Genomic DNA, 144179 nt, shown 5'->3' with positions numbered 1-144179 from the left:
TGGCCGTCTACTGATGAGTCTTCCCTCTAGAGCCTCTGCCAGACCAGCGCTTAAGGCTCTCCACTGGCTGCCAGTGCGAGAGAGGATCGAGTTTAAGGCAATGTGCATCGCCCACAAACTCCTCAATGGTCAAGGCCCTTCCATTCTTAGAGACATGGTCACCCCGTACAAAGCCTCGAGACCTCTGCGCTCGGACATTGAGCACCTGGCTAATGTCCCTAAATTCAGGAGGGTACGCACTGGAGGTCGGCGTTTCTCAGTAAAAGCTTCCTCCCGCTGGAACTCGCTCCCCCGCTGTCTGCGGTTGGAACCCTGCTACTTCCGCTTCCGCAAACAGCTTAAAACCCTTCTCTTTCCCAAATAAGCCCACTTCCTCCTTTGGCCAACTCAAGTTCTCACAGCGCGGGGATGCCTCCGGGTCACCAGGCGCTCTACAAATCGTTGAATAAATAAAAATAAAAAATAAATTCAGCGTTTTAAGCTGGTCGCTGGTTGGGGGCGTGGCCTAAAGGGGGCGTGGCCACCGTCCTCGCGGTGCCGAGTTCGTTAGGGGCGTAGGAGAGGATCAAGCGTGGTAGCGCTAGGGTCCGCTGCCCGTGCCGAGTGCCGCTCTGAAGTGCCCAGGTAGGAGTACAAGGTGAGTTAAAAACAAGTTAGTCAGAACACAAGTATTTTTAAAAATTGAGTGCAACAGTCCCGGCTTTCCGCCTCAGGACACAACAAGATCTGCGCGCCAGACGCTCGTATTCAGCGTTTTAAGCTGGTCGCTGGTTGGGGGCGTGGCCTAAAGGGGGCGTGGCCACCGTCCTCGCGGTGCCGAGTTCGTTAGGGGCGTAGGAGAGGATCAAGGCAGCGTGGTAGCGCTAGGGTCCGCTGCCCGTGCCGAGTGCCGCTCTGAAATGCCCAGGTAGGAGTACAAGGTGAGTTAAAAACAAGTTAGTCAGAACACAAGTATTTTTAAAAATTGAGTGCAACAGTCCCGGCTTTCCGCCTCAGGACACAACAAGATCTGCGCGCCAGACGCTCGTATTCAGCGTTTTAAGCTGGTCGCTGGTTGGGGGCGTGGCCTAAAGGGGGCGTGGCCACCGTCCTCGCGGTGCCGAGTTCGTTAGGGGCGTAGGAGAGGATCAAGGCAGCGTGGTAGCGCTAGGGTCCGCTGCCCGTGCCGAGTGCCGCTCTGAAGTGCCCAGGTAGGAGTACAAGGTGAGTTAAAAACAAGTTATAATGCATCCATCCATATATATAATCATATATCCTTATAGAGCCTTTGGGTCAGCTCTGATTTGTTATTGCCTGAGTGTCATTTACACCCAGCTTCCATCTATGAGAGCGTATTGCATGGGTTTGTGTTTCCGCCACATCAGTCATTGGCTCTTTTGCCCTGTGACAGCATTTTCTGATCATGCATACATCCACATGAAAATGAGTTTACTTCAGTCTCATCAAAGGTTGGCCAGTCTTGTAGTATTCAATGTTCTGAGTTTATATTTTCCCTTTGATTTCATTGCTTCTCCTCTTTTTTACTTTAATGTTTTCTTAAGAGGATTCTATAGCTTTCCGAGCATTAAATGATGTTGTCTATATTGTATCATTGTTTTACCATTCTAAGATGGACAAAATATTGGTTCAAAATGTGCCGACCATGCTGGAACTTTAGAACAATGATAGACTATTTACATTACCTCTGCATGATGGACACCTTCTGGTATGTTTAGTTTCGATGTCACAAGCACATGCCAATTGTGTTTAGATGGCAGCAGATTAGCATTCTTTGAATTTATCTTGCATAGGTTTTTGAGTTTGTGTGTATTTTATCGCAGTTGTGTGAGAAGGCGAATGCAGGAAAGAATGAATGAATGGATGGATTAATAGATGTGTGAGTACAAAGGTGAGTGACAGAGTGCATGTATGATGACTTTTTGCGTGCCTTAAGCCATTAATGGCACAAAAATTACTTCCTATAATAAGCAGAACCTATTGGCATTGCCAGTGCTTGTTGCATTTGTAAGGATTTTTTTAAGGGTTGTGGATCTAAACGTTCATATTTAACTTCACTAATTCACCACTATTCCTTTATGGGCTCCGTAGTAGTGTGCTACTCGCTGGAAAAGTGCGTCAACTCCTCATCAGGGGTAGCAAGCACTATATAAATGCAAACCTTTTTTCCGCTTCTATCCCTCCACTATCCTTCTCCATCCAAATAACTGACTAACGTATATGCACTCAAATTACTTTGATATGTAACTATACTAATTCACCTCTAATCCTTTATTGGTTCTGCAGTGCTACTCGCCAAAAAGCGCTGTGACGCCTTGTCAGGGGTAGTAAGTGCTTTATAAATACAGTACAGTACAATCTAGAACGAGAATTCTAACTTAAATCTGGATGAAAGTGGAATACCGTCTCTTTCAGGCTGTTTACAGAAGAATTTCTATTTCCATGCCCCATGGCCCATAACTCGAACACAACTTCCTTTTTTGTCAGTCTTAAAACATCAGAGGTTGCGTGAGTTCACGTGTAAGGAAGGCATTTACAAGATAAGGACTCCTTGCAGATTCATTGCTCTGCAGGACATGACTGGCAGCGCCAATGTACAGTTTTTGGCCTATGTTAGTGTCACTGTAGTGATGACATGCCAGGGTTTGGTGGGAGAAAGGGAAGGGAATATAAAAGTAAATTAACTCGCTTCCCTTGGCGGCAGGTGTTGCATAGGTTTTTATCTCTTACTCTTCCTTTTGTCAACATCTTGCCGCCAATTTTATCAAGACAGTTGTAAAATTCTGGCGCCCGCCATGATAGAAGAACATGAATCTGCCCATTGCCACCCCCCCCCCTCTATTTAATCGGGACTTTTGAATATGATGATTTATATCCTGTGACGAAAGAGCAATACTAAAAGCACTGATAAGAACTAGTTCGTTGTTCCCTTCACATCCGGTATGAACTCTGGTCTCCTACGAGGTTTTGCACACAAAGCTTGGAGAGGAGTTGCGTGAAAGGGAGGGAGCAGAAATGCTTCATATTTACATACATATGGAACATCTCTGCTCTCTCCTTGCACTGCTGCACTGTGTGCATCCTAGCACCAATGCAGGCATCCTTTCACCATAGTGCAATGGTGCCGGTATTATGGGCAATATTGTTTTTGTGCCAGAGAGTACACTTTCCTGCACAAAAACAACCCTACAAGGCATATTCATCTTTCTATTTGTGCTGTAGAATGCAACACACATGTAAAGAGGAAGTAACAAAGAGAAATAAAGATATTTCTCCTCATTACACCAAGGTAGGATAGGTCCACCATTTTGGTGCAAACTCAGGCCTACAAGTCTTCGTAAATGACACAACAATCAGGATAAAATAAGCAGATACTCATTTCTTCAGTAAACTTTCAGTGCGCCATTCAGTCGACTTCTAACTCAAGAATGACCCACTACATCTCGGATTGCCAGCTTTATCATTACTGTTCTGCACAAGTGGTCATGGAGATGTGGATTTGTTGTCTTGATAATAGCTATTTGGTTCTTCGTCAATCCTAACAGCTCTTCATCGAAAACAGCACTAAGGAACATATCTTTTGGTTTTAACATTAAAAAACAGAAACACAGTCTGTGGTACTGATCTAAACTTGGTCTCCCTCACTGAAGAATGACTTCCCAGTAGCATTTGATTTATGGTATTTATGGTGTATGAATCCAGCTATTGAGCATGCTTAGGTCCTCATTATGAGTGGCCTGATGTAAGGTACAACCGAAGACGATGACCTCGCGCCTAATGACGCGCCCCCCCTACAGAACACGATGAAGCACCCTTAGTCTCCCATATCATATTCCTTGACCTTGAGCTGAATGGGACCCACCTTGAATGGTTGGGATCCCCTGGAGGCATACCTGGGCCACAGGGGTTGAAGGGGCCTGCATTACATTCTCACCATATGGTACATTATTTACCGGGTACAGTAAATACATGTTTTCCAAGTTTTCTCCTGAATTTAGGCATGAATGCAGATTTTGGTATTAACTGCACACAAATCCAAATGGACCTGTATCTCCCTTTGAGGGAGCATGTACCAGGTGCAATAAAAACACACAAAATTCCTAACTCCGATATTTGTGCTAACAGATACTTATTGGAAATTATCCAGACATTTGTAATGAGGTCCTTAGACTGGAAATTCTCCACACAGAATACAAATTTACGTTCATTTTACTTTATTTAGAAATAATTAGCATGATTGCAAAATTGATGAAAAAGACTGAACTAATTACAAGATCATAGGCCATCTTTCGTTCATATGTTTGTTCATATGTTTGTATGTCTGAAAAACACTGTATTTCTTTTATGTGTGTTTATCAATCCATTGCATCTTTATCTAATATGGAGTGAAGCAAGCCATATTTACTCTATTTCATGTTATGCAAAAAGATAAATACAATTCTAAAAACATTTGCGACCAATGTAGGGCTTAAGTAATGAGTGTGAAAAAGAGAGAGATGACCCCACTTGTTCCAGGGAACAGGGTACTTTAGACAACTTGAGCCTATAGAGAAATCCCTGGAGTCAAACTATATATATCTTCACATCATCCTTCCATTCATTATATTCATTAATTACAGCATGCATTCACTGACCATATAGAGCCCACAATAATACCAAGTATATTCTCAAACTAAAATTTAATGCTTAAACTATTTTATTTATGCAAATTATTTTTTGTCTCAAAATTTAAATGTTCGGAAATGATTCCGAAAGGTACAGACAATCAATGTATTAAAAATCTTTAACACAATTTATATATTCCACTGTGTGTGGTCATAAAATACTAAAAAACACATTAATAAAAAACACAAAACATGATCATAAAACAATACATCAAATACAACACCCCACTAGGAAAACAGTTGTCTGCGATACAGGAGGCAAGATGGCGGCGGCGTGCTAGCCGCTGAGAGATGAAGCCTGACTGCTGCTGGCAGTGATGACCGTGCGGAAGGGAGGCGACTCGGAACAAGCGGTGATTGAAAACCTGTAACCCGATTATGCCCCTCATCTAGCGATTATCATTATGCCGAGGAAAAACTGTCTTAACTGATCTAAAGTATCTGGCGTCTATCATGGAAGCAACGGAACCCGTAGAGCTAATAGATGAAAGGAGGGCTGTGTTGCAGTCGCAGCTCTCTCTTGTCATCTCTTTGATTGGCGCTGCCGTGCTAAGGATCCTAAAGATTTACAAAACCACGCCTCTAACTGCAGCACCAACGGTCACACACCTGCTTACTGGGCGGATTCCGTCCTGATTCCCGAACACGCCGAACACACCGCTGCTCTGGCCCCGAAGAACTCCGCGGCGGTGGCGGCTGCAGCTGCAAAAACGAGGGCGGCGAAACAGGCTCTCAGGGATAAGGAGCTCCTACTCAAACGAGGCGCTCCTGCTTCTATCGGCGATGGAGACCCGGGTCCCGTGTCAAAACCTGCAAAACTACCAGGCGTTTCACCCGGACCCTCGGTTGTGGAGCTGCTTCGTAGAACTCCAAATGCCTCAGTGGTTAAAACAACTCCAAAGCTCACTTTAGCCCGCAATAAAGATATACACCTGGATGCTTACATGGGCTCAACACAAGATCTGGAAGTCGGAGGCGCTATTTTGGAGAATCACGATCGGCTTGAATCTGAATCGGTATCTAACCCGGCTCCTACTGTGGTTTCACCAACGGAGTTCTCTCCCTCGAATGTAATGGCGACTGTTGCGGAGATGGCGGAACGGCCTGCGAAAGACATTAAAGCAAAAGGTATGATCCCACAACCTATCCCCATTGATCAAGACTTGGGGGCTTTGATAACAGAGGATACTTTAACGGGTTTGCCGTCTACACCCCCTGGGGAGGGTTCTGTGACAGTAGTAATGAATGATGCAGTAGCTGCATATGATCTCGGGGGGGCTTCTTCTGCACCGTTAGTGGTTGATACCTGTGGGTCTCGTGACATTACTCTGGAGACACTGTTGCCGCCTGAAGCGAGCGTGATTATTCCTATTGGCCCGACAGTGTCTGATAGTATAGAGTCATCTGTGGGTAATTCCGTCGGGACGCTGTCAGATGTAATGAAATTAACAACTCCCACTGGGGATACCTCAGCTATGCTGATCTCAACTTCTACCAACATCATAGCCACGCCCGAAGTGAGTCTCAAAGAGAATGAATCCGAGCTACTCATAACTACAAACTCCTCTGGGGTATCTGGTGCAGAGACATCTGCAGAGGCAGTAGAAACTGACAGGGATCCCACTGACTTTTATTCTTTCTCTGAGGATGCTGCCTGGTCAAATGAAATTGAGGAAGACCATGAGGAAGGCACAGAATCCAATGCTACTACAGATAGTGATCAGGTCTCGAAAATCAATGATCCTAAGGCTTCTCGTAGAACCGTTCTCAAAAAAAAAAGAAGCTATCATGGAACACCAGAGCTAACCTGGGTCTATTCACCTTCAACCCAGACCCTAAATCAAAATCCGAGCCATTCTCATCATGTCATACGACCTGTGTCATTAGATCATCCTGAGAACCACCCTGAAACCTCGGGAGCTACTCTAAATACAGTTATGGACACGGTGCTTCAAGCCATTGCCTCTCATCGGGAGGAGACATCAAAAGATGGCCGCAAGGCACAGGTTGCAATTCAAAAAGTCCAGGGGGTCGTACGCAAGCTAACTAAAACAGTGAGCTCCTTCAGTGAACGAATGACGGAGATGGAAACTCGTATTTTGTCTAATGAGACAGAAGCCACAACAACTCGAGAACGTGTTGAATCTCATGAGGCCGAGTTAGAGGATATCAGATGGAAACTAGAAGATTCCGAAAATCGGCTACGCCGAAACAACTTGCGCGTGCTAGGCATCCCGGAGAAAGCCTACGGTGCGGACATCCGTGCCTTTATCATTCAACTCTTTCGTGATACACTACCAGAACTTTCCACCTGGAACTAGGACCTTGAGGTTCAACGTGTTCATAGAGTACCACTGACTTTGAAAACGTCAACTAAGCAGGGTGGCTATCCTCGAGCAGTTTTAGTTTTCTTTGGAAATTTCCTGCTAAGACAGGCTATCTCACGGCTTAATAGAGATACCATCACATACTTTGTACGGCCAGACTTTTGCCACATAACAGTTGAGAGAAGATGGCGCTTACGCCAACTGATTAAACCATTTCTGGACAAAAAAGCACAGGCTTATCTTAACAATCCTGCTAAATTAAAAATTATAATTGGGGGGCAAACAAGATTTTTTACATCAGAAATCAAAGCAAAAGAATTTCTCGACAGCCTGAATTAGCTTGATATGTGACTAACGGTCTAAACAAGGGAAAGTTGAGATTATTTCTTTTCTGTATATTAATCTTTAGTATTATATTTCTCTCTCTTCTTTCTCTTTACTTTGTGCTACGTTTGGGTTTAGTCTATAACTATGATCTGAATTCACAGTGGCTATTAAGATAATAGAATAAAAGTACCACTATCGTTATTATGCTAGAAAACTGCCCCCCAGACTACTTGGGCAAGAATGAGGATTTATATGATATATATTCTCTGGCATACTATCCCTAAAATGTATTTGGTTACAGTTTTCTTCGATTTTTTCTCTTTTTGGCGTCCTTTTTCCTTATCTTTTTGCTTTGGAATATACTTTTCTTTTTATCTATTGCTAACTTGTTTCTTTTATCTTCTGGTTTACCTGGCTGTATCTATTACTGTTTCTTGTGACCCTTTCCTCGTCCCCTTTCTGCACTGATATGATTTCTTTTATTTCCTCACTTTTTTTCTACCTATGAGGTCAGAACTGTACAGCACAGGTCAGGAAACATCTCACCATCGCTAGAGACTCTTTTTAGAGTCTAATTGCCATTTGGGGGGGGGTGTAGGGGGGGCAAGGTGGGAGGGGGAGGGAGGGTGGGTGCGTTAAAAAAAATGAAAAAGAGCAAGTTCATATATTTAAATATTGTATTGGTTACTACTAGTCACACTATTCACTTATGGATCAAGGATTTGGAACATTTTTCTTTACGTACACAGATAATGAACTTTTTAAACATGATCAGGATACATATTGATTTGTTAAAATGGGGAAGTTAAAGCTTTGTTGTTGGAATATTGCTGGCCTCAATGATAGGGGTAAAAGGGCCCAACTGTATCAGGCAATTGATCAAGATTCGTATGACTTCGTATGTCTACAAGAGACCCATATTGCTGTGGGGGAGAAAGAGCTTCTAAGGATACCTGGCTATAACATCTTGGCCATGACATCCCAAACTTCTAAAACGTGAGGCGTTGCCATTTTGGCAAAGAAATCCTTTGGACTACCAATACGGCAGTTAGTAGACCCACATGGTAGATGGGCCATAATACATCTTGATCTCGGCCTCACCATCTGCTCGATCTACGGGTCAAATTTAGATGACCCCCAGATATGTCTAGATCTAGAACTAGAATTAGCTTCATGGATTGGTCCACTAATTTTTTGTGGAGACTTCAATGTAGTACTCGCTGCTGCATTGAATACTCAATTACAACAGACGTATAGTGGGCGCAAACCTAAGGTCTATAAAGCCATAAGATAGCTTATGACTAGTTATAACCTAACTGATATCTGGGGTCTGAAAAATGTAAATGATCCGGGTTACACCTATTTCTCTTTCCCCCATAACAAATACATTAGGATAGATTACGTACTAGTATCCAATGAAGTCATATCTGATTCCAAGATAGTTAAATTGCCCAAAACTATATTAGATCACAATGCCCTAATCCATATCTTTGATGTAGCCAGCTATAGGAAACCACCTTCTCAATGGACATTCGACCGTAAGCTCCTTTTCAACAGGGATTATATAGCATATATAGCGATCTGGGCTCAGGAATTCTTTGACCACAACCAATATAGTGCCCCTAGATTTGTGGTCTGGGATTGTTTTAAGGCGGCCCTCCGTGGAGAGACTCTAGCGTTTGTGGCCAAGCAAAAAAAGAATCAGAACAACTTAAATCAACAACTTAACTCGGATTTAGCAAACCTAGAGACCCTCCACGCTACCCAGATACATCTTGGAGAACAAAGCCAGAACACCCTGCAACAAATACTAGTTCTTAAGACAGAAATTAATGCTGGCCTTACACAAAAAGCGGCCGAGACCTTTCAGGCAAATCAAATAAATATCTATGAGCACGGAGAAAAAATTGGTAAACAACTTGCCCTACGAACACGCCAAAAACAATCCCATAGAGCTATCCAAATCAATGAATATGAGGGGCAGGAATATACATCTCCTGTTGATATTGCGGGCGTTTTTCAACGCTATTCTCAGTCTCAGACCGAAATCAACACAATTCACCCCCTAGTAAGAGAAGATCTTGATGAAGAAATCTCGAAAATAGAACTCGAATTAGCACTAACAGAACTGGCTAATGGCAAGGCAGCAGGTCCGGACAAAATCCCTTTGGACCTCTATAAAATCCTTGGGAAGCAGATCATCCCCTACTTATTGGATTTGTTTCTGGGAGTTCAATATAGTGGTACACCACCCGAATCCTGGAAAAACACAAAGATTTTCATGTTTACTAAAAAAGGGAAGCCTCCTAAATTTCCATCTTCATATCGCCCCATCTCCTTAATAAACTCTGATTCGAAACTCTATGCCAAGATACTCGCCAACCGGCTGAGCAGGGTTGTTGAGCGTCTTGTCTCCCCGTGGCAACATGGCTTCATTCCCGGAAAGGGTACAACAGATCACACCCGGAGAGCTATTTCCCTTTTTGACATCATGGGAGCCACGGGGGGCCGGATGTCAATGATCCTGCTCGACGCCGAGAAGGCGTTTGATCGCGTCTCTTGGCAGTTTCTGTGGGAGATATTAGAATTAAACAACTTTGGAAAGGCCTATATTAAAGCTATTAAGGCTCTCTATGTAGAACCTAGAGCTAAACTTTCCATAGATAGTGTCGATTCAGAGTTTATTAACATCCAAAGGGGCACGAAGCAGGGATGTCCGTGCTCCCCAATTCTATTTGCTCTATATATCAACCCTTTAATATTAAAATTACTTATATCTCCAGTAATAGAACCCATAACTACAATAACATCGAGCACAGAAATTCTAGCTTATGCTGATGACGTGGCGGTATTAACTTCTAACCCCACCGAGGCCATTCAAGAAATAGAGCAAATTACTCAGACGTTCGGGTCTTATTCAGGATACTCCCTGAATAGGGATAAAACAATGGTCCTATGTACTCAAAACACTGTTTTTGAGAGCCCGTATAGAACTAGCCAGGCTACATATCTAGGCGTGGTCTTATCCCCTACAATTAAAGAAATCACACAGATCAATTACGATCCTCTGACTAAGAAAATAAAAGCAGATCTTACCAGAGTTAACAATCTCCGGCTGTCAATAATAGGTAGAGGAAATTATCTCAAAATGAATATTTTCCCAAAAATGTTATACCTATTTCGAGCAATTCCCCTGATTGTTGAGGACAATATCATCAAGGCTCTTGATGCTAGTATGTCAAAGTTTATTTGGAACTTTGGCAAAATCAGGAGAGCACTACCACTCTTATCGTTACCTCAACATAGGGGAGGCTTTGCCTTTCCTAATCTGACATTATACCTTTGGGCAACCCTTATTCAGCAAATGGCCCCCTGTAGCAGGGTGGAGGGGTTCGCGGTGGACTGGTGGAAACCTAATGGTACTCACGCCCCTTCTCTGCCACAGACTGCATGGGAACCGGAGTCAGACGAATGGTGGACCCGGCAGGAGGACTGTGCCTTTAACCACACCGATGAAGAGAGTGAAGACGTACCCCCCTATGACGTCTTTGTAAACATTGGCGAATGCGGCATGGGTCAGACGGTCACGCCCCATTATGACGCGTGGCAAGGCGGAGTGAACATATACCAGGAAGTAGCTGTACCGGGTGTGCCCGACACCGCGAGGAGGGAGACGACTGGAGAGAACGCCCAGAACGGAGAGAACGAACGAGAGGCAAGAACGGAGGAAGAGGACGCGGAGAGTCTCAGAGGAGCGGCGCCAGGAGGCCCGCGATACCGCTCTGCGCCCAGCCACACTCCGAGAAGAGGAGGAGGAGGAGTGTGGCTCTCACAGGTGCGTGACAGGATAACAGGCTGGTGGGGAAGTCGGGGAGGCACCGTGTAAATAGTGTATAGCTCTATCGACCATTTCCAAAACCCCCCCCCTGTAAAAGCCCCTTGACAGTACACCCTCACGAAGCCCCATCACTTCCCTCTGCACTGTATATAGGCCTAGCACTTTCTCACCGGTGTCCTCACTTACCCTGGTACCCCACGGGAACGCCGAAGGCAGGACCAGTAACCCTGAGAGCCTCTCTCTATTTCATGTTTTCTATGTGGCGGTGGAACCCGGCCCGAGACCGAGACTCGGAGGAGGAAGACGGAAGAGCAAGTCCCCGTCGAGCCAGAGACCTAGCAGCAACATTGGATCCAGCCACCCTAGCAAGAGAGAGGAGGTCCCAGCGCAAGAAAAAGACATTCATAAAAATAAAGCCTCGTTTACCTCACCCTGTTGTCAGTGTCCCTCCTTCTGAACCGCCACACCCCCTTATTTAACACTAAACCTATAGTCACTTCTACAATACACCAACCCATACCGTCAATTTATGAACTAATACTGGGAGAAACCGCTAGAGGGCTATTACTAAGACAGGTAGAGCCTTCATACTTTAAAAAAACAAATTCAAGATAATAGCTGACGCGTGGAAAGTGTGGAAACAGGTATGAAAGAATCTAGCCATACCAAAGTACACTAAATACACCCCTCTTTGGCACAGCTCTATTGTACCATCGTACCTTAATGACAATATCTGTAGAAGATGGCAACAATCAGGTATTATTACTCTGGGTAACTTTATTGGACAGGGACCTACACCAACATTTGAGAACTTACAACAAAACTTTCAGATACCTCCAACTGACTTTTTAAAATACATTCAAATTTACTCTTCTATTCGACTCAACCTACCACAGATCAAACTAGATAATATTCCTCTCTTCGAAATTATAGATAGACGAACGACTAGGATAGATACCATCTATGAAATGCTTATGAAAAATCTTAGTGACGATATGGAGCGAGTCGCGACATTATGGGCTACTAAACTAGCGAACCCATATATAGACATCAATACCTCATCGATTCTGTCATCTAAATTATTTCTAGCCTCCAATTTAAAAGCCCAGCACTACAGAACACTTTAGGATCTTTACTTCACACCCTCCAAATTATTCACATGGGGTCTCCGGACAAACGACAACTGTCCAAGGTGCGGTCAATCTCCGGCGAATTTAATTCACATGTTTGCAGAATGCCCCAAGTTAGATACAATTAAAACAATGATCTCAGAATTCTGGACTGAAATTTTTGGACATGAATTAAGAGTCTCAACGACAATATATGTTTTGGGTCACGATGAATCTATGGGGTATAGTAGGGAAGAAATATCCTCAGTATTTCTGGGTATGGCAGTGCTTCGAATTATTCTCGCTGCCCGCTGGAAAGATTCAGAAGCCCCTACTTTCCAAATGTGGTTTTGTCAGTTTTTGGGAATTTAGAAGTATGAGTTAGCCATCTACAAAACTAGAGGAAGGAATTCTAGAACATTAGGCGCTCATATCTGGTCTCCGATTACCAGATGGTATAACAACAAAATGAACCCATAGAAATGATAATGTTTTGTATGTTATTCCTACTTATTTATTCCTGTCCCATGTATACAAATATTTGAATTGATTCTCTCTACTTTTTGTCAAAATTTATTAATTCCTTTTTTGCTTCTTTTTCTCTTATTGCTGTATTTACAAACTTTGTGATTATTATGTTTTTAGTCTTCTTGTTCCTTGTGGTGTATACTCAAATGATTTAGTTGCCTAGATGGCTATCATCGATATATGTATTTTTTTACTTGCTCAATAAAATAAAATAAATAAAAAAAGGAAGGTCTTCCTGAGGGGTGTCTACAGGTGGGCCCTGGCTGACAAACTGTTGCTCTTGTAGGCGTGTCAAATGCAGGCTGCTAACTCACATGGTGCCACAGTATGTCACACAATTTAATCTCATTTCGCAGGGTAACCCAGTGAGGAGCCTAAATCACACGGTGGCAGGGAAAATTATCTCAATGCCACTTTAAACAAATGGATTTCCAGCTCATTTTCATTTCTAGACATAGCACGCACCCTAATGGCAGGGTTGAAAGGGATAAATAAAAGGGAGCAAGGCTGCTCAGGTATAGTTGTGTACAATTTAAAATGTGGGTAGTGCTCATTGCAAGAAACACATTGTGTCATAGTATCTCCCTGCCACTGCTCTTGCAACCACTTCCTGTTGATTGTTGATGCTGCTCAGATTCAGTCACTAATAAAGCTGTCACTTTCAACTTTAAAAAAAAAAAAGGAAAACAGTTGTCAGTTTTTTGGTAAGCGTCATTAGCTTGTCAGCTGTGTGGTTCGGCGCAGTATTTTCATACAGTGTTGTGTTTTAGGCTTTCGGCAGTTAGTAATACCATGATTTCTGTTCCACAGATTCCCGCAGTACAGCATTGTTGTTATCGCCTGAATTGTTTTCTTCAACAGGTATGATTGTTTAAGTATGTGCAGTGGGCTTATTCTATTTTCCCAGTCATTTAACACGTGATATTACATTCAGCGGTTAATTTTGTTTTTTGTTCTTTTGACAGAGGATTTGATAATTGGCATGCTCCAGGTATTTGACTTCATTTTATTGGTATTGGATGGTGGTGTTTTCACTCCATCAGCACCTGGCTATATTATTTGTTTATTTTGTGCTCCACAGCATTTCTCTCTTTTATACCAGCAGCAGTACCTAGTTTCCAAAACAGCCTGTTCTTGTCACATAGGTAATCTTTCATTGATTATTATTCCATGCGCGTTTATCCTTTTCACTTCTACGCACTTTATTCGACACATGGGTGACGGTATGATGGAACGTGTAAAGAAAGGGTGACTTAGTTACACTTCTTGTGTTCTTTCATTTGGGTAGCAAGATATATGTTCGATCTTGTAATAACATGGATCTTTGTTCAAAAAATGCATACATATTTGTTTGTTTTATTTCAGTGGCCCCCGAGGAAGGGACTTGTGTCCCGAAATGCATCGGGCTATTTTGAAATGCTTTTTTGTTCTACAAAATATTTGAAAACCAGCTAGGCATTTTGAACAGAAGAAACGTTGGATGTGTTGCAATGTTACATTAATTTTCACTGTATAAATTAGGCTGTGTATATGAATTTGTTGATTGTGCAATAACAAACAACTGTTATACTACAACTATTTGGTTTTGACAATTTTCTTCATGTATAATTATATACGTCATGGATTAATATTGTTCTAATCTTGAATAGAGTGTTTAAGATGTTTAAATGCTAATTGTAGTGCACACAGTCATTTAAGTGAGAGTTCTCTTGAATTCATGGTGATTAATACTGATGGGGGACAGGCAGCCCACAAATACTGTGTAGCACACATAGAACATTCACTAATTTTTGTAAAAACACACACTTAATCTTTATTTATCACACGTTTCAACTCCTCAAATTTTGGTGTGCACCGCTTATTTCAATTTTTTCACACATCCCTGTGTGCTATTCCTACAACCCACTGCCCTGGCATAGATCAGCTACCCCTCTAGCTGGGTGGACTAAACCAGTGGTGAGGATACAGGTGCATGAGTCCTGAACCCCTACAGTGCCTAAGCCAATTCTTAGACATTGTAAGTGCAGTAATGCCATTAAGAATATATGGGCTGTGAGTTTGTCGATAATGGCTTTACCTAAAACTGAGAAGTTTGGTATCAAACTTCTCTGTACATTAAGCCCACACTGATGCCAGTGTGGGATTCAATGTTACATGTACACACAGGGCATCTTAGAGGTACCCCTTGAAAAATAGCCTAATACTAGTGTCCAGGCGGAGTTTCTGCTGCCCAGCTGCCACCAGCAGACATGTTTTTGGAGCCCTGGGTTGAGAGCCTGCTGCTCTTGTGGGTCTGAAACAATGCACATCCTGGGACAAGGTGCCAAGCCTCCTCCCCCAGGATGGGCAGGGTCCACGAAGGGAAAGCTTCAAAGCCTTGCCAACTTTGTGAGCTTCCCCAGGCCATTTGCTGCTTCCAGTAACTGATCCGCACTGGTTCTGACCCCACTTTGGGCTGGACAACCATCGGGAAAACCAAGTGAGGAAGGGAGGTGTGCCCACCTTTGCCAACCCCACACCTCAGGTAGGGGAGGTGAGGTGAAGCACAACTCTCAGCCCCTGCCATCTTGCAGATGGGGGGACCCAGACAACTAGAGTGCGGCATATCCCCATTCCCACTAGAGGGTGGCGTAATAGGGGATGTACCCTCCCCAAGTAAAGGACCCATTAGTCACAACCTTTTACTTACCTGTACCGCCCCTAAATCTAGTATTTAGGGGCACCCATGAACCTTGCCTCCTCAGACAAACAACGACCAAGAAGAAAAGAAAAAGGACCGAACAGCTGTGCCGAAGCTAAGAAGAGGAGGACGCCCAGTGACTTGGCCCGAGCCCTACTGGCCTGTCCCCACCCCGAACCTGCAGAAGAAAATCTCTGGTGCCTCCTGCAGCCAGCAACCTCGAGAACTCCGAGGACCTGCCATGCCTTCCAAAGAAAAGACTTTGTCTCCTGTGAAAACCGGATTTGTTCACCCATAGACTCCAGCTCCGGCAAAATCTTCAAGTCTGCTCCACTCTTCACCTGTCGCCCCCGGCCCGAGTACGAGTGGCCAAACACCACAAGGAGGTCACCTCAGTGATTCTGACTCACGATCTGGTGATCTCTGACCAGCCTCAAAACTCCCAGCGAAGCCTGCAGCCTCTTTCTGGATACTCCCCCCGACCGCGACCGAAGCTGGTAAGTGAAACCTGATGCCTAAAAACACCCTTGGGTGGCCCAACTGACGGTGTCCCAGCATCCCCAGGCATCTCAAGTTACCTCTCCAACCAGTGGTCACCTCCAGAAGATCTTCCTCCCCGAGCCTGCAGTCTTTATTGAAACCGGTGAACCCCCTTTGCAAACAACAGGGCACCAGACGCCAATCCAGCACCTTGCACCCTGCTGCCCCTGCGCTGCTGCACCTTTTGTGCTAAACAGGATCCCCCTTTGCCCTGAGTCTAACACCAGGAGCTTTGCTCCCACAACCCAGTGGCCTGTTTGTAGGTAGCCACCAACCAGAGGCCTCCTATCCCCCATTGGATACCATTGGGCCTCAGCACTCTGCACCCGGCGCTCTAGTGCCACTGAGGGTGTAACAAGAGTGCATCCATGACCCTGGGGGAACCCTTGTTCTTACCCCAGAAACTCAACCCCATAGACCGAGCACTTACCTGGTGTTGGAACCTGTGATGACAGGTCACCCAGGGTAGCCTGGCCTAGGGTAAGACACAAAAACTAGAGGCACATGTGTGAAGGTTGCAAACCACCCAGCAATAAATCAACGCAATAACACACAAAAATGACACTACACCAATGTATGGAAAAATACGAGCTTGTTTATAAAAATAATAGTTGCTTTCTTGACTTTTAAAATCACGGCTCAGTATTGTACATTTAATCCTGTAAATATTCTTAGACTTTCAAAGTTGCTAAATCATCACCTTAAGCAATTTTCCTTTCAGAGTTAACGGCTCAATACAGTTTAGTCATGAGATTAATACAAATCCTTTTACAGTTGCTAAATTATAATGCTGCTCAACATCAATAATACATTACATTGGTCTCCAGAGTTTGATGAGACTCAACCTTTGTGAGGTGTTCTATAACTCTCCGTCTCAACCACTTTAACCACCACAATGGAACACACCCAAAGAAAGGTTTCAGTTGTACAGGAATGTGCACCTGCAGCCTCTATTAGATACCTATTCTCTTACTTATCTAGCAGGTGCTCCTAGAACAACATTGGCCACTGCTACTATTCTCAGTATTTACTTCCAGTGGCTACTCCTCCCTGGTTCTGAACTTGGTGTTGGTAACTTTGCTGGCTCAATAACCAGCTACTAGCTCCCAGTCAGAGGAGGAGGAAAAGCGAACAATAGTACTGTCACACGTGCTTTTGCACAGAGCTTAGCGTCTTCCCCCACACTTTCTCTCCATTCCACTACTCAATCCTATACACTCCTTACTTCCGATGGAGACCTTTAGATCCGAGTCTCCAGGAGAACGAGCCGACAGGGCAGGGCTCCACCAAAGCTTCCAACAGCAGCAGTTGCACTCGCTACCTCCCGCCCGGTCAGCTGTTCCAACTTGGTGCCGGCGCGGGGAGGAGCGCTAAAAACACTTCCCCTCTGTCCAGGATTGTCTGTAGACTCACCTCCTATCTAGCCCCTCGACCTCCGGGCTAATACAGGCAGGGCGCGTCTCCGTCGACAGGAGCCGCTCTATGCTGCGACGTCGATTCCGGTCGTCTCCTCCTCACAGAGCCCTTCGGCTCCTCTGGGCATGCGCGAGGGAGCGGTGTCTCCTCGCTGGAGATCACGCACTTCCAACGGCGCCTCCCCTTCCTCTCCTCACACTCCGGGACTGGGGAAAATACCGCTGGGCTGCTCCTGATAAGCGGTTGCCTCGCTACCTCACTCCTCTCCCCACACTACCAGCTACCACAGCGCTGATCTTGCGCTGCTCACCAGGCGCTGGCTCGGGGGTAGACCTGCTCGGTTTCACTCCGCTTCCGCTCCTCCTAAGGTTGGCTCCTCTCCACAGCCAGATTCAGCCCCAGCAAGTACGTGATGAAACTCTGGGGGATTCTGTTACTAGGGGAAAGTCACGGCAACCAGGGGCAGGATTCAATTGTCCACTGCACGAGGGGGGCCACAAAGATTAACCCTTCTTCTACTAAGCACTGCTCAATAAAAGTCTCTCTACTGGGCAGAGGACTGCGCTCCGCAGCACTGCAGTCTCCTTCTCCTCTTCACACCCCTGTATTTCTAGACTAGGGGTTGGTCAGGCGCCCAGGGTCTCCAGCCATCCAAATCAGCAGGGTCAGGTCAGGTAACCCAAGGGAGGAAGGGTGGTGAATCAATAGGTCAACCCTCTGACTATCCTACCCCACCTTCAGCTACAGCCTGTCCTCCAGCTGACTCTCTCCAGTGAGACAAAATGGCTGTCCAGCATTCCGCCTTTTATAGGCTGACCCTCAGAAGTCCAGAAGGGACCAGAAGGTTCTGGAACGCCCTATTCTACTCTATGGGACAGGTTCTAGGTTTGGCAGTTAGGGCAGTTGGTAGCCACCATTTTGTGACTCCAGCTATATTCCTGTCAGAAAAGGCCTCTAGGCCTGAGGTGAAAAACTATGAGAGGGGGAAGAACACCTATCCCCTTGACCAACACCTTGAAAAAGCTAGTGGACACAAAAATTAATAAAGGTACGAGGGGCAAAAAGGGGACAAAATAAATAATAAATTGGAGGGACTACGCAAAAAGCCAGACAGGTCTAACACGCATCTCCCCCAGCTGAAAGTGGGGAGAACTACCCAACCCCTTGGGAGTCCTCATCACTAAGGCGGAAATACATGGAGAGACCGTCTGCATTGGCGTGGTCCACTCCAGGCCGATGTTCCACCCGGAAGTCCATTCCCTGTAGGGAAATGGACCACCTCAACAGCTTGGGATTCTCCCCCTTCATCTGCATTAGCCAACGAAGGGGGCGGTGGTCAGTCTGAACCAGGAAGTGCGAGCCAAACAGGTATGGCCACAGCTTCTTCAGAGCCCACACCACCACAAAAGCTTCCCTCTCAATTGCACTCCACTTCTGTTCCCGGGGAAGCAGTCTCCTAGATAAGAAGACCACAGGCTGATCCAGGCCCTCTTCATTTAGTTGCGATAGCACTGCCCCAATGCCATGTTCTGATGCATCTGTTTGGACAATGAACTCCTTGGAGAAGTCTGGGGCCCTCAGGACCGGTGCTGCACACATTGCCTGCTTCAGTTTCTCAAAAGCTTGCTGACAAGCGTTCGTCCAAACTACCCGTCGAGGTTGTTTCTTAGAGGTGAGCTCTGTGAGAGGCGCTACAATAGTGCCATACCCCTTCACAAAGCGACGGCAGTAGCCTGTGAGGCCCAGGAAAGCTCGGACCTCAGTCTGTGTCTTGGGGGGTTCCCAGGCCATGATTGCCTCAATCTTTGCCTGTAGGGGCTGCACTGTCCCCCTACCCACCAAGTGTCCAAGGTACACAACCGACCCCTGCCCAATCTGGCATTTGCTGGCCTTGATTGTCAATCCAGCTTGTTTCAGGACCTGGAGAACTGCTTGCAAATGTTGCAAATGGTCCTCCCAACTGCTACTGAAGACAGCAATGTCATCCAGGTAAGCAGCAGAGAAACTCTCCATTCCAGAGAGGACCTGGTTCACCAGCCGCTGAAATGTGGCGGGGGCATTTTTGAGCCCAAAGGGCATCACGCAAAATTGGAAGTGTCCCTCAGGCGTGGAGAAGGCTGACCTTTCCTTTGCTCCATCTGTCAAGGAGATCTGCCAGTACCCTGAATTGAGGTCAAAGGTACTTAGATATTGGGCAGCTCCTAGCCGGTCAATTAATTCATCCCCCCTAGGGATCGGATGAGCATCAGTCTTTGTAACTGAGTTCAGTCCCCGGTAATCCACACAGAACCTCAGTTCTGGTGTGGTGCCTGGTGGAGCGGCTTTTGGCACTAGCACCACCGGACTGGACCAAGGGCTGATGGAAGGTTCTATAACTCCCAGCTCTAGCATCTTGGCAACCTCTCCATGGATGCTAGCCTTCACCTTGTCTGACAGCCGGTAGGTCTTCGACTTCACTGGTGGGCTGTCCCCTGTGTCCACATCATGGGCACACAGGTGAGTCCTTCCCGGGACAAGGGAGAACAACGTAGAGTACTGCTCCAGTATCTGGTGGCAGTCCTCCCGCTGCTCAGGAGTTAGAGTGGGAGAGAGAATCACTCCCTCCACTGACCCATCCTTCTCTTGAGACGAGAACAAGTCTGGGAGAGGTTCACTTTCCGCTTCCTCTTCCCCATCAGTCACCATCATTAACATGACCTCGGGCCTCTCATGGTGGGGTTTGAGTCGGTTGGCATGCAGCACCCGTAGGGGCTGTCGAGGGGTCTTAAGGTCCACCATGTGGCCTTACCCTTCTTCTCCAACACTTCAAATGGGCCTGTCCAGCGATCCTGGAGGGCACTAAGCTCTCCAGGTTCCATCACCCACACTTTCTGGCCAGGTTCCAATTCCACCTGGTGAGCATTGTGGTCATACCACTCTTTCATGACTGCCTGGCTGGCCTCCAAGTTGTCAGAAGCCTGCTTCCACAACTTCGCCATTTGGCTCCGGAAGGCCAGCATGTAGCTCACCACATCCTGGGGGGGTTTCCTGGGAGATTTCTCCCAACCATCCTTCACCAGGCTGAGAGGACCGCGTACAGGGTGCCCATACAGAAGTTCAAAGGGGCTGAAGCCCACTCCCTTCTGTGGCACTTCCCTGTAGGAGAATAGTAAACAGGGAAGGAGGACGTCCCATTTCCTCCGCAGGCTCTCGGGCAGACTTCTGATCATGCCCTTCAAGGTTTTATTAAACCTCTCAACCAGTCCATTCGACTGGGGGTGATAAGGAGTGGTGAACCGGTAGGTCACTCCACACTCCTTCCACATCGCCCGCATGTAAGCTGACATGAAGTTGGTCCCCCTGTCAGACACAACTTCCTTGGGGAATCCCACTCGGGTAAAGATCCCCATTAGGGCTCTAGCCACCACAGGTGCAGTGACTGTCCTCAGAGGAATTGCCTCTGGGTACCGTGTGGCATGATCCACCAAAACCAGGATGAACCTGTGACCAGCTGTTGTTGGTGGATCTAAAGGCCCTACAATGTCGAAGCCCACCCTCTCAAAGGGTGTGCTAATGACTGGAAGTGGTTCCAGGGGAGCCTTCAGCTTCACCCCTGTTTTCCCACTGGCCTGGCAGGATACACATGTCCGACAGTAAGTGTTGGACGCCACTTTCATCTGAGGCCAGTAAAAGTGGAGGACAAGCCGAGCAAAGGTCTTGTCCTGACCTAAGTGTCCTGCCAAGGGTATAGCATGAGCCAATTCCAGTAGAAAGGCTCGGTATTGTTGCGGGACTACCAAGGCCCTTGATGAACCAGGTAAGGGTACCTTGGGTTCACTGTAGAGGAGTCCATCCTCCCAGTAAATATGGTAGTGTCCCGTAACATCTCCTGCTGCCTGGGCTTCAGCCTGTCGCCTCAGTCCCTCAAGGGTAGGGCACTCCCTCTGCCCCTTACAGAATTCCTCTCTGGTAGGACCTCCCTCCACATGCCACTCAGCAGGGATGGGTAAATCCTCCAGAGAGTCTACTTCCCCCTCCACGGACTCCTGGTCCACCACCGCAGGTGGCCGATCTGTCACATGGGGTGTGGAAGCCGAAGCAGTCTCTTCCTGTCTCCGGGTCTGTCCCTTTTTGGCAGCGGGTTGGGCCATTGTTCCAGGCTCCAACCCAGGCGAACTCCCTCTCCGGGCAGTCGCAGACCGTGTGCTCACACAGGCCCAGTCAGGTGTACCCAGCATCGCAGAGTGCGTCCGGTATTCCACCTCTCTCCAAGTGTTGTGCTCCATGTCATTCCCCAGCAGACAATCAACTGGCACGGCAGGGCTTACGGCAACTCGAAGAGAACCTGCAACCCCCTCCCACTCAAAGGGAATCTCAGCCACTGGATAGTGGCCCATTCTGCCGTCAGCCATCGCGGCGGGGTGGAGTACATTGGGAACCACCTGCTCTGGAGACACCAGTCGACTTCTCACCATAGTCATACTGGCTCCCGTATCTCTCAGAGCCTCCCCTCTCTGGCCATTGATGGTGACCCATTGCCCATGCTTAACAGTATTTGGGGGCACCTGGATCTTTGGAACCATCTCCCATTCTCCCAGGGACACTAAGGTGACACCCGCCCACTCACCTCCCTTATCTAAGGGCAACTCCTCCCCGAGCGCTACACTAGCTACTCCCGGTGGTTTTCCTCCAGTGGGAGGGGGTGGTCTCTTTGGGCATCTGACATCTCCCTTATAATGTCCAACACCACCACACTCAAAACAGTGGAGAACCCTTGGCTGCTGGCTTTGGCCAGGATTAGGGTTTCTGGGCAGGTTTGCCTTAGGGGTGAAACCTGTTCCCTTCCCTTGGAAATTGTTTTGAGGACCTTTAGAGAACTCCCTCTTTTTATCTCCCCCCTCCTTCTTCTGGGGGGCGCCCTGTCCGGCCTTTTGGGAATCCCCTCCAGTCCCCTTTGAGGACACCCGGGTACTTGCCCAGATGTCCGCCTCCTCTGCAAGCTTCCGGGGATTGGTCAGCTTGCTGTCCACCAGGTGTTGGCGCAGCTCGGGAAAGCATTTCTCGAGGAGGTGCTCTTTCAAAAATAGATCATACAACCCCTCATAATCCTTCACCTCACTGCCCTTGACCCAGCCCTCTAACGCCTTTCTTGCGTAATCAAGGCAGTCCACCCAGCTCTGGGTGCTCAACTTGTGGCTCCCCCTGAACTTCTGACGGTACCTTTCTGGGGTAAGCCCAAACTTCCTTACCAATGCTAGCTTCATGATGGGGTAGTTGGTTTGCTCCTCTGGTTCCAGGGCCAGCAAGGTATCCCGACCAGCGGGAGGCATGTACCTATACAAACCACCCCCCCCAGTGCTTCTCCTGCACCCCATGAGCTCTTAAGGAGACCTCATAGGCAGCCAACCACTTGGCTATGTCATCTCCCTGACTAAAGCTAGCAATAAGGTCTTTTGGCAAATAGGGTCTGGACTCCCTGGCTGTTTCTTTGGATTCGCTGCCACCATTCATTACAGGAGAGGGCCCCAGTTGTAGGGCCTGGAGTTCCAACTCTTTCAACCTGAACTCATGAACCATCCTCTTCTCTTCCTTCTCCTGCTCCAGCTTAGCCAACTCCCATTTTAATTGCCTCTTTTCCCTCCTGTCAGCGAGCTCGGCTTCAGTTAAGCTTCACCCAGAGGCGCTACTGCCCTTTCTGGAGTAGGACACTGGTCCTGGGAGTAGGTTTTCCCCCTCAGAGTGGAATAATCCTTCTATCTCCACAACCGTGTCCCGGTCTGTCCCTTCATCCTCCTCCTTCCCTTCTTTGTGTGCTTCCACCCAAGCCCTTAGACTGGTCTGGAGTTCCCCCTTCTTGGCACCATGCTTAAAAAATACCCCCATTTTCTGGCAGAAATCTTTCAGCTGAGCCACAGAATATAAGTCTAGGTTTTCTAGTGCAAACTCCATTTTACAATAGGCAATACGAAGTTATACACACAAGAAATTTTAGTTGCACGGGCAACCTGAAGCTACCTCCACCCCACCACCAGGAACAAATTTGGAAAAACAAAAGCACAAATTAGGAGGGCCGCTAGGAGAAAACTCCTGGTGTAGTCTAGTGAATTACGCTCAATTACTACTGAGTAGTTGCAACCACAGTCAGGATCCCACCGCTAGACACCAACTTGTTGGAACCTGTGATGACAGGTCACCTAGGGTAGCCTGGCCTAGGGTAAGACACAAAAACTAGAGGCACATGTGTGAAGGTTGCAAACCACCCAGCAATAAATCAACGCAATAACACACAAAAATGACACTACACCAATGTATGGAAAAATACGAGCTTGTTTATAAAAATAATAGTTGCTTTCTTGACTTTTAAAATCACGGCTCAGTATTGTACATTTAATCCTGTAAATATTCTTAGACTTTCAAAGTTGCTAAATCATCACCTTAAGCAATTTTCCTTTCAGAGTTAACGGCTCAATACAGTTTAGTCATGAGATTAATACAAATCCTTTTACAGTTGCTAAATTATAATGCTGCTCAACATCAATAATACATTACATTGGTCTCCAGAGTTTGATGAGACTCAACCTTTGTGAGGTGTTCTATAACTCTCCGGCTCAACCACTTTAACCACCACAATGGAACACAACCAAAGAAAGGTTTTAGTTGTACAGGAATGTGCACCAGCAGCCTCTATTAGATACCTATTCTCTTACTTATCTAGCAGGTGCTCCTAGAACAACATTGGCCACTGCTACTATTCTCAGTATTTACTTCCAGTGGCTACTCCTCCCTGGTTCAGAACTTGGTTTTGGTAACTTTGCTGGCTCAATACCCAGCTACTAGCTCCCAGTCAGAGGAGGAGGAAAAACGAACAATAGTACTGTCACACGTGCTTTTGCACAGAGCTTAGCTTCTTCCCCCACACTTTCTCTCCATTCCACTACTCAGTCCCATACACTCCTTACTTCCGATGGAGACCTTTAGATCCGAGTCTCCAGGAGAACGAGCCGACAGGGCAGGGCTCCGCCAAAGCTTCCAACAGCAGCAGTTGCACTCGCTACCTCCCGCCCGGTCAGCTGTTCCAACTTGGTGCCGGCGCGGGGAGGAGCGCTAAAAACACTTCCCCTCTGTCCAGGATTGTCTGTAGACTCACCGCCTATCTAGCCCCTCGACCTCCGGGCTAATACAGGCAGGGCGCGTCTCCGTCGACAGGAGCCGCTCTATGCTGCGACGTCGATTCCGGTCGTCTCCTCCTCACAGAGCCCTTCGGCTCCTCTGGGCATGCGCGAGGGAGCGGTGTCTCCTCGCTGGAGATCACGCACTTCCAACGGCGCCTCCCCTTCCTCTCCTCACACTCCGGGACTGGGGAAAATACCGCCGGGCTGCTCCTGATAAGCGGTTGCCTCGCTACCTCACTCCTCTCCCCACACTACCAGCTACCACAGCGCTGATCTTGTGCTGCTCACCAGGCGCTGGCTCGGGGGTAGACCTGCTCGGTTTCACTCCGCTTCCGCTCCTCCTAAGGTTGGCTCCTCTCCACAGCCAGATTCAGCCCCAGCAAGTGCGTGATGAAACTCTGGGGGATTCTGTTACTAGGGGAAAGTCACGGCAACCAGGGGCAGGATTCAATTGTCCACTGCACGAGGGGGGCCACAAAGATTAACCCTTCTTCTACTAAGCACTGCTCAATAAAAGTCTCTCTACTGGGCAGAGGACTGCGCTCCGCAGCACTGCAGTCTCCTTCTCCTCTTCACACCCCTGTATTTCTAGACTAGGGGTTGGTCAGGCGCCCAGGGTCTCCAGCCATCCAAATCAGCAGGGTCAGGTCAGGTAACCCAAGGGAGGAAGGGTTGTGAATCAATAGGTCAACCCTCTGACTATCCTACCCCCACCTTCAGCTACAGCCTGTCCTCCAGCTGACTCTCTCCAGTGAGACAAAATGGCTGTCCAGCATACCGCCTTTTATAGGCTGACCCTCAGAAGTCCAGAAGGGACCAGAAGGTTCTGGAACGCCCTATTCTACTCTATGGGACAGGTTCTAGGTTTGGCAGTTAGGGCAGTTGGTAGCCACCATTTTGTGACTCCAGCTATATTCCTGTCAGAAAAGGCCTCTAGGCCTGAGGTGAAAAACTATGAGAGGGGGAAGAACACCTATCCCCTTGACCAACACCTTGAAAAAGCTAGTGGACACAAAAATTAATAAAGGTATGAGGGACAAAAAGGGGACAAAATAAATAATAAATTGGAGGGACTACGCAAAAAGCCAGACAGGTCTAACACCTGGTAACTGTTAACTTCATTTCTTTCCATAGGAACCTATTGACTGGTTTTCTCTGAAAAATGTTGTGTGCAGAGTTGATTTGTATGGAATCCTGAAAAATTACAAATGTGCAAAATTGATTTTACTTACCTTTTCTCTAGGAAATGTCCCAGGGTGATATCTAGGCATATCACACTGAGTAGAAAAAGTAACTTAAAACGAAATCTAAAAAGTAACAAAAAAGTAATCTGTTGAGTAATTTCAATACATTGACTTACCTGTATTTTATACAACTGCATTTGAACTTGCATTTACTTGCTAACACTGCATATTGTTTTGAAAAGCATTTATTTCTCTTACCTGTGCCAGACTTGGCTTGGTTCTAGAAATAAAATAACAACACAATTTTTATACAAACAAAATTGGTCTGAGTGCAGTGTTTGAGTGTGTGACATCATTTGCTGATTGAGTGGGTACAACAAATGCTCAACCCTACCCTTTGATAAAGCCTAACTGCTCACCCACACTACCACAAATAGATAGTAAGGTGCTATCTACTTTTACCTCTGTCTACTTTTGGTGTTCCACTGGACTCTGTGCACACTATACCTCATTTTGGTATAGTATATACAGAGCCAGCTTTCTACATAGGTGGAGCAGTGGGATATACAACTTTGAATTTGTTGGACTAACCTGGTTGCCACCTGATCACATGACAGAACTGTTAAATTGTCTTTAAAGTTCAGATTTTGGTTTTCATTGACAACATTTTTCCAAATTACTAAATGTTTTCTCTGGGCCTTGATTAAGTCCTTTTAGAATTTTAAATAATACAAGTTCACTTTCGCCAGGGATAAGAGGGGTTAGAAGTTTTTTTAACAATGTTTCTTAACAAGAACCCAGCTGTTTGTGAAGATAACCACAATGGCATAGAGGACCAGGTTGAGGAGCTTAATCTCACCCCTTACCTCCACTTAGCTTTCAAGGAGTTAAGGTCCCGAAGCAACATTTTAAATATAAGCATGGGGCCCCATCCCATTAAAAGCTCCGGAATCTGTTGGCTGAGGGAGAGAAGGGCCCCAGTGGTCCTGACTCCAATAATACACCTCTCAGGACCTAGAGCCAACACAGGTGGATCAGATGCTACTGAGGACATTGATGACAGCCTCAAAGAGGAGGACAGCCTGCTAGCAAGGTTGACCAAAAGATTGGATCTTGAGACTAGACTCCTGGCTCTAGAGAAAGAGAGAGTAGAGATGGGCTTATCATCCATCAATGGTGGCAGCAATTTACTTAATAAGGATCAAGAGCAATCTTATGATCCTAAAATCCCCAAAAGGATTGTCCCTAAATATGAGGAGAGTGGTGATATCACAAAAGGGTTCACAGCCTTCAAAAGGGTCTTTGAAATGAGAAAAGTGAAGAAGTCACACTAGGGGGCACTCTTTTGGGAACTGTTCTCTTGTACCTGCAGGGACAGACTCCTGACACTTACAGGGGCAGATGCAGAGTCTTATGACCTCATGGAGAGAACTCTGATTGAAGGCTTTGAGCTCACAACGGAGGAATACAGAATTAGATTCAGGGGGTTCACAAAAGCCAAAACCAGTCCTGGATTGACTTTGTTGACTACTCAGGTAAGACACTCGATGGTTGGTTAACTGGAAATAATGTGCATGGTTTCAATGGACTTTACAATTTGTTTGTGAACAAACATATTTTAAGTAATTGTACTAATGGAAAATAACATCAGAATTCGGCAGACCTATCTCCAATTTTTCCCTAAGAATTGGGAAAGAAGGTAGACCATTGGGTCAAGACAAGGGTGACAAAAACAGCCACTGGGGGTGACCAAAATAAAGGGGATACAAAACCTCCCAGGGTAAAGGTAGTGAGAATCCCAAGATTAAAGCCTGAGTCTTCAAAAGGAACACAACAACCTGCACAGGGGGGTGGATCCCAAAACTCTTCCCAGTCGAATAATAGGTACAGGGGAAAGAACTTTTATCCTTTAAAGGCCTGTTGTAACAACTGTAAGTAGTTGGGACACTTAACTGGAGATGCTACCTGTCCTAACAAGAAAACCCCCCATCTTCCTATAGCTACTGCTGGTGTAGCCAGTCTCCATATGGGATCAGCAGTGTGCCCAGAGCAAATCGGGTTGCGCACTGAAGCAGTTCTGGTCACAGAAGGGGAAGTTGAATTTGCCACTTTAGCTGTGTGGCCACCCAACTTATAGAAGTACTTGAAATATCCTTGGATTAATGGGACTAGAATAGAAGCACGGAGGAATACAGGAGCCATTGTCACAATGGTGAGAGATACACTAGTTTCCCCAGAGCAATACCTGCTTGGGAAAACGTACCCAGTCACCAATGCTGACAGTGTTACTACTAACCATGCAATGGCTAGGGTGACATTAGACTGAGGGAGGACGTTACTGGCATGAAACAGGTAGTTGTCTCTCCAAAACTTCCAGCTGCATGCCTGCTTGGGAATTACCTGGAAACCTCAGCATGGGCTGAGGTAGAATTAAAAAATCAGGCAGCAATGCTGAGATTTTGTGTGTCAAAACAAGAGCACAGAGCCGAAAGCAGGGTGAAAAAAAAAGCGTCAGAGCCTAAAGTATGGCCCAACCTTCCAAGTGGAAAGGTAAGAAGACTGGGAAACCAGCTTCTATACAGCAAAAGGATCAGGACCCCTCTCCTCAAGGAGAGGTCTTGGGCACCCCAGAGGGAACTGAGCGCATGGAGCTTGCTCTTTACCAGGTTGAACTCTTAGGCCCAGGGGGACCCTATAGGGAAGAGCTGTGCCTTGGACAGCAGGACTGTCCAACTCTTGAAAGCCTGAGGCAGCAAGCTGCTACTCAGGAAAAGGGAAATGTCAGTGGTACCCACAGAGTCTATTTGGAGGAGGGGTTACTGTATACTGAGGCGAGTGACCCCAACTGTGGAGCCACTAGGAGAGTGATAGTGCCTCAGAAGTACAGGGGGTTCCTACTAACTTTAGCTCATGACATCTCCTTAGCTGGGCATCTGGGCCAAACCAAACCCTGGGAAAGGCTCGTTAGCCACTTTTACTGGCCCCAGATGTCTCAGAAAAGAAAGGAGTTTGTCAGCTCCTGTGTCACCTGTCAAGCCAGTGACAAAACAGGTGGACACCCAAAGGCCACTTGATTCCACTACCAGTGGTTGGGGTTCCCTTTGAAAGGATAGGTGTGGACATAGTAGGTCCACTTGAACCTGCCACAGCATCATGAAATAAATTCATACTAGTGGTAGTGGATCATGCCACTAGAAATCCTTAGGCAATTCCCCTTAGGACCACTGCGGCTCCTGTAGTAACCAAGGCCTTCATTGCTGTCTTCACCAGGGTAAGGTTTCCTAAGGAGGTGGTTTCAGAGTGAGGGTCAAACTTCATGTCTATTTATCTAAAACACAAGTGGAAAGAGTGTGGAGTGCAGTACAAGTTTACTACACCCTATCACCCACAAACCAATGGTCTTGTTGAGAGGTTTAACAAGACATTGAAAGGCATGATTATGGGGCTCCTGAAAAACACAAAAGGAGATGGGATGGACTCTTGCCATGCTTGCTTTTTGCCTACAGAGGGGTGCCTCAGAAGGGAGTAGGGTTTTCCCCCTTTGAACTTTTGTTTGGCCATTGTTAGAAATGGGATTTCTGGCTTGCTAAGGCTTGCCCCCAAGCAGAAAGATAATCACACATTTACACTGTGTCAACTGGCACTAGGCAAAATTCACAGGGGATTATGTACACATGACAGGGCCAATCGCCACTGTCAGAACCACCAAGATTGCAAAAATCACAAGTAGCAAATAACGCAACCAGCAACTACTGGTACAATAATGACCTCAGCATTATCACAGTAGGCCTAAACCCAATAGGTCTACCTCATAAGCATGAACACATTACGCCATAGACACCATCCTAAAATAGCATGACATTAGGCATCAGCAGAAACACATTATGTAACATCCCATTAGGCATAAACATATTACACAATATCACATTAGGCCTAAATCAGCAGTGCACCACAGAACACTACTACCAGGTGCATACATCGCCTTAGGGCCTTGCGCCCTTTCACCATCACATAGAGGACCTCAGACCAACTGGCCTTTCACTGGCCCTCAAATCCTCTATGTCCCGCGAAGTCGGGGCAGCTGCTCATGCAGAAGAGCAAAGGGGCGCAAAGTGCTGGAGCCAAGGAGTGTATCTCACTCCTTTCTCTTCATGAAAAACAAAATGCCCCCAACATTGCAGCTGCCCGCACTCTTGTGGTGCAGCTGAGAAATGGTCAATGGCACCCCTGTGCCCCTGGAGCCCAACGGGGACTCCTAGACAATGTGCTCCTCTCGTAGCAGCTGCCCACAATCAGGATGGTGCAGCTGTAGCAAATCACTGGCACTTACTGGGCCACGGAAGCCCCACTCTGGGACTTCTCAATCAGCAGGGGCCCCTTGCGTCAGCTACCTGCTCTCAGGGGACAGCTGTGGGGCTCGACCAGGCACAGGCACCACCGTGCCTCTGGAGCATCCATTCTGCTCCGCTTAGACCCCTCTCACCAGGGCAGTGGCTAAGCAGGCTCCATCTGGACCAAGGCAGCAGGAAGGCACCAACAATGTGTCTCGGCTGGTTCCTGCTTCTGGGGCCTCTCCTCACTTCTCCGGTCCTCTTGCCTTAAGGGACACGTGGGGCTCCCCCCTCCCCGGCGCTGCAGGGTCCGGACGGCCCTCGGCGGCAGCAGGACTTCCTCCTTCTGGCTTCCGGGTCTCGGCTGCAGGAAGCTCTGCCCCAACCAGGCAAATTGCCTGACTTCCGGGGCCGCGGCGGTGACTTTGTACAATGAAACACGGGGTGGGATCCCGCTTCAGATTATGGCAATTGCGGGGTGGGCACCTGCTATGTGTACATAAAAAAAGTCAAGGATGTGGGGTGGGCACCCACTTGGTGCACGCAAATGCGGGGTGGGCACCCGCTCCGTTGGGCACAAATATGGGGGATTGCCCAAGTCAGGATTTCCCCTAAATGCAAGGAAGCTCCGCGCTGCGAAGCCCCAGACCTCTCCTCTTGGGCAAATTAAAAGAAAAGTGCTCACGGGGCACTAGCAAGCAGGCAGGCTAAAGAATCCTTGGTGCTGGGGAGACCACAGCACAGCGCAGCCAGGCAGGCCAGCAGGCCAGCAATCAGGGACCCTGAGGAGACAGCAGCTGGGTCCCGTGGTGGTTCCTCCTTGCAGAGGGTCCCCTCCAAGTAAGCACAAGCACAGAACAATTTCATGCTGTCACAGCCCCTACATTTATACCATATTTTCCTTTGTCTGTAGTACAGGGCATGGGGGAACCAGATGGAACTGGTTCAGGGGGGGGAATGGAGCACTTTGTTATCCAAGCTCCTCTTCCCCTTTGTCAGGTGGGGGCTAGGTGATCAGACACACCACAGGGGGCAGAGCCAGCATTGTACGGGGTAGGCACACTCCTGTTCAGGGTCAGGAGATTACTCCTCCCACTACTCCAAATGTAGATGTCCTATTCAGCATAGTGTTGACTCACCCTGCCCCTCCTGGAGCCGAACACACCTCCCAGCCCCTGTCACTCACAAGCCAGACATGCAATTCACATCAGGCAGGTAGACACATAGCACACAGAAATGTCAACTTCTAAAAGTGGCATTTCTACAATAGTCATAATAAATCTGCACACACCACTGCGTAGCATTTATTATCACTATTCCAAATATACCAAACGTGACCACGCTGTGCCTCTCATATCAGGAATTACCACTGAAACACTTATCAGGGAAATCCCAATGCATTCCTATGAGAGGGCAGCCCCACAGTAGTGAGAAACCAAAATGGCTGTTTGTCACTACCAGGACATGTCACACACTTAAGGTACATGTCTTATCTTTTACCTACAATGTACCCTGCCCATAGGGCTAGCTAGGGTCTACCTTAGGTGTGACTGATATGCAGTAACAGGTGGGTCACAGACATGACACACACTTTAGGTGCCACATCACAGTAGCAGTGACACTGCATGTACAGGCCCTGCAATGGCAAAGGCCTGAGATAGGTTTGAAGGGCTACTTTGGTGGGTGGCGCAATTAGCACTGCAAGCCCACCAGTAACATTTAATTTACCAGCCTTGGATATATGTCATACCACTTTACAAGGGACTGACAGGTAAATTAAATAGGCCAAACAGGTTTAGAGTAATCTTACCATATATATCACAGAGAGCATACGCAATTTGCACTGCTCAGAGTCCTAAAACCACCAACACCATGTCATAAGAAAGGCTAGGAGAAAGGCAAAAAGTTTAGGGATGACCCTGCAAAAGGGGTCTAGTCCAACAGCCATCTTTCAGGGGACTACTCTGTCCTGTAAAAGAGGTTTGGGAGAAGCCTCTCCAAGAGCCCAAACAAGGCATTGTGGACTATGTACTAAGGTCCAGAATGGCAGAGTACATGGAAAAAGCTTCCAAAACTCTTGAGGCCAGCCAGGAGCTTCAGAGGCACTGGTACGACCAAAAAGTTGCTCTGGTAGAATTTCAACCAGGCCAAAAGGTGTGGGTTTTGGAGCCAGTGGCACCGAGGGCTTTACAGGACAGATGGAGTGGACCTTACCCCATCTTAGAGAAGAAAAGTGAGGTCACCTACTTGGTTAACTTGGGCACAAGTAGGACACCCAAAACGTTTGATCCATATGAACCGCCTTAAGTCTTCCATGACAGGGCTGACATCACCATGCTGATGGTGACTGATTAAGATCAGGAGACAGAGAGTGAACCTCTCCCTGACCTCCTCTTATACAGTCCCTAAGATGGGTCAGTGGATGGAGTTGTCTTCTCAGACACCCTCACTGCCCAACAGCAGACTGACTGCAAGCAAGACTTGCAGCAGTATGCTAAGCTCTTTTCCTTGACTCCTGGTTAGACAAACTGGTATACCCAGGATGTGGACACTGGTGACAGTGCACCTGTCAAGAACAAAATCTATTGCCAGTCTGACCAAGTCAAGGAAAGCACCAGAGCTGATGTCAGCAAGATGCTGGAGCTAGGGTTATTGAACCCTCTGAGAGCCCCTGGGCCAGCCCAGTGGTTCTGGTCCCTAAACCTCATCCCCAGGGTGGAAAAAGAGAAATGCGGTTCTGTGTGGACTATAGCGGGATCAACTCTGTCACCAAGACAGATGCTCACCCCATCCCCAGATCAGATGAGTTGATAGATAAATTGGGTGCAGTACCTTTGACTTAACTGTAGGGTACTGGCAGATTGGCTTGGAACCAGGAACAAAAGAAAAGACCGCCTTCTCCACACCTGATGGGCATTATCAGTTATGCCTTTTGGTTTTAGGAGTGGGCGGAATTTGCGTAATCGTGTTACGCAAATCTCTGCGAAACAGTAAAAAATCTCCGCGAACACGCAGAAATTACGCAAACACGTGGAATTGCTTGTTCGCAATGCTTTTTTCCTGTTCGCGTGCTCGGGGGTAAATATCTTGCGAATACGCATTTTGAGAACGCGAACAAGTAAATAATTTCACGAATTTGCTGAACGCTGAATTTTGGGCAATTTCGCGTTCTCCGCAGAACGCGAAATTACCCAAATTCCGCAAATTTCACGAGCGGAACGGAATTCACCGCCCAGGCCTATTTGGTTTATAGAATGCCCTGCCACCTTCCAAAGGTTGGTGAATCAAGTCCTTGCTGGAGGTAGGGAGGACGATGGCAGTGTCCCCCTGATCCGTTTTGGCTAGACGGCTGAACAAAGCTGAATATTTTCTCTTTTCTGCCCTGATCAAATGTTAATTTTAAACTGTGCTGTTTTAACTGGGGAATTGCAAGGGGGGCTTGTGCGACTTACTGGGTGAGTGGAGGCCTGGGCTTAGTGTTTCTCCTGCCCGCCCGGTTCAATGAGGTAGCTAGTACCATTGCGCAGAGGGCGGGGCAGGGAGAGCCTGGCACTTCCGCCTCGGAGCGGTTAATGCTCTAGTTGGAGGCAGAGCGCAAATATTTAGGTCGACCGGTCTTGCGGCCGCGCTGCGGTAGGGAGGTCGGTGGCAGTATCCCCTTTATCCGTTTTGGCAGTACGACTGAACAAAGCTGAATATTTTCTCTTTTCTGCCCTGATTAATTGTTAATTTTAAACTGTGCTGTTTTAACTGGGGAATTGCAAAGGGGGCTGGTGCTACTTACCGGGTGAGTGGAGGCCTGGGCTCAGTGTTTCTCCTGCCCGCCCGGTCCGACGCGGTAGCTAGTACCGTTGTGCGGAGGGTGGGACAGAGAGAGACAGGCACTTCCGCCTCGGAGCGGTTAGCGCTCTAGTTGGAGGCAGAGCGTGACTATTTAGGTCATCCTGTCTTGCGGCCGCGCTGCGGTAGGAGGATGGTGGCAGTGTCCCCCTGATCCATTTTGGCGGTACAGCCGAACAAAGCTGAATATTTTCTCTTTTCTGCCCTGATTAATTGCAAGGGGGGCTGGTGCTACTTACCCGGTGAGTGGCAGCCTAGGCTCAGTGTTTCTCCTGCCCGCCCCAACGTGGTAGCTAGTACCGTTGCATGAAGGGCGGGGCAGGGAGAGCCAAGCACTTCCGCCTCGGAGCGGTAAGCGTTCTAGTTGGAGGCAAAGCACGACTACTTAGGTCCTATGCCCCAGCGACCGAGCAGTGGATGCATGCAGCGGGCGTGCCGCCGGTGCACCGAAGGCAAGCCCATCTGCGCCCGTACACGGCCGACCAGGGCCAGTGGCCAGAACCCCTGCAGGTTCTGACCTAGGTGCGCACTATAGCTTTCAACAGCTATTTGAGCTATGCCCCATGTTGGGAGAGGAGTGCAGGCACAGTCTAAAGGTTGACAGTAACAGCAGGAAGTGTAATCACTGCTCTTCCACAGTTAGCCCGCAGTTAAAGCCCAGGGAGTTTGGCCAGAGATTGAGCCTCTCCTTGATCAACTGTCGCTCGATGAGGAAGCACAGACTGCATATTTATGACCACCTATCAGATGGACAGATCCACAGAAACGTGGCTAAATCAGGATGCAGCCCCTGACATTTTTGAGGCCCTCCCCAATGGTTATGGCATCACTAGGGTGGACAGATCCACGTAGAGAGGAGGGGGGATTGCAATAGTTTTAAAACATTCTAAACAGTGCACCCTCGAGCCCACTAACATTGTGGATAGTGAAGCAGGGTTTTTCTCCATAACTGTATCTTAAAATTATATTATAAAGGGGCTTTCGGTTTGCAGACCCCCAGGACCATCCACATGGTTCGCTCCCAGGCTGATTGAGTGCCTGGTCCACCCAGCACTACGGTATGAGAAACTACTGTTACTAGGAGATCTGAACCTGCATTTTGATGATGCCTCTGGGGATTTGGCAGGAATTGGCAGCATTACAGATGACATTTAAATCAGATCTCCCCACTCATTTATTGGGCCATTTACTTGACCCAATTTTTGCTAATTGGGATGCTCTGGAAATAGAGCCGCTGCTTCCGGATCCCTGGTCGGATCATTTTGTGATCTCTTTTAAGGTGCGGATGCCGGTTCATAAGGCGCAAGCAAAAGTGAAACTTAGGAATAAACACAGGAGGTGGGCGAGTTTATCGCAAGAGAATTTTAACAAGGTCCTTTTACAAGGCGGGCCCCTGGGCGTTGGGAAATTGATTTGGCCTGCGAGGCCTTAGATAGGCGCATTACGGAAGCACTCGACAGTAGTGCACCCTGGGCCGCAAAGGCGTCCAGAAGGCAAGCAAAATCAGCCCCTTGGTTTGAAGACAAACTCAGAACAGCAAAAGCAGCCTGTAAACGTCTTGAAAGATGATGGAGAAGGGATTTCTCCGCTCCAAGTATGAATGAATATAAAGTTAGTCTCAAGCACTATCATGCCCTTATTAGGAAAACAAGAGCTTCCTATTATAAGGAGAGAATCGAGAGAGCTGACAACTCGGTTAAAGAGTTGTTTACCGTCCACAAAGAGATCTCATCCTTGGCCAATATCGCAGCACCGATTACAGGTTCAGTGGAATCCTCTATCCGGGTTGCAGAGTTTTTCCCTGAGAAGGTAGAGAAAATCTATTCCACCTTACCGGTCTCTGCAAGGGAGGGGCGCGCTGATTTTGCTGCCCCCAGTAACATAAAGGGAGGTGAATGTCTGGATATTTTTAGTATCCCTAACCACAAGACCTTAAAGAAGATAGCTAGTAGCATTAAGCCTGGTTCTCCCAGAGACCCTGCAAGGCCCAGGGTGCTGAGTGGGAGTACGGAGTGCCTTGAATCTTACACCAGGCATTTGTTAGAGCTCTCCTTCAGTTCAGGCATTGTGCCAAAAAAGTTGAATGAGGCTGTGATCTTACTGCTGAAAAAGAAGCCATATGCGAGCATGGACCAGCTAGACAATTTTTGTCCTATCACCTTACTTACCTACTTTGCGAAAATTGCAGAGAAAGTAGTGAACATCCAGTTGACTGCTCATATTAGCAAAGATAGTCTTCTCCACCCCACCCAGTCTGGTTTTCGAGCATTGTATTCGACCGAATCGGCTCTGCTCCTCTCCACTGAGACCATTGCGAGGTACGTCGATAAGGGACAGACGGGGGCCTTACTTTTACTGGATCCGAGTGCCGCCTTTGACACTGTGCTCATCATACATTGCTAAAGTGTCTCAGAAAGGGAGGGGTGGGTAGTAAGGCTTTGGAATGGATGGAATCTTTACTGCAGGACCACAGTTTTCAGGTAGCACAGGGACCTTATCTATCTAAGAACATCCGGCTGAAACAGGGAATACCTCAGGGGTCCAACCTCAGTCCGACCCTATTCAATCTCTATGTCACCCCTGTGGCAGAGATCACCGAAAAGTTTGGGGTCAAAGTCGTGTCTTACACTGATGACACACAACTGGTGGTGTCCCTAACACAATCTGATGTGAAGGCAGCCACTAATTTTAATACATGCCTGCAAGAACTAGCGTTATGGATGGCCAACAACTGCCTCAAATTGAACTGGAGCAAAACGGAAGTGCTGGTTGTTGGTAAAGCACCTTCTGTGTGGACATCAGCTTGGGGGCCTCAGTCCCTGGCCTGGGTCCTATCCCTGTGCCTAGTGAACAAGTTAAGAACCTCGGGTGTGGCTTGACCCCCAAGCTCTTGTTTGAGCACCATAGAAGGTGGGTGGTAAGTACATGTTTCGGAGTCTTGCGCAGACTCCGGAAGACCTTGGACCTTCTGCCTACCGCAGCCAGGAAAACCATTGTCCATGCTTTGGTAACATCGAGGCTGGACTATGGAAATTTACTTTACCTGGGTGATAATGTCAATTGCATAGAGAGGCTTCAACGTATCCAGAACTCTGCAGCCCCCCTGGTTCTGATGCTACCCATGAGAGCCTCCTCCAGGAAGGTCGTGGTCGCCCTGCATTGGCTCCCAATTAAGGAGCGAATCCTGTTTAAGGCTCTTTGTGTGAGCCATAGGATTATACACAGGAAGGGGCCCACATACCTACATAACCTTCTGAGTCTGTATGCCCCTTCCCGCCAACTTAGATCTCGCGGAATGGAGCAGGTCAGTTTCAGTTTCATCAGTCTTTATTTCATTTATAAAACCATAAAAGACATACTATCATAAAATAAGCGGATACAAACTTTGGCAAAATAATTAATGAGCGATACCAAAATTACACAAAACTAGATCAACACAATAAATTATTTAAAAAGAGCATTAAACCATTAATTCACAACACTGATGATTATTAAAACATCTAATTAAAAAGTTATGGAATAAAATCTCCGCCCAATTGAAATTTCATGAAGGGAGCAGAAGGAATAAAACCAAGAGACCTACACCCCAGGGAAGGGACTATCCAGGTCTTATCGAGAATCAACCCCCCCCCCCCACCCCCCCCTCGGTACACAACAACATAGTAGACAGTGCTGTCACACATCCCACTACAAATCGATTCCAAAGAGGATAAGTCATGATGATAAGCCCTTGATTTTATTTCCCAATATCACCCATGATCAGCTCAAGAATTTTGCCATGGCAATGACAATAGGTTCCTGTCTGCAGCTCTGTAGAATCCTCAGAGCAACTGCAGCGTCTCTCGTACCTAAGTTGGAACAAGTGGGTTTAAGCCAGTTCATCCTTGGTGGCTTATAAGCTAGGCATACAAATAAAATATGGGCAACTGATTCTGACTGGCCTAAACACAGCGGGCATAGATCAGACGATGGCCTAAGCCATTGGCTAGAAAAAACTCTGATAGGAAGGGAGCCTACCCTAAACTGGTGGTAAAGCTTCCTATCCAAAGGTATTGAAATGGTGTCCCAAAATTGTTCAAAGCCAACCTCGTGTTTGATTAACAAAAAATCCCTAATCAAGGTAGGCCTGGTGGTGGAGGGAAAACGCTTGGACTTCACCATGTCCATGTAGGCTGCTTTACGCTCTTTTTTGGTTGAGAGGGGGGACATTTTTGGGTTCTCCCACAGTGTACCCATCCCCAGATCTATCGAGGTATTTTTTATATGCCTAAGCCACTTGATCTTGCTTAGGCACCCAGCCCCCCTAAAGCCTAATAGGGAATTGGCATACAAGGACAGCTCAGGGGTGGCCCACAGCCTTCTCCCCAGTGCTATTGGCCTGAATCGGGCCAGGTGCCTGATGCTAAAACATCCCAGATCCAAAAACAAGGGCACCAAGGAGGTGGATTGCGGCAGACCTGTCAGTGCCCGCATAAATTTGTTTTGGGCAGTGATTAAAGGTGTGATGCCTTCATGGCCCCACAATTCTGCACCATATACAATTGCACTCGTGACCTTAGAATTATATATTTTAAGAGCAGAGCTAGGGGGTTGCTAAAGGAAAGCCTGTGCTCTTTTAAAAGAGCACCTGCCAGCTGTGCGTGTTTCAGGGTGAGCACATCAATCTGGGGCTTCCAATGCAAGTTCTTGTTTAAGGTTACCCCCAGGTAGGTAAATACATCAGTCTGCTCTAGAAAAACGCTATTCATGTGGACCTTGCCCCTCATAACCTTTTGAGAGTTGAGCACCATAAACTTTGTCTTATCCACGTTGACCACCAATTCATGGTCGCGGCAAAACTCCTCAAATCGGGACAGGGCTACCAGTAGACCAGATTGAGTCTTAGATAGAATCAGGGTGTCGTCCGCGAACATGAGAAGGGGGGTTTTCAGGTCCCCCAAAGTTGGAGCATCGGTAGGGCATGTGGAATAATACTGTACCACCCTGTCGATAAAAAAGGAAAACAGGGTAGGGGCAAGGACACAACCCTGGCGCACACCCTTAGTCACTGTGAATCTGTCTGTAACATCTCCATGTTAGCCCCATCGGACCTGAGCATAGTTATGATCATGCAATTTAACTATCATAGCTAGCAGCTCCGTCGGCATCCCCAGCTCTAAGAAGGCTCTCCACATTTTGTTACGAGGGACAAGGTCGAATGCAGACTTGAAGTCGATGAAGGCCGCATATAGCCTACCCCTACCTAGAGTAACAACCTGCCAAAATATCATCACAAATTTGAGCACTTGGTCGATTGTGCTGGTATGGGGTCGAAACCCTGCCTGCATAGGTGATAATATGTTAAATTCTTCTCTCCACTGCTGCACTCGGCTGAGTACTAGCCTTGTGACTATTTTCTGGATAGAGTATATGAGGCTAATGGCCCTATAGTTACCGGGTAGTGCACGGTCCCCCTTTTTATAAACCGGAATTATAACAGCACCAGACCAGGTATCAGGAAGGCTCCCACCACTAGCAATGGCATTTGCAAGGTAGGTAATATAGATCATCCAATTGTCTTTGTCATGGGCAAATAAGTCCGCAGGAACACAGTCAAGGCACGGGGCCCTTCCACTCGGGGCCAGAGAAAGGACTGCGTAACCTCCGCTTTGTTAAATGTTAGGGTGAATATCGGTGTGGAGATCTTGAAAACTTCCAGGTTATTATTGGGCGAAGAGAATTGGGCCTCAAAAAACTGGGCCCACTGATCCTGCAGGACGTAATTTGTAGGTGTGTTAGGTGTCCCACCACTTCCCCGCTTCACTAACTGCCAAAAATTGGCCAAATCTTTATCATTGCTTGCCAAAAGCAGATCTTGCCAGCGGTTGTTGTCCCACTCCTTTTTTGCTTTCATTTGGGTTGATTTATAATCGGCCCTGTTATGTTTGATTTTTCCCATATCCCTCGACCTGATAGCCATTGTCAGTTGCCGGTACGCCTCTCTACAGGTTTTATTGTACCAAGAGGCCATCGGTACCCCTTCCTTTGCCTTTTTTTTCTGGACTTAATGAAAAAGGTTTTAAGTTTTGGAAACAGATCTTTGTGAACCTGGGGGATAATCCGATTAATTTCTCCCTGGGAGGAAAAGCTTTGGAGTCATGTTATTGAATGGGCTACCAAAGCCTTCATTGTACCCAGATCCCCTTCCTTCTCAATAAGCCAGGACCATCTGACTCTCCTCATGTCATTAGAAAGCAGGACTTCGGATCTTATGCCTTCCTCTGCCTTATTAGGGATGTTTAGTGTGCCTGGGGCCTTAATTGTCATATTAAGGGGGTCATGGTCACTTTCTTTGTGTTTCTGGACCTTCCTGCCGAGAAGGGAATGCCATGATTCAATATTAAGCATGATAAAATCAATACGGCTACTTCTCAGCCCATTATTAAATGTATGTGCACCTTCCCTATCTGATTGAGACCTTCCATTAACCACTCGCAAGCCCATTTCCAGGCATAGCCCCTTGAGTTGCAGGGCAGCTTCTGTCCATTTTTTTTATAGGGCATAGATCTAGGGACAGAATGCGCCACTGCAAGTCCTCATCGGAGCTTAAATTACCGTCCTCCTGATTAAGCGGTTCAAAGGTGCAATTAAAATCCCCCAAAATAATCAAATTATACCCATTCCTCTGGCTATCTATGAAGCTGTCTAGAAGTGCAACTATGTCCCAACGCCTCCCTCCAGGTTGCCCTCTGGCCTTAATGAAAAAGGTTTTAAGGTGTGCTGGCGCCTGTCAACAACAGTGCCCCTGTGGTTTTGCAAGCGTCCCAAAGAGTCAGTGGTGGAAGCAGGTGTCAAGTAAAGTTTATGGGACCCCCTCTAGAGCAATCACTTTTAGGTCAGGGAGAAGAGGGGAAAAGAAAGCAGACACAATGAAACAATTCCCTTGTGATTTTTCGGGTTACCTCTAATTACATGGGCATAACCATACTACTATGACACGTGTTTTACTTTCTAATTTTTTTTATTGAAATAATTTTTTCTTTTTTAGGACACCTCTTTTCATATAATTATTTTCCATTTAAAAAAAAATTCACCACAAAATACATTGTTGTCATCAATAGATCATAATACACAAATCATTATTCCTATACTAATACACATATCACCAGGTAGAGAACTAAACCAAACACAACACTCTCTCTCACTCATACACAATCACAAACTCATAGATCTGGACATGTTAACACTTTTGTTGATGTTTTGTCTATTGCCCAATATATAACCACTATAGTGAGTGGGGTTTTAAAAGGACTTGGTCAACGCGTTTCGGTGGAAGGTAACAGCGATAGAAACCACCTTCATCAGGACCCACCAGATATGTCAATCTATGTTCTCTATACCCTTGAATTACTCATAGTTGGATCTTCCATATTATGTTTATGACCCTCCAAAGGTTTCACAAAACTCTCCAGATTCTGGTGATGCAACAACCACAGATTTTTTACCTTAGATATCTTGTAAGGGAGGCGAAGAAGCTTCAATCCTATCCTGATTTTAGCCACCCTGGTACATTCCAGATTCACACTTAAATGTTTTGATTAGGGAAGAAACGTCCTAAATCCTGTCTTTCTTTGGCCCGTGTACGCAGCTCTCAGAGTCTCTCAAATAGTGTTTAAACCTTGAAATAATATCTATTATTCCTTTATGTTTGTTGACACTTCCTCTATGCACAAGTAGTCCAACTTCATGAAATTTCGGGCCACATACCATTCATCAATTCACTGTTTCATCCTATATTTGTCTCCATCAGTGTCATGCACCAAACATCTCGCCTTCACAACAGTGCCCCTGTGGTTATGTGGCAAAAGCTGGCGTCCCAAAGAGTCAGGGGCAGAAGCAGGTGTCTCCAGCAACAAGCAACCGGTAAGTGGAAATTGGGCAGGTCAATATACCCCCAGTTCGGAGGGCAAGGATGGGCGGTCGCTCTTTTTGTTTCATGGTGGCTCAGCAATGTAACAAACTCCTGTGGGGGCTTCGGCTGGAGGCCTCGGAGACGACCTTCCGTAAGAAGGTGAAAACGTTCTTATTCCCCACTGATTAGTTTTAATGGGTGCCCTATTCTGTTTAGGGGGTGGTGTTAGAAATATGCTTCTTTTCTGCTGGTACCGTAGTGCGGGGACACACTAGCCTAGTGTAACCAAGCGCTTTATAAACTTGATTATTATTCTTATTGGAGTCCTTTGGTGCAGCATATGTAGATGATATTGCTGTCTTTAGCTCCACCTGGCAGGATCACCTGATCCACCTGGGGAAGGTATTAAAAGCCCTGTAAACTGCCGGCCTAACTATCAAGGCATCCAAATGCCAGATAGGACAGGGAACTGTGGTATTCTTGGGCCACCTTGTTGGTGGAGGCCATGTGCAACCCTTACAGCCTAAGATCCAGGCCATCCTGCACTGGGCAGCTCCAACAACCCAGACACAAGTCAGGGCATTCCTTGGCTTGACTGGGTACGATATGATGTTTGTGAAGGGATATGGGTCCATTGTGACTCCTCTCACAGAACTTACCTCCAAGAAGATGCCCAGAAAGGTAACCTGGACGGTTAGCTGTCAAAATGCTTTTAGCACCCTGACAGAGGCATTGAACTCAGCACCAATTCTCAAAGCACCAAGGAGCTCATTTTGCAGACTGATGCCTCTGAGCTAGGAATAGGAGCGGTCTTATCCCAGACCAATGATGAAGGCCAAGACCAACCTGTCGCTTTTATAAGCAGGAGGCTTCTCCCCAGGGAGTAGCAATGGAGTGCCATTGAGAGGGAGATCTTTGCTGTGGTTTGGTCCCTGAAGAAGCTGAGACCAAACCTGTTTGGCACTCATTTCCTAGTTCAAACTGACCACAGACCTCTCAAGTGGCTAATGCAGATGAAAGTTGAAAATTCTAAACTGTTGAGGTGGTCCATCTCTCTATAGGGAATGGACTTCATAGTGTAACACAGACCAGGGACTGTCCATGCCAATGCAGATGGACTTTCCAGGTGCTTCCACTTAGACAATGAAGCCTCTCTAGGGAAAGGTTAGTCCCATCCTCTTTCATTTTGTAGGAAAGTGCCTTCTATCTGCATGGTTGCTCCCACTTTTTGCTGAACTTCTGATGTACTTTGACTGAGTGTGCCCTAGGCTCATGGCAATCTGGTGCCAAGGGCCTATGTTCTTTCCCTAAAACTACATTGAAAACAAAACCCAATTAGCATTATCTGGCCACAGGTCAGCCCCTAGTAAATGGTACCACGGGTACCCAGTGCACTGTGACCAGGGAAGGCCTCTAAGGGCTGCAGCACTTAATGTGCCAACCTTAGAGGCCATGTACCTTTACACTCAGACACTGCCTTTGCATGCTGCATGTTCTGGTGCAGAACAAAGTCAAGATTTGACATGGCACACATCCCTGTGTGCCATTCCTTGAACCCACTGCCCTGGCATAGATCAGGCACCCCTATAGCTGGGCGCACTACACCAATGGTGAGGGTACAGGTGCATTAGCCCAGTACCCCTACAGTGTCTAAGCCAGTTCTTATAGATTGTACGTGCAGTAATGCCATTAAGAGTATATGGTGCTGGGAGTTTCTTATTACAAACTCCACAGTACCATAATGGTTTTACTGAAAACTGAGAAGTTTGGTATCAAACCTCTCAGCATATTAAACCCACACTGATACCAGTGTGGGATTTAATGAAAAATGCACACGGAGGGCATCTTAAAGTTGCCCCTGAAATCTGAGCTAACACTAGTGTCCAGGTTGAGTGGCTGCAACCCAGCTGCCACCTCCAGACAAGTTTCTGGACCCCTGGGTTGAGAGTCTGCTGTTGTCTGCGGTCTGAAACAATACACATCTTGGGAAGAGGTGCCACGTCTCCTCCCCCAGGTTGGGCAGGGTCCACAAAGGGGGAGCTTCAAACGCTTGCCACCTTTGTGAGCTTCCCCAGGTCTTTTGCTGCTTTCAGCAACAGGTTCCCACCGGTTCTGACCTCCAATTTGGGCAGGAGAACCAGTGGAAAAACCAAGTGAGGAAGGGAGTTGTGCCCAACTTTTCCAACCCCACCCTTCAGGTGGGGGAGGTATGGTGAAGCGCAACTCCCAGTCCCTGCTATCTTGCAGATGGGGGGACCCAGCCAACCAGAGTGATGCATATGCCCCCCTCCCACTGGAGTGTGTAATAATAGGGGGTGTACCCACCCCAAGGAAGGGACCCATTAGTCCCAACCTTTTACTTTCCTGTAACACCCCTAAATCTAGTATTTTGGGGCACCCCTGAACCTTGCCTCCTTAGACAATCAACGACCAAGAAGAAAAGAAGACGAAGGACTGAACAGCCATGATGAAGCTAAGAAGAGGAGGATGCCCTCTGACTTGCCCCCCAGTCCTGCTGGCCTGTCCCCACCTCGAACCTGCAGAAGCAAAACTCTGGTGCATCCTGCAGACAACAAACTCAAGTACCCAGAGGACCTGCCCTGCCTTCCAAAGAAAAGACTTTGTCTCCTGTGAACACCAGCTTTGTTCACAGACTCCAGCTCCGGCAAAATCTGCGAGTCTGCACCACTCTGCACCCGTCGCCCTTTGCCCGAGTTTGAGTGGCCCAACACTACCAAGAGGTCTCCCCAGTGATTCTGACCCGAGATCTGGAGATCTGTGACCTGCCTCAAAAATCCCAGTGATGCCTGCAGCATCTTTCTGGAGACTCCCACTGACCACGACCGGAGCTGGTAAGTGAAACCCAACGCCTAAAGACATCCCAGCACCCAAAGCCCCATGGCCGTGGGTAGCCCAACCAACGGTGTCCCAGCATCCCCAGGCATCCCAACTTACCTCTCCAACCGGTGGTCACCACCAGAAGATCTGCATCCCACAGCCTGCAATCTTTGTTGAAACCAGAGAGGCCTCATTGCAATCCACATGACACCTGACACCAATCCAGCACGCTGCACCCAGCCTCCCATGCACTGATGCGGGTGCACTTTTTGTGCTAAATAGGATCCCTATTGCCCTGCTACTAACACCAGGAGATTTGTTCCCACAACCCTGTGGCCTGCCCGTAAACAGCCACCAACCGGAGGCCCCCTACACCCATTGGATAACATTGGGCCTCAGCACTCTGCACCCGGCCACCCTAGTGCCGCTGAGGGTGTAACAAGAGTGCATCCTTGACCCTGGGGAAACCCTTGTTCTTACCCCAGAAACTCAACCCCAAAGAGCGAGTGCTTACCTGGTAACCGTTAACTTAATTTCGCTCCTTATGAACCTATTGACTGTTTTTCTCTGAAAAATGTTCTGTGTGTGGAGTTGTTTTGTATGTAAACCTGAAAAATTACTATTGTGCAAAACTGATTTTACTTAACTTTGCTTTAGGAAATGTCCCAGTGTGACATCTAGGCATGTCACACTGAGTTGAAAAAGTAACTTAAAAAGGAATCTAAATTAACGAAAAAGTAATCTGTACAGTAATTTCAATACATTGATTTACTGTATTTCAAACAACTACATTTGAACTTACATTCACTTGTAAACACTGCATAATATTTTGCAAATCATTTATTTCACCTACCTGTGCCAGGCTTGGCTTGGTTCTAGAAATAAAATAACTGAACAACATTTTTATACAAACAAAATTGGTCTGAGTTTAGTCTTTTAGTGTGTGACATAGTTTTCTATTTGAGTGTGTACAACAAAGCTTTAACACTACCCTCTGATAAAGTCTTCCTGCTCGTCCACATCACCACAAATAGAGAGTAAGGTGCTATCTACTTTTACCTTTGCCTACCTTTGGGGTTCCACTGGACTCTGTGCACACTATACTTCATTTTGGTATAGTATATACAGCGCCAACTTCCTACACAGCTTGATCAGCGGTGGGAAATACAACTTTGCATTTGTTGAACTAACTTGGTTACCACCTGATCACATGACAGAACTCTTAAATTGTCTTTAGAATTCAGATTTTTTTTTAATTGACAAAACTTTTCCAAATTACTAAAAGTCTTGTTAAGTCCTTGGTTAAGTCCCTTTAGAATTTTAGAAAAAAACTCACTTTAGCTAGGGATAAGAGGGGTTAGAACTGTTTTTAACAATGTCACTCTATGCCTGAAAGGGTTTTGTTTTGACTTATACTGGGTGCTCCCTAGTGTCTGGACGTAAGCTATACCTCTCTGAAGAGCACTAATGATAGCAAAACAAGTGTCAGGGGATGCTTGTATTCATTTCAAGTTGGCTTGGATGGTGGAAATATGTAAAAATGTTCCTTGCAAAATAAGGATATCTGGAATATTTTACTGAGCCCCCATCAATGCGCAGTGTACAAAGAAAAGCCCTTAAAGCAATTGGTATGTTGTTATTGGGTGAAATTAGAGCCATTACTGAAATGAGTAAACCCACGGTTCAACCTCACCATCTAATTTTATTGACACCAAACATACAGCCAAATATATGTCTAGTAGATAATGAATATGACCGTTTCCTGCTAGTACATTTTAGAATGAACATTTTATATAGATCCCTAAGAGACAGATTCATGAACGAAAATTCGGCTCGCCAAGGGCCTGATTCTGCAAATCTGGCACTTTGCGAGCCGAATTTTTGCATTTGGGATTCATCATCCCAAATGCAGAAATCGCTAATTGCGAAATCGCATATTTGCGAGGAATTGCATTTAAGGAATCTCTATTTGAGATTCCTTAAATGCAATTCATCAACCATTTTTAATTTGCGAATTCACAATATTTGGCCGCTATTTACCACGAATTGTAACTTTGTGGTAAATAGCGAAAAGTCAGAAAAAAAGCACTTTAGTGCCTTTTTCTGAGTGGTATGTTACACACACACATGTCCTTTGGACATGTGTGTGCGCAACATCTGCCTACATTTGCTTTTCAGGGGTGCTACAGGGTGTCCTTTGGACACCCCTGGCACCCTTGAAATTGCATCCTTATTTGCGATTAGCAAATTGCTAATCGCAAATAAGGAATAACTCCCCATTCATTCCTATGGGCCTTTAGGCCCATAGGAATGAATGAGGAGTTATTCATTATTTGCGATTAGCAATTTGCTAATCGCAAATAAGGAAGATGTAGGAATCGTAATATTATTTGCAATTCCTACATGAATCCTGTTTTGCAAGTCCTTAATAGCGATTCCTTATGAATCGCTATTACAGACTCGCAAAACGGGACTTTGATGAATCTAGCTGTTAGCTTCCCTGAAGTAAATGATTGGTCGAGAGTTCTGTGTAAATGTCCATGTGACGACATCTCTGTGCAATCAACCATCCATATTATGTTTTTTTGTAAATACTATGTTATACCAAGAAGGAGATGGATCATCCCTATTTTAAAGAATTTTGGACTCAAACAGTGTCGACCTGCATTTATAGCTTTGCAATTTTTAGAAAATGAATTTTTTACTGCATCCGTTACTGCTTTTTTAAGAAATGTTTTTAAGTTTCAGAAATCGATTATTATGTGAACTGTACTTATATATTCATGTGGCACAGAAATTATCTTTTTATTATGAACTGTATTGTGCTTTTATGTTATCTTTCTAAAGTAACCAAATGAAGAAATTGATTGATTGGCTTGGATGGTATTTTACCAATCCAAAACCTGTAATACTGTGCCTGGAGTGGTAAAATGCTTTGGCCATTTTACAGCTCGGCATGGATAGCACTGTGCTAACCCTATGCTTAAAGACTTTGCTGTAGAAATGGCAAAATACTTTGTCCCTCTCTATCTCGGCGTGGATGGCACTGTGCTAATCCTACCCTTAAAGACTTTGATAGAAAAGCAGACATTTGAGGTGAGCACATTTAGTGTGTTGCGAATGCTCTATATTGGAGCTGCTTTCCACCTAAATGTGAGAACTATCCAGAGTTCTCTGCTTCTTTTTTTGCATATATATATATATATTCGATTGTAAATGGCCCAACGGTCTGAACACAACTGATGATATGTACAATTTTTTTATAAATCTAACAATTTATTTATTTATTTATTTAATTGCTTATATCGCGCTAGAATCGACCCATGAGGTATCTCCGCGCTTTGCTCGCAAAAATTCTGGAGTATATTGTCTCTGCGGAATACCACAGGGAGGGTTATGCTACCTGAAACAGAAGAGTTTTTAAGGCCTTCCTAAAACATAGATGGTTGTCGTTGTGTCTTAGGTCAGATGGAAGTTTGTTCCACATGGTTGGGCCTATAAATGATAGGGCACGTCCACCTTGTCTGACTTTTTTTATAGTGGGAATTTCCAGTAGACATTGGTTGCTGGAACGTAATAAACGTTCAGGTTTGTATATCTGAAATTTTTGTGCCAAATATCTGGGGCCTTGCCCATAGAGGCATTTGTGCACTAAACAGCAGATTTTAAATGTAACACGTTGTCGTATGGGCAGCCAGTGAAGGTGACTTAACAGAGGTTTGGACGGGGTCCTTGCGGGAGCATTTAGAATTAGTCTGGCCGCCGTATTTTGGACCACCTGCAAACGATTTAACGCCTCCTCATTTGCTGATATGAGGAGGCCGTTGCAGTAGTCTAGGCGGCTTATCACCAGTGCCTGTACAAGGGTCTTCTTGTGGTTGTCAGGCAGCATAGGGTGGATTCGCCTTAACTGGCCAATTGTTCTAAAACAGGCTCCTGTGACATAGTTAGCATGCTCCTTTAAGCTCAAGTTCTGATCCAGTTTCACCCCCAAGTTCTTAACAGTTGGCTTTGGGCATGGGACGGGGCCAAGATCTAAAGGCCACCAGTCGGGAGACCAGAGCATCATAGCTTTCCCAAATAGCATTACCTCGGTCTTCCCGAAGTTACACTGGAGGCAGTTGGTAGCCATCCAGTGGGATACTGCTCTCATGCCCTCGGCAAAATTGTTCTTCACATCGGGCGTAAGAGAGTTGAAAGGGAAGAGCAGCTGGGTGTCATCAGCGTATGACACTGGAGTGAACCCAAACCTTCTCACAATCTCTGCAAGGGGGGCCACATACACATTAAATAATGTGGGGCTTAGACATGAGCCCTGTGGCACCCCCTTAGTGAGTATCCTCGAGATGGAACGATAGGGTCCCATGCTAACAGATTGTGAGCGGCCGGAGAGAAAACTCTCCAGCCAGGACAGTGCCAATCCTCCAATACCCACTCTCTGCAATCGGCCGAGAAGAATCTCATGAGACACAGTATCAAAGGCTGCCGACAGGTCTAACAGCACCAGAATCATTGATCCTCCTCTATCCTGTGACATCTTGATGTTATCAGTCACGGAGAGGAGTGCCGAGTCTGTGCTGTAGTTGGGCCTGAACCCAGATTGTGATGGGTCCAGGCCCCCTGTCGCCTCTATGAACCTGGAAACATGGATGTTTACATGCTTCTCGGCCAGTTTACTTAAGAAAGGTAAGAGAGAGATGGGGCGGAGGTTGGAGAGTTCTGTCCATGGCAAGGCCGTGTTCTTCCGTATTGGGTTCACAACTGCCTCCTTCCACTGCCGAGGGAGCTGACCTTCTTTAAAAGAAAGGTTTAGAATCTTTTGAATTGTGGGGCAAAGAATTTTGTTCAAGGTAACAGTTAGCTTAGCTGGTATCAAATCAAGAGGGGATCCTGTTTTCATATTGTTTATTAGTGTTTGGGTGTCACTATAACTAATCTCAGGGAAGGTAAGTAAAACACCTCTAGATGTGTCAAGATGAATCATACTGGAATGCTCCGGATCACTGGGGTATTGGGCAGTAATGATTTTTTTATAAATTGTCTCAATTTTATCCTCAAAAAATTGGGAGGTGTTATTACACAAGAGTTGTGTGAATTCGTCTGGACTTTCACATACAGTTGGTTTAGTGAAAGTGTCTAGGATTTTATACAACTCTCTGGGGGAGTTGCCAGCTACCTCTAACTGTGCATTAATGCTGTTCTTTCTTGCCTGCTTAATATTTTTATAATAAGCAGACATTGCTTTTTGGTAGTTGATCTTATTTTCACTGGTATGAGTTTTCCTCCAGAGTTTTTCCAGCTTCCTACACCTTTGTTTTTCTAATTTTAAGGATTCAGTGTACCATACATCTCTCTTGGCCATAGACGGTTGTTTAATTGTTCTTAAAGGGGCCAGATGATTCAACATGTCAGATACGGTGGCATCAAATTTAGACAAGGCTAACCCAATGTTATCGGAGTCCAGTATTATGGGCTCATTCCTGACTTCTTTCACTGTTTCTAAGGTAATTTTATGCCAGGGCCTTCGTTTAATGGTCGGTATGGTAGGAGGTTTATTTTGTTTATTTAAACCCTTAAGGATAAATTCAAGCATACTATGGTCTGACCAATTAACTGCTTTGGGATGATGACAATATACCGAGGTGCAATTAGTAAATATTAGGTCCAGTGTATGGCCACCTCTATGAGTGGGCCCACTATTCTGTAACTCAAGACCCAATGAGGCCAGATCAGATATTAAAGTTTCCGTCTCTGGATGGTCCGCTTTGTCCACATGAAAGTTAAAGTCTCCCAATAAAATGAACTTTTCTCCAACTTTCATGTGTTGTGCCAGTAATTCCATCAGCGCTAAGGTAAAACCAGCATTGGGTCCAGTGGGGCGATAAACTAAGGCACCCTTCCAGCGCTCCTTAGGTCCTAGTACAATTGAAAATATCATAACTTCCATAGCAAGCTGAGTAATCTGTTCTAGAACGATGACTTTAAGATGTTCTTTATGTATAATGGCAATACCACCACCGATTTTGTCAGGACGATCCTGCCTTAGAATTTTATACCCAGCGGGGATCCCCAATGTGATGGAAGGGGTAGTATGCGGTTTTAGCCACGTTTCAGTAAGAAAGCTAATTTCAGGTTTAAGGGTATGGATGAGATCCCATATTTGTAAATAATGTCGTGGTAAGGAGCGAACATTTAACAGGAAGCTTTTCCAGCCTTCCATCATAGCAGTATTCTTCCTAACGTGACCCCTGATAATTGATGTGTGTGTAGCCTGAAACCTACACTTGGCACATGAAAAAGGTCCTTCAGGACTTGGCCAACAGTCACTAATACAACTATCCAACCCCTGAGGCTGTAGATTTAATAGATCGTGAGAGGAGTACCTGAATCGTGAATCTTGCAAGGATTCCATGACAGTAGGAACAGAGTAACAGGCCCCAGGCCCGTTCTGGCACGGACGGGCACAGACGGGCCACTCTTTGGCTACTCTTCGGCTCCGCTGCGCGCTCCCGCTGCGCGTACACAGGGAGGCGAGGGCTAAATAGCCCCGAGCTAGTAAACCGCTAGAGCGCTGACCGCTAAGCGGTGTCCAACCAGGAAGTGGTGTCCTCCCACCCTTTCCAATCAGGGCTCTGGAGGAAACGCGAGTAACGGGCTGCAAAGCGGCTAGAATGTACCAATAAGCAATGGAATGGTTTTTAATTTGTGCATATCTATAATGCAGTGAGATCCCACAGGAAGATAAATGATATTTAGTATACAGGTATTGACTCTGATGAATTGTTTTTTATTTCCACTTTTTGTAGATAATCATAGTGTTCTCTTTTCTCCTATGATCTTGTTTTTAATGAATTTCTTGAGGTTTTATAATGGATGGTGACATATATTTGTATATGTTTTTAATAGTATGGTGTCCCTTGTTGACATTTTACATAAGGAAAGATATATTTAAGATCTATACCAGCATTTGTAAAATATAAGATCAGATCTTAGATTGTTTACAATTCTAATGTCGTCTACTTTAGCACTTTATATTTATATTTGCACTATTTTGCACAGTACACACTTGTTTGCATTAAAAAAACGGAAAAAAACAGAAGAAAAATGAATTCGCTGTAAATAGGACAAACAGGTTGTTTTTATGCATGGGTGGATTTATCCAGTGAGAAACTTGTTAAGCATTAATGACTGTTCATTATGGGCATAGGTTGGATTGATCCAACTAAAAGAGAAAAACGTTAACAAATGGTACTAATATTACTTATTTGCACATAAACATGTGTTTATTAGTAATTACATGTATTTTAAATAATAATGTGTGATAAGTGTTGTTTAGATGCTATGTCTGATGTTTATATATCAGTACAACGAATAACGAGCAGTCTGTTGTTTATGTATACTACCATGTGACCTGTGGTGTCAAACAGGGGGTGTGTTTACTTTTAAACTTTAAAAGTAAGATAGCGTTTTGCACAGCTTTTACACGTGAACAAGGGCTTCAGGGCTTGAAACGCATTGTGTTGGGGGTCAAATAAACGGAAGATTTCTTGCCCTTAAACTGTGTGGTCTGTGTCTCTTTCCTCGCCAAACCGCCACTGCGGTATATATATTACCTAGCCAGTAGGTAGTTATAGTTAGGACCAAATATGCATAGGAAATCCGCAACATTCTATTGCCAATAACTTTGGCGCTGATTGATGAATCTTCTCCAAATTTTTCAAACTTTTGGCCAGCTCAGTTCCGCTCCTTCCCTGAAAGGTCGGGGGTGATCTGTCAAGCGGGGGCCAAGAAAAAAGGGGGGACACAAAACATGTTTTCCCCATGCAATTTCCCATAGGACCTTTAGCCACAGATACAGCCCGAACGGCTAAACGGAATTACACAAAATTTGGCAAAGAGGTAGTCCTCAGTTCAGATTTGTGCCTTTTGCTTAAATGGTGTTAATCTGTTCAGTGTTTCCTGAGAAAATTACGGTTAAAGTCATTTATATATCAATGAGCGCAGGGGATCCACGGATTGTGCGAGGATTGTCATCGTATCATAAGCGCACCATCCCGATCACGCGCTCAATGCTAATTGGCTGTCAAGCGGTTGTAAACATTCGAAACCAGGAACTGTTGCCAGCCATTTTGTGCCTCGGTAGAAGCGAGGCTGAGGAAGTCAGTGGAATATGTGTTTAAAATGGAGAAAGGGGGAAGGGTAGAAATAATTTTACCCTCTGGACCTGCTTAGGGGGTCCCAGAAAGACCCCCAGGGCCCACATTAAAAAAAAAACGGCAGGTGCCTGTATGGTGCGTGAACTGTGCCGTAAAATGAATCCAATTTTTCTAATAATTCATCTCCGGGGGGTTATATAGAGGGGCACCCCAGCCTCGGCGATCGTCAGCCACTGGGGCTATAAAGAAAAAAATGGTGCGGGGAGGGGTCGAAGGTCCTAAAAGCCACAGGGACATCACCCCTCAGGGGTTTATGTATTGTGGGAGGGGGACCACGTGGCCCCCCTCCTGGAGCACTTGGAGGGCCCCATTATCCCCGGGGCTACCAAAATAAATCATGGCTGAGGTGGGGGGGCTGTAAGGTCTCTAAAGACCCGGGGACCACCACTCCCCGGGGCTTTATGTATTGTGGGAGGGCCAGCTTTTGCAGTGTCCCGCGGTGCCCATCCCACCCTCTCATAGCAAGGAAATCTGTTCTCTCTTTCAAAATCTAAATCAGATTGCTTTTCCACATGGGGAGCTGCATGTTAGTAGCTCGTGATGTTGAAAAGTAATGCCGGCTCCCAAACGCGTAGAAGTTGTGCATCAAAGGCACTGGAGTCCCGCACCCTACAGATTATGAGTCGTGCATCCAAGGCGTGTACACCAGGGGGCCGTACTGAGCGCTGCGCTGGGTGCGCAGCTTTTACTTTTTCTGTCAATAAATAGCCCCTATCGGTACTTTCTAATATTCCCGAGGGAACGTATCCCCGGGTCTTATAAAAAAATGTTGGGGACCGTGAGGGGAGCTGTTAGACCTAACATCATTGGCGTGAGTCTCCCTTCCATTTTTGATGGATTGCCTCCTCTGTTTTGATATGTTTTTGCTGGATTTATGCTTTGGGCACTGTGCCACTGCTGATCAGTGCCACAGTGCAAGTGTTAAATTGATATACTAATTGGATTCCATGATTGGGTTATGTGATTTACCTCTCAGCCCCTAGTATAGTACACCATGTGTGCCCAGGGCTTGTAAATCAAATGCTGCTGGTGGGCTTGCAGCACTGGTTGTGCCACCCACAGAAGCAGCTTGTAAAGTGTGTCTCAGGCCTACCATTGCAAGGCCTGTGTGCAGTCTAGCACTGCCATGTCGACTTGGCCAAGTGCACCCACTTGCCAGTCCCTGTACCTTCCCATTTGCTTCATATTAGATACCCCTATGGTAGGCCCAAGGGCAGGGTGCGTTGTAAGTATGAGGTAGGACATGCTCTGATGTGTGTAGCATGTTCTAATAGTGAATTACGGCCATTTTCATTTTTCACTATTGAAGGCTACCTGTTCTCATAGGCTAGAATGGGCAGTTAGATTATTACTTTCTTATAATCCTGACTGACTCAGGGAACATGGTAGAAATTAGAATTTAGTATGTCTGAACTCAGAATAATAAAGTACATCTTTTAGTAAAGCTTATTTTAATATTCTGTGTTTGCAAATACCACTTTTAGAATGCAGGTATTTGCTTGCCTAACCATTTGAGCCTGCCTCTGCTGGGTTGTGTATTCCTTGTCTGGGTTTGTGTGTGACAGGGCTGGGGAATTCCAGGAGACAGGCTGGGGCAGCCCAGTGGTGAATAGAGAGATCTGCATCTAGATGGGAAGGAGGAGATACACCTGGGACCTGAATAGGGTTGGGCCTTCCCTCTGCAATGCTGGCTCCACCCCCTGTGGCTTGTCTGATGTCTCTGCCTTACACTGTGACAGGAGAGGAGGAATCATGTCAACGGAGTGCTCCAGAGCTGTATCTCCCTCCCCTGTGCTGGCTCCACCTCCTGTGGGGCAGCTGATGTCTCTGCCCTGCACAGTGAAAGGAAGAAGAGAGTCATGTCAACAAAGTGCTCAGGGACTGGTTTGAACTAGGCAGAGGCCTCTCTGCCTTCAGAGAACAAAGGATTTTGGGGTATAAATATTGGGACCCTGATCCCAAGAAATTAGATCACTTCAGGAACAAGACACTTTTCTGCCAAGGAGAAGAACCAAGGAAGCTGCAGGAGTTTGGACTGTCCCTCTGCCAGTGTGCTGTTTGCTGGGTTGGCCTGCAATGTTTGCTTCATTGCCAAGGGAAAGGAGAAGGAACTTTGTAAGGACTTTCATCTACAGAATATTCTCCAAGGGCTTGAACTGTGCTTGCCTCCTGCTGAAGTCTCAGGGACAAAAGACTTCACCTCCAGCTCCCTCCTGAATTTCCTTGCTGGGAATTCTGACTCCAGTCATTTGCGTGCCGCTGGGAGCTGGAAGCGCGACACATTGAGAAGAAGCGTGTCGCCCCCGCAGCTGAGATCATCACAATGCCGGAGAAGCGAGCCTTTGTCGCATCTCCCTGGAAGCGTGTGTTCATCGAAGCTGCCTGCTGTCGCATTACCGGAGAAGCGTGACGCCATCGAGAGAGTCGCCATCGTATCACCGGAGACGCGTGTCGCAGGGCCTGTCACGGCTCCAAAGTACAGAGTCGTCGCAAGGCTGCCAAGGCGTCATCGCATCATCATCGCATCGCCGCATCAAGGGCGCCATCTTCTCGCATTGCAACCGGATCGTCGCATCGCATCAAGGCACCATCTTGCACACCACAACAGGCCTGCAGGTCGAGAATCTACGCATCACCTCTGCACCGTTAAGGCTCACGACGAGTCCCCAACTCTGCGCAAGCATTGAGGGAGGAGGCAACTGTTCCCCCGGGTCACAGAACCGGCGCATCTCCCACTTTTGTGAGCCTTTTGTGAGCCTTTTGTTCACCTTGCGTTACGCATCCAGGTACTTTGTTGAGAACTTTGTCGCATTTATCAACAACTTGAACTAAGAAAGAGACTTTAATCATCTTTTAAGTAATCTTAAGTGTAGTATTGTGGATTTTTTGTCGTTTGTTGTCTTGTTTTTAAGTCTATATGAAGAATACTTATTTTTATAAAACCTGTGTTGTGTCCATCTGTAGTGTTTTCACTGTATTACTGTGTATATTCACAAATGCTTAACACACTGCCTCTGAGAGAAGCCTGTCTGCTCGTGCCAAGCTACCAAGGTGGTGAGCAGGTGTTATTAAGGAGTGTAATCCCCTTATCCTGACTTAGAAGTAAGGCTCCCTATTTGGACAAAGGTGATAACCATTGCCAACTAGAGACCCTCAGATCTAACAGGAGCCAGTATGCCCCCAGGTCCCGCCGGCTTCCCGCATTCTTCAGGAGCCGGCATTGCTTTTCCGCAAGGGGATATGCTAACTTGCATGTGGAAAAGAAATCTGCTTTGGATCTTGAAAGTGAGAACAGATTTCACTGCTCTGTCTATCAAAATTCAAACTAAGTTTGCTATGGAAGGGCGGGAGCCGTGAGAGTCCCGCCCTGTCAAAGCAAATAGTGTCCCCGGGGTAGGTACCCCGGGACACTGCAGGAGCCGGCCCTCAGGCGTGGCGGTCCCCAGGGCCCTCGAGGGCACCAGGCAGAGGGCCACGCAGCCTGCCTCCCAGAATACACAAATCCCTGGGAGGTGGTGGCTCCCGGGGTTTGAGAGGCATCGTTGAGGCCCACACACTTCTAAATTTTTTAGGGGGGGCATTGACGCAAAAGTGGTGCAAGGGGGTTGTAAATCTGGTACACAGTGTTTTGTTTTAGTTTGCTTTCCTTTTTGTCTTGTAGAGGATCCAGGGTTAATATAATGGTTTTTGTACAGCCAGTACCTTTCAACCCTACCCCTAAATGGCTTTCTGCCTGTTACCATAGTAACAGTTCATGGAACACTTACGTGAGCACAGAGGTTAGAAGTTCACCACACTATGTTGCTAATGGAAAAAGTTACTGTGCTGGAGTTTTAAAACTTTTCCATAGGAACTGTTAGTCGTAGCTATAGACTCCAGTAAAGAGCTGGTAAAGAGTTAGCCTCAGAATTATGCTTCAAATTATAAATATAATTTCTATTGGGGACCGCTACCCCCCAAACAAAAAGACATATATACTTTTTTCTATTAACTTTTATTAAAACAATAAATAACTGGAAATGTAACTTAAAGATAACAATACAATAAATAACTAGAAACATAACTTTAATGAAACAATATACTAAACAAAATGTGATATGTACTTCAATAGAAGTAGGGTAGGTAATCTGCAAAACAAAAAAGAAAATTAGTGTTTAAAATTATATCGATGTGATTAAATGAGGTCAAACATCACAAGTCAAAGTAACACTTGGCGATATTTCCTTATTTTTACGTGTGCAGTGTGCCTGATACATTTCACTTGTCTTATAGGCCCGCGTTCAAGCGGTGTCTGTATGGAAGTGCCTACTGCATCAGATTTACACTCTAGATTAACAGGTCTTTAAAATGATTCAGAGATGAGACAGAATTAGGTGAGAGATCAAGTCATTATGCAGGACAATATTCTTTAGGGCTTTAAGTTACAAGACTGTTGCGTCACTTTTGTGTTACTTTTCTCATGTTGAAAGTGACGCAAAAGTGGCGCAAGGGGCTTGTAAATAGGGTATTTTAATTCTAATGCATTTAATCGGAGGGATTGTATATGGAGGCCTCCTGCTTACCTTGTGTAAACACTGTGACCAACAGAGTTCACAACTTGAACTCAGCTTTGGTTCTACACGTCAAAGTGGACAGCAGCGTCCATAACTTTAAAAGAGAGAGAGAAACGATGTGAGAGAAAGTGAGCGAGAGAAAGAGAGAAAGTTATAGATAGAGCAGTTAATACTGGAGAAAGTACTCGTAGCTCACCTTTTGCCTCCGTTGTGTGTCCAAGGACGTGCTGCTTCATAGTGCACCCTCCAGTTTAGTGATCTGAAAGATAGTATATAGAGTTAGTAATAGCATAGTACATGGTTTATTTTTTGTACACTCAGGATATTATATTACAACAAGTTCCACTGAAAGGAGGTGTTCGTGCGCAGTTTTTTTCCAAAGTACTATATCCCATGCATTCCCACTGCATAGCGGTGAGTTCTCAATATTGGGTATCTAGACTGTTGCACCCTATTGACTCGCAGAGTGCGGAGGTGAGTGTTTTTCTTGGGAAGTCAGAGGCAGGGACATGGGACATAATGCACCCTGAAGCTCTACATCTAAACGATAGTATAAGAAAGATGTTATGATTGGTAATTGTTACTATCTTAATGTGGAGTTGAATAACATCACCCTTTCACACACGTTCCCTCTCATATTTAAAAGAACTATTTGTATAGTTTATTTCCGGGCGTTTGAGCGATTATAAAAACGTTCCTGCTATTGGAAAAAAAATATACATGTAATTTGATACTCTATAAAGGACTGCGTTTGTCTAAACCGCTGCGTCGCTTTTTTGTTTCCAGTCTGCTGCACCCCATCGGCTCCCTCCGATGCGCACCCAGGTCTCACTGTTCACCTTTTTGTGGACAGTACGCCTTCTATATCATGTAGTCCCGATCTGCCACTAAGAAGTCTCACATATGGTGCCGAACCTTGATATCAGTATGGCTAACGACATACTCGTGCTCCCATCATCATCATCGCAGGTTCTTCACCCGCTCAGTCCTTCCGGTACCACTAACTCAGTGACCAAAGAAGCAATGCACGTAGTGGTGGGCTCACTTTTCGGTGGTTAGGGCCTACATGAGTCGTCCGAACCACCAGGACGGGCCATCACAGCACTTGCGATGGGAGCAACTCTAAAAGGGCGTAGAACACGTGCGCCCCGTCTTTTTTATAGGTAGGGTCACGTTTGTAGTGATGCATGTGCTGGATGGGTGTGGTGTGGGTGTATACCAGCCATGAGGGAGTGTGTGTGCCGTTCTAACAACTAGACCTGGAACTAAGAAATCACTACAATGAAAATCTGGGCCATGTGGCGTTGTTGTGTTTTCCTGGAAGTGTAAGTGCAGTGGGTTGGCCTGATGTATGCCAGTGCTGCCTGAGGCTCTGAACCATGACTCCGGAGCTATGGGTGTGGTCCCGTCGTGAGCTATTTGAGAAATTAAGTTATATGGATGTCCGTTTTGTAGTGCTGACGTCACCCGGGTCTTAAAAGCAAATCTGTCATTATATCTATAAAGTTCCACAACTTAGCCAACATGGAAGGTACTGACTCTATATTCGTTCATAGTTCTACACATAAAAGATGGTGGACATGACGCATTTCTGCCATTATCAATGTTTGTTGTATATTCAGTGGAGTGTTGTAGCTGTAGTAATACAGGGCTATGAAAGGTTTAAGTTGTAGTTTTTGGCACATGAAGGGCAGCTAATTTATATACGTATATGGTCATTCAGGTACACTGCACAACTTGATGCCGAAAATCAGTGTTTGAGTCTCGGAGTTGCATGCACATCCTATTATTGTAGAGTAATGATGTAATGTACGTGTGCCTGAAAATGTATTGTAAATATGGTGCTCATGTAAATAGCTGGTATAGTTTTGGGTTGATTTTGCGTTATAGAAATATACTTAGAAAAAAAAGAGGAATAGCCTACACTGACTGTCATAGGTAAGTTGGTTGCATACGCTATTTATAGCACAATATAAAGTGGTAGGGTGGAGGAGCAGCATTTTACAAACACAATAAATACACAGAGACAGATAGATAGTTAAAGTGAGTACGGGCACGTGTGCTCTACTCCATTTTATTACGTTGTTGTTGGTAATAAGTAGAATAGTAATCATGATATCATATACAGATATTTAATTATAACGGTTTATGACTTCTGTTGTACAAAGGTAGGAATATTGTACGGGAAATAATGTACAGAACATTCTATCGTAAAGAGTTCATGAGTTGTAGCGCACTGAAGTAGGTGCGGTTTGTGTGGAGCCTGCGATGATGCGTGGTTCAGGCAGACCGCACTGGTAAAAATGTGTTTTGACTATTGAATTTTGCCTTAACAAGGGCACGTGGCGATTATTTACGGTGTACTGAGTTAGTGGTACATGTGGTGTTTATCGTGTGCTCACCCTGCGATGATGCGTGAGCTGAGCGGGCTGTACTCAAACCATTTACTGGTGCATACTCGACTATATGAACTTTAAGGGGGGGACTAGCATCGATGGTTATCAATTGCTCTGTAAACTAGGTCTGCTGATTGCCCCCATAACAAATTAAACGATTGCATTTCACGTAATGCATTCTAACATTCTCAAAATGGGGACGTATGTCTGGTGGCGATGTTGAAGGTGATGTCCCAGAGGTACTTGGTATTGCCGGTGGTGAAGGTACATTTTGCCGCAATATTCTACATTCTTTGTTATCATAGTTCACAGAATGCAAAGATTGAAGGAGCTTGCGCATACTAGCCGTGCAACAGCACTATTTATTTCTCTGCTTTAAATTAATCGAGGCTGAATTTAATTCTGTCTGTAGTGTAGATGAAAAGGTAAATTCAAGTTGCGAACCCTACTGTGCACAGTGTATATGGAAGCTAGTAGTCAGAACAGTTATAGAACAATGCTTTTTTTCACTTGTTTTAACAAAATCTGAATACATACAGTATAATTGTCTCTACATTAAATAAATCAAGGTTGAATTTCGTACTGTCTATAGTGTAGATGCAAAGTTGAATTGAATTTGTAAACCCTGCTGTCCGCAGTGTACATCTTAGGGTGGAGTGCATCATCAGCAATCATAGTGGAGGTGGAAGATCGTACATGTATGCAGCATACATTGGATTATTCAACTAAATCTATAAGTGATAGAAAGAAAACAATTGAAGGAAGCATACTAAAGGGATATTGTCTTGGTTTTGATAGGTGTTATACTTATTTTGGTTTCCACTGAGTTAGTGGTACCTGAAATAACAAGGTTCTGTGGAGCCTGCGATGATGTGTGGACTGGGCAGGATGTACTGATAGTAATGTTTATTGTCTTGTAAATTCTGGGGTACTAAGGGCAAGTGGCGATTTTGTGTAGGTTTGAGGGAGATTACTTTATTTGGTACTGCACTTTATACATAATGAATGAAGACTCAGTTAAATTCTGCCTGAAAACGGCCATGTGGTGATGAATTATGGTGCACTGATTTAGTAGTACCTTTGGGACTGAGCATATACATAACCTGCGATGATGCGTGGTCCGGATAGGCCGCACTGGGGCTAATTTTTTTTACTTCAGTATTTTGCATTAAAGAAAGGCTTGTGGTGATTATTTATGGTGCACTGAGTTAGTGGTATGACTGGTATTTAGCGTATGCTCATTCTGCAATGATGTGTGGTCTGAACGGGCTGCACTCAAAAAATTGAATGTTGCATACTGGATTGTATGTATTTTGAGGGGGGAAAAAGTGCTATTGATGGTTATGAATTCTTCAGCAACAAAATTATCAGAATCAGATGATTCTTCCAGTGGTGTAGCCATTTTTGTCTCCAAAAAAGAAAATCCGGTTTCCAATGAAGAAAAAGTGAGGTTCAAATTGTGACCTATGCTATCCACAGTGTAGGCTATCATTAAGTGTACCTTTGTAATTGCAGCGTGAAATTTATTATTCAAGAAAATCTATATGTGATATAAAAAAAATTGTTAAAGGAAGCATAATAAAGGGATATTGTATAGGTTTTGATAAATGTAATACTTAGTTTGGTATTGTAGTCTTTAAATAATAAATCAACAGTGTAATTAATTGTAAGCTCTGATGACCGCAGTGTAGGTTGGAGGCAGTGGTTAGCAAGAGCCCACGACTACGTGACATTGATTAGAGCTGCACAGTATTGGTAATTTAGTGTGTGTGCACGCAGCGATGATAAGTGGTGGAAAGAGTTAGTGGCACCTGAAGTTCTGTGGAGTCTGCGATGATGTGTGGTCCATGACGCATCATGTCGCAAGGAGTTACAGTATTTCTGACGTATCTGTAGGCGCAAAAGTGATGCATTGCTGGAGTGTGTCACATCCACTCAGTCTTCAATGCAGATTGCTATATATATGTAATACTTATTTAAATATCGAACCAAACCACATTCACTGGATGATGTCATCAGTGATGTCATCAGTGATGTCATTTGAGATGGAATCAGTGATGTCATCAGTAATGTCACTGACCATGTCATGAATGATGTAATATGTGACATCATCACCAGTGGATTGCAGGGGCGAGTTACAGTTAGTACAACTAACTATAACAGGGGAATTTCAATGGTTTTGTATGAGTGAAATGTCCAGCTAATTATAACACCCCTGAAACCTATGGTTTTTACAGTGAATATATGAATATATATATATATGTATGGGTACTTAGACCTATATGGTGAGGAGAATATGTATTTTCCTTCACCTCTTTTTCTTTTTTCTCTAAATAATGCATAGCACCGGTTCACCGCAATAAAAGGGCAGTTAGGACGCAGTAATTTTCAGGACACTGAGTGGAGCCCACTGGGGCCATATTAATAACATCATTATCTCAACCATTATGTTTACAGCTGCTATCATGCATATTTGTACAATCATAATGCAATTTTGCACATATACAATGCTGATTTGCACAATAGATTATAATTTTTGTAAATAGAATGATATGTATATATTTAGATATTTAATTATTTATTGTATTTGATAAAAAGTCTATTTATGTGTTTACAGAATTTTGCACAAATTTAAAATAGGACATAACAATATAAATGCGGCTGTATATTGTAATTAATTGGTTGTGAATATGGTATTTAAAGAAGGTTTTTTTTAATAGTAATATTAATTGCTATGTGAATGGTCTTAACTTTTCTATATGGTTGTAACTGAAATTAGGCGGAAGTCTGTTGTTCATGTCCTTAGGCCCAGGGGTCAGGTGGCTTGCATTTGCACTTTATAGGGGGTGGCTTGTAAAATAACGTCATGTGATTAAGGGCTCAAGGGCCCGAAACGCGTCATGGCGGTGGTTGTGTTGCAGGTACAATAAAAACTGGCAAACTACCTGAGTGGGTCTGTGTCCGTTTTTCTGGAGTGACACAGAGGGAGAAAACTGAGTTCTTTGGATATATATATATATATATATATATATATATATATATATATATATATATATATATATATATATATATATATATATATATATATATATTCACTGAAAAAACCATAGGTTATAGACCATATATAGTTAGGAATTAGCATTTAAAAAACCTTATTTTACTCACACAAAACCATTGAAATGCCATATATAGTTAGTTGCACTAACTATATATCGCGCACCCGCAATCCACTGCTGATCATGTCACATATTACATCATTCATGACATGGTCAGTGACATCACTGATGACATCACTGATGACATCTCAAATGACATCACTGATGACATCACTGATGACAACATCCAGTGACTATGTTTCTGTAAAGTTAAAATATGTCTTACATATTGAAGAATGAGTGGATGTATAAGTGTCTGGATGAAGGATTTAGTAGGTGCATGCCTGACTGTATGAGTGAGTGATTAAATGTGTCTCACTGAGTGCATGGGTTAGTGACTAAACTGTCTTAATTTGTGCATCATTATGTCTGTTGTTCTGTAAACTGCTGCATGTGTTGATCAGTAGCTATATGAGTAACTATATGGGTTATTGATTGGTTGCCCAAGTATTTGTATGGGAGACTGAGTGTGTGTGTGGGTGGCTGGGAGGTGTATGACTCTGTGCATAGATGTGTGAGCAGTTGATTCACTAGATGTATGGGTTCAAAAGTGCATGTCGAAACAGCTGTATGGGCGGTTGACTGTGTGCATGAGTGTATTGGTGAGTGAATGGATATCTCAGTGCTGCATGTCAAAGTAAGTACATATGTAAAACACAGTACATGTGAGAGTTGACATATATAAATAACTGTGCATAAGAGCCAGTGAATGTGTGAGTGGCTGTATGGATCACTGTGAACTTGTATCAGGGATTGTATAATAGAGTAAATATGTGTTAGTATATGTTTGAATAAGTAAGGTGTGTATAACTGTATAGTTGAGGAAATGGAGGTGTGATTGATTCTTTGCATGACTGACTAGGTGTGTGAGTAACTCCATGGATGAGTGACAGTCTGTGAGTGTCTGTTTACACTGAGTGTATCTAAGGTTATATTAGAGTCTGAAGAGGTTCATTGTATTATCACATGAATGATGTCATCAGTGATGTGATCAGTAATGTCAAATGAGATGTCATCAGTGATGTCATCAGTGATGTCATTTGAGATGTCATCAGTGATGTCATCAGTGATGTCATTTGAGATGTCATCAGTGATGTCATCAGTGATGTCATTTGAGATGTCATCAGTGATGTCATCAGTGATGTCACTGACCATGTCATGAATGATGTAATATGTGACATGATCAGCAGTGGATTGCGGGTGTGCGATATATAGTTAGTGCAACTAACTATATATGGAATTTCAATGGTTTTGTGTGAGTAAAATAAGGTTTTTTAAATGCTAATTCCTAACTATATATGGTCTATAACCTATGGTTTTTTCAGTGAATTTTCAAGGTTTTGTAAATGCTAATTCCTAACTATATATGGTCTATAACCTATGGTTTTTTCAGTGAATGTCAATGGTTTTTTAATAGCAAATATCATAAGCTGTCGAATGTCAAGTACGTGGTAAGTGAAAACATTTTCGTGTTTATGCACACTGATCTGCTTTGAATGGTGCCCCCCCCTCATTTCTATTAGGAGTACTCTCTCTTTGCAGATAGTGAAAGGTAGTTAACGCAGGCCTTTGCCCCCGTTGTAATTGGTCGTGCCTGCTTCTCTCTCCATTTGATTGATTGTTATCCAAGTATTTACTGTTTTAGAATTAGTTCTCTTTGGTTCATTCTCTATTTACAAACAAACACAGAGTCGCAATACTCTGTTTAGTCTTTGCAGATAACGAAAAATCGTGTAAAAAAAAAGAAAAGGAATCGAGCAAAATCAGTAGGCCACTAATGGGATCTCTTTTTGACCTCGCTAAAATAGAAACATTAGGAACAACCCCTCATGACAAATACAAAACTAGTGAGATGAACTGAACTCCACACAATGATGGCTGCAAAACAGCTCGGCTCCGCCACCCACCCCGCCCAAAATAACGATAAAGAGCGGCTGCCATGATTGGTTGCGGAATGGCCACAACGGAGCTACGAAATGGTGCTGCTCTCATGCTAACCCCAGCTTCAGTCTGAAACATCCAGAAACACTGTAGACTACCAATTCGATCAGTTCCGGTAGCGCCCCAATGTAACCCGGTAGAGAAGAACTAGCCCTCCCCTCTTTGACTGATGGTTCTTGTTGCCTGTCCCTTCTGTTGTCATTTAACAGAACTATTTAGCCTGCTGAAAGGGGTTGTGTTCCGACCGCTGGTTGGTGGAGACATTTTGACTATATTCTTGACCTGCGTTGTCGCGTAATGCGTCATATGACGCGCCGCGTTAGCGCATCCGGAAGTCATCCGGGGCGCGCAGCGCGTAACGTAAGCATAACAAGTCATGTGACTTGTTAATAAAACTTTTCATTGGTTCATTTTACTTTTCTTATTGTAATGATGAAAGGCTTGGTCATATCACCTAAAAATTACGCTTTTCATTACTTCCGAACATTATTTTTTCTTAAATATATGTTATAATGTTCCAGGCTAATGTACTTTCCCGGAAATTTTACAACTGTCCTGCAAGTAAAATATATTCTTTTTTCGAGAAAAAGAGCGTTTCTTCGTCCCATGACGGAGCCGTTGAGCAAAAGAGGGTCGACCTGCTGTCTTAGTCGCCGATACGCCTGAATATGAGATTCTTATCGATCACTTTATGTTGCAGGAATAGAAAACACAACAGCCCTTGACCATTTATCTTTACTGCGTTCCTTCGTATTATACCTTTAACCCTTCATGTAATTGGTCTGCTTTATTTCACTTGCCTTTTAATGATTCTAAAACAGTGACTATTATTAAAAACTTTACCAATGTATATACTACTACCATGTTTTCTTTTAAAAACCTTTATTGTGAAAATTTCATTATACAAATACGAGCCTATAACCACGTGGGCCTGCCACGGAGCAAACTGTAATCGTATATGATGAATAGACATTTACACTGTAGAGGAACGTAACGGGCGGGCCATTAGGTTGCAAGAACTAAGGTGTCTAACAGTTACGGAATCGGTGGACGTACATTTTATAATTAAAATACGACAGGGCCAGTTACAATAAAATTATCTAGATATACATTTGCGGGCAAGTACCATGGGTGACGTTAATTCGAACTTTCACCAGTACAGTAATCAATAACACATCAGAACTTAATATCAATAGGGATGTCGAAATATTCAATCAATTCTCGTCCCCGCCCGCCATGTGCTTCAAAACTGCCTACGTATCTCGTGATTTCAAGGTTCTGCAACCAGTACACAACAAGGAGTTACGAGTCCCATTTATTCCGGCGCCATTTTGGGCGAGGACGGGCAGGTCCAGGATATAGTCAAAATGTCTCTACCAACCATCGACTATGATGATGTTCATATGCTGTATTTATTAGAGTAACACTCATCTGTCCACATGAAATTAATTTACCACAATCTAAACATGTCATTTTAATCTTTCCAAAGTTCTTCTAAATATTTGGGACCGTTTCCCTTGCCTCTGAAGCTCTCAGTGCCACTTCTTTGATGAATGTACTAGCAGGTCAGGGGTTCTCCTCCAAATCTCTCTTTTATGCAGCACTATAATTAATTGGTGCCACCTCTCCATATGACGATGCATGGTATAGTTACCACAACTATATTTTTTTTCGGTTCCTCTGGAGAGTTCATCGTGGCAGATGAAGCGTGTAACGTACCGGGCATTTACCTTTTTTTGCATGTACAGGAAAGGGAAAAAAAATCGAGCGTCCGAGTTCTAAGGTGTCCCAGGGCCATTTTAGTGGACCAGGCCCAAATCCAAAGAACAGGCCGCCATTTTGAGAGTCCTCTTGCAGCCGCCTGTCGCTGTAGCATCAACAGCAGCCGAAACTCAGCTGAATGGCAACTGAAACGGTAAAGGGGCGCCCCACTACAGCAGACGAGCCTCCACCTAGGAAGGCCCATTCACGCCGGCTCCCACCCCCCCCCATAGGGCACCCCACGCCGTTATTCGGAGCAGTATTGTAGGATGGCCACACCAGTGCGGCAACTTGCTAGACATCACCCCGGTGGTAACCGAATCTCAACGCCTTGTGGTGTCTTCTATTCAGAAAACATTGTTATGCTGCCTTCGACCTATTCGCCGCAAGTGCGCACACAACTCAACTGCATAGCTTGCTAGACACCACCTCGGTGCCATCCGGATCTTGGAATGTCTGCGCCTTTTGGTGTCTTCTCTTCAGAAAATATTGTTGCGCTGCCTTTGGCCCCATTCGCACATCGGTCCGCAACTTAGACATCACCTCGGTGCCATCCGGATCTTGGCATCTCAGCGCCTTGTGGTGTCAGTCAGAAAATATTGTTGCGCTGCCTTTGGCCCCATTCGCACATCAGTCCGCTACTGACACCATCTCACAGGCCAACAGGGCGCCCCACGCCGACTTTTACCATTGTAGGATGGCCACACCAGTGCCACAACTTGCTAGACACCACCTCGGTGCCATCTGGAACTTGGCATCTCAGCGCCTTGTGGTGTCTTCAATTCAGAATATATTGTTGCGCTGCCTTTGGCCCCATTCGCACATCGGTCCGCTACTGACGCCATCTCACAGGCCAACGGGGCGCCCCACGCCGACTATCAGCATTGTAGGATAGCCACACCAGTACAGCAACTTGCTAGACATCACCTCGGTGCCATCCGGATCTCGGCGCCCCACTGCAGATGAAGTGCCTCTCAACTATGAAACCACCACGGTGACATCCGGATCTTGGCGCGTTGTGCTGCCTTCGGCCTATTCGCACATCGGTCCGCTACTGACGCCATCTCACAGGCTAATGGGGCGACCCACGCCGAGTTTCAGCATTGTAGGATGACCACACCAGTACAGCAACTTGCTAGACATCACCTTGGTGCCATCCGAATCTTGGCATCTCAACGCCTACTGGTATCTTCCATACAGAAAATATTGTTGCGCTGCCTTCGGCCCCATTCACACATCGGTCCGCTACTGACCCCATCTCACAGGCCAACGGGGCGCCCCACGCCGACTTTCAGCATTGTAGGATGGCCACACCAGTGCGGCAACTTACTAGACACCACCTCGGTGCCATCCGGATCTTGGCGCGTTGTGCTGCCTTCGGCCTATTCGCACATCGGTCCGCTACTGACGCAAACTCACAGGCCAACGGGGCGCCCCACGCCGACTTTCAGCATTGTTGGATGGCCACACCAGTGCGGCAACTTACTAGACACCACCTCGGTGCCATCCGGATCTTGGCGCGTTGTGCTGCCTTCGGCCTATTCGCACATCGGTCCGCTACTGACGCAAACTCACAGGCCAACGGGGCGCCCCACGCCGACTTTCAGCATTGTAGGATGGCCACACCAGTGCACCTTACTAGACACCACCTCGGTGCCATCCGGATCTTGGCGCGTAGTGAAGCTGCAGCAGCTGCAAATAAGCTTCAGACAGTGTTACAACCGCTGCTCAGAACTCTCAACTATGACACCACCTCGGTGCCATCCGGATCTTGGCGCGTTGTATTGCCTTCGGCCTATTCGCACATCGGTCCGCTACTGACGCCGCCTCACGTGCCAACGTATTTTCTCCGCATTTTATACCCTATGCCGCATAACAGGTCATGTGACTTGTTTATAAAACTTTTCATTGGTTCATTTTACTTTTGGTTTCCTAATGATGGAAGGCTTGATCATATGACCTAAAAACAACACTTTTCATTGGATGAAAACTTTTTTTTTTCCCAAACGATGAAAGCCCCACCTTGTTTCTGGATGTTTCAGACTGAAGCTGGCGTCAGCATGAGAGCACCACCATCTCGTAGCTCAGTCGTGGTCATTCCGCGAGCAATCATGGCAGCCGCTCCCCACCAGAAGCCTGCAGGAGTCGGGGCCCCCAAAACTTTTGATGAATTCTCAAGGCGGAGGGGACGCTTTCGAGAATGGGGTCCAAGACCTAGCAGACAAGCGTCCGATTTCCAAGGTGTCCCAGGGCCATTTCAGTGGACCAGGCCCAAAAAGGAAACAGCCTGCCGCCATTTTGAGAGTCCTGTGACAGCCGCCTATCGCTGCACCGCAAGAGTGGGCGCAACTCAGCTGAATTGCGGCTTTTGACACAGTGGACCAAAAACAGACGGAATGGCAACTGAAACGGTAAAGGGGCGCCCCACTACAACAGATGACACTCCACCTGGAGAGGCCCGTTCACGCCGCCTCCCCCGGGGCGCCCCACGCCGTTATCCGGAGCAGCATTGTAGGATACCAAAACCAGTGCGGCAACTTACTGGACATCACCTTGGTGCCATCGTTCTGCTGCCTTGGAACTATTCGCACAACAGTTTGCTACTGATGACCCACCCCCCGCGACGCCCCACGCCGGAAATCTGGACGTTGTGCTGCGTTGGGACTATTCGCACAGCCGACCGCTACTTCGTTGTTTTTCCCTAAAAATGTTCATATGTTATTACTATTTTTGTTTTCTTGTATATATTTATAAATTATTAAAGTTTTATAATCTTACTACTTTGTCGGAGTGCTATATATTTTTAATGTGACACATAATTGTAAAAACTTTGATGTACAAAGAGTCATCCCTGGAATCTTCCGCTTCAGGCTCGGTCCTCTCCCCAATCACAATACAGGATGGTTTTCAGATAATAGCAACGCTTCTGCTGTGACGGATCTCATCGAGTGTGGGCCTTGATCTACTATAACTCCTTTGAAGAGGGGTGATTCTTTACAGCTGTGGCCATAAACTACATCTGCAGGGCTAGCTGATACCCTAGGACCAGCCTGGACAAACGGACACAGAGGAAAAGGAGTGTCAGAGGGTGCGGTAGTGAATAGGGCGAAAGGGAGGTGTCGGGCGGGCACAGGGTGTGATTCTCAGGGAAGAGCAGCGCAGATGGGGGGTGGTTTATTACCCATGCATAAGACAGAGAGCGGGGGTGACCACTGCCTGGGGGAGATGCTTGCGAGGGTGGGGAGCCATGCTAAGGATCGACAGCGTGCACAGAGTGGGTCTGGTCAAGGCATCTAAAATGGCTGCCGTGCACGACAAAAGTGTGGCATTTGAAAAAAGACAAGATGGCGCAGACAATGTTTTTCAACACTTCCTGATTTCCTTCGAATCGAACGTTAACAGACGTTGGGGCATATTACCAAAGTTAAGCGATATTTATCCCTAACGATGCTTAGCAACGATTTTTTTACCGTCAGAAATTATCTCAGATAAACCTTGCTATTATCAAGGTTTATCGCAAATACGATAAAAAACGACTGCAATGCATTAATATCGCTGAAAACTCAGCGATATTCATGCATTACCGAGCTAATGCTCTTAGCCATGTTATCCACCTCCCATTGGATAACATGGCTAAGAACTGCTCAGGGCAGGTGCTAGCTTTTGGAGATATTCGCGCTTATCTCGAATATTTCCAAAAGTTGATAATAGGAGATAGCGATGTTAGCGACTGTTTCCAGTCGCTACTATCTTGGCATGCCCACTTTGCATGTCATTAGTGATAAATATCACTCACATGCAAAGTGGGGCCCAAGATGGTCGCTATCTCCTACTAGCCGTCGCTAACTGGTGTTAGCAACAGGTAGGTAATACACATATAATTTTATCTCCGCGAAGCGGAGCGCTGTTACAGATATTTATCTTGTTTTTGAACGTTAATTTCTCAAAATGCACTGAAGCACATATATTGAGACCTAGCAAAGGCACATCGGGCTACCAGTCCCTAATATTTTACCAAGTTTCGTGCAAATCCATTCAGCCGTTCGATTATTATTATTTTATTTTTTTTTGCCCCGCGGGGCCCTTTTAAAACCTCCACATCAAACCTAGGGGGTCAGCGAGGATCTACTATGCCCCCTTATGGTCATTTGCCCCTTCGCTTTGGCCTCCTCTTGTCTCTCGATCCTACCGAGAGACAAGATGGCGGCCGCTACGGACTGTTTGGAATGTTTACAGACACCGGAGAGCCAATCAGCTTCGCTTCGCAAAGCTCCGTAACGCGAAAAGTACGCGAAGCGGTGCGCTGTTACAGATATATATCTTTTTTTGAACGTTAATTTCTCAAAATCCACTGGAGCACATATATTGAGATCTAGCAAAGGCACATCGGGCTACCAGTCTCTACAATTTTGCCAAGTTTCGTGCAAATCCATTTAGCTGTTCGATTATTATTATTATTTTTTTTTTTTGCCCCGCGGGGCCCTTTTAAAACCTCCACATCAAACCTAAACGGTCAGGGAGGATCTACTATGCCCCCTTATGGTCATTTGCCCCTTCGGTTTGGCCTCCGCTTGTCTCTCGATCCTACCGAGAGACAAGATGGCGGCCGCTACGGACTGTTTGGAATGTTTACAGACGCCGGAGAACCAATCAGCTTCGCTTCACAAAGCTCCGTTGCGCGAAAAGTACGCGTCCTGGAGCGCTGCCCGGTCCGCTGTTACAGATATATATCTTTTTTTAAACGTTAATTTCTCAAAATCCACTGTAGCACATATATTGAGACCTACAAAAGGCACATCGGGCTACCAGTCCCTACAATTTTGCCAAGTTTCGTGCAAATCCATTCATAGAGGCATAGAATTTTCAAAAATCCCATAGAGAAAAAATCGCGGTCGCCAGTAGGTATATATAGTTAGGATTTTTTCTCTATGGGATTTTTGAAAATTCTATGTCTAATAACTTTGGCGTTCGCCAGTAGGTATATATAGTTAGGATTTTTTCTCTATGGGATTTTTGAAAATTCTATGTCTAATAACTTTGGCGTTTGTGGACGGAATTGGCTGAAATTTTCAGGAAAATGGCACATTTTGTTTCTGAGCAGCTCTTGAAAATTTGGGGGGGGTTTGTCAAGGGGGGGCCGAGAAAAAAGGGGGGTCCCAAAACGTGTTTTTAACATTGAGTTTTCCATAGGGCGGTTGGCCTCACTTTTAGCCCGAACGGCTGAATGGATTTGCACGAAACTTGGCAAAATTGTAGGGACTGGTAGCCCGATGTGCCTTTTGTAGGTCTCAATATATGTGCTACAGTGGATTTTGAGAAATTAACGTTTAAAAAAAGATATATATCTGTAACAGCGGACCGGGCAGCGCTCCAGGACGCGTACTTTTCGCGCAACGGAGCTTTGTGAAGCGAAGCTGATTGGTTCTCCGGCGTCTGTAAACATTCCAAACAGTCCGTAGCGGCCGCCATCTTTTCTCTCGGTAGGATCGAGAGACAAGCGGAGGCCAAACCGAAGGGGCAAATGACCATAAGGGGGCATAGTAGATCCTCCCTGACCGTTTAGGTTTGATGTGGAGGTTTTAAAAGGGCCCCGCGGGGCAAAAAAAAAAAATAATAATAATAATCGAACAGCTGAATGGATTTGCACGAAACTTGGCAAAATTGTAGGGACTGGTAGCCCGATGTGCCTTTGCTAGATCTCAATATATGTGCTCCAGTGGATTTTGAGAAATTAACGTTCAAAAAAAGATATATATCTGTAACAGCGCACCGCTTCGCGTACTTTTCGCGTTACGGAGCTTTGCGAAGCGAAGCTGATTGGCTCTCCGGTGTCTGTAAACATTCCAAACAGTCCGTAGCGGCCGCCATCTTGTCTCTCGGTAGGATCGAGAGACAAGAGGAGGCCAAAGCGAAGGGGCAAATGACCATAAGGGGGCATAGTAGATCCTCGCTGACCCCCTAGGTTTGATGTGGAGGTTTTAAAAGGGCCCCGCGGGGCAAAAAAAATAAATAATAATAATAATCGAACGGCTGAATGGATTTGCACGAAACTTGGTAAAATATTAGGGACTGGTAGCCCGATGTGCCTTTGCTAGGTCTCAATATATGTGCTTCAGTGCATTTTGAGAAATTTACGTTCAAAAACAAGATATATATCTGTAACAGCGCTCCGCTTCGCGGAGATAAAATTATATGTGTATTACCTAGCTGTTGCTAACACCAGTTAGCGACGGCTAGTAGGAGATAGCGACCATCTTGGGCCCCACTTTGCATGTGAGTGATATTTATCACTAATGACATGCAAAGTGGGCATGCCAAGATGTTAGCGACTGGAAACAGTCGCTAACATCGCTATCTCCTATTATCAACTTTTGGAAATATTCGAGATAAGCGCGAATATCTCCAAAAGCTAGCACCTGCCCTGAGCAGTTCTTAGCCATGTTATCCATTGGGAGGTGGATAACATGGCTAAGAGCATTAGCTCGGTAATGCATGAATATCGCTGAGTTTTCAGCGATATTAATGCATTGCGGTCGTTTTTTATCGTATTTGCGATAAACCTTGATAATAGCAAGGTTTAGCTGCGATAATTTCTGACGGTAAAAAAATCGTTGCTAAGCATCGTTAGGGATAAATATCGCTTAACTTTGGTAATATGCCCCAACGTCTGTTAACGTTCGATTCGAAGGAAATCAGGAAGTGTTGAAAAACATTGTCTGCGCCATCTTGTCTTTTTTCAAATGCCACACTTTTGTCGTGCACGGCAGCCATTTTAGATGCCTTGACCAGACCCACTCTGTGCACGCTGTCGATCCTTAGCATGGCTCCCCACCCTCGCAAGCATCTCCCCCAGGCAGTGGTCACCCCCGCTCTCTGTCTTATGCATGGGTAATAAACCTCCCCCCATCTGCGCTGCTCTTCCCTGAGAATCACACCCTGTGCCCGCCCGACACCTCCCTTTCGCCCTATTCACTACCGCACCCTCTGACACTCCTTTTCCTCTGTGTCCGATTGTCCAGGCTGGTCCTAGGGTATCAGCTAGCCCTGCAGATGTAGTTTATGGCCACAGCTGTAAAGAATCACCCCTCTTCAAAGGAGTTATAGTAGATCAAGGCCCACACTCGATGAGATCCGTCACAGCAGAAGCGTTGCTATTATCTGAAAACCATCCTGTATTGTGATTGGGGAGGGGACCGAGCCTGAAGCGGAAGATTCCAGGGATGACTCTTTGTACATCAAAGTTTTTACAATTGTGTGTCACATTAAAAATATATAGCACTCCGACAAAGTAGTAAGATTATAAAACTTTAATAATTTATAAATATATACAAGAAAACAAAAATAGTAATAACATATAAACATTTTTAGGGAAAAACAACGAAGTAGCGGTCGGCTGTGCGAATAGTCCCAACGCAGCACAACGTCCAGATTTCCGGCGTGGGGCGTCGCGGGGGGTGGGTCATCAGTAGCAAACTGTTGTGCGAATAGTTCCAAGGCAGCAGAACACGCTGAAATTTAGATGACACGAAAGTGATGTCTAGTAAGTTGCCACCCAGCAAATAACGGCGTGGGGCGTCGCGGGGGGTGGGTCATCAGTAGCAAACTGTTGTGCGAATAGTTCCAAGGCAGCAGAACGATGGCACCAAGGTGATGTCCAGTAAGTTGCCGCACTGGTTTTGGTATCCTACAATGCTGCTCCGAATAACGGCGTGGGGCGCCCCGGGGGAGGCGGCGTGAACGGGCCTCTCCAGGTGGAGTGTCATCTGTTGTAGTGGGGCGCCCCTTTACCGTTTCAGTTGCCATTCCGTCCGTTTTTGGTCCACTGTGTCAAAAGCCGCAATTCAGCTGAGTTGCGCCCACTCTTGCGGTGCAGCGATAGGCGGCTGTCACAGGACTCTCAAAATGGCGGCAGGCTGTTTCCTTTTTGGGCCTGGTCCACTGAAATGGCCCTGGGACACCTTGGAAATCGGACGCTTGTCTGCTAGGTCTTGGACCCCATTCTCGAAAGCGTCCCCTCCGCCTTGAGAATTCATCAAAAGTTTTGGGGGCCCCGACTGCTGCAGGCTTCTGGTGGGGAGCGGCTGCCATGATTGCTCGCGGAATGACCACGACTGAGCTACGAGATGGTGGTGCTCTCATGCTGACGCCAGCTTCAGTCTGAAACATCCAGAAACAAGGTGGGGCTTTCATCGTTTGGGAAAAAAAAAAAGTTTTCATCCAATGAAAAGTGTTGTTTTTAGGTCATATGATCAAGCCTTCCATCATTAGGAAACCAAAAGTAAAATGAACCAATGAAAAGTTTTATAAACAAGTCACATGACCTGTTATGCGGCATAGGGTATAAAATGCGGAGAAAATACGTTGGCACGTGAGGCGGCGTCAGTAGCGGACCGATGTGCGAATAGGCCGAAGGCAATACAACGCGCCAAGATCCGGATGGCACCGAGGTGGTGTCATAGTTGAGAGTTCTGAGCAGCGGTTGTAACACTGTCTGAAGCTTATTTGCAGCTGCTGCAGCTTCACTACGCGCCAAGATCCGGATGGCACCGAGGTGGTGTCTAGTAAGGTGCACTGGTGTGGCCATCCTACAATGCTGAAAGTCGGCGTGGGGCGCCCCGTTGGCCTGTGAGTTTGCGTCAGTAGCGGACCGATGTGCGAATAGGCCGAAGGCAGCACAACGCGCCAAGATCCGGATGGCACCGAGGTGGTGTCTAGTAAGTTGCCGCACTGGTGTGGCCATCCAACAATGCTGAAAGTCGGCGTGGGGCGCCCCGTTGGCCTGTGAGTTTGCGTCAGTAGCGGACCGATGTGCGAATAGGCCGAAGGCAGCACAACGCGCCAAGATCCGGATGGCACCGAGGTGGTGTCTAGTAAGTTGCCGCACTGGTGTGGCCATCCTACAATGCTGAAAGTCGGCGTGGGGCGCCCCGTTGGCCTGTGAGATGGTGTCAGTAGCGGACCGATGTGTGAATGGGGCCGAAGGCAGCGCAACAATATTTTCGGAATAGAAGACACCACTAGGCGCTGAGATGCCAAGATCCGGATGGCACCGAGGTGGTGTGTAGCAAGTTGCCGCACTGGTGTGGCCATCCTACAATGCTGAAAGTCGGCGTGGGGCGCCCCGTTGGCCTGTGAGTTTGCGTCAGTAGCGGACCGATGTGCGAATAGGCCGAAGGCAGCACAACGCGCCAAGATCCGGATGGCACCGAGGTGGTGTCTAGTAAGTTGTCGCACTTCTGTGGCCATCCTACAATGTTGAAAGTCGGCGTGGGGCGCCCCGTTGGCCTGTGAGATGGCATCAGTAGCGGACCGATGTGCGAATGGGGCCAAAGGCAGCGCAACAATATTTTCTGATTTGAAGACACCACAAGGCGCTGAGATGCCAAGATCCGGATGGCACCGGGGTGGTGTCTAGCAAGTTGTGGCACTGGTGTGGCCATCCTACAATGGTAAAAGTCGGCGTGGGGCGCCCTGTTGGCCTGTGAGATGGTGTCAGTAGCGGACTGATGTGCGAATGGGGCCAAAGGCAGCGCAACAATATTTTCTACAATATTTTCGGAGTAGAAGACACCACAAGGCGCTGAGATGCCAAGATCCGGATGGCACCGAGGTGATGTCTAAGTTGCGGACCGATGTGCGAATGGGGACAAAGGCAGCGCAACAATATTTTCTGAAGAGAATACACCACAAGGCGCTGAGATGCCAAGATCCGGATGGCACCGAGGTGATGTCTAAGTTGCGGACCGATGTGCGAATGGGGCCAAAGGCAGCGTAACAATATTTTCTGTATGGAAGATACCAGTAGGCGTTGAGATGCCAAGATTCGGATGGCACCGAGGTGATGTCTAGCAAGTTGCTGTACTGGTGTGGTCATCCTACAATGCTGAAACTCGGCGTGGGTCGCCCCATTAGCCTGTGAGATGGCGTCAGTAGCGGACCGATGTGCGAATAGGCCGAAGGCAGCACAACGCGCCAAGATCCGGATGTCACCGTGGTGGTTTCATAGTTGAGAGGCACTTCATCTGCAGTGGGGCGCCGAGATCCGGATGGCACCGAGGTGATGTCTAGCAAGTTGCTGTACTGGTGTGGCTATCCTACAATGCTGATAGTCGGCGTGGGGCGCCCCGTTGGGCTGTGAGATGGCGTCAGTAGCGGACCGATGTGCGAATGGGGCCAAAGGCAGCGCAACAATATATTCTGAATTGAAGACACCACAAGGCGCTGAGATGCCAAGTTCCAGATGGCACCGAGGTGGTGTCTAGCAAGTTGTGGCACTGGTGTGGCCATCCTACAATGGTAAAAGTCGGCATGGGGCGCCCTGTTGGCCTGTGAGATGGTGTCAGTAGCGGACTGATGTGCGAATGGGGCCAAAGGCAGCGCAACAATATTTTCTGACGGACACCACAAGGCGCTGAGATGCCAAGATCCGGATGGCACCGAGGTGATGTCTAAGTTGCGGACCGATGTGCGAATGGGGCCAAAGGCAGCGCAACAATATTTTCTGAAGAGAAAACACCAAAAGGCGCTGACATTCCAAGATCCGGATGGCACCGAGGTGGTGTCTAGCAAGCTATGCAGTTGAGTTGTGTGCGCACTTGCGGCGAATAGGTCGAAGGCAGCATAACAATGTTTTCTGAATAGAAGACACCACAAGGCGTTGAGATTCGGTTACCACCGGGGTGATGTCTAGCAAGTTGCCGCACTGGTGTGGCCATCCTACAATACTGCTCCGAATAACGGCGTGGGGTGCCCGAAGGGGGGGGGGGGAGCCGGCGTGAATGGGCCTTCCTAGGTGGAGGCTCGTCTGCTGTAGTGGGGCGCCCCTTTACCGTTTCAGTTGCCATTCAGCTGAGTTTCGGCTGCTGTTGATGCTACAGCGACAGGCGGCTGCAAGAGGACTCTCAAAATGGCGGCCTGTTCTTTGGATTTGGGCCTGGTCCATTAAAATGGCCCTGGGACACCTTAGAACTCGGACGCTCGATTTTTTTTTCCTTTCCTGTACATGCAAAAAAAGGTAAATGCCCGGTACGTTACACGCTTCATCTGCCACGATGAACTCTCCAGAGGAACCGAAAAAATATATAGTTGTGGTAACTATACCATGCATCGTCATATGGAGAGGTGGCACCAATTAATTATAGTGCTGCATAAAAGAGAGATTTGGAGGAGAACCCCTGACCTGCTAGTACATTCATCAAAGAAGTGGCACTGAGAGCTTTAGAGGCAAGGGAAACGGTCCCAAATATTTAGAAGAACTTTGGAAAGATTAAAATGACATGTTTAGATTGTGGTAAATTAATTTCATGTGGACAGATGAGTGTTACTCTAATAAATACAGCATATGAACATCATCATAGTCGATGGTTGGTAGAGACATTTTGACTATATCCTGGACCTGCCCGTCCTCGCCCAAAATGGCGCCGGAATAAATGGGACTCGTAACTCCTTTTTTGTGTACTGGTTGCAGAACCTTGAAATCACGAGATACGTATGCAGTTTTGAAGCACATGGCGGGCGGGGACGAGAATTGATTGAATATTTCGACATCCCTATTGATATTAAGTTCTGATGTGTTATTGATTACTGTACTGGTGAAAGTTCGAATTAACGTCACCCATGGTACTTGCCCGCAAATGTATATCTAGATAATTTTATTGTAACTGGCCCTGTCGTATTTTAATTATAAAATGTACGTCCACCGATTCCGTAACTGTTAGACACCTTAGTTCTTGCAACCTAATGGCCCGCCCGTTACGTTCCTCTACAGTGTAAATGTCTATTCATCATATACGATTACAGTTTGCTCCGTGGCAGGCCCACGTGGTTATAGGCTCGTATTTGTATAATGAAATTTTCACAATAAAGGTTTTTAAAAGAAAACATGGTAGTAGTATATACATTGGTAAAGTTTTTAATAATAGTCACTGTTTTAGAATCATTAAAAGGCAAGTGAAATAAAGCAGACCAATTACATGAAGGGTAAAAGGTATAATACGAAGGAACGCAGTAAAGATAAATGGTCAAGGGCTGTTGTGTTTTCTATTCCTGCAACATAAAGTGATCGATAAGAATCTCATATTCAGGCGTATCGGCGACTAAGACAGCAGGTCGACCCTCTTTTGCTCAACGGCTCCGTCATGGGACGAAGAAACGCTCTTTTTCTCGAAAAAAAAATATATTTTACTTGCAGGACAGTTGTAAAATTTCCGGGAAAGTACATTAGCCTGGACATTATAACATATATTTAAGAAAAAATAATGTTCGGAAGTAATGAAAAGCGTAATTTTTAGGTGATATGACCAAGCCTTTCATCATTACAATAAGAAAAGTAAAATGAACCAATGAAAAGTTTTATTAACAAGTCACATGACTTGTTATGCTTACGTTACGCGCTGCGCGCCCTGGATGACTTCCGGATGCGCTAACGCGGCGCGTCATATGACGCATTACGCGACAACGCAGGTCCAGAATATAGTCAAAATGTCTCCACCAACCAGCGGTCGGAACACAACCCCTTTCAGCAGGCTAAATAGTTCTGTTAAATGACAACAGAAGGGACAGGCAACAAGAACCATCAGTCAAAGAGGGGAGGGCTAGTTCTTCTCTACCGGGTTACATTGGGGCGCTACCGGAACTGATCGAATTGGTAGTCTACAGTGTTTCTGGATGTTTCAGACTGAAGCTGGGGTTAGCATGAGAGCAGCACCATTTCGTAGCTCCGTTGTGGCCATTCCGAAACCAATCATGGCAGCCGCTCTTTATCGTTATTTTGGGCGGGGTGGGTGGCGGAGCCGAGCTGTTTTGCAGCCATCATTGTGTGGAGTTCAGTTCATCTCACTAGTTTTGTATTTGTCATGAGGGGTTGTTCCTAATGTTTCTATTTTAGCGAGGTCAAAAAGAGATCCCATTAGTGGCCTACTGATTTTGCTCGATTCCTTTTCTTTTTTTTTACACGATTTTTCGTTATCTGCAAAGACTAAACAGAGTATTGCGACTCTGTGTTTGTTTGTAAATAGAGAATGAACCAAAGAGAACTAATTCTAAAACAGTAAATACTTGGATAACAATCAATCAAATGGAGAGAGAAGCAGGCACGACGGATTACAACGGGGGCAAAGGCCTGTGTTAACTACCTTTCACTATCTGCAAAGAGAGAGTACTCCTAATAGAAATGAGGGGGGGGGGGGCACCATTCAAAGCAGATCAGTGTTCATAAACACGAAAATGTTTTCACTTACCACGTACTTGACATTCGACAGCTTATGATATTTGCTATTAAAAAACCATTGAAATTCACTGAAAAAACCATAGGTTATAGACCATATATAGTTAGGAATTAGCATTTACAAAACCTTGAAAATTTACTGAAAAAACCATAGGTTATAGACCATATATAGTTAGGAATTAGCATTTAAAAAACCTTATTTTACTCACACAAAACCATTGAAATTCCATATATAGTTAGTTGCACTAACTATATATCGCGCACCCGCAATCCACTGCTGATCATGTCACATATTACATCATTCATGACATGGTCAGTGACATCACTGATGACATCACTGATGACATCTCAAATGACATCACTGATGACATCACTGATGACATCTCAAATGACATCACTGATGACATCACTGATGACATCTCAAATGACATCACTGATGACATCACTGATGACATCTCATTTGACATTACTGATCACATCACTGATGACATCATTCATGTGATAATACGATGAACCTCTTCAGACTCTAATATAACCTTAGATACACTCAGTGTAAACAGACACTCACAGACTGTCACTCATCCATGGAGTTACTCACACACCTAGTCAGTCATGCAAAGAATCAATCACACCTCCATTTCCTCAACTATACAGTTATACACACCTTACTTATTCAAACATATACTAACACATATTTACTCTATTATACAATCCCTGATACAAGTTCACAGTGATCCATACAGCCACTCACACATTCACTGGCTCTTATGCACAGTTATTTATATATGTCAACTCTCACATGTACTGTGTTTTACATATGTACTTACTTTGACATGCAGCACTGAGATATCCATTCACTCACCAATACACTCATGCACACAGTCAACCGCCCATGCAGCTGTTTCCACATGCACTTTTGAACCCATACATCTAGTGAATCAACTGCTCACACATCTATGCACAGAGTCATACACCTCCCAGCCACCCACACACACACTCAGTCTCCCATACAAATACTTGGGCAACCAATCAATAACCCATATAGTTACTCATATAGCTACTGATCAACACATGCAGCAGTTTACAGAACAACAGACATAATGATGCACAAATTAAGACAGTTTAGTCACTAACCCATGCACTCAGTGAGACACATTTAATCACTCACTCATACAGTCAGGCATGCACCTACTAAATCCTTCATCCAGACACTTATACATCCACTCATTCTTCAATATGTAGGACATATTTTAACTTTACAGAAACATAGTCACTGGATGTTGTCATCAGTGATGTCATCAGTGATGTCATTTGAGATGTCATCAGTGATGTCATCAGTGATGTCACTGACCATGTCATGAATGATGTAATATGTGACATGATCAGCAGTGGATTGCGGGTGCGCGATATATAGTTAGTGCAACTAACTATATATGGAATTTCAATGGTTTTGTGTGAGTAAAATAAGGTTTTTTAAATGCTAATTCCTAACTATATATGGTCTATAACCTATGGTTTTTTCAGTGAATATATATATATATATATATATATAATTATATCTCGATCACTCCACTTCCAGCAGTCACTCCCGCTAGACCTTCAATTTCGTAAGAATGGAACACGGACCACAGGTAAGGTGCATCAGAATGGTTTATTAACCCCTTGGTATGTCGGCCATAACGCGTTTCGGCTCTGGAGAGCGCGTTGCATATATATACCTGTATAGTATTCACAAGCTTCATGACTGTCTTTGCCAAGTGTCTTGTTCTGAGCTGAGTGTCAAACAGGAATTTACTAAAAAGAAAACCTGCCATTTTAGAACAAACAACAGGTTTTTTCTTAAGAAATACAAACTAGACCTTAACGATTTGGGCTGCATTTATTCAAAATAGAGCTTTTTGTTTTTCACTGTGACATATTTTTGCTTTCAGAAAATCGCCCAAAAAATATTTTACACAAAATGTTTAAATCATAGGAAAAATATGTAAAGCTGTTATTTGTGGAGTAATTCATACTCAGAACGGTTGGCTTATTCCCGGTTTTTGATTCCTTTGTACCAGAGGCCACTTCCTGTTGTAGATGTTATTTTATGATATCTATGTAGAAATGTAAACATTTTCCTAGATGAAGTGGTCATGGGTTATTACTATTATTGCTGTAAGGGGGTTGTGCAAATGAAGTTCGTGTAGTTTGTCTACTGTTTAACCATGTAAGCCTTGTGTAATTGACCAGTGGTATGGCTGTATGAGCTTAATTATCTCTGTTGTAAGTGACTGTAAATGTGACATTTGTTCAACATTTTATTGTTCCTATGATGCCCCTTCATGTAGATTACCATTCATACTCTATACGTAGGAGTCAGGATGGATAGATAAAGTGAAGAAAGGTGCCATATAGATTTGGAAAAATGTAAGGCCTTGTGGCACTTTTATAATCATTATTTTTTTTCAACTAACTTCAATACGTATAGCTATTTGGCCACTTTTTAGGGGATTTGTGAAATTTCCACTGTTTGCCACTGTTTTTTCAACTTTTCATCAGCGGGTAAGAACAAAAAACCCCAGGGGTTGGTAAGTCTCCCAGTAGCACCAGAAATAATTGCAATATTCCATTCCTACCGCTTGAACATTTGCAGCTAGTGTATGAGAAAATAGTGCTGACAATTGCACAATTTGGCGCTCTTTTTTTCTTAAATTTTCTGGGCGCAAGAAACCCCATGATCCCCATGAAGGAATCGAGCCCCACTTGCGTAGTCCAATTCTTCAGGCATTTATGCCCACCAATTTCAAAGTTCTCCCGCAATTGCTGATTGCCTCACTCGAGCAGTGCTGGCCTTTCGGCTTGTGCCTAGTATCTGCTTACAGGCACGGGATTTCCCTTTCTTTGCCTTGTGAGTCACAACTCCAATAGCGTTCTTTATTATTGGTCTGGCAGCAGAGGTTGCAAAGCTTAACTTTGATGACACAGCATTTGGAAGATAAAAGCCCCCACATTAATTCTTTGCTATGAATCTTGTATGTATCTGGCTGGCAGTGCCAGGGTGCAGCGTTTTTTTACTCGATAGAGCAGGTGTTCCATAACTTCTGAACACCCACGCACCCTTTTGTCAACATCCTGCCCAGGACTGACTTTATCAAAGCAGCTATAACATGAGGTGTGCCTTTATTCAATCATGCTAACTGACGGGTTAATTATTGAACATGCCGCATGACAGAATTTCGAGTTCAGTTAGGAATTTATTTTATCAGAGTTTAGTTCAGCCATGACGAAAGAGCAGGATCAATAACTTTGGATTGGCACCCACCGAGTGTCTGGATTGGTTGAGCACTTCCTCTTCCCAGGGTGTAATGTATCACAACCCTGAGAGCAAGCAAAAGTCACACTGACACACTTTGCCTTAATTAAAACGACTACATTATAATGGAGGTAGGAAAAAGCTCACAATTTGTTGCATACTCAGCCCTATTGCTATACACACTTAAACTGCTGAAAGTCAGACTAATAGCTGTACTAACAACTGCTCCAAATACTTTACAGCTCAACCATCCCATTCTACCAACGTTCATTTTATTGTGTTTTTCTGCCTTTCTGGAGCTACCATTGCCTCCAACACCAACAGGCCTTCTTTAATCCTTTATTCTTAAGTAAGTAAAAAAAAAATTATTACAAGAATTCAAGAATAGAAGTGAACAATATAGCATAATAACATACATAGAAATTTGGTTATAATCTAGGAATAGGGATACGAAAATGTAAAGGAATATGGGAAATTTAGTAGCATTTACAAAATTATAAGGCTATATAACACTAAAGTATACTTAAATATTCATATTTAATAAGTACGGAATACCAAGGGGGTTTTAAAACGTCTTGCTACGTAGGAGTACGCATAGAAGAATATTTCTCATCGTTATCAATAAACTTTGTATCAGGGGACCATAGCAGAAAGCGTTTCATAGCGAGAGACATAGATGTATATAAGCTTTATCTAGTCGATGATTTTGGCAGACTGCATACCACCACGCTTGAAAGGATAGGTTGGATAACTCCAATTTTTAGTAATTTGTTGAAGTGCCACTGCTATGAGCAAATCCAACATTCATACATTTGAAGAACAATTGTCCTACTCTTCTCACAAAGAACCTAAAAAGATATTGGCAAAGGAGAAAGGGACTGCAAAAACAAATATTAAACTAATCTGATCCCATAAGCATGTCCAGAAATCATGAACAAAGGAACAAGTAAAAAGGAAATGTTTTAAATCAATATGTATTAAATAAAGAGCAAGACCAGCATGCATCAGAGGAATCAGTATTTGTCTTATGTAAAGTTGTGGGGGAGAGAAAAAGCCTTTGATAAATGAAGAAGAGTGTTTGTGTTGCATTTTCCGCTATCGAAGTTTTCCGGACATTTAGACCAAATTTTATTCCATGTAAATATGGACCATTCCATACTTATGTCCTGATCCCAGGTCAGCTCTGCCTTAGATTTGATTCTAGATATACTGGCCATCGCAAATAGGAGTATATAGTGGAAGCCTTAGGACATGTGTTAAGGAGGTTACGGAGTTGATTAATAGTTGTAGGAGTGGGAAGAGGAGATGGATTAAATAGGGCGAAGGAGAGATGTAAGGTGTCTTGAAATAATTGATATTTGTTCCGAAAGAAGGGGGCAAAATCAAATAAAAGGCAGGCATGAGAAAACGATATAATAGTATTATTATCGATTAATTGATTCACCAAGATTAGACCTTTTTGTCTCCAAACTTTCCAATAAAATGTTTTACCATTAATGAGTATGGATTTGTTGTGCCATATTGTGGATTTAAGAAACATTTTAGAATCTATAGGTAGATATAGCTGAACCGATTCCAATAACTTACTTGTGTATTTAAAAATGGGAGGAGTTAAGTGTTAAGGTTTATGGGTAAATTACAAATATTCTTGGAAGGAGAAAAGAAAAATTTAAGATTGTTCAAGTTTAATCCAAAGTGGAGATTCCAGTTAAGAGTTCGAAGTCCACTTAGAGGCTTGGCGTAGCAGAAACGCTCTGTGGTAGTTAGAGAATTCAGGGAAATGTACTCCTCCTTCTGAGCTCAGACGCATACCTTTTGACAAAGACATGCTAGCTCTTTTTTTTCCCAGAGTAAGGAAGATAGTATTGAAATGTTCTTCTTAACCCCTTCCATGCTCATGACAAGGTCAGCTCGTCATGCAGTACACTGGAGCTGTGCTAATGACGAGCTGACCTTGTCATGAACAATGGATATCTGGAGAGTTCAGCACCCAGCGGGAATTGCCTTAGCACCAATGTGGTTAAAGAAGGTATAGCAATTGGTATGTTAGATATAATATAAAGGAGTTAACATCATCACAATAGTTTCTAAACATCCCCACCAGGAAAGATAGAGAGGGTGCCACTTATCAGTTAAGGTGGACAACTTCAATAAACATTTGTCTATATTCATAGAAATTGAGTTTTAAATTGATGGGGTAAAGTATAAACCCATGTATTTTATGTACCGGGGAATCCATGCAAAATTGGATGTAGTAAAATCATCTCTAAATGTAAATTTAGTTAAAGGCAATATCTCACATTTATCATCATTTAATTTATATCCAGAGACAGAAGAAAATGATGTTACTTCTTGTTAAAAAGCAGGGAGGGAGGATTGAGGTTGCAAGAGAAATAATAAGATGACGCCAGCATATGCTGCTACTTTAATTTGTAAATTGTTTGAGTTATAACCATGAACATCCAGATTCTGACGTAATTTAGATAAAAAAGTTTCCAATACTACATTTAAAAGAAGAGGAGATAAAGGACAACCATGTCAAACACCTCTTCCTATAGTAAAGTATGAAGAAGTAAAGCCATTAGCAAAGATTGCCGCTTTAGGATTTGAGTAAAGAAAAGAGATCATTTTAATAATTTTTGGACCAAAACCAAACCATTTGAAAGTTTGAAAAATGAAAGGCCAATAAACTTGGTCAAACGATTTTTCTGCGCCAAGTGCAATTGCATTGACATAATCAGTGTAGTGGGAGGTTTTGGATAGTATGTCAAAGAATAAATGGGTGTTATCCGAAATACAGTGCCCCTTCACAAAACCAGATTATTCTTTGCCAAGTAGTGCAGGAAGGTATGATTCCAGCCTAAGGACCAATGCTTTCCAAACATTTTATAATCTATGTTTACTTAAGATATGGGCTTACAATACTGGAGATCCTTATCCTCTTTGGGTATGAGGCAAATTAAAGCATCCAAAAAGGATCCACAAGATTCACCAGCATGTCAGAAGGCAACTATGAGAGCAATCAATTTTGGAATAAGTAATTGAGAGAAGCACATAAAAAATCCACAGTAAACCCATCTGGGCCCAGAGACGTATCTTTTTTAAGTGCACGCAATGCCGAGTGTAGTTCATCATATGAAATATCAGACTTTAATGGGTTGAGATTCAACTGTGTATCAAAGGTCTTCTGAAAAGTAGAGAGGTAATCCATAATCTCAGTAAATGATGGTAAAATTGATGAAATTTCTCTAGGATATCTGAATCTTTATACTTGAATACTTGCTAAGCATCCATAATGTATTCGATGGTAAGTATATTATGTTTGACCTTGAGATAATTTGCAAGCAATTTGTCAGATTTGTTCTGACCCCCATAGCATGTTGCACTAGATTTTAATAGATATAGTGAAGCATTGTCAGTAGATTCCTTATTAAACTTACATTTAGTTGTTATAAACTCAGACAAACATTCTTTTGATTTGGTAGAGAAATAAGAATGTTCCAGTCTCTTTATTTTTGCAAAAAGTTTGGTGGCATGTTTATGGGAGATATGTCACGTTTTATAGACAAAGTTAATTATAAAATAATGAGCAGCCGCTTTAAAGACATCCTAAATAATATGAAAGGATAAGTCTTCAGTTTTGTTTAAAGAAAACAAGAAAACAAATGATTAAAAAAGAGGTAAATGTGGGGTCCAACAGTAAGGACTTGTTAAAGCGCCAGCGCTTAGGTATATTCGGCCTATTGAGTATATCTAACAAAATGGATACTGGGGAATGATCAGATATTATTATAGAACCAATGTCGGCAGAGAGCAAAGACTGGGATACATTATGGGATACAAGAAAATTGTAAATTTGTGATTGGGTCTGGTGTACTGAGGAAAATAGGTATATTCACTCAAGGTGGGATTACAGAGTCTCCAGGCATCTATTAAGTGTTGTTGCCTAGCAGTTTGTACAAATAGCTTGTGGGCTTTAATTAGTGAGAAGGAAGTCAAGGAATTGCGATAAATAAATGGACCGCTAATCTGATTACAGTCGCCTGGCGGAATGAGGTTATCACAAGGGCACTGTAGAAGTTTTTCTGTAATATTGGACCAAAAAAGGAATCACCCGTGGTTGGAGCATAAATATTAACTAAAGTGAGTGAGACCCCCCAACCAACATCTCAGTAAACAGCCAGCGACCCTCAACATCAGAATCCTGAGAGATTAGCTTAATGTAAAGGGATTTATGACACAAAGTGGCAAAACTTTTCCTTTTACCATCTCCTGGAGAGTAGTAAACTGCATCTACCAAATCCCTTTTTATTTTTAAAAATTCATTTCCATTAGATGCAACTCCTGAATTAGGGCTATGTCAACTCCTAACTTAGATAAATGTGTTATAATATGTTGACTTTTGATAGGAGAACTCAAGCCCCTTACATTCCAAGAAATATTTTTCAATGACATCTAGTTATTACTATGGAGGAGAAATAGACTAAGCCCAACATATCATAAAAGTAGCATATTTCACACCGTATAACCACTAGTACGAACATTAATGTAATACAAAGCGATAAGAATAAAAGGAGAATTAAATAGAGATAAGAAAATAGAATATTCAGACAAGGAAAAGGAAACAGGAACAGCAGGAAAGGGAAAAATTGAAAAGGGAGGAGAAGGAAAGAAATAAGGGCAAAAACATAAAAGGAATAACACATACCTAAAAAATTCCCCAAAAGACAGATGGGATGAAACCACAAGGCAGATGGCACATCCAGACTCTGTGGACGCAGCACACGAACAACCACGGTTTATGAAATATGAGACAATGACAAGCACATATAACAGGATGCAAATTGTTTTTTCTGTTCCTGTTTTCCAAATCTTCAACTTGCTTCTGCAGAGAAGAGACTTGAGTTTGGAGGAGGTTTACTTTGCTGTCAGTTATACCATAAGAAGAGATATGCTGTTTGTAGGACTTGGCCCTTTTTGGCTAAAGTTCGGTAAACTATTTGTTTTCCCCTAGGCCTTTTTTCTGACATGGTATTGCCAACTAAGATGCTTTGGTCCCTTTACCACTGATGATCTGTGTCAAAGTGCAAGTGCTCACTGTGTAAAGTATAATGGTAATTGGTTGTCCATGATTGGTATTATTGCCTTACTAGTAAAGTCCCTAGTAAAGTGCACCCTGGGCCCGATTCACAGAATTACTTAATGCAAAATCCTAAACTTACTACCATTTTGGCACTTACTCACTTTGGTATGCACAAAAGGCACTTACTCATTAGAAGGTTCTGTGAATACCAAAATGAGTAAGTTACTCAAAATGAGTAAGTTACTCATTTTGGTATTCAAAGAAGGCATGTACTCATCAATGAGTAAGTGCCTTCTGTGAATACCAAAATGAGTAAGTTACTCAAAATGAGTAAATTACTCAAAATGAGTAAGTTACTCATTTTGTAATTCACAGAAGGTACTTACATACCAAAACGAGTAAGTGCCTTCTGTGAATACCAAAATGGTAGTAAGTTTAGGATTTTGTCTTAAGTTAGTACTGTGAATTGGGCCCCATGTGTGCCAGGGCTGATAATGCAAATGCTACTAGTGGGCCTGCAGCACTAATTGTGCAACCCACACAAGTAGCCTTGCAGAGAGAACTCAGGCCTGCCACTGCAGGGCCTGCACACAGTTTGTTAAACTGCCATGTTGTTCTGACAAGTGCACCCACTTGCCAGACCTTACCCTTCCCTTTCTATGCACATCGGACACCCCTATGGCAGGTCCAGGGTACCCACTGGGCAGGGTGCAGTGTATGTGAAAGGTAGGACATGTACTGAGGTGTGTACCATGTCCTGACAGTGAAATAATCTCCATTGCATTTTTCACTGTTGAAAGGCCAACTTGCCCATAGGACATAGAGGAGGCTGTGTAATATGTTTTCCAGTCTATCTTCCCAAAGGCTGAAGATAGAGACATGAAGTTTAGTATGCATGAACTCACAATGGAACAGCGACCAGTCTCCCCATGAGATGAGCATAGTAATAGAGCACCTTGCACTTCCTACCTCCATGTGACCTGTACTTGAATTTTAGAATTGTCTATTTAAAACCATTGTTTATGACATATAACACCAAAACCACTAATGCTGCAATGAGTCTATTGTTTACACTAAGAGAGCAGAGATTAGTTTTTATGTTGTGACATTTATTTTAAGTTTAATTAACGCTGGGAAATATACGATGTTTTAATCAAATTTTGAAACTCTGATTGATTTTTTGCTGTTCTTAATGAATTTGGACTTTGAATCTGTATATGTACATTTGCTTTTATAGTTGCTACATTTTAACTGAATAAAGCTTGAATTGAACTCACAATGTAATAACACATCTTTTTATGAAGGTGGTTGTGCATTGTGTGTTTAGATGCCACTCTTTTAGAAGTGGCTGGCTTTTTGTACGCTATAATTTCAGTGTGTCTCTGCCTGGTTGTGGATTGACTGTCTGGATTTGAAAGTGATAGGATCTGGGGAATGTCTTGAGACAGCAACAGGCTGACCTGCATCTGGAGTGTAGGGGAGGAGTAGCCCTTAGAGGTGAAGAGGTCTGGGTTGCTGTCGTAAAACAATGGTCCCATCTCCTGCTGAGTGATTGAGAATCCAAACTCCCACTTATCAAAGGAAGAAGGTGTCACTGGCAGGGAGGCACTCAGAACTGGATTGAATAGGGGGTCAGTGCTCCCCTGAATACCAAGACTTCAAAGACATTTAGGGGTACTTTGGTGAAATGGATTGATCAAGTTTGAAGCTACTTCGTGGTCAGGAGGAATCTTTGCCAAGGAAGCACCAACTGAAGAGACTGAAGGAAAGGACTGACCCTTGTTGTGCGTTCTGGGGCTGGCCTGCAGTTTGCTGTTTTAACCAAGGAGAGGCTAAAGGGACTTTGCTGTGTGCTGTGTCCCCCTGCTTGAAAGGACTTTGCTGTGCTTTTTCCTGAAGTAACTTATCCCCAAGGGCCCAAGGTGAGCTGGCTCCCTGTTGCGGAAACTCAGTAACACAAACGTTTCCAGGAGAGTATCAGCGGGGCTGTGTGCGTATGCTTTGTGGAGCCTGGGATCTTCGTGAGGATTGTCTTGTTACTGTGCACCGGAGTCCAAGTGAGTCTCAGCAACGCTGTGTGTGTGTGCTGTGTGCAGCCTGAGCCCTTTGTGAGGCTTGCTGTGTTATAGTCTACCCGGAGTTCAAGTGAGTCTCAGCCGCGCTGTGTGCGGGTGCTTTGTGCAGCCTCAGACCTTCGTGAGGAGTGCCCTGTGATTGTGCACCCAAAGCTCAAGTGAGTCTCAGCGACGCTGTGTGCGTATGCCCTGTGGCAGCCTGAGATCTTCGTAGCAGTAGCGGCCCAGACAGGCAGCCCCAGAGGAACTGAGCTGCTGGCCCGAGCCCGCCATTGCCAGAGGGGGACCTCAAGCCAACCTCATCGAGGGAGGGCCCGAGTCCCACTGTCCGGAATTCACAAAGATTGCATCGGAGGCCCAAGTCGCTAGAAGAGGAGAGAAGAGTGAGGTTGCACCCCCCAGGTAACGTGTGTCGATGCCTGGGGAGGGGTGCGGGCCTGGAGGGAGACGCTCTCTGCCTCTCTCATTCCGGCAGCACAAGCCTCTGCTTCGTCTCGTATCGCCGCTCGTACTTGCCAAGGGAGTGGCAGTACCGGGGTCAGAGGGCGGAGCTGCACTTTTTGTTACACCATACCTGTGTTGGGGCAACTTTTGACTGAGTCTGACTGCGAGTCAGCAGGAGTAGCGGAGGGACTGCCTAAGGCACCGTGAACGGTGATGAAGTGTTTTACACATTGCATTATATCTGTATAACGAAGTACCTGATTGTGGTATTACACATGCATCATTTCTGCATAACAAAGCACCTGATTAGTTTATTACGCATTGTATTTTTCTGGCATAACGAACTACCTGATTAGAGTATTACACATGGCATTATTTCTGCAGAATGAACTACCTGATTGCCGTATGACGCATTGCATTTTTTCTGCATAACGAACTACCTGATTAGCGTATTACACATTGCATTATTCCTGCATAACAAACTACCTAATTAGTGTTTTACACATTGCATTATTTCTGCATAATGCAGTACCTGATTGTTGCGTTACGCATTGCATTATTCTTACATTACAAAGTGCCTGATTGTTGCGTTACGCATTGCATTATTTTTACATTGCAAAGTGCCTGATTTTAGCATTTCAAACTGTATAACATTGTATTAGGACTACAGTGCAATGTTTAGAAGTGCTCATTAATATCTCCAGAACTTACAAGGACTGGCTACAACAACCGTCCAGGAGGAATATCACAAATACACATATGTTGGATTTATATTGTGTGGTCTTTTTGTATATCTTTTTATATAAATTTGTACTTGTGTATATTAATCTTGTGCGGAGTCCATTTGTGGTGTCATCAGTGGGTTGCTGTGAGCATGGTTGTAAATACTTCACACATTTGCCTTGAAGATAAGCCTGGCTGCTCGTGTGCGGGGGCTATCTGAGAAGGTGTCCTTCCTTTCCCTGATGTGGAAACGAGGGTCCCTATTTGGCCTAAGGTTCCTACCTCAGCCAACCAGGGATCCCGGGTCTAACATTTGGTGGCAGCGGTGGGATTTGAACATGTATTTGCAAATTCACTCACAGTGATTGGTGTACATCACAAGTTTAGCGCAGACCACGACGCAACCACATATTGTGGTTTTGATTTGTTGGTTCTATTTTTGAGAGACCTTTAAGCCAAACATCATGTCTCAGAGGAGTCAAGTAGCCAGTGAGGCTGCAGAAATCGAGTTCAACATTGAGGCATTGCTTACCTACAAAGTTGATCAATTGAGGCAATTCTGCAGAGCTTTGGGATGTCCCATGGAAAGTAGGGCCAAGAAGGAGGAGCTGCAAATTGCCTTGAGGGCCTGGTGAGAAGCCAAAGTGGCACAGGAGCCAGGTGATGTTAAGGTGGATGAGGATGACCCAGGGAATGGATTTGGTCCACAGGATTTGCCATTGGAGAGACCAGCCACAGGGGCTGGTAGTAACCATTCAGGGATGAGTTCTTCGCCAGAGGAGCTGGAGGAAAACCAAAGGGTCAGAGAGCCTGGGTTGGAGGTTTTAAAACTTAAATCTCAAGTAGAAGAGAAGAAGCTGCTTATTGAAAGTGAAAAAAACAAGCAGAGGAGAGCAGGAACGCTCTCGCCCTGGAAAAGAAAAAGTTTCTCTTAGCTCATGAGTTAAGCATGAGGGAACTGGAAATGAAGGTTAAACAGGCAGAGAGTGTATGAGGACAAGCATGCACTGGACGATTGGGTGTTGGTGAGCCTGGCAAATAATTTGAAGTGGTTGCTCAACTTTACCCCTAGAGAGCATAGGCTCAGTAATTATTTTCCAGGAGTGCGCCAACCAGTGTTAGACGCTTCAGGATGTTATCCTGGATTGGCAAATGTGTGATTTCCCTGATTGCATCTCAGATCTCTCCCCAGTTGTCGTGAAGTCGAGAGCAAGACCATAGAATGTGACGAAAGCCCGCCTCCTCCAGCTTGCACAGTGGGCAGCAGTGTTGGGCTTCCCGGAACATGTGACGTATTCTCTTTGGGGTTAAATAGGATCTGTGTAACACCATAGTTTGTATAAATTTAAATTTGGCATTACGGGAAACACATTTGAGGTTTTCTAGAATGCTCGCCCAAGCCTTATTCGTGAGTTCTGCATCAATGGCCTCTGACCATTTTGCTCAGTTCAGTGAATGAAATGGACGCTTGTCTTCGGATTACTAATGCATAACCATCTGATGAGATGGCTGACCTCCCCCATATAATAAAGTGATCGTACCAGGTCATGTTGCGGAGGTTCATTGCGTTGAGGTGCCCATTTTTCCTAACATAGTGAGAGACTGCTGCGCGTATCAAGTAAAGGCAATCTGGTACGCCAGTAGTCTGTACAAAGGAGTCGTGATCGAGGAGCGCTCCATCCCTAAATAGCGACCCAATCTCCGTCACACCGGCGTCTACAATTAAATACACTTACATTTTACAGCACAATAACTCATTAAATGAAATGCTTACTAAATATTCAGATAAATAAAATATGATATTAAATGTACCATTAATGTTAAAAAAAACATTTTTTTCCACCCTTGGTGCATTTTTAATATGTATTTATCATTTAGTAAATTTTTGATAAAACTTATCTTCAATTAATTTAAATTGTTATTAAAAGTCTAAACGTTTAGTATTTAACATTATTTTCAAATGGGTGTTATTTTAAGTCTATGCCTCCATTGTTTTCTATGAAATCGTGTTGTACTTTTAGGTGGCTATGTATGGTGCTGGACTTACTCCAAGGCTGAGTTGGAGCACATTTATGACGCAGTTGGTTCTTTTTGGCTGTGGTACCTTTAGAGGTGCAGTTTGTGAATATCATTGGGTTTGCTCTTTCGTGGGTGGGTGTGTTAGGAGAAGTGGAGGTCTCCTGTGTCAGTTTTTGAACAGCATTTTATAATACGTGAATAGTAAGATTGTAGTACCAATAAACGTACTAGAAAGTAGAGTTCGTGCACAGGCTCCTATGTGTTAAATTGAACTTAAGACAATTCAGGGACATCACTGAAGAGCACTGGAGTAATTGATAATTTGCTGTTGGATGAGTGTGGTGAGGGACAGGAAGAATATTAAGATGTCAGAGTTATTGGGACAAAAAATTACAAGAGGAGATGATATGGATGCTGGCCCTAATCTAAAGCAAGTAGAAGAGAGGGCTTTAATAGGAAAGGAGAGCACCGAGATCTAGAAAAGCAGCACCTCGATCCAATAGTGACCTCTGAACAACAATGGAAACTGTTAGAACTAGAGGTCTCTAGTTGGCAGAGGTAGGTACCACTGTCCAAATAGGGACCCTTGTTTCTAGTCAGGGTAAGAAGGATACACTCTTTAGATAACCCCTGCTCACCCCCTTGGTAGCTTGACAAGAGCTGTCAGGCTTATTGAAGGCAATGTGTAAAGTATTTGAACCAACACTCATAGTAACACAGTGAAAGCACCACAAACTGACCCCAAAATAGTTTAGGAAAATAAAAGTATTTAATCTAAACTACACAAGACCAAAACGACAAAAATCCAACATACACTGTTCAAGATTATGGTTTCAAAAGAGTTCTTATGGTTGCATTAAAACAGAAGCTGATGCGGTGGAAAACAAGCGATGCATCACTACTGAGACCCTGGGGAGGCAATGCGACAGCCCCGCTGGACGCAGCAGGCGTGTTGCGACAAATTTGGTCTGTATGGGGAGGGAGGCGATACCTTGTATGGATTCCGGTGGGTAGGTTCCGTAGGGTGCGTCTCGCAAAGGCACGATGCGACGATCTTCAGGACGGCATGATCTCAGGTGCGGCGGCAATGCGCGGCGCCGCGTAGATCTTCTCCTCTTGTGGCCCCTCGATGGGATGGCTCTGTGACGATACTCGCAGCGATGGTACTTTTCCCGCACCAAAGCGATGCGTTCTGCAAGCGAAGGATGCATCGGTTCTTGCAGTGGCAACAGGCGCTGCGACGATCTCGATCTTCGCGGCGGCAGGAATTTCCTCACACTGACGAGGATGGGCTCCGCAAGCTAGCGATGCGTGAATCTTTACAGAAAGTCTTAGTTTCTTGTTCTCCAGCTTTCCAAACAGCAGGCCACAACTCCCAGATGCCCCTCAGTCGGATTCAGGACTCAGGAAGGGCAGAACTCTCTCAGCAGAGTTCAGGGAAAGCTGGGGAGTGAAGTCCTTTTGTTCCTGGGACTTCTTAACAGGAGGCCAGCTCACAACAGGCCCATGGAGATCTCTTCAAGCAAGGGGACAAAGCAACAAAAAAGTCCTTCCCCTCTCCTTGGCAGCAAACCAACTGCAGGTTAGTCCAGCAAAGCAACAGCAGGACAGTCTTCCTTCTTCAGTCTTCCAGCTTACTCCTTGGCAGAGGTTCCTTCTTGATTCCAGGATGATCTAATTTTCTGTAGTCAGGGGTCCTGTACTTATACCCTTAAAAGTCTTTGTTCCCTTTGTGCAGGAGGGCTCTGAGCCCGGTCTGAACCAGTTCTGGGTGTTCCTTGAGCACTTTGTTTTCCTGGCCTCTCCTTTCCTTTCAGAGAGAGGTGCAGGGTTGTCAGCCGCCCAGCAGGAGGTGGAGCCAGCATTGTGGAAGGCAGGCACAGCCCTATTAAGGCCCAGGACTACCCCCTCCCACCACTCTAGATGCAGATGGAGCTATTCAGCCCAGGGATGGCCCACTCAGCCTCCGGGAGCCACCCAGCCCCTGTCACTCACAAACCAGACAGTCAATTCACAAACAGGCCAAGGCACACAGAATGGTTGCACAAGAGAACTGCAACTTTCTAAAAGTGCTGTTTTCAAACACAGGATTTAAAAACAACCTTTAATAAAAGATGTGATATTAAATTTTGAGTTCAGGGATTCCAGACTTTTATGTCCTATCTTGCTACTATGGGAAGATATGCTGGTAGCCACTGTAGCCAGCATTCCCCATGATAACCTATGGGGCAAGATAGCCTTACAATAGTGAAAAACGAAAATGGCTGTAATTCACTACCAGAGCATATCACCTGCACTAGTACATGCTCTACCTTTCACATAATCTCTACCCTGCCCAAGGGGGTACCTTGGGCCTTCCATGGGGTGACCAATGTACACAGAAAGGGAAGGGTCAGACCTGGTCAGTGGGGACACTGGCCAGGAGGACATGGCAGTTCACAGACTGCACACAGGTACTGTGCAGGCAGGCCTGAGACACCATTTTAGGGCTACTCATGTGGGTGGCACAATCAGTGCTGCAGGCCCACTAGTAGCATTCGAATCACCAGCCCTGGCACTCTCAGTGCACTTTACTAGGGACTTCTTAGTAATACAAATATGCCAATCGTGGATAACCAATCACAAGAACAATTTATACAGGGAGCACTTGCACTTTGACACTGATCAGCAGTGGCAAAGTGCCCAAGCATCTAAACCAGCAAAAACGAAATCCAGCACAGCATCAAAAATACAGGAGGTAGAGGCAAAAAGATAGGGGGAAACCACGCCAAGGATGCCAGGTCTAACAGAAACCTTAGTCCTCTCTCCTTTGGAAGATATCACGCTTGTAGCTGCAGACCTTTTCAGCAGTACTTGAACTACTCAGCAAGGTTGCTGGGCTTTTGCCAGTGATAGCTCTTTTCAGTCAGAGAAGAGACTCATGTTTGAATGGACCCACTTTGTGGACTCTTCATTTAAACTCTCGGACATTTTCCCTCCATTCAATGTACAATATATCTTTCGCAAAAGTTTGAGTAGTGTTCCATTTAAATAACAGCGTCCCACAATAGTATAGGTCTATTGCCTTTAAATTCTGAAGTTGTCTCATTAGCACAAGACATTCTTCTGGAAAGATCTTTAACTGTTCCATTTTTTCTATATCTAATAGTTTTATATAGCGCATATGTACTAAGGTATTATGCCAATTTGCATAAAAGCAAAAAGTATCAATATATGCAACACAACAGCATTTAGAAGATACTCATTTTGCAATATCAGGCAGGTAAAATGAGAGGATGTATTGTGCAGTTGACCCTGTACACCCCTGCCTCCATGCAACTGAACCTAATGCACTAATGATAACTACAACCCTGGCCTCTCGAGAAGAGGAGGTAGCTCCTCAAGCTTCCCATTGCTGTGTCAAAATACCTTCTAAGGATGGCAAAATTAAGAGGCATATGAACATGCCCCTATCGCCACCACAACGTCACTTTTACTGAGGTGTGGTGGCGCTAGGGGCACTTTTTTGTTCTCTACTGGAAGCTTCCGGGCCACAGGACAGCCTAGAGCAGCTTTGTTTCTTGGATCAGCACTATATATGTCAATGGTGTATGGAGTCACCCCTTGGGTTGGAGTGGACTTTGATACCAAAGTGGGAACTTTAATTGTGCCTTTGAAAAACAATGTTCAATTACTTAAAGACAGTCTATAAACACCCACACTTTCTTCTCACAGCATCCTGTCCAAGACGGATTTTATCAAGACATTTAATAATTGAAGGTCAGCATTCCTTTTCCTAAGCTAAGTGGGAGAAATATTAATCACCATTTCACTTCCTAGCCCCTTGTGTTAATTTGGAATTTAACAGGTTCGGTGGTGTTCTTGGAGATCGAAAGTAAGCCTCCCCCTTCCTGAGTGTACTGAACTCCTGTCGAAGGCAGTCATCCAGTGTACAAGGTGTGGTTTCATCAAAATGTCAATACTTTCACTCACTTAAGTACACATTACAGTTTCCTTACAATGGGCAGGTCAGAGGTGAAAGTGTTTCACTGACAAGAGCCTTGGGAGAGCACAAAGCAGGGACACATTAGCCATGCACAGGCAAATGGAAAAACGTTACTATAAATTGGTAGCAGATATATCATTAGTATGTATACAACATTTACTTTTTTCCCTTCTAGGTAGAATAGTATTGCAACTGAAGAATCCGACGATTATATTGAAGTCAATAGAAAACACAGCTAAGTACTGTGAAAGAGATGAATATTTACATTCTTTCTCAGATTTTGATGTTATATATTGAGATGAGAAAGAAAACTTCTACATATAATTTGCAGTCGTATATGTCATATTGTAGGGCTGCATCTGTGGAAACTAAGAGGCAGGGAAAAATCCCACTGCAACAAACCATGGCTAGCTCTAGGAGACCCTTTTTCCTGTTGAACCTTCCGCTCCTGCGGTTACCGCTGTATATTTCTACAGAACTTGATGATGGCTGACCGCTTTACGTCATAACTGTGAGGAAAGTTAGAAACCTGCAAACAGTAGAGAAGTCATCTGATCTGCTATGCTAGTATCCGGTATCTCATCTTTTCTCACTAAGGTGAAGCACTGACAGAGGTGAGAAGAGCAGGAGTCTACCTTTTTTCCTAATTTCCCGCTCTAAATCAAGCACATTTTATAAAATGATGGTCAACCCCAGACTACATAAATGGCACCGCCTCAGTCATCAATACCAACGCTACGGAAAGTGATGGTTCCTGAGTCAGCACTTGAAAATAATGCCAAGAGTAAACCTTTTTTTGTCCTCTTCATACTCTGAAAATAACTGTCTTCGTGAAAAAAGCACCTTTGTGACATGCCTAATACTTGAAGATGCAAGTTTGACCAAAAAAGCTATCAACAGTATCAATTTCCTAGCTAAATATTTCAAGTGCAGTGAAGCTTTAGGATCCGATGGTTCTTAAAATGTATAGCACCTTCTCAACATCCCAAAGAAATAAGCGTCCAGAGGCCCTGATCAGATGTACAACTCTCAGCAGATGCACTATGACAAATTCCAATAAGGACATGTTCCATCACAATAATACAACAGAGGCTCTCCACTGAGAAGGACCCTGCTGGAATGGGAGAAAAGTAAATTTGAAACATACTTTAAAAAAAGTCTATAAGTGCCATACTTGAGCCTTTGCTTCTCTGGTTTGAGCAACTTCTTACATATAGATCATTCTTCTTCCAGGAGTCCCAGAGTCTCTAACAAAGTGTATATAATTTATTGAAGTATTCATTAGGCCCAATAATCCCATAAAAGCCTCTAGGGAGGGGCGTCCATGATAAAATCGATGACGTTGAAGTCTGTTAGACCTGGCACCATTGGCGTGGGTCTCCCTTCCATTTTTGCTGTTGCCTCATGCATTTTTCCTGGTATTAGATACTTTGGGCACTGTGCCACTGCTATTCAGTGCCATAGTGTTAGTGCTCCCTATTGTAAATTGATGTGTTAATCAGTGGTTCCATGTTTGGCTATTTTGTTTACTTGTCAGACCCTAGTCTAGTGCACTGAGTGGGCCCAGGGCGTGCAAATCCAAATGCTGCTGGTGGGCCTGCAGCACTGGTTGTGCCACCCACAGAATCAGCCTTGTAAAATGTGTCTAAGGCCTGCAATTGCAGAGCCTGTGTGCAGTCTGGTACTGTCATGCTGACTGGGCAAGTGCACCCACTTGCCAGTCCCTAAACCTTCCCTTTTCTTCATATCAGTCACCCCTATGGTAGGCCCAAGGGCAGGGTGCATTGTAAGTGCAAGGTTGGACAAGCCCTGATGTGTGTGGCATGTCCTAATAGTGAATTACAGCCATTTTCGTTTTTCACTATTGCAAGGCTGCCTGTTCTCCATAGGCCAGAATGGGCTGTTAGATTATTACATGTTTATAATCCTAACTATCTCAGAGAACATGGTAGAAATTCGAGTTTAGTATGCCTGAACGCAGAATGATAAAATACATCTTTTAGTGAAGTTGGTTTTAACATTCTGTGTTTGCAAATACAAATTTTAGAAAGTAGGTATTTGTTTGCCTAACCTTTCAAACCTGCCTCTGCTAGGTTGTGTATTCCTTTGTCTGGTTTTGTGAGTGACAGGACTGGAGGATTCCAAGAGACAGGCTGAGTCACCCAGTGATGAATAGAGAGATCTGAATCTAGATGGGAGGGAGGAGTTGCACCTGAACTTTGAAATAGGGCTGCGATTCCTTCCACAATGCTGGCTCTACCTCCTGGGGAGCGGCTGATGTCTCCGCCCTGCACACTGAAAGAAGAGAAGGTGTCTTGTAAATAAAGTGCTCCAGGACTGTACTTGCCTTCCACAATGCTGGCTTCACCTCCTGTGGGGCGTCTGATGTTTCTGCCCTGCACTGTGAAAAGAAAGGAGAAGTCTGGTAAACAGAGTGCTTCAGAACTGGTTTGAACTGGGCAAAGGCCCCTCTCCCTTCAGAGAACAAAGGATTTTGGGGTATAAATATTGGCACCCTGATCCCATGAAATTAGATCGCGTTAGGACTACAAAAAGAAACCTTTACTGAGGAGAGGAACCTGAAGAAGCTGAGGAGAGACTATTCCCAAGCTGAAGTGCTGCTTGAGGGATTGGCCTGCAGTGGTTGCCTTACTGCCAAAGGAAGGAGAAAGGAACTTTGTATACTTTGCTTTTAACTTGTGAAGGATCTCCTAGGGCTTGGAAAAGAGCTTGCCTCCTGCTGAAGTCTCAGGGATAACAGACTTCAACCCCCAGCTCCCCAGAGATCTTTTGGAAGTGCCTGCTGCTGTTTCGGGCCTTCTGAGGAACTGCGTGTTGCAAGGAGCTGGAAGCGCAACTCAACGAGAAGAAGCGTGTCGCTGTCGCTGTGCCTGCCGTCGCAACTCCGAAGGAGGGTGTCGCCGCTGGAACTGTCGCACTGCACCGCATCGGAGAGAAGCGTGCTGCAACTAAGAGGAAGTGTGTCGCCCTCGCTGCTGCTGCCATCGCAACTCCGAAGGAGGTTGTCGCCGCTGTAGCTGTCGCATTGCACCGCTTCAAAAGAAGAATCTCGCAATGAGGTCGGAGCGTGTCGCTGTCGCTGTGCCTACCGTTGCAACTCTGAAGGAGGGTGCCGCCGCTGGAACTGTTGCACTGCACCGCATCGAAGAAGAGCACCTCGCATCCCCGAGAAGCGCGCCGCCATCGGAGCTGCTGCCGTCGCATCGTGGATGCCACTGTAGTTGTCGCATCGCGTGGAAGCTTCACGCATTGTGGGAGAAGAGTGTCGCCACAGGAGCTGCTGCCATCGCATCACAGAACAAGGGTGTCACCGCTGCAGTCCACGCATCGAACCGAGAACTTCTCGCATCCCTGAGAAGCGTGCCGCATCTGGAAGATCTTCACGTCTTTATTTCTTTGCACCTTAACTTTTCCGCATTTCCCTCGCTGCGACATTGCTTGATGTGGAAGCGCAACGCAACCTAAGGTACATTGATGCAAAGTGTTGCATCTAAGAACTGCCTGAACTAAGCTTAATCTACCATCTTAAAGTAATAGTATTGTGTATTTTTGTCATTTATAGTCTTGTGGTAACTCTATATGAAGTCAACTTATTTTTTATATAAAACCAGTGTGGTGTCAATTTGTAGTGTTGTCACTGGGTTACTGTATGTGGTCACAAATGCTTAACACAACACCTTTGTGATAAACGCCTGCCTGCTCGAGCCAAGCTACCAAGGGGGTGAGCAGGGGTTATTTTAGGAGTGTAATCCCCTTACCCTGACTGGAGGCGAGGGTCCCTATTTGTCACAAGTACCTGTCTGTGCCAACTAGAGACCCCAAAATCTACCAAAGTCCTTCAAGGCAAATTAATAGGTCTGCCTACCGAGGTAGCAAAACTGGCTGGCACACCAGCAGTTTGCGTGCAAATGTGCAAACTTAGGTTTGTACACCAGCAGAGGTGAAGTGGAAGTAGGTTCATTTGTCCAACTTGTGGCAACTAGAACCAGTAGAGACTGCCAACGTACTTCTTGAGACAGAGACTGCCAACTTACTGCTTGAGACATAGACTGTCGACTTACTGCTTAAGACAGAGACTGTTGACTTACTGCTTGAGACAGAGACTGCTGACTTACTGCTTGAGATAGAGTTTGCTGAATCCTCAAGAAATGGACACATTCAAACAGTTCACAAGAAGGTCTGTGGAACAAACTTCCAGAAACTACTAGGCTTAAGAAAATATTCAGGGAAGAACATGCTCATTGGTGGAGGTTCTAGAGTGCCAGTACAATTAGACACAAGTTGCGCCTGTAATGTGCATTTCCTGAATTGAGATCCTGTGTGCTAAACACAATTTTCAGCCTGAACTATTCCTATTGGAATAGGTCTAAGGCAGGTTTGTATATAGCTGGTTCCTGTCAGGAAGACACGGTGAGCATAAAAAAGATGGACTAGCATGTGGCCCCACATATTTACCACAGGCTGAGATTAATTGAAACTTTTCACCCATTACTTTTTGGGTGGTGCTGCTCACCTGCAACACAGTACTGCTCAACATTCCACCTTCTCAAGAGTGATCGCTGAACATTGCTACTTAGAGTGACAGCCGATTATGTGGAAGGACCCCTGAGCTCCAGGGGGCCCCCCAGCAAAGTACCCTGACCTAAGCTCTCCTGAATGAGTCCAGAAGGGGGACCCTCCATGTATTTTTCAGGGGACCCCCTCAAGTTTCGTTATGCCACTGTGTCCAGGGTGTCTATGTTGCTGGTTGGGGCATTGGAATGGGTTCATGTTAATTACTATAAAGAGTCATGGCTAACACAATCTTGGTATCTATTTGGTTAACGTTTTTGAAGTGATGCCAGGGTCCACAACACCCAGATTGTAAACATATCACCATGTCAGGCTCTACATTGCCCATGTATTTTAAACAGTGCTGCCTGCGAGAAACCACATTGTGAATGTATGGTCAGTACTACTGCAATGCCAGATGCCGCAGTTTTCTGTATATATAGCACCATCGCAATGCAACCATAAATATTGTCCTGATTTATAGAGTACCAACATCATGCCAGGATCAACATTCAATTTAAATTTCAATGCAAGCATACTGGCAACATACTACCAAGTTCAGCTTCCGCTCCCTCTTGTCTGTTTCACATCCTCCTACTCACAGGGTCCCGGACTACAATGAATAGCAAAGACCGCTGGTTGGACCTCAGATGACCATATTAAGTGTCAGCTGCTCCGTATGCCACTGCTAAGATTGATAACAGATCACACTGCTTTCCTCCTCTGAACTACTTCCCGGGAGGCTGAGCGGGATTTCTGCTCCAGGTTCACAGTCACATCAACCAAAAATTAAGGGCCTCATTTACAAGAAAGTGCCGCAGTGCAGCACCGCATTTTCAAAGTACAGGGATGTGTCATATCTACAAGGATATGATAGATCCCGTTGTTCTCCCCTGCGCTGGCGTATAATTTGCTGACATGCGCCAACGCAGGCGTCCTTGCACCATGGTGCAAGGATGCCCGCATCATGGGGATGATTGTTTATGTGCACAAAGGTGTTCCTTCCTGCCCATAAACAATCTGAAATGGTATTTTTCAACTTCTATGTGTTCACAGATAGAACTTGCAAAACGTAATTTTTTTAAATGATTGTTTATGTGCGGGAAGGGACACTTTCCTGCACATAAACAATCATAAGAGGTGATTTCCTCGTTCTATGTGTGCTGCAGAATGCAGCACGCATAGAAAGAGGAAAAAAACGAGGAGAAATGAATACATTTCTCCTCATTGCGCCTCCCTATGCCTCCCTTGGGGAGGGCGCAGCATTCAGATGCATTTCCAGGTTTACAATTTTTCTTAAATCTGGAAATATGTCAGGTTCCATGGGTATTGTGTGTGAATACTCACAGCAACCCCCCTTTCAGTGATGCGTGGAAAAGGGCCGTATTTATGAGGACAGGAAAAGTCACGCAGGGTGGTTTTTCATGTCCTTGTAAATATGGGGCAGCAAAATGCGCAAGGGGCTTGTAAATAAGTCCCAAAATTGTCTATGTGTTACTTCATGCACATGTACCGTAACATCATTTTAGACGTCCACTAACTGTTCCAAGTAGGATGGAGCGACTGTAACTTTTACAACTGGATCATACCAACCCCAATCAAAGCTTTTTTGCTTTTAACACATCTGGAAATGCTAGAATGGCCAACTAGCCAGTCTGAACCTGACTCTCAATAGCATTAGACATGTTTTCATAAACTGAAACACTTCCATGGTAGTAAGGCAAAGAATTTAGACTTTTGCTGGCCAGTTTCTCCCATCAACCTTGTAAGTATACTGCAATGGTCAAACTTAATTCCTACCAGAGGTTGCTCAATTGATCAGAGGGAGAGGTGTGGCGCCGCGGCCAGGGCGACTGATGCTGGAATCTTGGGATCACGGCTCGATCCCCGGCTCCGGCAACAGGTTAGCCCAGCACCATGTGACTCTGGGCAATAGCTTGCTTAATCTTCCCGATGGCCCCCAGCGCCTAAAGACCCTTACGGGTGATTGTTCGCGCTTTACAAATGTGGATTATTATTATTATCATGCCGGATGGCTCCATATCACTAGTGCTTATCGCTTTGATGAGTCTGCATCCGAAGTGTGCCATGCTTAATGTGTTTTTCTGTCTCCAGGACATTTTATTGTATTTGTGATTTTCAAAAGTTTTCTTTTTGGGACAAGATTGCTATTGCAAAGTATTGATTCTTAAATATTGCTTCTTCTTTGGTTTCTTTGTGGGGGGAGTCGGTGGGAGGGAGGTGGTTTGCTCTATCCTTGTTTTTTTCCCTTTATCTTGGAATCTGGATATAGCACCCATTTTACCCCATTAACTCCACCACATTCTCTTTTTTTGTCCCTGTTTTACTCCATTCACTTTCAGAGCATTCTTTCCTTGCTTAGTCTGGATTTCCACTGTCATTCTTGCAACACACTCCATACAGTCTACTTTAAGTACAAAAACCTATCTGGTCCATTTGTACAAGCAGACAACATAGACAGCTGCCCACAGCAATAAATGATAGGGTACGCACAAGCACTACCAATATTAAGCCTTGCTTTGTTTTTCAAGGAAAGTGCAAGTAAATTACATTACAGCTACACCATAATATTTTTTGATGTTGCTGATTTGGAATGACTTTTTCATTCAGTGTCACAGCACATGTTCTTTTCCCCCTAAACATTTACTGTAAACCTGGTTACACCAAATTGACTTACTTAACTCTTCCAGTAAAGTCTTGTTAAAGTTGCCGCATGGATGACTCAGGTGTGTGGAAGTTAAATGCCAAAGGTGGGCTGCATATTTACACCACCTGCATATAATAATAAAGTGTGCGCCTCCAAAGAACACGATTGTGACCTGGCCAGACCACAATTTTAAAACCACTGCAGTAGCATACAGCATACAACGCTTCTGTGAATCGTAAGAAATCTATGTTTATACATTATCTAAGTAACCCCTAAGTATGTGATTTCTTAATGTTTAAAAGTAGGTTATACTGAATAGAAAACAAAACTTTGCCCACACAGTGAAAAGTTGCCAAAAGTTTTACATCACTGTGTGGCCAAGGTACATTTTCCCCAAACAGTCTTAAATTTGAATAAATAGATTTTAAAAATTCACCCTAGAAAACTTACCTTTAAAAAAGGCGTATTTTGCTTTACCTAAAAGCCAAACAAACCTGAACCAGTTCTGGAGTATGCCTTTCCTTCAGGCTTTGTTATTAGGATCCTAATTAGGCAAAAATTGCTGCCCTGGCAGAAAACAATAAAGCGACTTCCGAAGCCAGGGACGTTTTTTAGTAAAAACACTGAGGTCCAGATTTATCAATATTTGATGCAGCAAAATGCAGCAAGACACCTGTGTCAAATGGAGGAGTCAGGAATGCGCCATATCTACAAAGATATGGCGCATTCCTTCCCTCTCTTTGGGCGGGTGCACTTGTGACTGCGTAGCACCAACGCAGGCACCCTTGTGCCATGGTGCAGGATTGTTTTTTGCAGGTAGGGGCACCTTCCTGTACAAAAACAATTCTTAGAGGCTTTTTTTTCTTTCTAAGTGTGCCGCGGAGTGCAGCTCACCTATAAAGAGGAAACAACGAGGATAAATGAAGATATTACTACTTGTTGCGCTTCTATGAAGAAGGTGTACAATTTTGACACATTCCCAGGCTTACCGGTCTTCATAAATTGGGGAATACGCCACAATACATGGGCGGATGCGGGGGGACACCCACACTCCACCCATCCAAAGCCTTCCCAGCACCGGGTCATACAAGGCAGAGACTTGCATTTTTCCCGATTTACTAAGCCAGGCAGGGCCACACAAGGTGGTCCTGCATGGCTTGGTAAACCTGGCCTAAAGATTACATTGCCTTTGCGTTGCCTTGCATGACGCAAAGGCAACGCAATTGTATGAAAAATCTGACCCAGGACATGTAGGTGGGTGATCTACTGGGCAGAGCAAGAGCATATGGCATCATAAAGGAGATCAGTAACAGACTTGGCTTTCATGTGAACACCTCCGTTGGGAACCCAAATACTGGAAATAGTTTTAGCCAGTGAGGTCTCTCAGACATTTGTGTCTGTCCACAGCCATAGGGAAAGCTAGTTACATAAAAGGAAGAGGGTCTGTTTCCTTATTGATATGAAGATGGACCTGAGACTGGACACAAAGCTAATGAGGTGGGAGACTGGCTAGCCACATTTTGAATGAGGGACTCACAGAAGGGTTATTGTAAAGTAAAAGAGGAAGTGCTACAAAAGAGGGCTGAGCTTTGTTGGAAATTCTGTTGTGATTGGGTGTAGGGAATTCTCCAGTCTCTGCTTGTTAATTGAGGAAGAAACAATAAATTCTTCTTCTTGCAATGTAATGTAAGAGCACATTTGTAGAGAGCAACTATCACTCCGAGGAGCCTCATTGTGCTAAATGGAACCCAGAGATGAAAGCAAAAGGCCTGCTTAGCTGCTGAGGGTAAGAACAGGGAATCAGATCAGAGTTTTGCCGAAAGTGTCCAATTCACTGAAGATCCAGGTTGTTAGGGCCTTCCTAAAAAGGGACTCGGATGTGATCTGGCAGAGCTGTAGAGGAAGTTTGTTCCATGCCTTTAAGCCTATCACTGTGAGCAATTTTCCTCCATTCGATGCCAATCTGAAAGCTGGCATTTTCAGCAGATTGGGATTTGATGATCTTAAACTTCGGGACGGAACGTAGCGCTTAAATATTTTTCGGAGATATTGAGGGCCCAAGGAATGGAATGTCCTAAAGGTGATAATGAGGACCTTGAACAGAACACGTTGATGGATTGGCAGCCAGTGGAGTCTATGTAGCACCGCAGATGCAGATGACCTCCTAGGTCACTTCAGCACTATCCGTGCTGCAGCATGCTGGCCAATTTGTAGCTTGTGTAGGACCGACTTGTTGGTACCTGCCTAGAGGCTGTTACAATAGACCAGCCTGGATGTAATTAGGGCAACGGCAACTGATTGCCTTGCTGAGATGGGAATCAGATCGAAGAATTTCTTTAGGCTTTTTATGATGTAAAAACGGGTGCCGGCAACAGATTGCTGTTTAAAAGATAGAGTGGTATAACACTTTATTCCCAAGTTCCTGACCATGTTTACTGTGTTTGGAGGAGGGGTAGTGCTCGCTGGCCACCAGAGTTTGGGAGAAAAAGAGTTTTCTTGGCCTAAAGGTAGAATTTCAGTTTTTTAGGAATTAAATTTAAGATGGTTAGTCTTCATCCAACTGAAAGTCGCGGTAAGGCACTGGCGGAGATTTTCTTCAGCCAGAGTGGTGTTATTGTCCAAGACCAGAATTAGCTGCGTATCGTACGCATATTATATAGTTTCTATATTAAAGGACGATATCAGCCTGATCAGTGGAGCCCTATAGGCATTGAAGAGCCCCTGGGTACCCATGAGAGCAGTGCATTTTCTTGTGACTTGTATTGGCCTAGTGTGATCACTTGTCTGCGATCTTGCAGGAAGTTCTTTATCCAAGCTAGGACATGCCAGAAATGCCAAAGGATGTGAGACGATCTAAAAGAATGGTGTGTGAGACCATGTCAAAAGCAGCCAACAGGTCTAACAACACCAGGACTACTCTTTTTCCGTGATCAAGGGCTGCTCTTAGGGTTTCAGCCGTTTACAATAGGGCAGATTCAGTAGAGTTTTGAGCTCTGAAACTGGATTGATTGGTGTGGAGCAGATTTGTTTTCTCCAGATATGTGGTGAGTTGAATATTGACATATTTCTGTCATCTTACACAGACTTGGTAAGAGAGATATAGAGCGCAGATTGGAAAGAGTAGCAGGATCCACAAGTTGTTTCTTTTGGAGTGGCTTTACATCTGCAAGTTTCCAGTCTGCCGGAATCTTGGCAGTTGATAGAGAATAGTTTATTATATTATTTAAATTGGGGTTAACGATATCGATAAGAGAGTGTAACAGCATGGGGGACAGGGATCAAAAAGGGAGCCTGATTTGATAGACAGGATCACCTGGCACGATTCTTCCAGAGTAATTGGCTTAAATGTTTGCAGACAGGCTCTGTCCATGTCTGTGGAAACTTCATTATTAGTGAAAGAAAGAATAGGAGGAAGGAAATCTTTGTGTAATACCTGAATTTTCTGTTAAAAGAATTCTGCTATGTTATTACAAAGACTCTGAGAGGGAGGAATCTCCTGTTGTAAAATTGTAGGATTCGTAAATAGATTGACTATTTTTAAAATCACTTTGTGGTTGGTGTTGGTGGTTTTAATTGCCTCGGTATAATAAGCTTTTTTGGTAGTTGTAATCAGGGTATGATGTTTTCTAAGGGCTGCTTAGAAATTATTTAGCGCTGTTTCATCATAATTTCGATGCAATCTGCATTCTAAGGACCTGACGTGGCTTTGCAATTCTTTCACGGACTGCGAGTACCAAGGAGCAGAGGGCTTCTTATTTGGGCGGCCGTGATGTGGGACCGGGATACCAGCTGATCTCTCAAAGTGTGTATCCACTGCCCAAAAGCTGGGTATCTGCTATAGGGTCTCCTGCCAAGTTAGGTCTGCACCCCAGTGCATTTGGAAGTAGATCTGGATGTGCTATCAATTCCTTCCACCTGGGCTTGTCTTGTTGAAAGCCCCCAGTGCTATCCTTAAAGAGATGCCTATTCTTTGCCTAAATCTTGAAAGAAATTAATTTGTAATTGGACCATATTTGATTGACTGGGGGCTTGACTTTGAGGGTTTCCAGATTGGAACAAATACAGTCCAGTGTATGGCCGGCATTGTGTATAGAAGATAAGGAATGTTGTTCTAGGCCAAGTATGTCCATTATCTCCTTGAAGCATGTTGCCCCATAGTCACCTAGCAGAGTGAAGTTAGAAAATCTAACAGCCGGTGCTCTGACCACCTCTCCAATGTTATCTAAAAAGTCTTTATGGGGTGTCGGTGGGCGGTAGAGTAGTGCTCCTGCAAACACAAAGGAGTCATATAGCTGGAGGTAGAAAATGATGCCCCCCTCTTCTGAGTCAGAAATTGAGCTATAGAGCACCTAAAAGTGCTACAATAGATAATTGCAAGGCCTCTCCCACGTTGTTCTGGTCTGTCTAATCTCTGAATGAGATATCCGGGGGGAAGGGCATTCACAATATCTGGATTGCACCAGGCCTTCAGCCAGGTTTCAATCACAAAGTAGCAATCAAGATTGTCATTGTTTATTAGATCGTAGATGTGAATGGTATGCTTACACATTGAACTTGCATTTATAAGGCCACCAGGTAGGCTGCTCAGAATGGCATTCTTTTTTACTACAGGGACCTGTATGGGCTTGAGAAGCTTCCTCACACCTGGGGGACCTCTGATCCGTAATGGCACCTAGGGAATGGAATTGATCTCACTAGATTATATTATAGCCTCCTGTCCAATACCACAGGGAGCCACAAAAGTAGAGAAGAACTCCATCCTGTGAAGAAGATTTAGCTGGCCATTCTGAGTGGATTAAAATTGGCCGTGGTATGAGCCTTGGTTATAGAGACATGGTGCCTAGATGCCTGCCCTACTGACCAAGGGGCTGTAGGAAAGAGCAGGTGTGAATTTTCAAGCATCAAGACATATTGTTATCTAGTAATTTTTCTGTCTTCTGGAAGGCCAAGACAAGATATCAAAGCTTCTCAACAAGAGTAGAAGCTAAATCACTAAAGATTGCAAATTTTTCCCACTCTGAGCTTTTAATATGGTGTTTGAGACTACAGAAGAAGCACCGCAAAAGTCTATCCATTCCAATAGAGCCCTTACTGGCTGTACCTTCTTGCCTTGCAACGCTGAAGGCAAGTGAGACCCAAAGCGAGGTAAAGAATCCATGCCAGTTGCAAGGGTACTCTCTGTATATAAAATCCTATTTAACAGAGTTTTGGCACCAAAATTGAAGGCTTCAGGGGGAACTATCATGCCACAGGAATATCTGACTTTGAAGGACCTTCGCCAACCTTAGCATCCTGATTTCTGTGCAGAAGAATTTTAAAAACCAGAAAGATTACAGAGCTCCAAAGGTAAAACTGTTGACTAGTGGGATTCACTAGCCTTATCGAGTCACAATAGAAAATTAGTATGTATTTTAAGAAAAGAGAAGAGGGACAGGTTTCGTTTTTCTCTTATGTAGTGCACTGCTATGGGCTGACTGCCACCATCTGAGGTAAGACATGGAGGTAGGCATTATAGTAGCAAAACACTATGAGTTTGAGTTTACAAAATAGTAGTGGTCCTCTACTTATTTCGACCGTTTGTGCTAACTCATATTTGTTTAACAGAAGGTCAAACAAATTAAGTTTAACCTGTGAGTTTTAAACTCACATATTGATGTGGTTCATTAGGCAGCACCATGGGTAGACTACCATTTTTAAGGTAATTCGACCATAGGCGTATGGCAGGAAACTTTAACATCTTTAGGTTTGTATTTTCAGCCCAAGAACATACTTACGCCGCACTGAGAGGCAGATTTATAAGCCCCCTGCGCCACCAGTTCGTCACTTTTTGTGACGTACTGGTTGCGTATTTTCCTGCTCCCTATTTGCAAGGACAGGAAAAGCCACCCTGTGTGGCTTTTCCTGTCCTTGTAAATATGGCCCCTTTACACGCAGCACTTTGCGTGAAAGGGGCGTTTCATGGGTATTGCTGTGGATGTTCTCACGCAACACCCATGGAACCAGACACATTTCCAGATTTATAAGGAATCGTAAAATCTGGAAATGCATGTAAATGCTATGCCTCCCCAGGGGAGGTGTAAGGAGGCGCAACGAGGAGAAATGTTTTCATTTCTCCTCGTTTTTCCCTCTTTCAATGCGTGCTGCATTCTACAGCACACATTGAAAGAGGAAATACTTGTAGTGATTGTTTTCGTGCAGGAAGGCACCTCTTCCTTAATGAAAACATTCTCCCTATGACGCAGGCTTCCTTGCCCTGTGGTGCAAGGGTGCCTGCGCCGGCGCATGGCAACTATTTGTGCAGCAGTGCAGGGAAAGCACAGGAATATTACATATCGTTGTAAATATGTTGCATTCCTGTGCTCTGAAAGTGACTCAGTGCGGGGCAGCCAAATGGCTTGCGGAATGCACTGAGTCTCTTTCTCGTAAATCTGCCCCTAAATAGAAAAGTTTTATGGCAGTACCTCCCATTCAGGTAAGGGTTGGTTAACAACTACAATGACAATCCCCGAACCTTACTGAACCCAAACTCACCTCTTCTGAGTCAGTGAGCAAGAAAATGTGGCACATTTAATTTTGTGTTACGTGCTGCAAGCCTTCTTAAGTAACTAACCTGGCCTGGTCTCTATTTGGCCATGCCTATATGGAATGGAGTGAGCTGATGCGAACAGAGCACTTGCTCCTTTTCTGCTGTTAGCAAAATGATTGTAAGGAATTTTACAATCATTGACCTGCTGTGAAATCCAAGGTCACAGCTTTTGACCTGTAGGTTGGGCACAGATTTGGGCAGCAGGTGCACTAATCCTCTGAGTGCCTTTGCTAGCATGAAAGATGATATGAATCACAGGAATGAGAAAGTCATCAGTAAGAACTGATGAAATGGATAGGTACTTCTGAGCTACAGAAGGAGTCGAGGGATAGCATTACTGAGAGAAACGAGGAGAGAGGAGAATATAGAGATGTAGAGGACCAAGAGAAGGATCTTTGTAGATTAAAGGGCAAGCAGAGTTTGGCGACAGATATCAAGACGATGAAAAGGAGTGTAGGGTAGCTTAGTTCAGAGAGAGAAATTACAGGAGGGCATGAAGAAAACACACCTGGGCTCTGAGGAGGTGAAAAAGGACTAGCGTGGGGGTGAAGGATCAGGCTTGTGGTACTGGAAAGAGAGTGCCATAAATCAATAGTGCACTTTCCCTGCCAAATCAATGTTTCGCCTACCCTATATGTAAAGGTGGGCCCAAAGGATGCGTACTGAAATACATTTCTGTGCATCCTACCAAATTACTGCACTCCGGGGGTTACATGAAGATAATTGTGTTTTGACTTTAGTTTATCCAGCATTAAGCAGACGTGGTGAAAATGAGAAAATGTATCTTGGCATGGTGATGTCAGCTGCACATTTTGTTATTCCCTTCAGCCAAGAGCAGGTCAAGTCCATACATTCAATTTCTGAATGTGTATCCATGAATAAATAAAAATTGTGAGGTCCTCAGCGTGGTTATCTCGAAGTCTTTTATGAAGTTCTGTGGTTGTAATGGATAAGCAGCTGATCCAGGGATTAACACTTCACAGTCAGAGCAGTGTGGCTCAATGGTTAGAGCGGCAGACCCTGATGCAGAGGTCTAGCCCGGGACCAGGGTTCAATTCCCCGCCTCGGCGGGTCTTGGGCTCAAAAATTCCAGGGGCCTGATAATTCTTGCCTTGGTGCCTATTCCAATCATGGAGTCTGACTCTGCAACTCTGGGCAATAGCTTGCTTAATCTCCACAACGGCCCCCACAACGCTAAGGATGCCTGGCCTCCACCTTGGGGGTGCCCAGGAGTTGACACCTCACAGGGAAAGCCAGGATGGGTTCCACAGCGGTATTCATACAAGTGCCTTGAGACCCTTGTGGGTGAGTAGTGCGCTATACAAGTATCAATTTACATTTTACAATAAATTCACATTGGGCCCATATACACATACAAGTTTCCTGGCTGTTCCGTTGGGGGTCAAGTGTATTTCCATTTTGATGTTGATTAGTCAATACCTAACTAATCTTCACAGATCAACACTCTTCCTTGGGTCAATGGACCATTAGTCGTGTAATTGATGGTGATATTAACAATTAAACTAATTTAACGTATACATTTCAATAAAATAATCACAGATTCTTGATAAGGCTCAATGAATTTTATCTAATAACTCAGTCAAATGAACGCTCATTTATACAGATTCACAGTGCAAACTCAATCAACTTTCATGGGAGAGAAAGATTAATTTATCAAATTACACTCAAATACACAGACACATTCTCAACAACTCAAATGCATTAGGAGTGATAGATGAAGAGACAAAAGACACAATAACCCAACCCCGGCCAAAAGGATTGGTGGAGGGCACCTGATAAAGGGTCAGGAGACAAAGACTATAGGAAAGGTGCAGGATAGGAATATACTAACTACACTTCTCTAGAACCCGACGCACCAGAGCGCATCCCTCTCTTACACTCTCTCCCTCCTCTATACTCTTCTGCAATTCTTCAATCTAATTAGGCTGCCTTTCTGTATTGAATCTTCCCAATCTGGCCTTCTCCAGCAGCAGCTCTCGCTCATTCCACACTCAGCATCGACGTCAGCATGAATCTCAATACCATTCCCTAACTTAAATCACTCTAGTTATAGTCTTTATTTCCACATGTCCCTCCCTCAAAGGTTACAAGTATTCGTGAATCATAGACTGTGATTGGACACGGGCAGGGGAGTTGTCTTCACCTCATGCCGTCAGTCTTTATTTCTTAACTAATTCTTTGTTTAGTAAACCCTTCCCATATAATTTATTCATTTCTTCAGTACCACTTCCTTTCACACACACATTCACAAAACAAATTAGATACAAATTTTAGATAATTCCACAGTTGAAGAGTGTTCCGAGGCATCTGTCCTTGGTTCTTGGCAGCCTGTTAACGATCCGTTCAACAGGTCACTTCAAAACTTCAATGCGCAGACTCAACTTGCGTTACGTTTCAACCGCCATCTGTTCCCTTGGCTGAGCACATCAGGCCCAAACGCACACTATTAATAAAGGAATCATAAACAGTTGTTATTTTCTCAAATATGTGATTATCACTGTTCACCACCCACTTCTACGCTATCCCATGCTATTTTCTTCTTCGTTAAGCAAAAGCATTAGCAGCGACTACAGTTGGTCACTCCTTGCGCATGCGTTAGAGTTTCCCTCTCACATGGGTTATTCACATGTATTGGTTCGCACATGCGCAAGACGATTTTCGGTTTCAAGTGGGATTACAATTATGCAGCAAGTTATTATTTATTATTTAAGCAAGCATAAAGCCTTTTCCCCATGTATGGCTATTGTGTTTTATCTATGATTTCTATTTGTTAGTATCTTGTTAACAAGAGGTTGATCCGAGCAAGTTTCTTTTCCACAAATCCTTGCTCCATCACAGCTACCTTCGTTATGATATGACATCTCTTTATTGATGTCATAACTACAGCTTCAAAATTGCTTTATTAACCTTCTTCTTTCCAAAAGTTGCTTGAAAATGCACCATTTGCCCACTCTTTTTTCAAAACTTTCTCGGGGGTAGAACCCCCCGAACCACCCTTATGTCAGACAGGCTTGCTTGCTACGCTTGCTCGCTGCAGTGCACTCAGCCACAACATTTATGCCTCACAACTTCACATGTCACCAGCCGCCACTGGAAGGTTGCATGAGAGCATGACCATCTCATGTCAGAAATCTGGGATCCATAGGTGGGTGGATACACTATGATAGAAGGGAAGGGGCAACCCCAAATTGTACGGAAATTTACACTGTATACCTTATGTTTCAGGTGGATGTATGACGTTACAACGCATACTTTTACCACACATACCTTTACAACGCGGTATTTACAACGAATACCGTTACAACGCATAGCGCTTAGAGGTGCTGGATAGTGGTAAGTATAATTTTCTATTCCAAATCCAGTCCCCGTGGACACTAGGGAAGGTGTTGGATAGAAAATTAAACTTATTACTTACCCTAGAGCGCCCCCCAGCGCAATGCGTTGTAATGGTATGCGTGGTAATACGTGCGTTGTAATGGTAGTGCGTTGTAAAAATGTCGTTGTAAACGTTACATTCCGTTTCAGGTGTAAAGGTGTGCTTCCACTGGACATGAATGGGAACTGCAGCACGATTATGCACATTCCTGATATGCATGGGGCACCTCCACTCTGTAGGATTTCTACTGGCAGTGCAGTGAGTTTGCCTATACTCAGCTCGTCCCCAGATAGCGCAGACTCTGCTTCCTGGTCAGCATACACATCCTGACACTGGTCATTTCTGAAGACAAACTGTCAGACTTGTACTATCACCTGTTAAGGAAGAAGACAACTTTTCTGCATCAAGCTTGTGAAAACAGAATTGCAGAATATTTTGACTGGGCTCAGTACAAGGACATTCCTGAAGACTTCAGACTGTTCACTGACACCCGAGTAGTCAATACGTGGTCAGGCAGACTCTGAGACCTATGCCTGAGGTCACTCATTGATAGGTCAGATGAGGTGGCATGTAGCCAGAAGACAAATGCACGAACAGGAAATCTCAGATCAATCCCACAGATAAGAGCAGCAACACCACAATGGTTCATGGAGATTGACCTTCAATAAAGCAGACATGGCTGAAGGGGTACACACACTCATAAAAACAACATAAAGTCAGATGCCACATGAGTTTGGAACATATAACCACTCAGGTCACAGCACACGCAGTTTTCATGCGCTCCCGATGCTGGACATGTTACCCACTGGCAATATTGTGTGCACCTTAGGTGGAGGCCCACCTGGATTATCGATCGAACAATGAATTTATGACTCCAAAGGCAACAACTTGTATTTCTTACCATAGAAGGATCACCAGAATCGTTTATCGCATACACTGAACTATATATACGAACGTCTCAGATCGAATGTAAATTGAGACAGTCCTCAGACACTATGCCAGTAACTGATCTCCTGGCCGCAATGTTTAATTAAACAAACTGTTTCTGTTTTGCCAAACGCATCTTTTTCTCTTGTTTTTTCAAGGTATTAAATGTTCAAGCTACATTCCTATGAATTTCTGTTAGATACAGGAGTCGCTGGGGTCTCTCACTAAATTGAGGAGGAGACCCCATAATTTTGTTTTAGGTCACTGCTTTCATGAAACGCCTGGAATATAATTATTGCTTCAGAAAAGCTGACAATAATATAACAGTAACAGGGGGATTACTCAGTTGGCATGCTAATTGCCTCAGTAATAGCTTCAATGCAGCATTTGGGTTTAGGATCCACTTTTCAATATTTGAAACCACACGTTTCACCGCTGCAATACATTTCTGTGCTGCTCCTTGCTCCGTGTCTGTTTATGAACTTTGTTGTTTCTTACCTAAACCAACTATCCAAATTGATGGCTGAAGACTGTTCAATTCAGATTTTCCTTTATGAAAATGTACCTTTTATGAAAAGGGGCTTGATGTCCTTCAATGAAATTTAAGTTACAGTTTATGTTGATGTTCTTAAAACATAGAAGGCATCATAATTGTATAAAATAATAATAAAGTAAAACATGTATTTTTCAGGTACTACATTTTACAAATAATTGTAAAGCATTCCTTTAGACATTGCCTTGAATTTGAGTGAATAACTGAATGCTTCTTTTATCAATGGGCAGCCAATGGTGGTTTTGCAGGTGTGCAATGATGAGGTTGATCTGCTAAGACCTAAAATAGTCCACTCTCCTCGTTTTGTAATACCTGCAGTCTATTAATCAGATATCTGGGGAGAGCCGGCCCTGTAGAGTTACATTAATCAATTGTAGATATTGTCAATGGCTGAATAGGTGTACTTCTGAATGAAATAGGAAAGTAAGGAAAGATTTTTTTTTCTTAGCTTAGCTGGTGCTAATAAGGCGGAAGCAGGTCGCCGATGAGGTCTTTATATGGTCTGCAAAATCAAAACTGGAATCAAAATCCACTCCTAAACAAGGAAATTATAATGAAAAGACAGAACAAATGATGGAAAAAAAGAGGAAAAGATGGAAGGGACATGAACTGAAAGAAGGAAAGACGAAAAGAAGTGGACAAAATTCCTCAGCACTTAGGCACATATTGAGAAAGTGATAGGAAAGTAAAAATATACTTGCTACAAACCCACGGTCATTGAGAAATGTACACGGGTAAGTTGATGGGGGTTGCATACACCTCTTAAGGGGGAAAGCTTCAGCATTTGGACCAAAAACCCACAGAAAAGAATTGCTCTGGAGTGCTACACAGGCAGACTGGTTTCTTACACCACAACTTTGGTTCTAATTTTATTAATGCCTAACTCGAGTAATTGGAATAACCCATTAAAGCAATTTCACCAGTGTATTTTGGTCTAGTGTGTTACTCCGAGAACGAATACAATATTTGTGTATTAAAAAAATATTAGTCCTTAAAAAATTAAGGAAAGGAGACCCATCCAAGCTTATGCTACAAATCATCTAAATATGTAACATAAACTATAATGTTCAAGCCGTTTGCGGTTAGTTTTCTCCAGGGTGTCCATGTGTATGTAGCACTTAAAATGGAGTGTATTCTGAATGTATCACCAAAAAGCAAACATTTGAAGCATGACTTCTGAACTTGATAACAAGGTTCACTTTTTATGGTATGCTGATAAAGGCACACCCTTGAAGCTAACACAGTATGATACTATAAATATACGGTATGAGTGGCATTAGTGAGGCATAATCTACAAGAAAGTTTCCTTTTAACTACAATCGACAAAGTTAGTTCACCCTGCACGAATTCATCCAGAAATGTCGTGGGCATAATGCCCTGCCCAAGATGTGTCATTGCCACCCCCTCTCCCACACTAAAATCTACGAATCTCGATAGGCGCCTGATGAGGTGCGGTTTCCTTATTGCACACAGTGACAAACCTCAAAAAACTTTTAATGAGTTTCTGACAGTATAGGAAATCAGTATAGATCAATTGATAAGAGAAGAATAACTGATATTTCACATAAGTATTAACATCTGACAATAATCCTTAATAATTAGCCTTAAAAGAAATAGGTAATATAGCAGGCATAACAATAATGCAATATACATCGCGAATTCAATAACATCAACAAAACCAAGAGGAAACGTACCCTGTCCCAAAAAATCAAATAGATATCAAACACAAACACAAATAAATGTGGAAAATACCACGAGGGAAGAAAGAGTGAAAATGTAAAATGACATTAATTTATCATCACTGTTTATTCATCTCATACAACTCTACATAAGGACATCATAGGGCAGCATAAAACTAACAGTAGTGCAACAAATACAAAATGTGGGAATTATAATTTAAATAAGTATTAACAATATTATATTTTAGGGGGCGTGGCCATGACCGCCACCAAGATGGCAGCAGTCTTGTGAGGCTCAGGCTGCGTCAGCCCTTTACCTTCCTTAATCGCTGCCATCATCGCCTCATGCAGTGAATATCACACTCTGCTGATGCCCTGGAGGACTGGGGCTACGGGGGGACTGCAACCTTCATACCCAGTCACTTTTCCTGCTGCTGGGGATTGTGTGGGCCAGTACCTCCTATAGGCCCCCAGTGATAGGGGCCACCGGTGTGCCTGAGGCAGAGTCCAGCCGAACTCGCTGGGACCGTGCCCCCCACAGGGCCTGCCACGATCCCTGCCAACTGCTTGTGGGGGGTCAGCGAGCGCTTCAGGTACTTGCCCCTGGGTACTTGTCAACCCCAGGCTGGGAGATTTGCCTGCAGCTGCTCACCTCCACCTCGGGTGCATCCAGACCTGTCGCGAGGTGGCAATGCTCCTGCAGATGCCTTGGGCTGTGACCTGCCGCATTGTGGACCAATCTAGAACACGGCTGTGACCAGGGCCTCCTCGCTACCTTGTTGGTGTGGCGTTCAGCGGGTGGTCCTGGAGAGGATTGGCCTGCAGCACCTGATGCCTGCCCCACCTTCTCTGTGGATCAGTGCAATGAGTGCCCCTGTGGCCCTTGGGGTACCCTTGAGATTGCAAAATTACCCCCTCCCTCGGGGTGCTGCTTTCTCTCCCACAACTGGAATCTCCGTCCGCTCACCTGCTGTTTACGCCCTCCTTGGCCTTACCAGCGATAGCTCATCACCTGTTCTGGCTGCTCTCCCCACCCAATACTTCTGGGCCCCTGTGCGACTCCCTCTGAACAGCCCCATTCTGAATCTGCTACGGGGGATCACGGCTCCAGACCTGAAAGCGTTTGCCCTCTGCCTCCTGTGAGAACTGCTGGGACTTTCATTGGCCTGGTTTGGTGGCACCTTGGTTGTGAGGTTGGCTCCTCAGGGCTCCTGGCTCCCCCTGTCTCACTTTCTACCATTGGACTTGGTGTCTCCCACTGCTGCAGGTGCCCTGCTTGGGAGTTGACTGAGTGCCCTTTCATTTATGCTGTACCTCACCTTGCGCTGCTGCGTTGATGCCTTTGCTCATTGGGGCCCATCTCCCTCTTGCTATGGGCCGTACAGACACGAAACAACGCAGGCTGACTTTCGGCCAAACAAATCCAGCTAGAGACACCGCCCTCCATTCCGACATAGAGGAAGCTGCAGACCGCGAAGTCCACAATGTCACTACTAAAGACATGACCGCCATTATGTCGAAGCTCAAGACGGCTTTTCATGCAATGGACACACATTTTCACACACGTGATGGTTGCATTGACAGGATAGGGGAACCGCTCGGATAATTATGGGGCGAGGATAGAGAGGATGCTCAAGAGCGAATATCTGGGCTAGAGAACAATAGCACTATGATGCAGAGGTGTCTGGATAAGATGGAACGTGCCCAAGTGGCGATCAAAAACGAAGTTCGGGAGGCTAGGTCCCGGAGAAAAAACGCCTTTCTGCAGGAGACACACTTGCCCCCCCACTGCCGACTGCTCTAATGCTAAACAGCAGGGTACACATTGATATTTCTCCTGTTACAGTTCCTGTTCCAGGTCAATTGCATTCTTATAATGCATAAAAGTGTTCTATTCACCCTTCAATCCAGTCACTTAGACCCTGCCTTCCAATATGTACTCCGTCAGGGTATTCTTGCCGACAAACGGATACTATTGTTGAATATTTAAGCCTCTAATGTGGACAACCCTGACATTTGTAATGACCTCTTGACTCATATGGGATGTTTTGATATGGACTATGTGATATTGGGTGGGGACCTTATTATGCCTTGGTGCAAACAAAACTGACTCCACTAGCAGACAACCCAGTAGGAAACCCTGGGCACGGGACATGCTTTGGCACTTGTGGATAATTATGTGCTCTGCGACACATGGCGCTTCCGCTATCCCGCTGCCTCAGGATTTGCTTTCTATTCTGACTCCCATTCTGTTTGGACCAGGATGGACTATTGGATCCTTTTGGCTAACAAGGACTCCTTAATGCAGGAGGTTAAGGTCTTACTGTGCACATTGTCTGACCACAGTCTGGTCCTTCTTCGCATGCAGGTCCCTTATGGTTGTGGCATGGAACAAACTAGGGGACTCCATAGGGAGTCCATCCGAGATCCGGTGTTCCACGGGGATGCTCTTGCAGCTATAACGGAATACTTTGAGTTGAATGAGGGCTCAGTTGAGACACAAACCACACTCTGGGGAACCTTTGAGTATTTTTATGCCCAGAGTGTGTATCTCCAAGCACACAGTATTCCTTTGCCACATAAGCACACAATTACATGGTATCAAGTTTACCCTATGGGACACCCGCGAGGCAGCTGCTGTGGGTCGACACCCCTGTTTATATCACCAATCTGCCCTGTCAACAAAGTTCCACAAACTTGCTGATAGAGAGGTCGCATATATGGGGAAACATGTCAGGGCTTACCGATATGGGAAGGGAGAGCGACCAGACTGTACTCTTGCCTGACTTCTGCAGCCCAACCACTTACAAAATTATATCATGGAGCAGCGCTCGTAATCCGCACAGCGGGTGTCTGGGGGTGGGAGAGTTGTAGCAGAACTCCAACTGTACTATCGGAATTTACACTCTTCATGTGCTCCTGATCTCCCATCTGAAATATCTTCCTATCTCGAGGAGGTGGAGAAGTTTGGCTGACGGACGGACGGCCAATGCCAATTTTTTGCTGAGCCTAACACCATCGAAGAAATTGCACTAGCCAGAGACACTTTTGATGGCTCAAAGGCACCTGGATCGGATGACTTAACTGACGTAACTGTGGCTTTCTATAAGTCCTTGAAGCAATTACTGGCCCTTCACCTTCTGGCATTATACAATGAATACTTGGCAACCGGCATCCAAACCCCATCATTATGCAAGGCCATTCTTGTTATTTTACAGAAACTTGGAAAGGACCCTCTCTTATGCTCTTCCTACCACCCCTATCTCTCCTGAACCTCGATAGTAAAATCTTAGTCAAGGTCCTTGCGAACCAGGATAGCTCTTTTAATGGAAGACATCATTTTACCCGTGCAATCCGGCTTGTTCCACATCACTCCACCTCCCTAAATTTATGCACCATATTTTCAGCGCTTAATAAGATATCATCCTCTGCCCCGCAGTCGTGGCCCTGTTGTATGGTGAGAAATCATTTGATTCCATCAAGTAGCCATTCTTGAGAGCAGTTCTTAGTAAACTGGGAATCCCTCCAATTTTTATCTGCCTAATTATGCTTCTGTATACTCACCCCATGGCTCATTTCCATGTCAACAGTTCACTTCCTGAAACATTCCCTATCATGAGATCAACCAGGCAAGGCTGCCTCCTCTCTCTACCTCCTTTTCATTATTGCTCTGGACCCATTGGCCCGCAAGATGCAGGACCACCACCTGCACTGCGGTCTCCAACTTACTGATGGCCCGGTGTTTCTCTCCTTATACGTGTACGACATCTTGCTTTTTATTCGTCATCCATCTGAAAACTTATCCCCTTGGTGCAGGAGATCATCCGCTTTGGCAACTTGTCTGGGCTCCAAATTAACGGAGCCAAATCAGAACCATTCCCACTGACAGATGCCGCACAACTGATACCAGCTGAATTATCATTCAGCTAGGCAGCAGACAATACTAAATACTTGGGCATATGGCTCCACAGGGATAGGGACAAAGTATTGCAGCTCAACTATGGATTTTCAGTGGCCAAACTTGCCTCCCAGGTCAACCGCTGGATTCAGCTACCTCTGTCCATGGCTGGTCTTATCTCCATCATAAGATTGGTCATACTCCCTCTCTGTCTATATTTTTGAACACTCCAATCCCACTACACCAGACCATTTTCCGCTCCTTGCGAGCTCTTTTTCTGCATCTTGTCTGTACTGGTGGACGCCTGTGTTCAATGGGACATTCTTACCCTCCCTTATGAGTGCAGTGGACTTGGGGTTCCTGACCTCTACTTAAATTATATTGTGGCCCAATGCCAATACCCCTATCGGTGGTATCACCTGCATCCCCTATCTGAGACCCGAGCAAGCCCACCCTGGTGACCTCCCACATGCCTTAATCTTGGCAAAGGCCATTCCACTGGATGCCAATGACATCCATACGGTGTCCACGACCTCTTGGGTGTGGCGCCGACTGCAGCAGATGTTGGGTGGGGGCCCCCTATTTTTCTCGGCTTTTGCGTTACCCGATAATCCCTGGGTCCCGCTCACCAATGAAAAGCTGGTACAATGTATACTTAGTCGTCATAGTCTCACCACCTTGGGGGATCGATTTCCAGACAATAATGTAATACAGCTGGCTGTGGAACCTCACATACATGACTTTCCCTTCACGGATCATTATATTATTCGGAGGCTCCATAACACACATCTCCACGTACCCACTACCTCCTGAAAAATTCCCTCCCTTAACACATGCCAACGGCTATACCATATGTGCATCTCCCTCAAACTTGATGCCACCACAAAGATGCGGGGAGTGTGGGCGGAGGAATTGGGAATCCCCCTCAATGACAAAATATGGTTATACAGTTGTTCACAAATTAAAAACATTTCGAGCAATTACAGACACAAACTGCTACATTTTAAATGTATTCATCGTATTTCTCTATCATCTTCAGACATCGACAAATTTTATACCACTAGACCCGATCTGTGTGTCAAATACCACGCCCCAGGCGCTGATTTTGCACATCTAACCTGGAGCTGTCCAGTGTTTTACGCATACTGGGCCTCTGTTTTCGCTCATGCCGCTCTCATGACCAATATAGAGCTCTCCCCGGATCCTCTTCTTGCTCTCTTGGGGTGCACCAAAGATATACCGGGCTGTCCACGGTGTTTGTTTCCATGTGCTTCCTCCTAGCCAAGTGTGAGATAGCGCTCAACAGGGGCAGAACTGCAGCCCCCTCTTTTCCTGTCTGGCTAAACAAGCCTGGCATATTGTGAAACTGTTAGCGAAGACCACACCCTTCTACAACCCCCCTTTCCCTTCCCAATGAACATTTGGGGGCCACTGTGTGACTATCTCCGTACGCTGGACCACGGCGTTCTCTCCCCCTTTCCTCTTAGCACTGCCTTTCCCTTTTCTTTTACATTCCTATTCTTTCATAATGTGACTTATTGGCATGGCTGACCCACGTCTTTTCCACTTATTTTTTTTGGTATCTCCTATTGCTTATGTTTCTGGGATTTTGCACAATTGTTATCATCTTGGAGTTCTGCTTGCAAGCAGAGTATTACTGCCGATTTGTTTTGTTGTTATAAGAAAATTAACAAATAAATTAAAATATATATATATATATTTTACAATGTACATTTTATATTTAAGGAGGATTACGAACCTCATCTTGTATGTGTAATGTGTACATTTTCATAATGAAGAACTGTTGGGATGAGATGGCATTGAGGTTGCCTCTGGCGGCAGTGCACTTTTAGTAGCAGTTTGGGCTCATCTGGACTTTGTCTCACCCATTATGCAGCCACTGTTCTGTCGCACAATAGTTTGTGAAGACAACCTCAAGGAGCGACTATGCCATTGTTTTAGAAGACTGCAACCATAAGGGAAATACAGCAAGCTGGTGGGATGTTCACCGGAGTACATGATTATGGATACAGTCCAAGCACCTAAATAGGGATTCAGAGGAATTGGGGACTGGGGACACCTACACATTAAGCTGTTGTCAGTCTGCGATTGCATATAATCTTAGGAAAACCTTACAACAGATCAGAGAGGGGTTTATAGATAATTTACAAAATATAAAGCATAGCCCTGCAGGAAACCAACACTTTCTAATGCAAATGGAGGCCAAACGGTGCATTTTAGGTCTTGCTGGAGACTGCTTTAGCTGTCAGACCAACCTCATGTCATTAATTATTTAGAAACGTACAATGAGAAGAGGTAAAGCGAGAGAGTGGGGTTTGGGTCAGTGCCCATCAGCTAAAAAGCTCTCTTGTGCTCTTGTGTGAGCATTATTAATATAATCTGTGTTTGTGTTGGTAGAACTTGTGGTATCTAGAGCCAGAGGTCTGCTACAAGGGGATGCGCCTTTCAAGCAGAGGTATCTAGGTATTTTACCATTTCAATTGTTCTGCAGATAAATAGAAGACCCACGCACAAGGGGAATATGATTTGCTCAGATTCAAACGGTTTGGCATACTAGTCAAACTGAAACAGCAATGTAGTAGTGCTAGCTCCAACAACTGTAACTTTCACACGTAAGCATATTTGTTAAACATACCATGAGACTAAGTGTTGCCTCTCACAGAGTTTTAGCAAATGAGTTCCAGTCTAGTTTTTTTAATCTCATATTTATTGCAGCCTTCAGCCTGCCTATAAATTCTCCCATTGTTGTCAAAAGTGAGCGCAAAGGAGTATGGTCAAAAAGTGATTGGCAAAGAACACATAATCTGTCCATCTGGGGAGAGAGGCTGGGATTCTAATCCATTCCTCCTGCTCCACAGCTTTCACCCTGTCCACTGGACCCAAACTATGTGGGGTAGTTCTAATGAAGTCAAAGGAAGACTGACAAATGCAATGAAAGATGCAAGGACTACATTTCCCATAATCCTATGGGACCTTACTGAAAGCAGCCAACTATGAACCGTTCTGTGCTGCTTTGAGCACAGCCACTATCTGTTTTTGTTCTATCGGCTTTTATTATTTTTTTATGGTGTCCCATTGCTTGGATGGAATGATTATGGACGCAATGGCATTTAATGGATGACTACATTCGCCTACATGTGTTTTCATCTGGCTTTGGTGATGGTGGATCAAGTAGTCTTTTGTTAAACTACAGAAGCAACATGAATTATAGTGTATGTTTGGCAACCAAACTGTGTTTTTCGACCGAATCAGTTTGCTCACAAAATGACCTTTTCATTACTGGTTTATGGTTTTTTAGGTCTGACCAGACAGACCTCCATGACCTATTGTTTTCAAGGATTTAAATAATACATTGGGCTCGATTCACAGTACAAACTTAAGACAGAATCCTAAACTTACTACCATTTTGGTATTCACAGAAGGCACCTACTCATTTTGATATTCACGGCAGGCACTTACTCATCAATGAGTAAGTGCCTTCTGTGAATATCAAAATGAGTAAATGCCTTCTGTGAATACCAAAATGGTAGTAAGTTTAGGATTTTGTCTTAAGTTAGTTCTGTGAATCGGGCCCATTGATTGGACTTTGGCTCCACCCAGAGGAGTATTACTATATCACCTCATACAGTTGTCTGTTTAGTGCATTGTTGCACATTTTGCAGTGCTTGAATTGCAAAGAATGAGGACTGTTTTATATCTCAAAAGTGCACTGACTCATAACACATTACAATATTTCACTAAAGATACATTGTATTCAGAACCCAACCAGTTCCTGATTGTTTGTGTTCATTGCAGTAAGCTTTTTAAATATTTTAGTATGGACTCAAAGTGCTAGCCAGACCTGTCAGCTTTGACATTACTTGTTTTTTAGGAAGTGCTGCTGTTTGGATGCCTTAGCCTGTAATAAAGACATACGGCCACATGCATCATTGTTGCCGTTTGCGATTTCTTAATTGCGAAAATTAAGGAATCGCAATTAAGAAATCGCAAAAGGCTATGCATTAAGAATTCGCAATTTTTTTGCGATTCCTTAAATTTCCTTAATTGCGATTCACAATTTGCGAATCGCAATTAAGGAATCCCTTCGCATTGATTCCTATGGGCCTAGAGGCCCATAGGAATCAATGGGAAGTCATTCTCAATTTCAAGAGTGCAGGGGGGGTCCAAAGGACCCCATCTGCACCCCTGAAATATAACTTTAAGTGCATTTTCACACACACATGCCCCAAGGGCATGTGTGTGTGTAAAATGAAACCTTAAAAAAAATGCATTTTTGAATGTTTTCGCAAATTACCATGAAGGTCAACTTCATGGTAATTTACCTCTCCCTATTTGCGAATTCGCAAATTGAAAATGTTCATGCATTGAATTTAAGAAATCTCAAATTGCGATTTCTTAAATGCAATCGCAATTTTAGAAATCGCAACATGATTGCGATTCCTAAAATTGCGAAAAACATGATGCATCCTGATTTTGTCAATTGCATTCGCAAGCGGCCGAAAATTGCGATTTGCACCGTTTGCGAATGCAATTGACAATGATGCATGTGGGCCATAGTGCTCTTGATAGTCACTGGTCATCCTTGCTCATTCATTTGTTTTACTTTGCTATCATAATAACTCATTGTTTTGCAAAAAGCAAAGACATGCACATACATAGGCTTTCGCAAAGATGCAAGGGCTGCACTGTGAAAATATAATGCAAAACAAAAGTGTGTCCTGCTATATAGTATTTTGACAGCACATTTTTTTCAAATAAAAACAGCAGTCTTTTATTATTATCATGTCCATCAAAGCCAATAATAAAGGAACACTATTACCTCAGATGTTTTAGTTTCTGTTGAATAATGTTTTTCTTAATACAGACTTACAATATAATAGTATATTAATAACAATATTTATTACTATTCTATAGCTTGTATTCACTCCACATTAGCCCTACATTCAACTTACCATACTTATCATACCTACACTAACATACCTTTATCCCATACCTAACTTAATTACTATTCCTAACAACCATATTTTATTTATCATACCTACCTGGCATACCTAACCTAAACTACTAAACCTAACCTACCAGACCTACCTCTTTAATTCTAATCAACTAAATCTAACCCACCACATCTATCTACAATATATAACTTGCCATACCTTACCTACCTTATCTACTATAGCTAACATCCCTACCTAACAATACCTACCTACATACTATACGTATCATACTTGCAAATCATACCTACATACCATGCCTTCCATCCCTTCCTACCATACCTACCACCCCTAACCTACCATATGTACCTATCAAATTTACATCTCATACTTATTCTACTACGTCTATCTACCTTCAAGAACTTGCAACCAAAACTGACTTACCATGTCTAAATTAGTATATCTCACCCACCATCCCTATTTACCTTAGATACATATCATACATACCACATATAACCTACATACCTAATCTGCGATACATAAACTACCATACTTACCTGTCTTACTTACCATGTCCACTTAACCTTTGCCTTTGGCGTATGTTTATCTTATATCTGCCTGAAGTCATGATTTGTGGAAAAGGCGCAAGTGGTTTCTATGTTGAATTATGACAACATTAAAGAAGGAGCAATGGATGTATCCTGGAAAGTATTAATTCGTGTGATTAAACTAACACAGCACTCACCTATTAACCACACACTTCTCAGATCCTAACTTATTGTGCTATAACACAAACTACCACTAGCGAAATTTTAGAACTTTCAAGCGCCAAAAGTAATACTAAGCAAACTCTCACTCGACACTTTACAATAAGATAAAGCTAACAATATATAATAAACACTCTCACAATAACCATTTTCTGTCACAAAACATCAAAATATAAAAATAAACTTCAATCCCATTAACAGGTGTGAACTCGACTTTTGAAACCTATTTTAAAGAAATACCTAAAAATGGAAAAAGATAGTACATTTTTATTAACGCTAATATTCTTACACTGATCACTTTTTATTCCACTAACTTTATGCTACTTTACAATTGGAAGATTTACTCTGCTAAACTAACCAAATGCATACCTAATTAATAATAAAAATATATCATACATGTCATCACTCCATTTTCACGGTAATCCAACCATGCTCTCTGGGACCATTTTTTTCCAAGTATCGTACTGATAGCTTTTGAAATTAGCGAGTATAGCTTTGACTTTCTCAGCAGCTCCCGACATGAATGGTTTCCCCGATCAGGCTTGGTCTCTTCAAGTTTAGCCTTTATGAATTTTATATGCTTTTTATTTTCATTCATCGTCTGAAAGCTTCCCAAAACTAAAACGCCCTTTAAAAGTCAGCTCTTAGTGCTTTCACAGCTGACTTTTAATGGCCTTTTGGGAAGCTTCCTGTTTGAACAGAGACAGACAGAGGCAGTGGCAGAGATACAGACAGAGATAGATAGAGACAGAGACAGGCAGAAACAGATAGAGATAGATAGAGATAGAGACAGACCGAGACAGAGAGAGAATGACAGAAAGAGAGACAGACACACACAGACAGTCAGACAAGGACAGACACACAGAGACAGATAGAGACAAACAGAGATATACAGAGATAGAGACAGAGACAGATAGAGACAGACGGAGACAGAGATAGATACAGAGATAGAGAGAGACAGGGACAGACAGAGACAGATAGAGATAAATAGAGACAGATAGAGATAGAGGCAGACAGAGACACACAGTCAGACAGACAGAGACAGACAGACAGAGACAGATAGAGTCAGACAGAGAAAGATAGAGACAGGGGCAGACAGATATAGAGACAGATAGAGACAACAGATAAAGACAGACAGACAGAGAGACAGAGACAGATAGAGACAGAGCCAGATAGAGACAGAGATAGAGACAGAGACAGACAGAGAGATAGAGATAGAGAGCGAGAGAGAGAGAGAGGGGGAGGGAGAGGGATTGAGAGAAAGATATATAGCTAGAGAGAGAGAGAGAGATAGATAGATAGATAGATAGATAGATAGATAGATAGATAGATAGATAGATAGATAGATAGATAGATAGAGAGAGAGATAGAGAGCGAGAGATAGAGAGAGAGATAGATAGAAAAAGAGATAGATATATGGAGAGTGATAGAGAGAGTGCTAGAGATAGTGAGAAAGAGAGAGAGCGAGAGACAGAGAGAGATAGATACAGAGAGATAGATAGAGAGATAGAGAGAGAGGAAGATAGAGAGCGATATATATATATATATATATAGATAGATAGACAGACAGACAGACAGACAGACAGTTAGATAGATAGATAGATAGATAGATAGATAGATAGATAGATAGATAGATAGATAGATAGATAGATAGATAGATAGATAGATAGATAGATAGATAGATAGATAGATAGATAGATAGATAGATAGATAGATAGATAGATAGATAGATAGATAGATAGATAGATAGATAGATAGATAGATAGATAGATAGATAGATAGATAGATAGATAGATAGATAGATAGATGTGTGTATGCCGGGTCTTGTGGCTGAGTGGATTAATGCATTCACTGCAGGGGCCTGTGTTCAACCTCATGGTCACAGTTTTTTTTCCCGCTCTAGCCCCACCACCCCACTGACCCCAACCCCACCGGTGCAGCCCTCGGCCACAACCCACACTGTACATTAGGCCCCCAAGAGAAAGTCAGTGAGTACTCACACACACAAAAGTGATAGGAGGAATGCTTGCAAATAGTCTACCCACTGGCAAATGGCCTGGATATCATTCCGATTGTTTTGTGCTTGATATAATGCCCTAAGTGGCATAGGTATACCAAGGCATGGGTTCCTTGCTCTCTGTGCCACAGGATCTAAACTATTCTTCACTGATGATGCCTAAATAATTATTAAAACAGTTTGGTGTTTCTTGTGTTTCTTTCTGGATGTGACTTTGCCTGGCAGATCGGGTTGACTGCCCCCATACAGACCCCCAGTACAGTACATATTCTAGCAACCATCAGGCATACAGCCATAAAATTACAAATATGTACAGTAGGAAAAAATATCCAACTCCTCTCCAAACAGGCTAACAAGGATTATCTCATTACAAATCTTCACCCCAAGGATTTGTCAGAGGCCCTAACCGAAGTTAGAACTGTTGTCTATTACAATAATGTGTGACATTTCATGAAACAAAATACCTCCTTGCAGCCTTTAACGCACTGTAATAGCAATCCACCCTTTTCATTGGCTTATCACCAAAGCCTACTCAGGCCTACTGAGGAGAACATAAGTTTTCCCAATCAACACAGTTTTACTGTCCCAGCTGATGTTGTATATTAAAAATATATTTCCCATTCCTTGGTAACATTGTAATGCACAAGTGTTAGTCCTTTTTGCAGGTTTATCCCCAAACTTTTTGCCTTGTGCATGCTCTTTTTCTAACTCTGCTTTCATTGGCAATAGGACTCTGGGCACTTTACCAATGCTGATCAGTGCTAAAGTGCATATGCTCTCTGTGTAAATTGTGATTTTGAATGGTTATCCATGATTGGCATATTTGATTTACTGCTAAGCCCCTGGTAAAGTGCAATGAGTGTGCCAGGGCCTGTAAATCAAATGCTACTATTGGGCTTGCCACACTGGTTGTGAGACCCACACAAGTAGCCTTTCAAATGTGACTCAGACATGCCACTACAGTGTCTATGCGTGCAGTTTGACCTGGCAAGTGCACCCAGGTCCTAACCTTCCATTTTCTTACATGTAAGGCATCCCTCAGGTAGGTCCACAATGCAGCCATTGGCAGGGTGTAGTGTATGTGAAATGTAGGACATATGCTGGTGTGTTTTACATGTCCTGATGGTGAAATACTGTGTATTTCGTTTTTCAGTATTGAAAGGATGTCTGTCCCATAGGTTAAAATAGGAGCTGCCTTGTAACATCTTACAAGCGTAAATGTCCATTGGGACAAGATGGAGAAATTGAGGTTAGGCTTCCTGAACTCAGAATTTAATAACACACATTTTAGTAAAGGTGGTTTTTAAATTGTGTTTTTGAAAATGCTCTTTCAGAAAGTGTGTATTTTCTTGATTTACCATTCTGTGTGCCTCTGCCTGTTTATGTATTCACCATCTGGTTTTGAAGTGACAGGAGCTGGGGATGTGCATTTACTCTAGACAGCACAAGGCAGCACCCATGGAAAAAGCAAAAACAAGCAGAAATAAAGCATTTCTCCTTGTTTCGCCAAGTTAAGACTAGGTTTTCCCTGGTCTTAATTTTGGAGCTGCCTCCTATGTACGCCACCCTTGTAAATAGGGGGCAGCGTCAAAATCAATGGGTGTTGCAGTGGAACGCCCACCGCAACACCCACTGCCCACCCCTTTCACACTAAGTATATCGTGAAAGGAGGCCTTATTTACAAGGCAGCATTAGTGGCTTAACGCTGCCTTGTAAATAAGGTGAATCCCCTATCACCACAGGAACGTCTTTAAAAGTGATGTTCCTGTAGTGATAAGGGCTTGTACATATGCCCCTCTGTGTCTTAAGATTCCCCTCTGAATGCACATAGGGCCAGATGTAGGTGGCCATTTACCGACCGGTAACGGACGATTTCGGCCGTTACCGACCGGTAAATGGCTTTTTGGTATGTAGGGGGCTAAATTTACCGATTCGGTAAATTTACCGATTCGGTAAATTAACCGAATCGGTAAAATACAGATTCGGTAACTTTACCGATTCGGTAAATTTACCGAATCGGTAAAATACCGAATTGGTAATTTTACCGATTCGGTAATTTCGGGATGTAGGTGGGACTCTTCAGAGTCCCTAAGGGCTTACAGATTCGGTATTTTACCACCCAATCCAATTGGGTGGTAAAATACCGAATCCAGGTGTGCATGCACATGTGTGCATGCACACCTAGCCATGTGACAGACAGACATGCCCTTAGGGCATGTCTGTCTGCCACATGGCACACATGCCAGTATTTGGGGTGCTAGAGGGTGTCAAAGTGACACCCCCGGCACCCTTGCTGGAATCGGTATTTACCGAATCGGTAAATACCAATTCGGTAAAGCCCATTGATTCCTATGGGCTTCAATGCCCATAGGAATCAATGGGCATTACCGAATCGGTATTTACCGATTCGGTAAATACCGATTGTTACAGAATCGGTAATTCAATTACCGATTCTTCCTACATCTCCCCCCCTTCTATTTTACCGATTCATAAATACCGAATCGGTAAAATTCGGTATTTATGAATCGGTGAAATAGAATTACCTACATCTGGCCCTTAATCTTTAGTTTGCAGGTGTCATGTTCAGTTCACTCACATACAAATATGTTTTTGTTTTTCACCAACAAAATTCCAAAGTAAAAATCAACATGCCTGACACGTTGGGAATTTTCTTCCCGCATGTAAAAACATTAAGATGATCAGACAGACAGTCTGAGCTACTTTTCGCCCAATGCCAGTCAAAGGTTTCCTTCTGTGGAGCCAGTGGAAATTGACAGTTCACCCGACTCAAAATAGAGCCAGTGAACCAGGAGTTCACTGTGATTGAGTACCATGTTTGTAGCAGAACACCCACCATATGCAAAAAAGGCACCAAAATGTTTACTGGAAGTTTGATTCAAGTATTTGCGCAAATACACTATAATATGCTACATTTCATACTTTCATAGTTTTTATAGTGTCTTTGCAAAGTTATTTGTATGGAACTTTAAGTGTGAGGAAGCCTTCTTTGCAAAATGGCTTTTGCATTCACCAAATAGTCCCTGCCGGTGTTCTTCTCCAGACTAGCATTCACCTAAAGCATTGCAATGCAGCACCCTTAGACAACAGAATAGCATACATATTAGCCAACAGCTCCATTCTGGGCTTAATAGCGATGGCCTGACACTATCTTAAAGATGGAGGCAAAGAAATGCAGAGAGTATTAACAGTGACACAGGCGGGCGGTTCTGCAGGTTTGGAGTAAAACAGTAGCATTTGCATGATGGGAGGGGAACATAATAAAGGAACCAGGAGCCTCATTAGGATGGTGGGACTGCCACCATCACCCCATCGGTGGTGGTCTCACCTCCATCCGTGAAGGCGTTACCGCCCACCTCAGTATCATGGTGAGCAGTTCATTAGCGGTCAGACAGACTGACTACCAGGGATCGGATCCGACGAGCTCATGGAGCCTGTCAGTCCATCGGAGGTGGAGTAATACCTACAATGGTATTACAGTGCTCCTTTCTGCCTGCCTGCCATGATAAAGGTGGCGGAAAGGAACATTGGGGGCCCGAAGCGGGCCCCCTTCACCCCTGGGTGTCAGTTTTGGGGGGCACCTATGGTGCCCCTAACATATCCCTGCATGGTGTGGCAGGCACCGCATGGTGCCTACCACGTAGTGAAGGGATATGTGTAATGTCAATTTTTTGTACTGAGGCATGTGCAAAATATAGACATTGCGACTGCCGTGGTGGCGGTCACCTCCTAATTCACCTGGCAGGACCTCCGACTTGTAGTCAGGTGGTCCCATTTCTGAATGGATGGCGGGTCATCCTAATGAAGCCCTCTGTCATGGGTAGGTACTCTAATCAAAGAAGTGCCTAAATGAAGAGGGTTTAAACCCGCTGAGTGATATATAATGGGTGTGTGATTAATGCAAATATTTCCTTAACAACAAGAAGAATGTGATTAGACCACTTATAAGGAATTTCAATACACCTACATTTGTGCCATGCCGAACACCCTTCTCCATAGATTGGTTTGATGGGTCAGCGACGGACCCTCTAGAATAACAAGTTTTTACCCAAATAAACTGCAATTAGGGGGCAGACCTCCAGGAAATTATCAGCATTATTTACAAAAAGTCTACCATAAGGCTTAAGTGGCTAAGCCAGACTTAAAAATGTCTTCTTGTGAAAACTGCAAAAGACGAATTGAGAAACTAAGTAAGCCATTATAATAATACAAAGGGTTCCAAATTACACAAAGAAACGCTGATGCACCTAAAGTAAATGTAATGGTGCCCCTAACATATCCCTGCATGGTGTGGCAAGCACCGCATGGTGCCTGCCACGTAGTGCAGGGATATGTTTAATGTCAATTTTTTGTACTGAGGCATGTGCAAAATATAGACATTGCGACTGCCGTTGTGGCAGTCACCTCCTAATTCACCTGGCAGGACCTCCGACTTGTAGTCAGGTGGTCCCATTTCTGAATGGAGGGCGGGTCATCCTAATGAAGCCCTCTGTCATGGGTAGGTACTCTAATCAAAGAAGTGCCTAAATGAAGAGGGTTTAAACCCGCTGAGTGATATATAATGGGTGTGTGACTAATGCAAATATTTCCTTAACAACAAGAAGAATGTGATTAGACCACTTATAAGGAATTTCAATACACCTACATTTGTGCCATGCCGAACACCCTTCACCATAGATTGGTTTGATGGGTCAGCGACGGACCCTCTAGAATAACAAGTTTTTACCCGAGTAAACTGCAATTAGGGGGCAGACCTCAAGGAAATTATCAGCATTGTTTACAAAAAGTCTACCATAAGGCTTAAGTGGCTAAGGCAGACTTAAAAAAGTCTTCTTGTGAAAACTGCAAAAGACGAATTGAGAAACTAAGAAAGCCATTATAATAATACAAAGGGTTCCAAATTACGCAAAGAAACGCAGATGCACCTAAAGTAAATGTAATGATAGTCGAAAGCACCCTCCCCCCCCCGCCCCCGTCAGGCACCCTGTAGAGTGAAAAGAGACCTGAAAAGTAGCATATGATGTGACCTGTGCAGTGGCTTACAAATGGCAAAGCTGGAAGGCCATGTGCATACATGAAGTAAGTTAAAATAAATAAAAAGCATGCTCTATGTCAATATATCAGAAATCATTTCATATCTGTTTTTGAATTAGAATGGAGAACTCCGCATTACTCTGATTAGCAGCCAGTGGGCACCAGGATGTACTAACCTATGTAACCTTTCTTTTATCCGAGCGGTTGTGTAAATCACTTTTTGTTTATTTGTTTATTCTTCTGTGGCATGATAATCTCCAGAAATATTGGTCAAGCCTCTCCTTCTTGGGAATACGATATTTACCCAGGAAGGGAGCCTTGCATTTATATAAAACTTGTTAAAATACATGATCATATTGCTAATTATATGCACATAGCCAGGGGAGAGGGGAGATTTGTAGTTAACTCTACAAAATGATTAATGAGGCGTCTTATGACGACTAGGGCGTGTTATCTTATTGACTTGTAAGGAGGTGTCAAGTGGCATTTGTTTTTCGGACAGTAAATGTTGTGATAGTATGGAAGGATTATTTAAATGTTAGAATATGTTTTGATTGTATATTGCTGAAGTTTTAGAGGCGTGGACATAGGTATTTATTTATAGTAATTTTTGGGTTTCAAAGTTCTATCTCTTTTAATGGTAACCTGTATTTTGTATGGAATTTGTATTACTTTCAATAACCAAGTACACACACGAATGAAATAAAAAAAGAATATAGTGCGCCTAAATGTGGGCATTGAGACCGAGCACTAGCGAATGATACTAGGGTTGATGTTTCACTTTATTAGTGGCAATCTGGGCACAGTGGAGGCAGTATCAGGAACCACAGTAGGTATGTTTAGAGGGGTCACCAAAAAGCTTCATATACACTGCTATGGATGCACCACTCGTGAAAATCCCCTGGTATTCCCCGACACTGACTCTATGAGCTGAGTAGGAGCATATCACGGTAAGGAGTAAAAATTCTTCACTGCAGTCAGGGCGACCACCTCGCCTGCTTACTGATAAAGCGCCAAGTGCGCTAAACACATACAAGAAGGTCTGGTAGTGCTAAGTTCACCACAAGCATAGCGAAACGTCAGCTGTGAACAAATGCACTTTGCTTCACAAAAGGGTCTCTCTGCAGTACATGCCGTCTGTTTCATAACATTAATTATGACATGTAAAATGTGAAGCTTTTTAATATGCCTACTTGATAGTAATTCGTTCTGAAATGTGGGGCATGTGAAAAAAGGTAGTCACTAAATATTTGTTATCTGCAAATAAGTGCGTGTAAGGTCCCTTTAGACGGATGCCAGTGCTGCAGAGAAGAGCCAGCACTTTTATATCAGAAGTGCAGGAGTCCTGCAGTAAAGCACCAGTATTGTGCCATTTGAGGCACAACAGTTCTGCTGGGAATTGCCAGTAGTTTAGGCATGCCTGCTCTGGCATTTCTGATTACATTATCAGCCCTGCAGACAAGTGCTGGAACTTTCAATTGTAAGTATATTAAGTGCTGGTACTCGCCATTACTAGTGTGGCAGTGCTGCTAAGAAGTCCTGGTACTGTCTGGAAACCCATCTGGGAAGTACTGCTACTGTACTGCTAGCATTATAACAGCCCCAATGAAAATTGTTGCCACTGTTCCACTAAGAGTGTAGCAGCCCCTCAGAGAAATTCTGTAACTTTCAATAACAAGTTCATAGTTCAAACAATAAGTGCTGCTACTGTCCATTATTAATCTAGCATCTCTGCTTAGAAGGACTGGTACTGTCTGAAGTACCACACTGAATAGTCTAAGATTCTAAGATTAGTTATCCCTTTAGAGACACTAGATCAACTACATAATCACATACACAAACACCCTACTAAAGGTCAGAGTCAACAACACCTCACCAAGGGAACACACTAACTCAGGATGTCAAACAATTTTGTGAATTTTAGGCAATCCATAGATTGCAGGAATTATAGCATTATTATTCTTGAGGAATGTATATTCCTCCAAACAGATGTTGAAAGCAGCCAGTGACAATGAATGGATCTGTTTGGAGGAATATGAATTCCTCAAGAATGATAATGCTATCATTCCTGCAATCTATGGATTGCCTAAAGTTCTCAAAAATGATAGGAATCCCCCTATGCGTACAACAGTAAGCTGTTTGGGGTCCTTATTAGACCCCCTCAGCAAGTATGCTGATAGCTTTCTTAAGCCATTGGTCCTGAAACCGAAATCTAACATTAGAGGATTCTGCTCACAGTATTTCCATTGTCGAGGGCACTACTTTTAATAAACTTAATCAAATTTTCGTGACCCTCAACATTGAAGCATTATACACTAACATCCCGCAGAATGACACCATTATGGTGATAGAGGATGTCCTAACCGGAAGAAGACATGAGAGGTGTGAATACAGAATTCATCATGCAGTGCATCACTCTTGTCTTGAAGAATAATATGTTCTTATTTGGTGAGGACCTTTACCTTTAATGTGAAGGGACCAGCAAGGGGGCTACCTGTGCCCCAAGTCTGGCCTGTTTGTATGTAGCGAATTTCGAAAATAAGCATATCTTCAATGAAGCCGCTCCTTTTTATGAAAATAATGTGTCTTGGCACCGCTTCAGTGATGATATTTTCTTTATCTGGGAGGGCCAAGTGGATGATCTGGTGCAACTCTTAGAGTGGTTGAACCTGGGAGATTCACATTTAAAATTCATGGCAGTCAACCACAACGATTCGGTGAATTCTTTGGTTATCTCCATTAAAAATGTAAATGGGCATTTGGAAGTCGAGCTTTTCACGAAGCCAAATGACACTCTTACATTACAATGAGTTATCATCTTAAAGCACAAAGGGATAACATCCCATTTGGGCAGTTCCTTCAGATTGAGGAGGAATTGTTCACCCTTGGAGGATTTTTACAAGCACTCTGATACCATGAGGGATAAACACCTAGACAGAGGTTACCGAAAAGAGTTGACAAAACAGGCATTTAAAAGAACACGGTTTATAACAGGGAAAGCATGTTAGATAAGAGCTTTGTTAATAAGAGGAAGGACTCTACTAATGACAGAATAGTATTAGTTAGCCAATTCTCCAATGTCATTAACAAAATAAAAAAACATTTGTAAATTCAAATTGAAATATTTTAATGAAAACTAGGAAGTAAAACTGTAGAAGCCCCTGTTTGCGTTTAAACGCAATGATAACCTACGTAAGATCTTAGTTTACAGAGACAGGGAGGTCAGACCAATGCAAAAACGCATGCTGCAAAAAGGAAGAGCGTTGGCTAATAATAAATGTGGAAGCTGCTCAATATGTGATCATTGTTTAGTGACAAAAACACTGACATACAATGGATACACGTTGACATAACATGTGTATTTGGAAAGCGCACATATCACCCAAGGGTCTCAAGGCGCTGAATAACAGATGTATATTGTTACCCAACTCAATGGTACTCATCTTATCTACCTCAGATGGATGAAAGGCTGAGTGGACCCGTCGGAATTAGAACCTGTGACCATGAGGTCGACCACAGGCCGCTACAGTGGATGCATTAGTCCACTGCGCCACCAGACCCAGGTAAAAGACAGCTAAAAGCTTGAATAATCGCAGAAGCTCTAATGTAGTTTATGTGTTACGCTGCCCACATGGGTTAGCATATGTAGGGGAGACAGGAAGAGAATTGAGGTTTAGACTGTTGGAGCATAGGTCAGCTCTCAAAACAAATAAACAGAATGCCCCGTTAGTTGACCATTACCACACTCTCAAACATAAACATACAGAATTTGAGGGGTTTATTATAGAGAAGATCACTGGAAATAGAAGAGGTGGTAATTTGGACACTAAAAGAAAGAACAGGGAACAATGATACATCTCTAGATTAAACACTGTACAGAAGGGACTCAATACAAGAGAGGACTGGATGAAGTTGATAACCTAAATATGGTGTGTTGTTGGTTTTGCAACGTTCATCTCCTTTGGTTTGCAACAAACCATATGTTTTAAGGCAACAGTAGAAACAAAGTATAGTAATAAACGTGAGTATTGCAGAGAATGAACACAATCATGCACTTGTACTATCTCCATTAATAACTAAGAGATAAAATGATAGTGATAGGTTTCATTATTATTTGCCGCTCACCGATAGAGAACGAGATGAGATGTGAAGGCTACTTATGAGGACAACCACCCGATACGTATTAGGTATCTATGTACTTCGTCATTTTAAGATGGCAGGATCTAGTAGATAGGGGCATTCATATAGTTAGATCTAACGTGCAATTAGTTTGCACGTACACTGGTGCAAGAGGATAATCCCTCAATTTGCATTAGGCGCCTATGTTTCAGAGTTGAAATTCACCATTTAAAGATGCCGGGATCAAGCCGACAGCACCAGTCACGTAGTTTCACCTGACGTGCAATTAGTATGCACGTACGGGGGCTTATCGGGTATGTAGTGAATGCGGGGTCATTAGGCGTAATGAGATTGCTGGATCAGAAGACCGGAGAGTACGATCGGGTCCCGCTAAGTGAGAACTGTTAGAATTGAAAGGTAAGAATACGGGGGTGCTTACGAGGTCATGCAGGCATGACAATTGGAAAGGAGAGGATAATTTGCATCCCGTATTGTTATCTCTTCGCATTACAGCTGCGTATACATAAAACGACAAATAACAAGATATAAGATGCAGCAAGGGTATAGACTCACACCTTCTACTCGCGGCCCGGAGGAGGGTACCCTGACTTTCTAGAAGCAGGTATATCTCAGTGTGAGTTGGTATATTAGATAATGCTGTCACATGCAAGATAGCTATACACATTGAAAATAGGGGTTCTCTTACATATTCTTTACCCTTTTCACACAACAGCGGTTAGCCAAATAAGGAGTATATGACCTGGACGGGGCGTGATTTATATAATAGAACATAGACACTACACATACTTATTGATAAGGTATGTTGACTGGTGACAATAGAGTCCGCTCACAGTGGTGAATTATGAGTGAAGCTTTTTCATGTCTTCCCAACAAATCTTACAATGAAGATACATTTGTATCACCTAACTGTAGAAAAGGAGAGTCACCATTAAACTGGCTGTCTCAATTGAATACACCCCTTTACCAAGTGCGTTGCACTGGTAAGTCATTTATAAAATATTATCCATGTGCATGAATGCTTATTATGTGTCACATGGTGATGGAAGTAGTATGGAGGCATGTGTGGGATAACTCACATGTGGATGTTGGAGCTCTTAGTAGTGGTTCTTTGATGTAAAATTGTTTTACTGTTTTTTTTACACATAACTTGTTTTTAATAAAAAGTCTCAACATATCAAAATATGAAAAGGATTAAGTTGTGATATTACGATTGGGTAGGGTTTCTCTTGTGTCATAAAATCTCCACTTTTCTCACATAATAGGGTTATTGTATAACACAAATGGAAAGGAGAAGATGTATTAATATGTGTGTCTTGATGAAGGTGGTTATATTGGGTTAATCCACGGAAACGCGTCGATGCTGGAGTGTGTTACATTTGTAAAAGACAGAAACATATGGGTACAGAGAATTTATTCTCCAACGTTGTGCTGTCTATTGTCTCAAATTAACAACTTAATGACACATTTGAGTGTCTTATCATATTCTTTTCCAGGGAGTTGTTTTTATTTAAACTATTGATGAAATTGAAATATATCGTGTTTTTATATATGATATATTAAATGTACTATGGGGTCTTTTATTGTATGTTTTTTATTGAAACATTGTTTGCATTTTTATTAAATCAGCACATTAGTGTTTTGACATCCTGAGTTAGTGTGTTCCCTTGGTGAGGTGTTGTTGACTGTGACCATTAGTAGGGTGTTTGTGATTATGTGGTTGATCCAGTGTCTCTAAAGGGATACATAATTTTTGACTATTCAGTCTGTTTGGTGCCCTGTCCCTTTTGAGGAGGGGGGCCCCTCTCCTTGTTTGAAATGAAGACTGTCTGAATTACTGCTAGGACGTATTAGTACTGCCTCACAAGCAAAGTAACAGCCCAGATGATTAGTGCTTGTACTGTTCCAGGAGGCAACTCCACTGAAAATTGTGTAACGTTCAATTACATGCATAACAGCTCTGTGTATTAGTTCTGGAATTTTCGATTATTAAAATAGATCAGAATTATTGGTACTGTTCCTTTCAAGCTATAACAGCCCCGGCAATAAGTTCTCGACCGATCAACTAAATGCTCAGCAGCTCCACTGAGAAGCACACAAAACTGGGTTATGTCTCCAAAGATCACATACAATCCGACTAGACCCTTTGTGGCTGTAGATTGATTGTTTCAGCTGTCTACTATGTCATGCACCCCATTAAATTATGCTGTTCTAATGTCCTCATATTGTAACTACCTTGACTGCCCAATTTTTTTCTTTGTCTGTATATATGTATGTACTTCAATCAAACAATCTTGCATTCTATGTAAAGCACTCTAATACCTTTGAGTCTATCTAATGCTATATAAAACCTGTAAATAAATAAATGCTAATACTATCACAAACCATCAAACGAGCCTTGATGGGAAGTCTTGGTAATACAACGTTCACATCATGGTAGCCATGTTGATATGGCCTGCTTGTGTATTGATGGCATGATGATTTTCTGAGATGAATTTCACCTGAATAACCCGCTGGCTTCAAGTTGCAATGATATATGAGTTACAAGAGGACATTTTCTTTTAATTTCAGGAACCATATTCTATCTGCTGAGCCAAGCGCTTCTTATTACACACCTGCCATGCATAAAGTCAGGTGCTCTGAGGCGAACTTGCTGAATCATTTGGGGGCAAAAATACCGGATTGCTGTTGTTTCCTGGGAGTCCCCTGCTACCCTGCCCTGTTGCCGGTCTTACGAGTCTTCCCCTGCCGCCGCCACAACTCTCACCAATGTGGCGCGGCCAAGGGGAAAGGACTACAGTACTCAGGAGCCCTAGCGGAAGCCGCCACTGTCCACATCGCACCTGGAGGCGCTTAAATTTGACCAGAGCCCCCGCGTCGCAGGATCGCGCGCGGGTCGCGCCGGGTTAAGCCCGGGACAAGGGCGGGACCGTCCAAGGCCGTCATAGGCCGGAGTAGGCCGGGCTGGGCCACCCCTCTTACGTGTTCCACACCCAGGCAAGATTTCTTCCAGGTGACCAAGACTGATAACTTTGTTTACTGTACTATTATTGTGGACACCGGTGTTTGCCCTGCCCCTATTGTGTAAGTTTTAGCAGGCGATCATGGCCCTTCTATCTGGGAAGGTGAGGAAGATGGCGTCCAACACAATAGGGGGCAGCGTCACACGGACACTAGACAATTTCATTACCAGAGCAGCAGTTGTTTTGGAGCGTGAGATAGCCCTTACAGAGAAGCGGCTACCCCTGGAATTGTTGGGCTCAAAGCGGTCTTCTCTGGGTAAAATTAAGAATGCCGTAACGCCAGATCATACTGACACCCAGAGACATAATGGGACTAGCCCGAGAAATTTAAGTATAGGATCAGACGGTTGTAACACAATCACCTCTTTGAGCACCTCACTAGAGAGCATTTCTTTACTCAAGGAAAGTCAGCCCATTATAACAAATACTAAGAAGGCCAATGCTGTCGATATCCAGAAAATAATAGCCTTGTGCCCCAAACAAACGTGGAAAAGGAAGAGGGGTGGGGGTTGACAAATGGGTAGAAGATCAAAAGTACCCAAGACTATAAACAAAACTGTAAAACTATTTCCCGCTAAAGACCCCACACCAGCTACCACACATAAATTTCCTACGACAGTATTGCCACAAATTACATCTACTGCTACACCTCAGCCTACCACACACGTCACCCCTGTTCCTAGTGACGTCGTAGGTTTTATAGCCCAAGTGGAACAGCTGTTAAAATCATTTATGCTCCCACTTATAGAAAGGCTTAAAATAATAAACCAGAACATGGGAAAGTTATAACAGGCAACTTCCGAAAATACTCAAATGCTGGAAAGTCTATCAGCAAGTTTCCAAGCGGGCGGTCCCTTGATATACCCCAGTAAACAGCCTATAAATCTACCACCAATGCCTCGTCCGGCCCCAACCACTGTACATAATGAGCGAAAGAACACAACCAATAAGGAGTATAGAACTGAGGAAGGAAGAATCAATTCACTGAGGGTCACAGACAAAATAGATGCAGTAGGTGATAACAGTAAGCATCACAAACATAATACTCCACCATTAACACAGGCTGAGGGAAATAGAAATACTGATAAATCATCCAGAAATGTGGACAATCTCTCTGTCATTGACCTACCCCCGCAATCAACACCACTGGTGTTAGTTTTTGGTAACGTCCCTGAGGGAACCAAAGAGGAATACAGCCAACTGAAAAACAAGGTTACCCATTGGCTGTCTTGTAACACCTTGGAGGGTCAAACGGTAGGACATAATGTAATTATGGTCCGACGTGTGTCCTGAATAGGTAGTTCAAGAACATTTAGAAATGGTGACTGCATCGTGGTAAATTTTGATAGCCCAACAATAGTAGAAAGAATATTCAGGGATGTGGAGTATGGGGGGAGTCCAGGGGTCAGGGCATAGAGATAATGCCTTTAGGCTTCTTCTATAGGTCAAAGACCCGAGTCCGATCTGATATCCTGAATGGGGGATATTATGACAGGACACCCTACTACAGAGGTCAACAGGGATAGGGTCCACCACCTTTGAAGTCATCACGGGAACCCATTTGGGGTGGATAGAGGCTTCCCCTGTCTTTTGTAGGATTAAACCGATACGCAGCTCTTTCCGGTCTTAACGACTGTGACTGACTGTGTGGGAAACACTTAACCCCAAATTTCCCCATCAGTAACACTACTCTTAAAACTAGCCCCTCCTAGCAGACAGCTTAGGGTTTGAACACGTATTAGTGGTGGCCAAACCAAACAAATCTGGGTCTATCCTAGTTGACGGGCTCCATGAAGAAAACCCCTCTGTATCAACACTGCCTGGCCCCCCACGGGAGATCACTGTAGGTACCAAGGAGTATCAGCAAGATCACAATGTACTCTCATGGAACATCGCGGGACTGGCAGGAAAGGTCACAGACCCCTTATAGGTGCAGTTCATCAGCAATTATTCGCTTATTTGTCTCCAAGAGACGTGGCTTGTCAACTGTAACACTGTGCTGGAGGGGTATAGAGCCTTCTTTGTCCCAGCTATCAGAGCAACTAGCGGTAGAGCCATGGGAGGTCTGGCAATTTTTGTATCGTTGGCCTTAAGATGTAGCATTAGGGCTATCCCCTCAGATAACAGAAATCTACAGGCTATCTCCCTGGGCCAAAAAGATAGCACCCTCCATGTGATAAACTTCTGTTACGCTAAGCACAAAGAAGATGGCTGTGGGATTGCTGAGTTAAATAATTATGTTAAACAGAGCTGTAGTTCCCCCATGAAGAATCTGCTCATTGTAGGAGATTTCAATGTCCACCCATGTGGCGACCCCAAATTAAATGCCTTGGAGACATTGGGTTGCCCGTTGATATCAGGACTCCACTTTGAAAATACCAAACAGGGCACGCACTTAACGATATGCTTGATGAGCAAG

This window comes from Lissotriton helveticus, chromosome 2_1 (assembly GCF_964261635.1).
Source record: "Lissotriton helveticus chromosome 2_1, aLisHel1.1, whole genome shotgun sequence".
NCBI classification, from domain to species: domain Eukaryota; kingdom Metazoa; phylum Chordata; class Amphibia; order Caudata; family Salamandridae; genus Lissotriton; species Lissotriton helveticus.
This window is presented reverse-complemented; position numbering follows the sequence as displayed.